Raw genomic sequence first — 122,925 nt, forward strand, 5'->3', positions numbered from 1 at the left:
GAACAGCTCCGTCTGCTCCTGGAGAGGCTCCAGCACAGGGGAGCTCAGAGGAGCCCGGGCAAAACTTCCTCTCCTGCTCATGCTCTGCCCTGGGCAGAGCTCTCCTGCTGATCCTCTGGGTTAATCCCTGTGGAGGTGGATGGAAAACCTGTCCATGATCCTCTCAGGGGGTGCCCTGGCTGCTTCTTCCTCCTGTTCTCTCCTTCCTCCTGTTCTCCCTTTCCTCCTCCCCGTTCTCCCCTTCCTCCTCCCTGTTCTCCCCTTCCTCCTCTTCCTCCCCATTCTCCCCTTCCTCCTCCCCGTTCTCCCCCTCTCCTCTCTCCTCCCTTCTGCCCCTTCCTCCTCTTCCCCCCCGTTCTCCCCCTTCCTCCTCTTCCTCCCCTTCCTCCTCTTCCTCCCCTTCTGGTCCCCACCTGGGCCCCCCAGGATGTCCAAGAGTTGAGAAGGACTAAAGCAAAGCCCTGGGCAGGTGGGGATGAGCCAGAGGTCAGGATTTGCCCAGCCTGGAGATGGCACAGCTCCTCCTGAGCTGGGAGATGCCCCCCAAACCTCACAGCAGCTCCCGGAGCAGAGCTTGGCTTTCTCAAAGGATTTTCCATGAGGGGTGGATTGACCTCGGGTTTTATTTGGATTTTCCTTCCCTTCCTTTGCAAAAACCCTGGTGGGACGAGGCACAGCACGATCCTCTCTCAGCACAGGCAGGGATTACAGCAGGAAAAGCTTCCCTGGACCCAGAGCCTCCACCAGAGCCCTGCAGTGCCCCTGGGAGCAGGGAAATCCCTGGCATCGGGATTTGGCATTCCCAGCCCCGCCTCAGCTGGCTCCAGGGCACAGCCTGGGCACACAGGGCTGTGCCAGTGCCATGCCAAGGCTCTCCATGTGCCCACCAGGCTGTGCCAGTGCCAGGCCAAGGCTCTCCTTGTGCCCACCAGGCTGTGCCAGTGCCAGGCCAAGGCTCTCCGTGTGCCCACCAGGCTGTGCCAGTGCCAGGCCAAGGCTCTCAGTGTGCCCAGCTCACCGTGGTGCTGCTCCTCTGGCTGAACCTCCCTGGGAAATTTGGGATAATGGTCCTGGCTGAAGGCATGATCCAAACCAGTGCTGCACTCTCTGCTTTCCCGGAGCCCCAGCCAGAGCCTGGGAATATTTATCCCATTCCTCTTGGCTCCTGGAGAGCTCCTGCCCCCCTCGGAGCAGCAGGAGCTGGAAACCAGAGAGATTTGTTCACAGAAACCAGAGAGATTTGTTCACAGAAACCAGAGAGATTTGTTCACAGAAACCAGAGAGATTTGTTCACAGAAAATCAGAGAGATTTGTTCACAGAAAACCAGAGAGATTTGTTCAGAGAAACCAACCAGAGAGATTTGTTCAGAGAAATCAGAGAGATTTGTTCAGAGAAACCAGAGAGATTTGTTCAGAGAAACCAGAGAGATTTGTTCACAGAAACCAGAGAGATTTGTTCACAGAAATCAACCAGAGAGATTTGTTCACAGAAATCAACCAGAGAGATTTGTTCAGAGAAACAGAGAGATTTGTTCAGAGAAACCAACCAGAGAGATTTGTTCAGAGAAAATCAGAGAGATTTGTTCAGAGAAACCAGAGAGATTTGTTCACAGAAACCAGAGAGATTTGTTCACAGAAACCAGAGAGATTTGTTCACAGAAACCAGAGAGATTTGTTCACAGAAACCAGAGCAGGCACCAGCCCCGAGCCCACGGGCTCTGGGTGTGCTGTCATCTGCCAGGACCTGCTGCTCCCAGGGTCTGTCACCTCCAGCCCTGGGGTGTCCCCCTGCTCCTGCCCTGCAGGAATGGGACTGGAGCCAGCCCAGCACAGGGAGAGCTCATCTGTGCCCACTCCTGCCCAGGCTCTGCTGCCATCCCAGCTGAAATCACAGTGTGCAAAGTGCTTGACACAACCCCTGTGGGGATTTCACCCCCCAAATCCAGCCCAGGCTGGTGCTGAGCAGCTCAAACTCCAATGTTCCCTGAGGAGACTCTCAGGCCACGTCTCCAGGACAGATTTCACACAGCTTTTCCTCCTCCTCTTGGACTCGGACCCAGCTCAGACCATCTGCTGTGCAGGGCTGCTCCTGCTCCTGCTCCAGCTGAGCTCTGCCAGCCCCTGTGGGGTTCAGCTGTCCCTCTCTGTCCCCACACACCCCCAGGATGGTTCTGGCTGTGTCTCAAAAGATGAGTCTGGACTCTGCGTTTTTCTGTCTTCAGAATTGTTTATTGTTTCTTATCTGTAAAGTCCCTTCTCTGCCCGACTGGGATCTGACCAGCAGGGCAGCCAAAGGCACTCTGACCACATCTTTTATAACAAAAACTCCGGATATCAGATTTACCTTTTATCCCCAATACCTGTCACCCTCGTCACCCAGTGCACCCTCACCCCAGCCCAATCCCCAAGTGCCAACACCACAGCAGGAGATGGATGGCAAGAAGAAGAAAGAAGAGTCTTGTGACCTGCCTTGTTTCCTCCATCTCGTCTCCACAACCCCCCTGTACCCAAACCCCAAAATCTGGGATTTACCCTATAATTGTGTCTCCCTTCACCATTCCCACCCCAGTGATTCCCACAGGTTCCATCTCCTCACACATCGCTGGCACATCCCAGATGGATCAAAATCCATCCACCAAGTGCTTCTGGCAACATTCCAAGGCTCCCCGAGCCCCCCCAGGGGTTCTCTGGGTACCTCTCGACATCAGGAGGGATGGGCTGGGTTCCCACCAGCCCCAGCAAACCTCCAACGTCCCACCAGGGGCAGGAGAGGCTGCACCTCGAGGCTTCACCCTCCAGGGCAGGGACAGGGAGCCAAGGTTCTGCTGGCTCTCTCCACCCAGGGCTGGGCGTTGTCCCCCAGCCAAAATTCCTTCTTCCTGGAATTCCAGACTGCTTTGGGCTGTAGAATTCATCCAGTTCCTCCTCAGTTCAGGGCAGGGATGACTCTCACTGCCCCAGGTGGCTCCAGCCTGGTCTTGGACACTGCTGGGATCCAGGGGCAGCCACAGCTGCTCTGGGAATTCCATCCCAACCCCTCATCACCCTCCCAGGAAGGAATTCCATCCCAAAATCCCCAAAATCCCCAAAATCCCATCCAGCCCTGCCCTCTGGGAATTCCATCCCAAGGAGGAATTCCATCTCAAAATCCCATCCATCCCTGCCCTCTGGGAATTCCATCCCCAAAATCCCCCAAATCCCATCCATCCCTGCCCTCTGGGAATTCCATCCCAAGGAGGAATTCCATCTCAAAATCCCATCCAGCCCTGCCCTCGGGGAATTCCATCCCAGCCTCTCCCCTCCCTCACAGGGAGGAATTCCATCCCCAAATCCCATCCAGCCCTGCCCTCTGGGAATTCCATCCCAGGGAGGAATTCCATCCCAAATCCCACCCATCCCTGCCCTCTGAGAATTCCATCCCCAAATCCCACCCATCCCTGCCCTCTGGCAGTGGGAAGCCATCCCCTCGTGCCCAGGGTCCCTCTCCTGAGCTCTGCCCCCCTGAGCAGCTCTTCTGCCCCTCTCCCTCCTCCTGAAGCCCCTGGCACCCAAGAGAGCCCAGCAGGTCCCAGGAGCCTCCAGCAGCTCCAGGTGAGCTGGAGCCAGAACCTCCTGCAGGATCCCGATTTCCCAGCAGGGCGAGGGTCCCACATCCATTCCCCCAGGAGCAGAGGAGATCTGCCTTGAATTTAAAAGCAATTTCAACCCTCTCAGCCCAGCCCCACAAACCACAATTGGAACTCTGCAGGGAAAGCCAGCGTGGTTTGGATAATGAATCCCTGAAGGTTTCCCAGTCCAGAACATTCCCCAGGCAGGGCAGAGGGATCCACGAGAGGGGAGCACTGGGGCTGTTTCTCATTTGGAGGCAGGGCTGGGAGGGGCTCCACCACTTTTATCCTTTCCCAGGGCAGCAGCTGAGATCCTGAGCAGGTGGAGCCCCCTTGGAATCAGGAACCATTCAGGCTGGAAAAGCCCTGGGAATCATCCAGCCCAACCATCAGCCCAGATTCACTGCCAAGGCCCCCATCCAGTGCCAAATTCACCATGTTTTAAACACTTCCAGGGATAGGGACTCACTCCAAAGCTTTTCCCCGAAGGAATTTTCCTAATATCCAATCTAACCCTCCAGGGAAAACATAAAATCCTCCTAAAAACCCTCTTAATATCCTCCTAATAACCCTCTTATATCCTCCTAACAACCCCCCCAAGTACCACCTAATAACCCCCCCAAAATCCTCCTAATAACCCCCCAAAATCCTCCTAATAACCCCCCTAATATCCTCCTAATAACCCCCAAATGTTCCTAATAACCCTCCTAATATCCTCCTAATAGCCCTCCTAATATCCTCCTAATAACCCCCATAAAATGCTCATTATTACCCCCTTAAAATCCTCCTAAAAACCTCCTAATAACCCCCCAAAATCCTCCTAATAATCCCCCTAAAATGCTCCTAATATCCCCCCTAAAATGCTCATTATAACCCCCCCAAAATCCTCTAAATAACCCCTCCTAAAATGCTCCTAATAACCCCCCAAAATCCTCCTAATATCCTCCTAATAACCCTCCTAATATCCTCCCCAAAATCCTCCTAATAACCCCCGTAAAATGCTCATTATTACCCCCTTAAAAACCTCCTAATAACCCCCTCAAAATCCTCCTAATAAGCCTCCTAAAATCTTCCTAATAACTCCCCCAAAATCCTCCTAATAACCCCCTAAAATGCTCCTAATAATCCCCCCAAAATGCTCATTATACCCCCAAAATCCTCCTAATAACCCCCAAAATCCTCCTAATAACCCCCAAAATCCTCCTAATAACCCCCCTAAAATGCTCATTATACCCCCCCAAAATCCTCCTAATAACCCCCAAAATCCTCCCAACCCCCCCTAACAGGCCAATGTTTTTCCCACTCCTGCCCTCCAGCCAGGGCCAATCTCTCCTGAGCTCTGGGGTGAGCTGGAGGAGCTGGGCTGGATTTCCAGGAAAAGGGAAGCAGAGACAGGCTGGATTTCCAGGAAAAGGGAAGCAGAGATGGGCTGGATTTCCAGGAGAAGGGAAGCACAGACAGGCTGGATTTCCAGGAAAAGGGAAGCAGAGACAGGCTGGATTTCCAGGAAAAGGGAAGCAGAGATGGGCTGGATTTCCAGGAGAAGGGAAGCACAGACAGGCTGGATTTGCAGGAAAAGGGAAGCAGAGCTGGGCTGGATTTGCAGGAGAAGGGAAGCAGAGCCGGGCTGGATTTCCAGGAAAAGGGAAGCAGAGATGGGCTGGATTTCCAGGAGAAGGGAAGCAGAGCTGGGCTGGATTTGCAGGAGAAGGGAAGCAGAGATGGGCTGGATTTGCAGGAAAAGGGAAGCAGAGCCAGGCTGGATTTGCAGGAAAAGGGAAGCAGAGCCAGGCTGGATTTGCAGGAGAAGGGAAGGAGAGCTGGGCTGGATTTCCAGGAGAAGGGAAGCAGAGATGGGCTGGATTTCCAGGAGAAGGGAAGGAGAGACGGGCTGGATTTGCAGGAGAAGGGAAGCAGAGATGGGCTGGATTTCCAGGAAAAGGGAAGCAGAGATGGGCTGGATTTGCAGGAAAAGGGAAGCAGAGATGGGCTGGATTTCCAGGAGAAGGGAAGGAGAGACGGGCTGGATTTGCAGGAAAAGGGAAGCACAGACAGGCTGGATTTCCAGGAAAAGGGAAGCAGAGACAGGCTGGATTTCCAGGAAAGGGAAGCAGAGCTGGGCTGGATTTCCAGGAAAAGGGAAGCAGAGCTGGGCTGGATTTCCAGGAAAAGGGAAGCAGAGATGGGCTGGATTTCCAGGAGAAGGGAAGCACAGACGGGTGGTGCCTGTCACCCTGCAGCTCTCACAGGTGACATCATTTTATTTCCTAACAGAGTGGCCAAAGCCACCCCCGTCCCCACCCTGCAGCAGCTCACAAACACCGATTTAATTAAATTTTTTTTTTTTAAATTTAAAATGTAAGTCAGAGCTCGTATCTGGCACGAGGAGCTCCAAAGAGAATGTGCAGATCCCAGCCCTGAGCAATGGAAGAGGAGTTAATTTCCTTTTAGCCTCTGCACACATGTTCACATTCAAACAAAATGTAAATATTCAGATGGAGTCACACAAATTCACAGAGAGCTTCCCCAAACCTGCTCAGAGCCCTAAGACGCCCAAAAGTCACCAGGACAGCAGGAATTCATAAAATAAAAATATAAAAAAAATTTAAAAATATATATAAATATTTTAAAATATATATAATAATAATAATAATAATAATAATAATAATAATAATAATAATAATAATAATAAATTATAAAAATCTCTGCTTCCCTTCTCCTGCAAATCCAGCCCATCTCTGCTTCCCTTCTCCTGCAAATCCAGCCCATCTCTGCTTCCCTTCTCCTGCAAATCCAGCCCCCCAGCTCCTGCCCCACAAACCCTCAGCCACGCCAGGACAGGGCAGTTCCACAGGGTGGGACAGCTCTGCTCCAGCCCCAGGGAGAGCTGTGAGCACCCTCTGCCCCTCAGCCCATTGAAACACAACATTTCTGGCTGGAAAAAAATCTAAAAAAAATATTAAAAATATTAATTGAGGGTTTGCTCCTAAGCCTGGGTGGCTTCACTTTCTGGTTTTGCCATTCTCCTCCTAACGACTCCCAGAGCTGGGATGGCAGGAGGAGGATTGATATCCAGCCTGCCTCCTTCAGGGAGACTGGGCTGATTCTTTTATTGGAGCCAGGAGGAAAGATTTCTGTTTTTCCAGGAGCAGGGAAAGCATGTTCAGGCTGATAAATATCTGTCAGCAAAAGCCATTAGCTGATGGAGGGGAAAACCAAAGACAACAAAGCCCTGCCATTCCCAGTGGAGCAGCTCCATGGCCTTTCCTTCCATGCAGGAGGATTTTAATGGATCCCTTGGAGTGTTAAATTATCAGAAATTCATTTTAGTGAACCTGATCTCAAGGAGCTTCCCAGCAGCAGCTTCTCCTCTTGGTTCTTCCTAACAGCAGGGCTGGGATCAGCAGCTGGAGGAGCTGCCAGTGGGGCCAAACACCCCAGAAATCCCAGAAATCCTGGAAATAAATCCCAGAAATCCCGGAAATCCCGGAAATCCCAGAAATCCTGGCAATCCTGGAAATCTCAGAAATCCTGGAAATCCCAGAAATCCCAGAAATCCCAGAAATACCGGAAATCCCGGAAATCCCAGAAATCCCGGAAATCCTGGAAATCTTGGAAATCTTGGAAATCCTGGAAATCCCAGAAATCCCAGAAATCCTGGAAATCCCAGAAATCCTGGAAATCCCAGAAATCCCAGAAATCCTGGAAATCCCGGAAATCCCAGAAATCCCAGAAATCCTGGAAATCCTGGAAGTCCCAGAAATCCAAGAAATCCTGGAAATCCTGGAAGTCCCAGAAATCCTGGAAATCCTGGAAGTCCCAGAAATCCTGGAAGCCCCAGAAATCCCAGAAATCCCAGAAATCCTCACTTCCAGCAGCCAGGAACACTCTCTGTGCCTCAGCTTTCTCCTCTGTGTGACACAACCATGACACCCTGTGTCACCCTGTGTGACACCCTGTCCCAGCCTGAGTGACAAGAGATCTCTTCAGCCGCTCCCAGGAATTTCAGGGCCAATCTCAAAACCCCCACCCCAAAGTGCTCCCACCCCTCTTGGGGTCAGAGAAAAGCCCCAAACCATCACCCCAAAAGGCCAAGGGCTGAGAGAGGAGCCCCGTGGGAAAGGCACTTTGTTATTTCCTCTCCAGCCTGGCCGGTTCTGCAGGCAGTTTATGGCAGAGCAGGGACACGGGGTGGGGGTTTTATCACCCCGAAATAATTGGGGTCAGCAGAGCACCAGCTCTCCTCCTTGCCTGGGAAAAAATGGGATTTACTGCAGCGTTGGGAAGGATGGAGCTTTGAGAGGAAAGTCTCACCTGCAGGGTCACACCTGGGGCTCTCTGAAGGAGGGAGGATGCAAAGCTGGGCTCTGGCTCCCCTCCCTCCCTCCCTCCCTCCCTGCCAGATGTGGAGGAGAACCAGCCGTGCCACAAAGCCAGGATGTCATAAAGCCGAGAATTAATTGCCCCCAGATGGCTCATTAAGGCCACGAGGAAATTCTTCCAGGCTTGTGGGAAGCACCAGGAGGTCAGGCTGCCAATCCTGCCCCCGGGGGCACAGCTCGGTGCCACCTGAGCAGGGACAGGGAACCATCCTGGGGGCAGGAGCAGCGGCTCCGTTTGCTCCCTGGCAGGAATCGATTCATTTCCACAGAAAATCACAGACTTCCTTAAAAATCTCAGGATATTCCTGCTGATTTTTGCATGGCTGGAAGCAGGGCAGGGATGGCAGAGGTCCAAAAATCCCCAGCATCATTTCAACAGCTTCAAATCCCTGCTGCCACCAAAGCCAGGCCTCTCAATGTCCCCCAGCCCGTGACATCAGGCTGGTTTCAGTCCCCCCAAATTTTGCTGCTAAACCAACAGCTTCAAATCCCTTCTGCCACCAAATCCAGGCATTTTCTGGGTTTCCCAGACAGAGGAGGAATTGAGAATCTGACTCCATGTTCTGAGCAGGTTAATTGATTATTTTATGGTGCTATATTATACAAAGGAATATTGTATTAAACTACAAGGATAGTTTAATAAAGGATACAGACACTCATGGAAAACTCCTGACTCCTTCCAGAGTCCCAACACAGCCTGAGCCTGACTGGCCATTAAGTTAAAACAATTTACATGAAACCAATCCAACAGTCACCTGCTGGTAAACAATCTCCAAACCACATTCCAAAGGAGCAAAACACAGGAAAAGCAAATTAAATAAAATCGTTTTCCTTTTTCTCCGAGGCTTCTCAGCTTGCCAGGAGAAGAAATCCTGGCAAAAGAGATTTTTCAGAAAATATGATGGTGACAAAGGCCTCTCAAATCCCCCACCCAGTGATGTTGGGCAGGTTTCAGCCCCCCCAAATTCTGCTGTCACCCCAGGGGACAACAGCCCCGGGTCCTGCCCGGCCACAGGAAACCTTGGAGCTGCTCCTGGAGGCTGCTGCTCCATCTGCACCTCATCCCCTGCCAGAACAGCAGCAGGGAGATAAGGAGCCCCCGAGGCCTCATGGAAAACTCTGACATGCAAAGCTATTTTCAGCTGGCCTGGCTGGCTGCTCCTCTGGAGGACAGGAGAAGGGACAGAGGTGTCCCCACAGCGGGCTCTGGGGATGGTCCCACTGTGGAGAAGGAGCAGCACAGGTTGTGTGGAGCTCCAGGCTCCCACTGCCATGACCAGAGGGAAGGAATTCACCCAGAGCCCTGTCCTGGGCTCCATCTGCAGAATGATTTCCTTTGCCCTGGGAAGGGGAGGAGGAGGAGGAGGAGGAGGACTGAGCCACGGGCAGGAAAAGTGCAGCAGTGAGGGAATTTCAGCTCAGGAAAATGAAAATCTGGGTGTTCCTCTCAGCAGGGCCTGAGCTCACCCTGCCCACGCTGCTGCTCTCATGCAGAGCTCTGGGTCTGTCCCCACAGCACCAGGGGACACATTTGCTCTGCCTCAGCCCAAAGATTCCCAAATCCTCATCCCACATCCTCATCCCACTTGTTTTCTGCTCCCTCTTTCAGCCCCTTTGCTCCCCAGATTCTCCAGTCCCCCCCTGGCTCCACGGCGTCACAAAATGTGACTGGAAAATTCAGTTGGGCGAAAACAACCGAGAGAAAATTCCAGCAAAAGCCAGCCCCACCCTGGTCCAGGAGCTGCTGGAGGGGAACAGAGCTGGGATGCAGCCAGCACTTGCTCCTCACCACGCCCCTGGCGAGATGGGAATCGGGGCATTTGTGCTCCTGACCTATTTTGGGAAGAACCAAAGGGAAGCCGTGCCCGAGGCTGATATGGAGAAACGCTGCTGGCATCGACCTGGTGCCAGGGAGATAAACCCAGGAGGTGCCAGGCAGCACCTCCAGAGCTCCCAGGGCAGGTGGGAACGCTCTGAGCACTGGGATGCCCACCCCAGGAATAGCCAGGGACATTCCTGGAGGATCTGAGAGAGGCTGGCTGCAAGGAGAGGGATTTGGGAGGGATGAGGGAGAGGAGGGTTTGTGGCTGAGGCACTGCAGTGTCTGGGAATTCCTGGGATTTGGGAACTGTGCAGGCAGAGAGCTGGGGACAGGGATTCATCCTGGATCCTCTGGAAGCAGGGAAAGGGAGGGAAATGAGGAGGGGAACAAGCAAAGGGCCCGAGGCTTTGTGAACTCCAAACACCGAGATGGAGGAGCTTTGTACTCAAAATAAGCAAAGGCAAATGAAAGGGGGGAATCAGGGGAAGGGAAAGGCAGAAGAGAGCAGAGAGAGGAGGAGCAGAGATCTGTGCCCAGTGCCAGGAGAAGAGAAAATTCTCCCCAGGTTTTTACTGGGAAGGGGAAGACTGAGACAGGGTGTGGAGGGCAGAGGTGGTGCCAGGACAGAGGGGTCCCCAGGAGAGCCCTGGGTGCCCCTCAGAGCTTCCAGGCAGAAGGGGAAGAACTGGATTGAAGGAAAACTGGGAGCAAGGAACCAACTTGAGAAGTTCCAAAGGGAAAACTGGGAGCAAGGAACCAACTTGAGAAGCTCCAGAAGGAAAACTGGGAGCAAGGAGCCAACTTGAGAAGCTCCAGAGGGAAAACTGGGAGCAAGGAGCCAACTTGAGAAGTTCAGAAGGAAAACTGGGAGCAAGGAGCCAACTTGAGAAGCTCAGAAGGAAAACTGGGAGCAAGGAACCAACTTGAGAAGCTCCAAAAGGAAAACTGGGAGCAAGGAGCCAACTTGAGAAGTTCCACCTTCACTCCAGGCTGGAGAGCAGCCATGCCACAGGGAATTACTCCGTGTCCACAGAGTCCTCCCCACGCTGATCCCAGCAGGCTGGCAGGAAGGACAGAAAGCCCTTTCCCAGTCTCAGGAATCCTGGCAAAGCAAGACAGGGAGCAGCCCCACGAGGGGAGGACCCTCCAGGCCTCTCCTGCTCCAGAGGATGAACCCATTTCTGGGTCAGTGCCTGGGCCATGCCCTGGCTGCTGCAGGAAAATTCCCAAATTTTCAGTGTCAGTGGGTGGTTCTGTGACCAGCAGGGACACTTGCTCCTTGGAGGACAAGGACAAGGAGGTCACCTCCAAACCCTGCCCTGAGCACATCCTCCCCTTGTGCCCACGAGGGTCAGAAACAAGGAGGATGAACCAGGAGCTTGGCAGCATTCAGGGAAAAGGTCACTTGTCACTTGTCACTTGTCACTTGTCATGGTGGGGACACGCAGCTCTCTCAGAGGTAAAAAGAGAATTTTAAATTTCTGTTTCCAACATTGATGGATTTCCAAAAGTGACAGTGGGCTGGAGGGTGGCAGTGCCACCCCTGCAATGACACTGGGCACACCAACAGCCCATCAAACCTCTCCTCCTCCAGGAAAGAACGCAAAACCATCAGTTCTGGACAGAAAGTGTGGGAGAAAGTTCGTTACAGGAATGTAAACATCAGAAGGCTCAGAAAGACCTTAAAAAAAAACCAGGGAAAAGGTCACAGTGCTGGGATTGCTGCAGGTGCAGAAAAACCTGCTCCCACAAGAGCTGCTCTCCCTCCCCTGGGAGCCTCGGTGTCACACAGCCCTGACACATTTCATGAGATGGGATTTTCGGCAAGGAAATGTAAACAAGAATTCTCTGCTGCTGTGGAATGTGGCAGGTGCATCTTGGATTGGCCTCGTGTGGTTGTTTTTAATCAATGGCCAATCCCAGCCCACAAGATTTTATTATTCCATTTATTAAATTTTATTTATTGCTGGCCTCTTGATGTCTCCTTTTTCTTTCTTTGGTATAATTTTAGTATAGCATTTTAAAATATAATATTTATCATAAAATAACAAGCCAGCCTTCTGAAAAATAGAGGCAGGATTCTCATCTCCTCCCTGCTCGGGGTTGCCTGCAAATCCCACACGGAGAAGTTTCCAGACTGTGCATCCTGACCCCCAACCCAACCTCCAGGGTTATACAGGCTGGATTTAAGGAGGAAGTTTTTCACAGAAAGAGTGGTCAAATACTGGAATCATCTGCCCAGGGAAGTGGTGGAGTCACCATCCCTGGATGTGTTCAAAAAAAGTCTGGATGTGGCACTTGGTGCCATGACCTAGTTGAGCTGTTAGAACATGGGTTGGACTCGATGATCTTAAAGGTCCCTTCCAACCTAGAAATTGATTCTGTGATTCTGTGATTCTGTGATTCCAGCTGAGCCCTCAGACAGTGCCCAGCACATCCCCCAGCTCCACCCAGGAAAAGGGAGAGCACCAACAACTCTTGGGAAAGTTTCATCCAGCCCAGATATTGATCAGGGCAAGGAGCTGAGTCAGGACCAGGATGTGCAGGAAGCCAAGTGTCAGATGCCTCCACATGTGCTTCACTTTCACCCAGCCCAACAAGTTCCAGGAGGTGCTGACGAATTCCCGGAGTCCCTGAGGTGCCATTCCTTCCCCCCAGGCTGCTCCAGCCCACCTCTCATCCCTGCTAAACCCTCCCGATGGATCTGAACGGATCCAGCCCAGCTCCAGGGTTTCTGTCTCCCTTCAGCAGCCCTGCACTTCTTCTAATCCCCTCTCAGCCCTCCCCAGAGCGCTGAGATAAGAGGCAGCCTGGAAAGGCTGATAAAAAGGGACTGAACCAATCCATTAAAGCTGTTTCTGTGCCAGGAATTACAAATCCCAGCCCTTGGGAATCAGGGCTCTGCCAGCCTGAGTCCCAGCACAGCAAAGCCAAGGGAGGGAAGTCAGGCTCACTAAAATATAAACTGAGAAAAATAAAACAACACCTGGAGGACCAGGACATGTGGGATCATTTGCCAGGTGTGGCACTGAGGGGACAGAGGTGGCACAAAGTGCTCAAATCAAGGCAGGCACAGCCTCAACCAGCAGGACCAGTGGCTATCCCTGCCCATTCCCGGGGTCCTGTCCCTCTGTCCCTTGTCCCCAGTCCCTCTCCAGCTCTCCTGGAGCCCCCTCAGGCTCTGAGCTCTCCCTGGAGCCTTCTCCTCTCCAGGTGAGCACCCCCAGCTCTCCCAGAGCTCCAGAGGAGCTCCAGGCCCTTCTGGACTATCCCAGAGCTCCAGGTCCTTCTGGACTCTCCCAGAGCTCCAGGTCCTTCTCTGGACTCTCCCAGAGCTCCAGGTCCTTCTGGACCTGCTGGAGGCAGCTCTGCAGGTGAGGTCTCACCTGAGCAGGGCAGCATCCCCCCCTCCCCTGATGTGGGACCAGCCCAGCTCACCACTGGCTCCCCCAAATCAACCCCAAACCAACCCAGGAAACCCCAAATCACAGGGAAAAAAAAAAAAAAAATAAAAATCAAATCTGGGACATTTAGTCAAGGTACCAAACCAGAGTGAGGGACAACTGACCAGGATAACTGGGACACGTTTTGGTGGTGACCTCTGGAAAAAACTTCTCTGGTGTAAATGGAGATTAAAGGACATTTCAAAGGACAGTGGCTTTAGCTTAACCCCTCCCCTCCGTGTTTTCCTTGGGATGGGACCTGAGGGGGGCATAAACAATGTAAAAACTAACAAATATTAATAAAATAAATCAATCCAGCCGCCCATCCAACCAACACCCTCCCTGGAACAGAGTCAGGTTCTATTGCAATCGACATCTTCTGAAAAACAAAACCCTTCTCAGGAAAAATAAACTTCAGAGAAAAGCAGGGGGAGAGCTGCCCAGGAGCTCCCATTTTCTGGGAGGCAGAGGCAGGAAACCAGGTCAGGAGCAGAGCCCAGTCAGTGCCTGCTTTCCCCAAAACCTGGGGATTTTCTGCTTTTTGAGCAGATTTTTGGTCTGGATTCCTGATGTTTGTTGCGATTTTCCAGCCCACCCTGGAGGCAGCCCCAGCCCTGGCAGGAGGTTGTGGGTCCTTCTCCCTCCTGGAAGTGATGACAAGGTGCTCAGTCTTCCCAAAGGCTCGTTAGGAAATGGCCCTAATTAAGTTTGATGGATGGGGACTGGGGATTATTGCAAATCTCCCCAGAGCAGAGAGGATATTTCACACAAAAATTCAACTGCAGAGGTTGCAGCTCCACAGACCCAGAACCTGCTCCCAAGGGCTCAAATCCCCAGGAAAAAGCCCCAAAATGAGGAGAGCAGGGTTTGGATCCCACGGATAGTCCCTCCCTGGAGTCAGCTTTTGCCATAAAACGGTTTGCTGGATCCAAATATTTGGGTTTATAAAGGTACATAACAGGCAGTGACAAAACCGAGCTCAAAAGGTGAAGTCCAGTGGATGTTAAGGATTTTCCTCCTCAAAAAATAAGATGAAGATTTGTTTTTCTGGGTTTCCTTCCCTCCTTCTGAGAATCCCCTCCTTCCTGGGAGGGGATATCCCACACAGGAGGATATTTGAACATCCAAGCCCTTCCTGGAGCATTTTGTCTTTGCACCTGGGCTGGAAAATAATGGAAGAAATCGACAGAGAAAACAAATAAACCAGGAAAAAAAAATCCAAAAACAACCCCTCTCTCCATTCCCAGGCTGAGTTCAAGCTGAAATCAAACAATTCCCCCAAGTTTTCTGTGGATGGATCTGCCTTGATCACCCAGCAGGAGAAATCTGGGTTTGGGTGTCACAGAGAGGAGCTGGGGCAATTCTCAGCCAGCTCAGACCCCAGGACACGACATGTTCGAACAACACCTGGGAAAGAAATGTTCCTGACCTGGGAAAAGGGGGGAAAAACAATTGGGGTGAGCCAGATCAGCTCCTCCGAGCGGTTCTGGGCAGCCACAGTGACAAAGAGATGCATCAGGGCAAAGGGGGAAGGATGCAGTGGGGGCAGGAAATAAAAATATGTGCAGAAATAAAGATTTGTACAAGAAATAAATAGGTGCAGGAAATAAAGATTTGTGCAGGAAATACAGATAGGTGCAGGAAATAAGGATTTGTTCAGGAAATACAGGGATGAAGTGCCAGGACACAGGGAATGGCTCCCACTGCCAGAAGGCAAGGATGGATGGGATTTTGGGATGGAATTCCCAGCTGGGAGGGTGGGATGGGATTCCCAGAGCAGCTCTGGATCCCTGGCAGTGCCCAAAGCCAGGCTGGAGCAGCCGGGGATGGTGGGAGGTGTCCCTGCCATGGCACAAAGAGGGGGCACCAAGGCTCCATCCAGCTGTGAGACACCCCAGAAAACACCTGGAGTGAACAGGAACACAGGGCAGGGATCAAATCATTCATCAATAGCAGGAAAAGTGCCCAAAATAGCAGTTTTGGAAGGTTCCAAAGCTACTTGAGGAGCCAGGCCAGATTTGACAAATAGCTCCAGCCAAAGTGGAGAAAATAATTAGAAAAACATTGAAACGTGTCATTTTTAGTTGTTGTTCTTATTTTTTTTTTTTTTTTTATTTAAACTGAAACGTTTTACTTCGGAAATGATGAAACATTTTAGTCCCAGCAGGATCTTGGAGCCTTTGTCCCAGCAAAGCAGGAATGTTTATTCGGTTTGTCACCGACAGACCGAGTTAAATGTCAGGAGGAAATTTCAGTGCTGCTTTCTCGGGTAAAAATAAAAATTCAAAACGCACAGCAGGTTTTATCTGGTGGCACACAGGGCAGTAGAAAAGAACAGATAAAGGGTTGAAGGCAAGCACCTTTCCTGTGCAGATCCCAAACTCCCAACAGGCTGAGCCACGAGGGATTCAGCAACCTGCACAGAAAGGGGACAGGGTGACCTCAGGTGACAGCAGAGGCCACAAGAGAAGGTTCCAGTGGGACCCTCCCATGGAACTGCCCCAAACCAGCCCTGGGAACAGCAGGGCTGAGGGTGATGAAGGCTGAGAGGGACAAAGGCTGCTGAGAGATGCCCCCCAGAGCCACCAGAACAGAGCACTGGGACCTTCCCCCTGCTGCCGTGCCCAGGGCGCTGGGAACAGCCACATCCTGCTCTTCCATCAGCACTGCAGCCTCTGCCAAGGAATCGGCCTCTGCCAGCACTGGGGCCTTGGGCTGCCTCTAATTTTAGGGTGTGATGAAAAGCTTTGGGGTCTCCTCCAAGCTTTCCTAACAAAGGGCTGAGTGCCACAGCCAAGAGCCCTGGGATCCCACAGCACTCCCACGTGAGCCCAGATGTCCTGTGCCATTCCCAGCTGCCGGCCTTTCCCTGTCCCATCCCTTTCCCTGTCCCATCCCTTTCCCTGCTTTTCCTGCTCCCTGCATTTCCCTTCTGCTCCCTGCATTTCCCTGCCCCTCCGTCCCTCTCCCAGCCCCTCCGTCCCTCTCCCTGCCCCTCCGTCCCTCTCCCAGCCCCTCCGTCCCTCTCCCAGCCCCTCCGTCCCTCTCCCAGCCCCTCCGTCCCTCTCCCAGCCCCTCTGCCCCTCTCTCTGCCCCTCCGTCCCTCTCCCAGCCCCTCCGTCCCTCTCCCGCACCTCCATCCCTCCCAGCCCCTCCATCCGCTCCCAGCCCCTCCATCCCTCCGCAATCCCTCTCCCATCCCCTCCCTCCTCTCCCGCCCCTCCGTCCCTCTCCCAGCCCCTCCGTCCCTCTCCCTGCCCCTCCGTCCCTCTCCCTGCCCCTCCGTCCCTCTCCCTGCCCTCACACCACAGCCACACCACCAAGCCAAGGCCTCACAACCAGGGATAATTCTCCCAGCTCCGGGAACGCTCCCGGTGATCCGACACCCCCGGCAGGCCCCGAGCTCATCCCAACCCCACATCCCATCCTGGCCCTGCCCAGCTAAGGACCTGCAGCTCCTCCAAAGGCTCAGCCAGGAGGGACCTGCAGCAGGAAGAGCTTCCCAAACTCCATGACACAAAGCCTGCAGCGGCTGTTCCCGAGCTTTGGAGGAGCACACCCCGATCCCAGAGTGTCCCAGCCCAGGTTTGGTTTTCCTGGAGCAGCCAGAGCTCGGTGTGAGGCACAGAGACCCCGGCGTGTCCAGATGGAGGGGACGGAGCTGGTGATTACAGCACGGAGGGAATTGGGAGCTGGGAGGTGAAACCAGAGAGAGGAAACGTTTAAAGCTTTAATCTTGGAAACAGCTTCCTGATAGGAGATTTACGAGCGATGGGAATTGTCTCCTTTGCAGGAGGCTGGAAGCTGTGCTGCTGGAAGCAGACCGGATCAAAGGGGAGACAACACGTGAGGAATGGATTTGGGCTGAGCAGGAGGCAGGAGCCCGAGGTCCCCCCAGCCTTCCCAGACCCCCAACCCCACCCCTGGGACAGGAGGGCCCAGCAGAGCTTGTCACCACACTCAGCACAGCTCCAGAGCAGTGTGACCAGCCCAAAGCTCTCTCCCCACAGCAGCTGCTCTGGGGCTGTACACAGCCTCGTTTTCTGGCTAATTCTGGCGAGGTAGCCAGACCCCAGGGCTTGACACATCCGACTTTTGTGTGGGAGCCTGTGGAAGGGGCAGGTTCATTAATAAGTGTTTAACTTGGACCTCGAAGGAGCTGAACTTTTCCTGACTTAGCTCTCCCTGTATCCATATCCCACTTTCCTGTAATCAGCCTTTCCCTTTTTCCTGCCTCGGCCTTTCCCAGTGAGTTCCTGGGTATTGGTTTTCTCTGGAGCTGCTGGAGGATGTGGGAGTGACAGCTCTGGCCTTCCAAGCTCTGTGTTCACCCCACATTTATCCAGCTCCTCCTTCCCCTGGCTCCTCTTCCAACCTCAGCATGACCTGAAGGGCTGGAAAGATGAAGGAGATAAGAGCCAGCACCTCTCCAAACCTAGCAGAGAGTCATGGGTTGGAAGAGACCTCAAAGCTCACCCATTCCCAGCCCTGAATGGCCAAGGACATCTTCCACTAGATTAGGTTGCTCCAAGCCCTGTCCAGCCTGGGAAAAGCTTTGTTGGGAAGCTCATCCAAGGCTCAGCCTCGTAAAGCTGCCGAGCCAGAGCCCCGAGCAGGGATTAGATGCTGCAGTCTGACCTCAGCCGGGTGCAGCCAGCCCAAAGAGCTCTGACTTCGGGCTTATTGCCCCACAAAAACAGCAGTGAAATCACTTCATTAATCCCCAGAGCCTCGTTTCCTTCCTTCCTTCCTTCCCCCGGCCAAGCTGAAGCTTAAAATAGCATTTTGCATTCCTCATATTTCACTCCAGAGCTAATTAACACCCAGCCAGCCCAAAGCTCTTCCCACAGCAGCCTGGCCCCACGGTGCAACCTGCCCACCCTTGGCAGCAGCAGGAGCACCCACCGGGCTCCCAACTCCTCCCAAAAGCCATTTCTGATGGAGCATCTGGAAAGAACCGAGCTAAAACAGGAAAACAGCAGAATTCAAGCCCCACGTGCACTTTTACCTCCACCCCACGTGCACACACAACCCTGCAGTGCCCATAAACAATCCCAGCCTCGTGGTAATCCCCCAGCACCACGAGCAGAATCTCCAGCAGCTCCTAAATTAGGATAAACCCCACAAATTAAGCTGCCTCCTTGTTGGTGCCTCCGCAGAGCAGGGCTGACCCCACGTCCACCCTCACGGACAGCTTGAACCCAGCTAAAGAAAATCTTGGATTCAGCACAAGGATGGGGAAGATGGAGCCCAGGCCTTGCTGCATTTGGATTTCACAGCCTTTTCTCAGCCCTCCCGGCAGCTCGGGCCAAGCGTGAGTCAAACGGGGATGACGGAGATGATGGAGCTGGAAAGGAAATGTCATCCAGGAGGGTCCAAAAGCGTCACCCGTGAGACATCGGCCCCCTCAGCGCAGCATCCTTCACACACGCCAGGCTCGGAGGGGCTGCGGACCAGGAGAGGTGTAAAGAGCGGCACAAACACCAGGAGGACGCGGCAGCTACAGGGGAGGGAGGGAGGAAAGGTCAGGCACAGCACGCCTGATGTGTTAGTTTGGTTCTCAGCCCAAACTTCCACCCACGGAGCAAAGGCAAGGGCGGCTTGAGAGCTCCAGGCAGCTCATGAGCAAGAGCTGGTTCATTTCTGTGCGTTCACTACTCAAAAATAACCCTAAAATGACGAAAAAACCACAGCGAGTACCTCACATCCCTGTAGAGCTCCATCCCCTCCCCTGATGGCTGTGAGGGAGAGGCAGGCACCCCCAAAAACAAGGAAAGACAAAGCAGCACTTTGTGGGTCTGGCTGTTCTGCTGTAAGTTGAACTCAGTGGTCTCGGGGGTCCTCCCAGCCATGCCCACCCTCAGGGGCCAGGCCTGGGCCAGCACCTGTGACCCCCTCACACCCAGGTGTCCCCAGAGAGAAGCCGTAAGGAGCTGCCACAAGGGACAACACCTCTCCCCGGTAAAAGGGCTGCACAACGGCCTTCTTTCCCTGCTCGGGCAACCCTGGCGCTCATGAGGGGGCTGTGGCAGCCCCTCAACAGGCCTCGGAGAGTATATGAACACCGCAAACAAAGACACGGACTCGGCCGCGGCTTCCGCCGCTGTGAGGGGAGGGCGCCTCAGCCGGGCCTTTTATACCGCGCGCGCCCGGTCACGTGGCCCCGCCCCGCCCCTGACGTCATCGCCGCGCGCGGCAGCATGGCAGCGGCGGCGCCCGGCGTGGCGCCGGTTCGAGCCCGGTGAGTGCGGGACCGGGACCTCGGCATCTCCTGAGCCCATTCCCCCGGGACGTGCCCCACCCCTCTGTAACCCCCCCAGAACGGGCTCGGTCCCTTCATAACCTTCTCTGGTGCGTGTCCGGTCCTAACATGAATTCCCCGGTACATTCCCGACCCCTCCATGACCCACCCCAGTACCTGCCGGTTCCATCATAAACCCCCCGGTACATTCCCGACCCGTCCATAAACCCACTGTTACCTGCCCGGTTCCGTCATAAACCCCACGGTACATTCCCGACCCCTCCATGACTCCCCCAGTACCTGCCCGTTCTTTCCACATCCCCCTCCCAGTACATTCCCAACTCCTCCCTCATCCCCCCAGCACATTCCCGACCTCTCCACACCCCCCCAGTCCATGCCCAGCCCCTCCTGCCCCGGTGCCCCGCCATAACACCCCCTCCTGACCCCCTTTCCCCGCAGGTTCCTCACCTCCAAGGAGCGGTTCCACGCCTACCTGCGGGCAGGGGGCGAGGAGGAGGAGGAGGAAAAGGAGGAGAAGAAGGAAAAGAAGGAAGAGGAGCAGGTCAGCGAACCCCCAGCCAAGAGAGTGAAGGCAGAGGAGCTCAGCCAGGATGGAGAAAGCCAAGGGAATGCTGGAGAGGAGGAGAAGGAGCGCCCGGAGGAGAAGAAGAGAGCCCGGGGGCAGAACAGGAGCCGGCCCTGCATGAAACCCACCTGCTACGAGCAGAGCAGGCTGTGCCCCTCGGTGACACAGGTGGGACACACAGCCCTGCTCTGCCTGGGCTAGGTGGGGTTTTGGGAAAGAATTCCTTCCTGTCAGGGTGGGCACGCCCTGGTACAGGGTGCCCAGAGCAGCTGTGGCTGTCCCTGGATCCCTGGCAGTGCCCAAGGCCAGGCTGGACAGGTGAGAGTTGCCCCTGCAGGTGGGACTGGATGGGATTTATGGTCCTTTCCAAGCCAAACCAGGCTGGAATTCCATAAGAACCAGCTGGGAGGGGGTGGCATGGGATGAGCCGAGTGTCACAAGTGAAGTGTCACCTTCCTTGAAATGTGTCCATCCCCTCCACCGTGTCCATCCCTCCCCCCTGGGACCAGGTGAGGTGATCCCTGGCCATCCCAGGTGAGGCTCAGAGCAGCCTGGGCCTTTCTGCTCCGTGCCCACCCCGCCCTGCTCCGTGCTGTCCCCAGGGCTGTGCCGGGCAGTGCCACTTCGGGCCGCGCTGCCGCTTCCTCCACGACGTGTCCCAGTACCTGGCGGCCAAACCTGCGGACCTGGGCCGGCGCTGCGTCCTCTTCGACACCTTCGGCCGCTGTCCCTACGGTGTCACCTGCCGCTTCGGCCAGGCCCACCTCGGGGACGGCCACCAGAACCTGGTGAACGCCGCCCTGGCGCGGCAGTGGGAGGGGAAGGTGCTGGTGAGGAACGGCCTCTCCAAGGAGCTGCAGCAGCAGCTGCGCAAGAGGAAATTCAGCTTCCACAAGGCCGAGGAGTTTCTGCGTGGGCTCCGTGCTGGGAAGGGAGGCAGAGCCACGGGGGGCTCCACGGAGGGGTCCAACTGCACTGATCACCAGGAGGGTCCGAGAGATGGCCTCGTGCTGCAGGAGCAGGGAGAAGATGCCAGAGCTGAGGATCTGCCGGGCTCCCGAGGGGCTGAGGGTGCTCCCAAACGTGGGGTCCTGCAGGGATCCAGAGGAGCTGAGGGTGCTGCCAACCCCGAGGTCCTGCAGAGCTCTCGAGGGGCTGAGAGTGCTGCCAAACCTGACACCCTTCTGAACCCTCAAGGAGCTGAAGGTGCTGCCAACCCTGAGGCTCTGCAGGGCTCCCGAGGAGCTGAGGATGCTCCCACCCCTGAGGTCCTGCAGAACTCCCAGAGGGCTGAGGGTGCTGCCAACCTTGACACCCTTCTGAACCCTCAAGGGGCTGAAGGTGCTGCCAACCCCGAGGTCCTGCAGAACTCCCAAGGGGCTGAGGGTGCTCCCTCCATCCCAACCCTGGGCCCGCTGACAGATGAAGACGTCACGAAGCTGCGGCCGTGTGAGAAGAAGAAGGTGAGAGTCCCTTGTGTCCTGACCCCGTGGAGGAGACTGTGCATGGAAAGATGGGGGAAAAACCCTTGGAGAGCATGGAAGGAATTCCTCCCTGTGAGGGTGGGGAGGGGCTGGGATGGAATTCCCAGAAAAGCTGTGGCTGCCTCATCCCTGGAAGTGTCCAGGGCCAGGCTGGACGGGGCTTGGAGCAGCCTGGGATGGTGGAAGGTGTCGCTGCCCAGAGCCAGGGCATGGAATTGGATGATCATCCTGTGATTCCATAAAAACCCTTGCAGCTCTGCTGACCTGCTCCTCCATCCCTGTTTTCCAGCTGGAAATCCAAGGCAAGCTCTACCTGGCTCCACTGACCACGGTAGGTTGGTAACTCCATCCTTGTGCCGAAGCTCTCTGCGGGCAGGGCTGGAACAGAGCAGATCCCCTGACAATCCCTGCTGTCCCTGGCAGTGTGGAAACCTCCCTTTCCGACGGATCTGCAAACGTTTCGGAGCAGATGTCACCTGTGGGGAGATGGCTGTGTGCACCAACCTGCTCCAGGGCCAGTCCTCCGAGTGGGCTCTGCTCAAACGCCACCACACCGAGGACATCTTCGGGGTGCAGGTGAGGGTTCCCACCCCACCACGGGCTCACTGCCCAGGGGAAAAGCTGCCTCTGGAACTCAGGGAAGCTCTTTCCCTCTGGCAGCTGGAGGGAGCCTTCCCAGACACCATGACCAAGTGTGCAGAGCTCCTGAACAGGACGATCGACGTGGATTTTGTTGACATCAACGTCGGGTGTCCCATCGACCTGGTCTACAAGAAGGTGAGAAGTTCTGTGGTGTGTTTTCCTTCCGTGAATCCCTGTCTTCACCCTCTGCTGCCTGATTGCTCTTTCCAGCCTGATCCAGAGCTCCCAGCTCATTTCTGATCTCAGTGAGAAGGGGAATGAGCTGCTCAAGGAGCAGGGAATGGCTGCCTCTGCCTGGCGGGATTTGGGAGGGAAAAGCACTCTGGAGTATTTTTGGTTGAAGGATCCACTTTCTCCAAACTCTGAGATGCCCCAGGGAGTCTCCACTGTGTGAGGAAGGTCCTGAGGTCCGTGTTTTGTCCCTCAGGGAGGAGGCTGTGCTCTGATGACTCGCTCCAACAAGTTCGAGCAGATCGTCCGCGGGATGAACTCGGTGAGTCCGAGCTCCTGGAGCTGAGCTGAGCTGATGGAGCCCAGTCCAGCCTGGCCTCATCTCCCCTCCCCTGCAGGTGCTGGATGTCCCACTGACGGTGAAGATCCGCACTGGGGTGCAGGAGAAGGTCAACGTGGCTCACAAAATCATCCCCAGGATCCGGGAGTGGGGCGCGTCCATGGTCACGGTACGGGGACAGAGGTGTGGCCTTGGTGGCTGGGAGTTCTGCCTGGAGATCAGATGGGGTGACCTGCCCCTGCCCTTTGGTGTCCTCTGCTTCTAAAGGAGGAAGATTCAGGTGCAGAGGGTGTTCTCCTCTCTGCTCCTGAGCCTTGGCTCCATGATCGTGGAATCCCAGAATGGTTTGGGAAGGGACCATCCCTGGGTGCGTTTAACAAAGCCTGGACGTGGCACTGGGGGCCAGGGCTCAGCTGAGCTCTTGGGGCTGGGTTGGACTCAATGATCTTGAAGGTCTCTTCCAACCTGGTCATTCTGTGAATTCTGTAAATCCAGAGGTGGATCCCAAGGGATCCCTTACCCAGCTGTGCTCTGTCAGCACCCCTCGATCCTGAGGTTGATCCCAAGGTTGATCCCAAGGTTGATCCCAAGGTGCCAGGGCTCAATTGAGCTGTTGGGGCTGAGTTGGACTCAATGATCCTGAAGGTCTCTTTCAACCCAGTGATTCTGTAAATTCTGTGAATCCAGAGGTGGATCCCAAGGGATCCCTTACCCAGCTCTGCTCTCACCACCCACCAATCCCAAGGTTGATCCCAAGCTCGATCCTAAGGTGCCAGGGCTCAGCTGAGCTGTTGGGGCTGGGTTGGACTCAATGATCTTGAAGGTCTCTTCCAACCTGGTCATTCTGTGAATTCTGTAAATCCAGAGGTAAATCCCAAGGGATTCCTTACCCAGCTCTGCTCTCAGCACCCACCAATCCCGAGGTCGATCCCGAGGTCAGTCCCGAAGCTGATCCTGAGGCCGATCCTGAAGCCCATCCCAAGCCCATCCAAGGCCCATCCCAAGGCCCATGCCAAGGCTCCCTTCCCCACGCTGGTGCCCCTGCCATGCAGCAGCTGTCCCTGCTCTCTCCACAGCTGCACGGGCGCTCCCGGGAGCAGCGCTACACGCGGAGCGCCGACTGGGCTTACATCGCCGAGTGCGCCCGCCTGGCCAGCCCCATGCCTCTCTTCGGTACGTGGGGCTTCCCTGGGCACTCCTTTCCTTCCAAATCCCTTCCCAATGGGGGCAGAGAGCGTGTTCCTGTGGGGTTCACATCCTCTGAACCTGAGAGAAGCAGAGAAATGAAAGATTGGAACAATTCTGATCTCATTCGTTGCTGCTGTGTTTGTGCCAGAGCAGAATGTGATGTGGGGATTGTTTACCCAGGGTGATGGTGCTCAGGTTCCTTGGCCTGCCAGGAAATATCCCCACATTTCTCCTCACAGAGAGCAGCAAGGCACAGTTCCTCCCAAAAATATTCCTGGATTTCACATTCTCTGAACCTCAGAGAAAGGAAAAACAATTCTTCTCTCATTTTCTGTGCCAGAGTGTCAGGACTGTCAGCACAGGCAGGAGACGCTGGGCAGGCTCAGTTTGGGTGCAATGGGATATTATAGAATAAATGGTGTCATAAAGTCATTAATTACCTGCTGATATCCATGGACTCCTCCTCATCATCCTCCCTGCCACGGGGGTTACAATTCTGTTCCCAAGGATGCTTGGCATGGGGAAAAGGTTGGAGCATCCCTGGTTTGTATTTGCTGGGTCCCTCGTGGCAGGAAGGAAGGAAGGAGGAATCTGACTCCGTGTTCTTAGAAGGCTGATTTGTTATTTTATGATACTATTTTATATTAGAGAATAAATACTATTTATATATATATAATATAATATACTTTTTATTTTTATATATATTATATATATATACTTTATATATAGATAATATATATAAAGTATATTATATATTAAAAAATAAAAAATCTATATATATTATATATAAAAAGTAGTATATAATACAATATGACTTTTTATTTTATATATACTTTTATATATATATAATATAAGATACTTTTTATATATATGTATACATACACTTTATTATATTATAATATAAAGTGTATTATATTATATATATAAAAATTATATATATATAATATAATACCTTTATATATATATATATATATATATATATTATACATACACTTTATTTTTTAATATATATATATACACATACTATATTCTTTATATACTAAAGAACACAGAAAGGATACTTACAGAAGACTAAAAAAAATAATAATAATAAAAAACTCCTGACTCTCTCCAGCACAGCCTGACCCTGATTGGCCAATGAGTCAAAACAATTCCCATGAAACAATTCCCCTGTTGGATAAACAATCTCCAGCCACCTTCCAAAGCAGCAAAGCACAGGGGAAGCAATGAGATAATGATTGTTTTCCTTTTTCTCTGAGGCCCCTCAGCTTCCCAGGAGAGAAATCCTGGGCGAGGGGATTTTTCAGGAAGTGTGGATGGCACACCTGGTGCTGCTGATGTGCTGCCAGAGGGAAGGGGCACCAACCCCTTGGGTTTTAAAGGGGTTTTTTTTTGGATTTTGTGTCACAAAATCCCTAAACCTTCAGGGAAAGAGGAGAAGAGAGGAGAAGGCTCCTTTTTCCCTTGTCAGGAACATCCCTGGGGATCCAGAGCAGGAGCCTCTTGGGACCATCTGGCTCCAGGACCTTGTGTCCAGTTTGAGTTTTATCCCATGCCTGCATTAGCTCACTTTGACTTGTCCTCAGGGCTCTCTCTGACCTCTGCCTTCTCCCTCCTTTCTGGGCAGGAAATGGGGATATTTTGTCCTACGAAGATGCAAATCGAGCCATGCAGATGGGAGTTTCTGGAATCATGATTGCAAGGCAAGTGCCTGTGTTTCTGTCAGCTCTGGTGGTTCAAGAGGGAGGAAAAAAATAAAAATAAAAAGGATTTAAAAAATCCCTAAACAAACCCAAAGCATGGAATTTCCTCTCAGTGAAACCACCCTGAAAATTGGTGAAATCAGTTTGTAGCAGCTGGAGCTTCTTGTTGGGATGGAAAAGAAGATTTGAAGCAGAAACCAGTGCTGGGAAGTGTCTCAAATCAGGAGCATCCATGGTGGGAATAACAAATTTGTTTTGTTTTGTTTTGTCTGCAGAGGGGCACTCATCAAACCCTGGCTTTTCACGGAAATCAAGGAGCAGAGACACTGGGACATCTCCTCCAGGGAGAGGTTGGACATCCTCAAGGACTTCACCAACTACGGCCTGGAGCACTGGGGGTCAGACACCCAGGGAGTGGAGAAAACCAGGAAATTCCTGCTGGAGTGGCTCTCCTTCCTGTGCAGGTGATGCTGCCCGGCCAGGAGGACCTTTAAACAGTAATTAATGAATTAATGAACCTTAGCACTCGTTTCGTTTCGCTCCAGGTACATCCCAGTGGGGTTGTTGGAGCACCTGCCTCAGAAAATCAACGAGCGGCCGCCCTATTACCTGGGCAGGGACTACCTGGAGACCCTCATGGCCAGCCAGAACGTGGATGATTGGATCAAAATAAGGTCAGGAAGCTTCAAATTTCACTCCAGGTGCTCAAAAGGGAGCTGGCAGAGCCCCTGTAGGGCCACAGGGTCGTTTGACAGCTGGGCTCTGAGCACTGACCCCTCCCTGGGTTTGGTTTTTTTGTTGTCTTTGTTCCCTGGCAGTGCCCAAGGCCAGGCTGGACAGGGCTGGGAGCAGCCTGGGACAGTGGGAGGTGTCCCTGCCCATGGCAGGGCTGGCACTGGGTGGGCTTTGAGGTCTCTGGATTAATTCTGTGATTGATTCTTTCTCCCAGTGAGCTGCTCCTGGGCCCCGTCCCGCCCAGCTTCACCTTCCTGCCAAAGCACAAGGCCAATTCCTACAGGTAGGGCTGGCCTGGCCCTGGCCCTCGGCGTCAGGAGGAGTTTGGATGGGCTGAGAGGAGGAGCAGGGCTCCTGGCAGTTGGAATAAAGCTGATGTTTTTAGAAGCTGGAGTGTTTTTTGCCTTCCTGCCTGCCCCACGCCAATCCTGGCAGACAAACCCCTGATAGCGAGGGGATCTTTGCCTGCAGAGCTGTCCCACATCGCTGAGAAAGAGACTCAGTCCCCACCAGGGTGTCCTGGGGAGTGACAAACCCCCAGGACAAAGGAGCAGCAACGTCCCCCCAGCCCTTCTGCTGTCCCCCACAACCAAGGTGACATAGAGCTGGTGTTCAAGCTCCAAAGAGGAGCCTCTCAAAGAATTCTGAAGGCTCTGGGGACAGCCTGGAAGGTCTCAGCAGCATCCCCACACCTGGGGGACACCAGTGGCACCAGCAGAGTGGGGAGAGCGATGGTCCCAGCACTGCTGACACCCATCGTGGCCACCTCCACGGGCCACCACAGCTCCCCTGCCACCCTGCTGCCCCCAAACCGAGGTGCCAGGGGCAGGGCAGGGCTGGGGTAGCGCGAGGATCCCCTGGACCGTCCCCAGCTAGCCCCACCACTAGCCCCTGGGCGAGCTCTGCCCCGGTAGGTGTCATGGCGGCCTCCTTTGCCTCGGTAGCTGTCATGGCGGCCTCCTTTGCCTCGGTAGCTGTCATGGCGGCCTCCTGTGCCTCGGTAGCTGCCATGGCGGCCTCCTTTGCCTCGGTAGCTGTCATGGCGGCCTCCTGTGCCTCGGTAGCTGTCATGGCGGCCTCCTTTGCCTCGGTAGCTGTCATGGCAGCCTCCTGTGCCTCGGTAGCTGCCATGGTGGGGCGGAAGCGGAAGTCGTTGATGTCATGTGACCCTCGCCGGTTCCCGTGCGGGTGGCGGTAACGCCCGGTAGGGGCGGGGGGGGCGCGGGGGGAACCGGGAGGAGCCGGAGGCACCGGGAGCCGGGGGGGTGTCCGGGAAGGGGCGCTGGGGACCCAGCGGGGTGAGTGGAGGGGTCCAGAGATACCGGGGGTGAGCGGGGGGCAGGCAGCGGGGCGGGATGGGGGGAACTGGGAGCACTGGGGGGAACTGGGAGCACTGGGGGATGGCAGAGGGGTCCGGGGTGTGGAGCAGTGGGGGCACTGGGAAGGGGTGGCAGGGGTAACTGGGACACGCAGAGGGGAGAACTGGGGGGCACAGGGGCACTGGGAGGGTACCCAGTCCTGAACTGGGGGTGCAGAGGAACTGGGGACAGTACCAGGCCTGGACTGGGAGGGCACCCAGGCCCAAACTGGGAGAGCTGGGGGGCACAGGGAGGGTATCCAGGCCCAAACTGGGAGGGTGCAGGTGAACTAGGCATGGTACCAGGCTCAAACTGGGAGGGCACCCTGGGCCAAACTGGGAGAGCTGTACCCAGCTCTGAACTGGGGGCCACTGGGGGGTCCCCAGGCCCTTCCCGGGGGGCCCAGCAGTGACTCTGGGGCCGTCCCGGTGCCAGGCCGTGCCAGGCCGTGCCCAGGATGCTGCTGCGCTCCTGGCGCTCGCTGTTCACGGGCCGGCTGCTGCTCCTCACCAACACCGTCAGCTGCGGGGGGCTGCTGGCTGCCGGGGACTGCCTGCACCAGGAGTGGCACCGCCGCAAGCACCCCCAGAGCCAGCTGCAGCTGGGACGCACTGGTGAGAGCTGGGCTGGGGAATCCCACTGGGAGGGGCACTGGTGGCACTGGGAGGGGCACTGGTGGCACTGGGATGGGATGGGCAAATCCCAGTGTCTCGAGGCACGGATGGCAGGGACACCTCTCACCATCCTGCTGCTCCAAACCCCAGCCTGGGGCACTTCTGGGGCACTTCCAGAACTCCAGGGCCAGCCAGGAAATCCATCCCTTCCCTCAGAGGGAGGAATTCCTCCCCAAAATGCCTTCATGGCTATTCCCTGATCTCCATCCCAAATCTCCTGAACCGTTCCTGGCATCCATCCCAGGCTCCAGGGCAGGGGGAAATCCAAAATGCCCTCATGGACACTTCCAAGGATCCAGGGCCAGCCAGGAAATCCATCCCTGCCCTCCCAGGGAGGAATTCCTCCCCAAATACCTTCATGGCATTTCCCTGCTCTCCATCCCAAACCCCTGAACCTTTCCCTGATCTCCATCCCAAATCCCAGAACCTTTCCCTGATCTCCATCCCAAATCCCAGAACCTTTCCCTGATCCCCAGAACCTTTCCCTGATCTCCATCCCAATTCCCAGAACCTTTCCCTGCTCTCCATCCCAGAACCTTTCCCTGCTCTCCATCCCAATTCCCAGAACCTTTCCCTGCTCTCCATCCCAATTCCCTGAACCTTTCCCTGCTCTCCATCCCAAACCCCTGAACCTTTCCCTGATCCCCAGAACCTTTCCCTGATCTCCATCCCAGAACCTTTCCCTGCTCTCCATCCCAAACCCCTGAACCTTTCCTGGCATCCATCCCGGGCTCCGGGGCCATCCAGCACCTCCATCCCCCCCCATCCCAGGCAGGAGCTCCCCCCCAGGTGCCCTCCTGTCCCCTCCTGGCCGTGCCAGCCCGCTGTCACTGTCATTGCAGGCAGGATGTTTGTGGTGGGCTGCAGCCTGGGCCCCCTGATGCATTTCTGGTACCTGTGGCTGGACCGAGCCTTCCCGGCGCGGGGCGTGCGCTGCCTGCGCACCGTGCTCAAGAAGGTGCTGATAGATCAGCTGGTGGCATCGCCCACCATGGGAGCCTGGTACTTCATGGGTACGTGGGGGCCTCGGGGGTCACTGGTGAGACCCCAAAATCCCAGCCCAGCAGCTGCTGGTGGTGCTGAGGGGTTTTGGGTTGGGTGGGTTCGGGTGCTGCGGTGGGTGAGGGTGTGGGTCTGGGTGAGCCTGGTGAGGGGCGTGGGCAGGTTCTGCTCACAGCTCAGAGGGCAAAGGCACCGCTGCAGCTCTGGCAGGGCTGGGATGGAGCCATTCCCGGGGGGAATTCAGGGCCCAGCTCCCTCTGGGAGAAGGAATTTCCATGATCTCCATCCCACATCCCTGAACCTTTCCTGGGATCCATCCCAAAGCCCTGAACCTTTCCTGGGATCCATCCCAAAGCCCCAGAACCTTTCCTGGGATCCATCCCAAACCCCCAGAACCTTTCCAAACCCCCAGAACTTTTCCCTGCTATTCATCCCAAATCCCTGAATCTTTCCAAACCCCCTGAACCTTTCCTGATCTCCATCCCAAACTCCCTGAACCTTTCCCTGATCCCAAACCCCCTGAACCTTTCCTGATCTCCATCCCACATCCCAGAACCTTTCCCTGCTCTCCATCCCACTCCCTGGCACAGCCCCACCCGTTCCTGTCCCTTCCCTTTCACTTTCCATTTCCCGGCCCTCCCTCCTGTGGGTGCTGCCGGCGCTGCCCTCCCCACCCACACTGGGAGGGGTCTGGGGCCTTTCCCACCCCAATTCCCACCCCAATTCCCACCCCAATTCCCACCGGCCCCTCCTGTCCCCGCAGCCATCGGCACCCTGGAGGGCCAATCTCTGCGGGAGAGCTGGGACGAGCTGAAGGAGAAATTTTGGGAATTGTACAAGGTGAGTCCCTGCCCGGGCTGTCCCCTCTGTCCTGCTGGGAGCCGTGGGCAGCCCCCAGCTGCTCCCTGTCCCCTCCCTGTCCCCTCCCTGTCCCCTCCCAGGCCGACTGGAGCGTGTGGCCGGCGGCGCAGATCCTCAACTTCCTCTTCGTGCCACCCCCGTACCGCGTGGCCTATGTCAACGTGGTGACCCTGGGCTGGGACACCTACCTGTCCTACCTCAAACACCGGGTGAGCCCCTGCCAGCCCCAGGAACTCACAGAATCCCCAGGATGCCCAGGATGCCCTCCCTGCAGTGCCCAGCTCAGGGACAGGGTGCCCCCCTGCAGTGCCCAGCTCAGGGACAGGATGCCCTCCCTGCTCCACTGCAGTGCCCAGCTCAGGGTCAGGGTGCCCCCTGCAGTGCCCAGCAGAGGGTCAGGATGCCTCCCCCTGCAGTGCCCAGCACAGGGTCAGTGTGCCCCCTGCAGTGCCCAGCACAGGGTCAGGATGCCTCCCTGCAGTGCCCAGCACAGGGACAGGATGCCCTCCCTGCAGTGCCCAGCACAGTGTCAGGATGCCCTCCCTGTTCCTGGGCAGTGCCCAGCACAGGGTCAGGGTGCCCCCTGCAGTGCCCATCAGACGGTCAGGGTGCCCCCCTGCAGTGCCCAGCACAGGGTCAGGATGCCCTCCATGTTCCTGGGCAGTGCCCAGCTCAGGGTCAGGATGCCCTCCATGCAGTGCCCAGCACAGGGGTAGGATGCCCTCCCTGCTCCTGGGCAGTGCCCAGCACTGGGACAGGGTGCCCCCCTGCAGTGCCCAGCTCAGGGTCAGGGTGCCCCCTGCAGTGCCCAGCAGAGGGTCAGGGTGCCCCCCTGCAGTGCCCAGCAGAGGGTCAGTGTGCCCCTGCAGTGCCCAGCAGAGGGTCAGGGTGCCCCTGCAGTGCCCAGCTCACCGTGGGTGTTTTGCAGCCCCCCAGCCCCGGGCAGAGCCAGGAGCCGCCGCGGCAGAGCCAGAGCAGCGCCGGGGCCTAGAGAGGCACGAGGCCATCCCAGAGCACCCTGCAGATGGACTCAGATGGATTCCCATGGATTTCTGGGCTTGGTGCAGCGCCCCAGCTGAGGGAGGGCACGGCCAGAGCCAGCCCCACCACGTGCCTGCTGCTGATTAACTCATCTGCTAATTACAGCCCCGGCTCGGGGTTGTAACAATCTCTTGTGGCAGGAGAAGCTGTGAAGTGATTTCTTCTGGGATTTGCCCGCAGAGCCCGGGGTGAGGAGGAGCTGCTGCAGCCCCTGGGAAGGGGCCTGGCTGGATTTGTTCCCTTGCTGCTCCTCCAGCCACCTGGATCCCCACCAAGTAGAAATTGGGAAGGAATTCTTCCCGGTGAGGGCTGGAATGGAATTCCCAGAGCAGCTGTGGCTGCCCCTGGATCCCGGCTGGAGCAGCCTGGGATGGTGGAAGAGGTGGGAAGGGATGGGATTGAAGGTCATTCCAACCCAAACCCGCTCTGGCTGCTCCTCACTCCTTCCCCTCCTGCTTTTCCTCTCCCAGCTCAGGGATAAAATCACAAGGATAAATTCACTCCACTCCCCCCCGAGCTGCCTCAGCTCCCGATTCCCCCCCGGCTCGGGCGGGGGCTGCAGCCACCTGGATCCTCTATAAATAGGGATGTGATTGCAGCCACCAGCTCTGCAGAGCTCGGGAGGCAGGAGAAGGGGTTGGAGCCAAATTTGGGCAGGGTTTGGGCCACCCCATCCCTCTGCTCCCAGCCCTGGGCTAGCTGGACACTCCCTGCATAACCCCCGAGAGCTGAATTATTTCCAGTGTCAATGAGAATTGCCTGAATGGGGTTTTTTTGGGGTTTTTAATTTGATTTTTTAAAGCTGTGCCTTAATGCTCTGCCCCGGTCCCTGCTGTCACATACCCAGGGGGGACTCAGCTCCTCCCTCAGCAGCAGCAGGAGCCATTTGGGGGATGATAATTTAACAAAAAAAAAAATCTGATTAATTTTGCTCCTCTCTCCGGTAACTCAGGGACCCCCGAGGAACTTCTGATCAGCATTGGTTTATTTCTTCACAACATTTCTTTTAATACAGTGATTTTTAGGAAATTGTACTCTTTTTTTGACACTTTTGACATTTGTACAGTACAGTGTAACTCTTCCATAAGTAAACTTCACAAAAAAGGGTGGGGAGGGGGGAAAGGGGAGGGAAGGAGATGGAATCATGATGGGGAGAAATAGAGGGAAATCTGTAAAATAAAGACACAGCGCTCCAGGAAAAAAATAAATAAAGGGCAGCTCTGTCATGGCTACGGGAATATATCCACTTATTCACAGTCTCCACAGAAGCACAGAACTACAGGAACACGAGATCCCAAATCCCTGGAGCAAACCAGCCCTGCTCCCCCAAACTGGGGCAGATTCGCTCCAGCTGGCTGGGCCTCGCTGATGCATGGAATTCATTTTTCATTTTAAATCTTATTCTTTAAATAATAACAGTTCTGTCGTCGTTTGGTTGTGGGGGTGACGGGGGTGTGGGGTTGGTTTTTTTTTTGGTTTTTTTTTTTTTTTTTTTTTTTTTGGTGGGGTTTTATTTTTTTAAAAGTGATATTCACAAGCAGGGTTACCACACTGAGAGAAACAAAAAAAACAACAACAACAAAAGAAAATCAGAATATTATATATATATATATATATATATATAAATGCACCACCACGGCCACAGCACAGCAGGTCACGCACACAGCGTCACTTCCTACGCCTATTTACAAGGAATTTCTGTATGTACAAGGAGGAAGACGGCGGGAGCATAAATTAGCATCTATTTATACAAATAAACAAGAGTCAGGAAATATCCATCCAGCTGGAGGGGCAGGAAAGCCGGGCACAAAGAGCCCCCCCCTGCACCAGGAGCTCTCGGGGTAAAGGGGGGAGCACACGGGGTGGGAGGGATTGGGGAGGGGGATTTGGGGGTCCTGTCACAGCACCCACATGCTGGGAAAGGGGTCCCAGGGTTGGGGGATCCCCAGGACAGGGGGTCCAGAGCAAGGGGGGGGGGTCCCAGGGTTGGGGGATCCCCAGGATGGGGGGTCCCAGGACAGGGGGATCCCCAGGACAGGGGGTCCCAGGACAGGAGAATCCCCAGAGCAAGGGGGGGTCCCAGGGTTGGGGGATCCCCAGAGCAGGGGGTCCCAGGACAGGAAAAAGGGCAGGGGGTACAAGGACAGGGGGGTCCCAGGACAGGGGGGGTCTCCAGAGCAAGGGGTGCCAGGACAGGGGGGATCACCAAGGGAAATGGGGCTGGGGGTGATGGTTTCTTGACAGTGATTAAAAGCAGAACAGGGGGGGAAGTTTTCTACCAGCCCAGGCTTAAAAATAAATTAAGGGGTGGGGGGGCATAGCCTAATGAATTGGGGTGGGGGGCTCCTAGAGGGGCCGCAGCCCTTTCGGAGGTATCAGCAGCAAAAGCCCCCGCGGGACCCCCAAGAGGAGGAACTCGGGGGGGGAGGGGGGGGGTGTTTGGGGTGCACTGACCGGTTTTTGGGGGGATTTTAGAGGGGGGGCTGGCCCCTAGCAGGCACAGTCCTGGTGGGGGGGGGCCTGCTGGTCCGTGAGCTGGGGGCCCTGCTTGGCGCCGGTGACGGCGGGGTCGGCCGTGTCCAGAGACTCGGACATCTTCTCGCAGATGATGTCCACCAGCCTCTCGAAGGTCTGCTTCACGTTGATGTTGTCCTTGGCGCTGGCCTCGAAAAACTCAAACCCTGAGGTGGGTGGGAGGGACGGACAACGTGGAGGGAGGGACAGACGGACAAGGGACACGCAGCACGTCAAAGCTCCGGCCCCGCGTCAGACCCCGCGCGGCTCCTCCTCCTCTCCTCCTCCTCCTCCTCCTTTCCTCCTCCTCGTTCAATATTTAAAGGGTTTGCAACCTGCCCCCACCGAGCACAAAATCCCGTTTTTCCCACCCAAAGAACCCCCCCAGATCCACCCCCCAGCATCTCACAGAGAGTTTAGGGTGTGCAGTGACTCTGTGGTTTTTCACCAGGTGCCAAGTCACCGCCGGTGTCGGAGCGGAGCGATTACACGCAGGGAATTAAGCCCTTAATTAAATTAATTGTGGGCTGGCAGCCGTGCTGGGGGGTTCCCCCATCCCCAACTCACCCAGGTGCTCGGCGAGCTGGCGGCCCTTCTCCGAGGACACCACACGCTCATCCTCCATGTCACACTTGTTCCCCACCAGCAGGACCTGGGCGTTGTCCCAGGAGTAGGTCTTGATCTGGGTGGACCTTGGGCAAGGGAGAGGGGGATCAGAGGTGTGGGGAGGGGGCGGCTGGGGCGGTTTGGGGTGCCCAGAGCCCCCCGTGGTGCTCACCAGTCCTGCACGGCGTTGAAGGACTCCTCGTTGGTGATGTCGTACATGAGGATGAAGCCCATGGCCCCGCGGTAGTAGGCGGTGGTGATGGTGCGGTACCGCTCCTGCCCGGCCGTGTCCTGGGCGGGGACAGGGGACAGCAGAATGTCACCCTTAGGGATGGGGTGACACCCCCCCAGGGCTCCCCACCATGGGGGCAGATCCGGCCCCAGCCTGGAATTGCCCTGGTGGGGCAGCTCCACAGTGACCATCACCCAACTGAGCATCACCCCACAGTGACTGTCACCCCACAGTGACCGTCACCCCATAGTGACCGTCACCCAACTGAGCATCACCCCACAGTGACTGTCACCCCACAGTGACCACCACGCCACAGTGACCATGACCCCACGGTGACCATCACCCAACTGAGCATCACCCCACAGTGACCGTCACCCCATAGTGACCGTAACCCCACAGTGACCACCACCCCACAGTGACCACCACCCCACAGTGACCATCACCCCACAGTGACCATCACCCCACGGTGACCATCACCCAACTGAGCATCACCCCACAGTGACCATCACCCCACACTGACCATCACCCCCCATACCAACAATCCATCACCCCCACCCCTCATTGACCACCACCCTCACCATCCATCTCCCCACACCCCCCCTCACCCCCTCCCCAACACCCCAGCCCAGCCCAGGGCTCTGGGGGCAGCCCAGGGGTCTCTGTGCTCACCCAGATTTGCAGCTTGATGCGTTTGTCGTTCCTGTAGATGGTCTTGACCTTGAAGTCGATGCCGACGGTGCTGACGAAGGCGGGCGTGAAGGAGTCGTCGGCGTACCGGAACAGAAAGGAGGTTTTCCCCACGCTGCTGTTGCCGATGATCAGGATCTTGAACATGTAATCGAAGTTCTGGTCCGAGGATTCCTTCTGCCCATAGCGGGAGTCAGTAGCCGACGCCATCTGCAGGGTGGGGGAGAGGCCGTGACGGTGCCCGGCCCCGCTCGGAGCCGTTCCCAGCACGGATTTGGGATATTTTGGGTCAGGACAGGCCATGGTGTGGCCATCGAGGGGTGACTCAGCCCCGAAGGGCTCGGAGAGGGAGAGGCCACCTCCTGTCACCCGCAGAGAGGGACCCAGGGTAAATGTGGGGCACGTGGCCCACGGCGTTTGTCACGGGCACAGAGATTCGCCCTGGCTGCCAGGAATTGCCACAGCTCCCAGGAATTGCCATGGCTGTTAGGAATTGACACGGCTGTTAGGAATTGCCACGGCTCCCAGGCTTTGCCACAGCTCCCAGGAATTGCCATGGCTGTTAGGAATTGACACGGCTGTTAGGAATTGCCACGGCTCCCAGGCTTTGCCACGGCTGCCAGGAATTGCCACAGCTCCGAGGCTTTGCCACGGCTGCCAGGAACTGCCACGGCTCGTAGGAATTGCCACGGCTCCCAGGATTTGCTGTGGCTTCCAGGCTTTGCCACGGCTGCCAGGAATTTCCACGGCTGCCAGGAATTGCCATGGCTGTTGGGAATTGCCGTAGGTTCCAGGCTTTGCCACGGCTATTAGGAATTGCTATGGCTCATAGGAATTGCCACAGCTCCCAGGATTTGCTGTGGCTTCCAGACTTTGCCACGGCTGACAGGAATTGCCATGGCTATTAGGAATTGCCACGGCTCCCAGGATTTGCCACGGCTCCCAGGAATTGCCACGGCTCCCAGGATTTGCCATGGCCGCCAGGCTTTGCCACGGCTCCCGGGATCTGCCGTGGCGTTGGGGGCGCGGCCAGGGCGCCGCAGCCTCTCCCGCAGCTTCCCGGTGACAAAATGGCACCGGCGGCGGTGCCCCCGCACGGCGTGGCCAGCGCGGGGACAGGGACCCGGGGGGTGTCACAGGGACCCGGGGGGTGTCACAGGGACCCGGGGGGTGACACAGATGCCAGGCAAGGGGGCACAGAGGTGGGTGCGCGCCCAGGGAGGAGCAGGGGGATGCGGGATGGAGCGCAGGGATGCGGGGAGCTCGTAGAGGGGGGTGCAGGAATGGGGTGCTGGGTGCTGCTGGGCATTTCGGGGGGCTGGCGGAGGGGGGGGTTGATGGGGGGCTCATAGCGGGGTGCAGGGCGATGCGGGGATGGGGTGCAGGGTGCTGATGGGGGGGTCGGGGTGCTGGTGTTTGGGGGGGTGCAGTGATGCAAGGAAGGGGTTTGGGATGCGCAGGGTGCTGATTGCGGGGTGGGGGGTGCAGAGTGACGCGAGGAGGGGGTCAGGGTGCTGATGGGGGGGTCAGGGTGCTGATGAGGGGGGTCAGGGTGCTGATGGGGGGGGTTCAAGGTGCTGATCGGGGGTGCGCACGGAGCTGATGGGGAGGGGGTCACCCCCTGCTCCCCCCCCACAGGCCCGACCCCGCTGCACCCACTCGATCCCCGCCGCACCGAGACCCCCCCCAGGCCCTGCGCAGCCCCCCCCCCCCGCGCCGCATCCATCATCATCATCATCATCATCATCCCCCCACCGCCTCCCGCCTCCTCCGCTGCAGCCGCCCCTCCCCTCCGGTGCCGGGGGGGGTCACAGAGGGGGTCTTGGGGGGGGTCCCTGCGGGGGTGTCGCCGTGGGGGGGTCCCGGTGGGGGTCCCGGTGGGGGTGGGGCTGGGGGGGGGGTCTCACCTTTGCCGCGCTCGCGCCGCCGCCTCCTCCCCGCAGCGACTGCAGCAGATGCGGAGCCCGGGTGACGTCGGCTGAGAGGAGGGGCTCTCTATGCAAATGAGCCTGGACGTCACGGGCGCGCCCCTGAGGGAGGCGCTGATTGGCTCGGCGGAGCGCTTTGATAGACAGCGGGCGGATGGGGGGAGTAGACTCTCCCCTCCCTGTGCGGTGGTGGGCGCCGCCTCCTCCTCCGGCAACGCGCAGTGGTGCGGTCCGGCCGCGCTCCGCAGGGCAAGGGATGAACCACCCCTGCGCCGGCGGGGGTGTAGGACGAACCATTCCCGTTCAAAGGGGGGGAAGAAATTTGACAGCCTCCCTGTCGCGACACGGCGCGCTATCGCGACGCCTTCCCTAGGCCTGCAATGGCGGGCGGGCTGATCCTTGCCGTGACAGGGCGGCTGGCGCTGAGGCGGGGCCGGTGCGCAGGTGGGCGGCCATGTCCTCCCTCGCCCTGCGGCTCCAGCGGGGATTAGGGCCGGCAGCATATGGCGGCCTGAGGGCAGCGGCACCGCCCTGGCCTGCCCGGGGCCCCGGAGCCTCCCGGGCCCTGCCCTGCCCTGCCCTGCCCCGCCCGGGGGCTCCGTGCTCTCCGTCCCGGTGCAGCTCAGGGATGGAGCCGTGGGGATGGACATGGGGCAGGGATGGAGCCAAACATGGGGATGGTGAGCAGGGATGGAGCCATGGAGGTGGACACAGGGTTAGGGATGGAGCCGGCTGTAGGATGGAATCAGCTGTAGAATGGAGCCAGAATTAGGGATGGATCCAGGCTCAAGGATGGACACAGGGTTAGGGATGGAGCCGGCTGTAGGATGGAATCAGCTGTAGGATGGAGCCAGAATTAGGGATGGATCCAGGCTCAGGGCTGGATCCAGGCTGCTGTGCCCATTTTCCATCACCTTCCCCAGCCAACAGCCCCGCTGCTCTCCTCATGCTGCAGCCCCTCAGCCAGAAATGAGGGGGAAAAGGGCTTTTTCCAGAGAGTCTGGGCTAAATCTGGATTTGAGGAATTTGAGAGCCTCAGCTCATCCCTATCTGCAGAGACACGGGGACATCCAGCACCCACCAGGGATGGCACCGAGCCACCACCACCAGGACCTGGCACTCCCGGCCAAACCCTGGAGAACCTCAGGGCTGGGGAAAAACCATCAGCTCTGCTGCTGCCAGGGCAGGCAGGGGGCGAGGGCCCCACGTGCCAGGGCAGTGCCACGGGTGGGGACGTGTTTGTGGAGATAAATCACCGTGGGGAGCAATGCGGAAGAGCCGGGAGCGGGCTCCGCGCCGCGCCAAGCCGGCGATTAAATATTTACCTTAGCAGGTCGTGTTTGCCAGTGATGGATCGGCGTTTCCAGGGAGGAGCTGGCTTTTGTTCCAGCACAGAGCCGGGCCCTGCCCCGTGCCCGGAGGGAGACGGGGCCACCAACCGCGCCGCTCCCTGGGGACATCGCCTGCGTCTCCCGTGACACAAAGAGGCGCTTGCGAGGCTCAGGTTTAGGGTGGAACAAACCGGGTTTAATCTTTGAAGGTGAAGGAAGAATCCCAAAGGACCCTGCCCCAGGCAGGATAACGGAGATGGGGGGGGGGGGGGTGGTGGCAGCACCCGCCGGGGTCTGAAGTGTGAAATACAAACGGCGTTTGGAGTGATCACGGGGCAGAAATGGAACTTTCCTCCTCTGAAAATGCATCTTTCCGCCCCCAAAAATGTGTGTGAGCCTCGGGGAGGCTGGTAGTAAAAAGTGAGCTACAAAAGGCTTTAAAAAGTGAACCTGTCCCCAAATAAATAAACCACTGAGCCGTGCCCGTGCCCGTGCCTGGGGGTGCCACCAGCACCCTCTGCCCACCTCGTCCCACCACGGGGCTGCCGTCCTGCCAGGGGACACCTGGAAAGGTGCTGGAATGCTCCTTCCTGCAGCCCTGTGGGGTGTGATGTCCCCAGGGCTGGGCTGGGCCTGGAGCAGCGTGTCCCCACGCCCTGTCTGAAGGGGACAGCGACCTTTCCCGGGGAGAAGGCCAGCAGTGTCCTCGTACCTGTCAGGACCTGCCCAGCTCCCAAACGGGAACACATCCTGCGTGCCTCCGAGTCCCTGCAGTGCCAGTGCTCCCCGGTGCCAGCTCCCCAGTGTCCCCAGCACTGCTCAGGGCAGTGCCCAGTCCCACGTCCCCCGGGCCGGTGCTGCTACGTGCCCAGGGACAGGAATGTGACATTGCCCTCTGTGTCCAGGCACAGCCCCTGGCTGCCCTCGGGCCCTGGCACGGAGCACCCGCTGCCACCGTCCTTCGGCAGCGTCCCCTCCAGCGCCTGCCGGTTGTCCACGTCCCTGGGGCGGGGCACGGGCGAGTCCCGGTCCCCGGGGCCTGGGGAGAGGCGCTTGGTGTCGGCAGACTCCGAGTCATCCGTGCCCGGTGTCTTGGAGCCACTGTTGTCCTCGTCCAAAGGGCTCTCAGCCCCCTCCAGCTCCGTGTCCGACTCACCCTCCTCCTCCTCCTCCTCCTCCAGCGTCAGCTCGAACTGGAACTTGTCGGTGGCGGCGGGGGACACGGAGGGTGCCTGGGGAGGAGGGGAGGGGCTGCGCGGGATCATGCTCTGGTACCACTCCCGGTTGTCCTCCAGCGTGTCCAGCAGCTCCTGCGCGTCGGGGTGCACGAGGTCGGCCCAGGTCTCCCACAGCGGGTGGGCGATGAAGTCGATGAATCCCACCTGGGGGGGAGGCAGAGCTGAGCCCCCTGCCCGACCCTGGCACCCTGCCCTGTCCCCCAGGCTGCCACCCTACCTGGGATTTCTCCACGGAGGCGGTGTGCTTGTCGCACATGGGGCTGATCTCCATGCCCTTCTCCCGCTCCCGGTCGCCCTGGTGGAAGAACTCCACCATGATGCGGTCGGTCCACTGCCGGTAGAGCTCCAGCGGCTTGGTGGGGTTGCTGAGGTCGGCACAGTGCACCATGTTCTGCAGGACCTATGGGCATGGACACCGTGTGCTCTGTCCCCCAGGGCCACCCACACTGTGCCACGAACTCGCTTGGCCCCCCTTGCCGGGTTCAGGATGGTGGTGGCACCAAATGGGACATCCCGGCAGGCCAGAGCTGGGATGGACAGGTGGTGGCACCAAAGGGGACATCCCGGCAGGCAGAGTGGGAAGGACAGGTGGTGGCACCAAAGGGGACATCCCGGCAGGCCAGAGTTGGGAAGGACAGGTGGTGGCACCAAATGGGACATCCCGGCAGGCCAGAGCTGGGATGGACAGGTGGTGGCACCAGATGGGACATCCCGGCAGGCCAGAGTTGGGAAGGACAGGTGGTGGCACCAGAGGGGACATCCCGGCAGGCCAGAGCTGGGATGGACAGGTGGTGGCACCAAAGGGGACATCCCGGCAGGCCAGAGTTGGGATGGACAGGTGGTGGCACCAAATGGGCCATCCCAGCAGGCCAGAGCTGGGATGGACAGGTAGTGGCACCAAAGGGGACATCCCAGCAGGCCAGAGCTGGGATGGACAGGTGGTGGCACCAAAGGGGACATCCCGGCAGGCCAGAGCTGGGATGGACACCTGCAGCATTGGGAAGGATTGCCCAGGTGTGTCCCCACCTGGATGCGGTCAGAGTAGTTGTCCAGCAGCAGCACGCCCAGGCTGGTCACCTTCTTGGTCTCCACCATGGTCTTCAGATCCGCCAGCAGGTTCATGTGCTTGGACATGTCTGTGGCCAACACCTGGGCAGGGAGAGGTGGGAAGGGGTCTCAGCCTGATCCCCCAGCCCAGCCCCCCGCCCTGGGCTGGTGCAGCCCCCCCATACCATGTCGATGACCATTTTACGGAGCGTCTGCCTCTGCTTCCTGCTCAGGTTCTGGAAGATGTCGCAGTTCTCCTCCTGGAGCAGCTTGAAGCCCACGGCCAGGTGGTGATTCTCCAGCACCGAGGCGTCGTTGTACATCAGGGCCAGCTCCGAGTCTGTGAGACAGCACTGGTCACCCCAGGGTGACTCCTGGGGTCCCCCAAGATCCCCCAGATCCATCCCTGCGCCCCAGCTCACTGGTGTTGATGAGGAACTGGTTGGAGACCCCGGGGTGGTCAACGTCATGGATGGCGCTGGCAAAGATGGCAGCCATGATCTCCAGGTCCGTGAAGACAGCCTAGGAATGGTGGGAAAAGGCATTGGGGACAGGTGACAGCCTGGCCAGGCACACCTGGGTGGCCTCAGGTGACCAGGAATCACCTCCAGCGCAGGCGTGGAGAGCAGGACGTGCGTGGACTGCGCCACGTCGGCGGCGTGCAGGCTGTTGTGGTAGGCCACGTCGGCGTGGTAGTGGTCCTCCAGCGTCAGCATGTAGGTGATGAAGGTGTTGACGGGGATGCGGAAGGTCTTCATCAGGTCACGCTCCTGCAGGGAGGAGGAGGTGGCTCGTCCCCGTGTGGGCACAGGGACAGGGACACCGCGGCCAGCGGGATGCTCACCTGGAAGATGCTGTACATGATGACGGTCAGCGGGCGGTTCCCCGAGTACTCGGCCACTTTGAACACATCCAGCCCCCACTTGTTGGTGTCCTCCAGCTCCTGGGCAGCAGAGGGACAGAGATCCATGGGGGGCTGGTGCCAGGGACCCCACGGTCGGGGTGGGGTCACCCCTGCCAGGGCCCACCTTGGCCAGCAGCGCCTCGTGCTCCGTGCGCACCCCGAAGCGGGGGATGCCGGCGGCCGCCAGGCTGGAGCCGTGCTTGAGCTTCCTGACGCCGCTGATCTGGGACATGGGGCGCTTCCTCCGCTCCTTCTCCTTGTCCTTTGCCAGTGCTGAGGGGATCTCCACCTCGTGCTGCTTGTCTGGGGTGACACGGGCAGGCCGTGAGCAGGGCAGGAGCCCAAATGTCACTGCCAGCCTCTGCCCGGGTCACACCAAGGACAGGCACCGGTCACAGTGTGACAATGTGGGGGGCTGCAGCGCTTTGCTTCACCCCCATCCACAGGCCACACATCTGACAGGGGACCCCTGGACACTCCTCCAGTGCAACAGCCCCAAGTGCACCAGTATACACCAGTATGAGCCAGCACTCCCAATGCTGTGACATTTGTGGGACAAATCCCACTGGGACACCTGGGAAAACCCTCCTGGTCCCCCCATTCCATTCCTCTGAAAGAAGCAAGCTGGACCCTCCACTGGCATCATCCCCATGCGCACCCCAGCTCTCGGGGGACACAAAGCCCACCCTGCTGCCAGCGGGGAGGTGACACTGGGGTGGAGGGTCCTCACCCAGGAAGGTGCTGGAGATGTACTCGGACACCTGGTTCCCGGAGCGGCTGGTCTCAGACAGGTGCGACAGCTCCCGGTTCAGCATCCGCTTGAACTGCGGGTGGGTGGCAGGGTCAGCGGTGTGGGGGGCTGGCAGGACAGCCCGGGGGGCTCTGGGGTCCCCATGCCCACCAGGGTGACAGTGAAAAGGTCCCTTACCTTGTTGGAGGCCATCTCGCTGACCGAGTGTCTGGTCTGCAGTGTCTCCAGCTGGTCCAAGCACCAATCCAGCTCCTCCAGGGTCTCCCTCGACAGCTTCTGGTGGGCATCTTCTGCTGGGGGCACCCGCCAGCTTGGCAAGGGACCTGCCAGCCGCGCGGCCACCCGGCACGGGGGAGCTGGTGCCACACCAAACCCGGGGGCTCGCCAGCCTGGGGGGTCACAGCACCCCCCGAGCGGGGTGGCGAGGGGCACGGGGGGTCGGGCATGCCTGGGCAGCGGGGCTCAGCCCCGGCACGCTGTCCCCATGGCGTGGCAGCCCCGGCACGCGGCGTGCCACGCTGTCCCGTGGGGTGACAGCCAGCCCCGGGGGCAGCCGCGCTCCCGCGGGGCCCCGCTCACCGCCGGGCTTTTATTAATGGAAGGTTTGACGTCAACGGGAGCTTTTCCACCGCCGCGAAGGGCGGCCAGGCGGGAGGAGCTGCCGAAAACCAGACATGGATCCCAAAGGGCAAAGCCGCAGCTCTGCCTTGGCTTGGGGGAGGTGGCTGCACCCCCAGGGCACGGCAGGACACAGCCTGGGGACACGGGGACAGCCAGCTCGCCCCAAAATCTCCCCACCACCGTTACCCCGGGCACTCACCGGAGAGGCTGGCCTTGCTCCCCGAGGGCAGGCTGCTGCTCGATCCTCGCCTGTGGAACACGGGGGGCTGAGTAGCCGTGACCCCCACAGCGGAGCCCCCTCCCTCCGTGGGCTGGGGTCCCCACTGGGGTGACATCCTCGCCCTCCCACCCCCCGCCCGCTCACTTGATGCCAGCGCGGTCCTGCAGGTGGCTCAGGTTGCTGCGGACGGTGCGGAGGCTGGCCAGGACCTGGGGGGCGACAGGGGGCTGGGGTGGGGCTGCGGACCCCCCCGGGCCACCCGCCCCGCTGCTGGCTGCAGGCCGTGTCCCCTCAGGTGTCCCTCGTGGCACCTACCTGGGCAAAGGGTGTGACGATCATGTCTTCTCCATGCCTGCGGGAGCACAGGGAGCGTGAGGCTCGGGGAGGGGAGGGCAGCGGTGTCCCGGGGGGTGTGGGGGACACTCACAGGTCGCTGGCGATGGAGGAGTTGCGGGACATGGCTTTTGGGGACAGGTCGTAGTCACTGTCGGAGCGGTACAGGAAGGACTCGCGGCGCTGGCCGTGCGAGAAGGAGCCCTGCAGGACCAGCCCCGCGCCCGGGCTGGCCTGAGGGTCCAGGGCGCCCCGTCCGGGGGGACCATTCTCCAGGTCAAAGCTGTGAGGGGAGAGGGGACAAAGCTGGCACGAGGACCTCAGCCCAGGGGGTGCTGCCGGGTTTGTCGGGCTCTCTGTGCCACCATCTCGCTGTGGCCAGCACACTCTGGCTTGGTGACCCTGTGGTGACAGCGGTGCCCAGTCCGGCCCTGCTGGCTCCTCCACCTGCTGAGAACGGGCACAGCGCGGTGCACAGGGACCCTCACTGCTGGCACAGCGGGGTCTGGGACTTGGGACACTGACTAGCAGAGCCAGGCAGTCCCATGTCACCCAGGTGGGACAGGACACGCTGCCCTGAAACTTCCAGCTCCAGGGACCCCCAGGAAGGGCTGGCTCCTGCCTGTCCCTCCCCCTACCTGTCACCAGCACCACGGTCCCAAGTTCTCCAAAGCCTCCATCAGCCCCGTCTCGAGGTGCCGTGTCCCATGGAGGGGACAATATCCCAGCCACGGCACAGAGCCAGGGGACATCGAAGGACAGAAACCGACGCAGAAGCCAAGCCCTGGCCCCTGGGGACACGCTGGCGGCAGTTCAGGGGCACCCCAGCCGGAGTCACCTGGCAGCCGTGTGCATCCAGGGGGGACAGGGGACAGGGATGGTGACCCTGCAGTGTCCCCAAGCCGGCCGCGGCCGCCTCACCCACCCTGCTGCACTGCTGGCCCCGGGGTCATGGGAAAGTCCGCACGCAACAGGGACACGGCGAGGGCCATCCAGCGCCTGTCCCCTCCCGCAGCCGCCACCGCCGCGGGGACGGGGACAAGCCACCCCAGAGCCGCGGGAAAGCGCAGATGGCACCGGAGCCATGGTGTCCCCAGAGGGAGCCCAGCACCTACCCGATGCAGGAGTGCCTCCGGGACGGGCACCGGCTGCCCGGCAGCATCGTCCCGCTCCGGCAGCCCCGGTGGCTGTGGCGCGGCCGTCCCCGGCAGTGGCAGTGCCAGCCGGCACCGCGTCATGCCATCCCGCAGCCCCTTGTTTTCCTGCCTCGGCTTCCCATCCCCGATGGTACCGGCGACACAAAGCCGCATTGTCCCTCCGACTGCCCCGCGGGGCGATGCCCGCGTCTGTTCCCGGCCCCGTGCCACCACCCCTGACCCCGCTGCCACCGCAGGGGACAGCCCCGGGGGACACGAGCCCCTGCCACGGGGTTGGTGCCTAATTAACCCCCCTCGTTTCGGCGTTAATGACCTCCGAGCGGTGTCCGTGCCGGGGGGGCCGGGGCCGCTATAAATAGCTGCTGTCGCTGCTGTCGCTGCCGAGGAGGGATGTGCTGAGCCCCACGGCAGGTGGGGCCGGCGCCCCAAAACCCACCCCACAGAGCCCCTAGGCGGGGAGGGCAGGGAGGACCCGCGGTGGGTGCGTCGGTGCCTTGATTTGGAGGGCAAAGTCCCCCTCTGTCGCCACCGGGCCACCCCGCCGGGGTCCCCGCCTGGCCATCGCTGCCACGAGCGTGTCCGTGCTTAGCCCCGCTGGTCCGCCGGCTCCCCCTGACCACGAGGGGACACCCGCTGTCCCCTCCGAGTCCCCCGAGTCCCCGTGAGCCCCGAGGACGTGCCACAACTCCGGGGGGAGCCGTGCCCCCGTGGCGGCAGCACAGGCCGGTGCCACCCCCCCGCGGGGACCCGCCAGCGTCCCCCCCTTACCAGAGGGGATGCGCCACGGTGAAGCGCCGCTGCAGGCGGATGCTCTGGTTCATCAGGAGCTTCCTGAAGAGGACGGGAGAATTGCGGGGGGAACCGCGGGGGGACGTGGCCGGAGAAGCCCCCGGCGAGCGGTGCGCGGTGGGCAGCATGGCCCGGCTCAGGGACCCCCGGGCCGGCGGCGAGGCCCCGCTGCCCCCGGTGCGGAGCAGGAAGCGTGCGGCCGTCCCGGCCCCGGCAGCCCCGGGAAACTTTCCATCCCCCTCCCGCCCTGCGCCTGGGAAATTAAACAACTGTCTGGCTCCGGCAGCCGGCGCAGGGAGCGGGTCCCCCCCCGGTGTGCCTGGCGGCCCGGGCACGTGGCCCCTCGCTGGCCCGGTGCCACCGGCCACCCTGCTGTCCCCGAGGCGGCAGCTGCTCCCGAAAGGGCAGGGGTGCTCTGCCTGGAGACACGGAAAAACGCCCCGCCAAGCCCCCAGGGAGCCAGATGAACGGAGCGGAGGTGCCACGGTGCCACGGAGGGACACGGCTGAGCACGGAGCATCCCCGACACGCGGTGGGGCTGTGACACGGTGCCACCGAGGGACACAGTTGAGTCTGGAGCATCCCCGACACGCGGTGTGGCTGTTCCACGGTGCCACCAAGGGACAGAAGGACGTGGCTGAGCCTGAAGCATCCTGAACTCCCAGTGTGGCAGTGCCATGGTGCCACCCAGGGACGCAGCTGAGCTTGGAGCATCCCAGACACGTGGTGTGGACATGCCACGGTGCCACCGAGGGACCTGGGAGAGCCAAAGCCGCCCCACACCGTGCCCCAGCCCCTCCCTGGTGCTGTCCCCTCCTGGAGCCACTGCCGAGCAGAACAGGGAGCAGCAGGGTGAGGTCCAGCTGGTGACAGTGACACTGTGGGGGACCCACTGTGAGGTGGCCACAGGAGCTGGCACCTGCCCAGCCTGATGCAGCAGGACGTGGCTACCTGCTGTTCCTGATGGCCACAAAAATACCCAGCAGCTGGCAGGGAGCCAGGAGGGACAGCAACAGAGCCCCCCTGCCAGGACAGGGCCGGTGGGGACCCCAAAACCCTCCGCAGGGGGGTCCTGGAGGGGTCACCTTGGCTTTCAAGGGACTGCAAGCATGACATCAGGGCAGAGGGATGTGGGACAGGGACATCAGGGGGTGTGGGACAGAGGGAAGAGCCCCCTGTGCTGGCTGGCAGCCAGCAGCCCTGGGCAGCGAGGGCTGGGCTGGCCCCAGGACAGCCAGTCCCTGTCCCCAGGCCAGCCAGTCTTTATCGGCGTGTCACCGTCCCCACGTGTCTGCGCAGGGCTGGAGGACAAGTGACACCAGAGCCATGTCCCTCGGCTGTGCCAGCTCGTTGCTGTCCCCACAAGCCGGGCTGGGAGAGGCACGGGACAGGGGGAATGGCCCAAAAATAGCCCAGCAGCAGCACAGCTGGGCCCGAGCCACTGCGGGAGGGACCGAGGTCACCTCGGGCAGGGCCAGGCCAGCCCTGTGGTGGCTCTGGCTGGGCCACGGGATGGGGACAAGGAGGGGGTGAGGACAGGGATGGGTGGTGGGAAGAAGGGGGATGGGGTTACAGGGACAGTGGGGGACAGGAGCGTTGGGGGGTGACAGGGACAGATTGTGATCACCGCGGACTGGCACAGCGAGGGTCGGTGACAGAGGAGTTTGTCCCCAACCCACCGGGTGCTCTGCCCCAGTGCCGCTGTCCGGCCGCCGGTGCTGAACCCGGGAGCATCCCCGCCAGCCGTGCCCGGCCCGGTAACCCGTTCCCGGTGCCACCGGGGCATCACCTCCCCGCTCCCCGTCCCGCCCTTACCGGGGGGGCTCGGACTCATCGCCGCTGCTGGGGCCGCTCTCCTCGATGGTGAACACCACCCGGGCAGCCTCGGGCTCGGGGGCGCGGGCCGCCTCCGCCAACCGGCAGCCCAGAGGCGGCAGCAACGGGGTCCCGGAGAAACGCCGGCGCACGGCGCCCACCGCCGCTCCCGGGCCCGGGCCCGACGGGGCTGCCTCGGCGGGATCGCGGCAGCGCTGCCGGGAAACGGAGCAGCGGTGAGAGGCGCGGGGAGCGGCCCCGGGGGGGTTCCTGCTGATCCCGGCCCGAGGGTCCCGCCCGGGCAGCGCCCCCCGCCCGCCCCCGCCGGTACCGAGCGCCGGTAGCGCGCCGGCGCCCCCTGCCGGACACGGTGCGGCGCTGCCGCCGGGGGTACCGGGTGTTACCTGGGCCAGGGGGGCACCGGGAAAGGCACAGCCGGTGCACCGGCAGCGGCTCTGCCCGCAGCGCACGGAGCCACCGGGACTCCCCCCGTCCTCATCCTCCTCCCTTTCCCGCCGCCACCGGAGAGGACCCCCCTGACTTCCCCTGGGACCGCGCCGGAAAAACCCCCTGAGCCGGCGCGCAATTACGCAGAGGTGAATAATAATTAACTGCCCATTAAGGGGATAATTAACTCCCGCTCAGCGCCGCCAGCCCGGTTATTGCTGCCCGGGGGCCCGGCGCTGGGACGCTCATACCGGGGACACCCCTCGCCCACCGGGACACCCCTCGCCCCCCCGGTGGCCCCCGGTGCCCGTCTCACCTCCGCGCCGAGGAAGGGCAGCGCTGTCCGGCTCCGTCTCATCGCCGTCCCTGCGGGGGGAGCTCCGGGAGCCGCGGCCGGGAGGGGTTCGCCGGCGGGGACCCCCCCCTCCCGCGGCTGGGGACCCCCCGGGGCCACCCCGGGACCGGGACGCGCCGACTCCTCCCCGCCGAGATTTATGGCCACCGGGTCTCGGCCGCGCTCAGCCCCTACCTCGGGTTTCGGGGGCCCCCCCGCCCCACTCCCGGTGCTCCCGTGGGTTGGATGGGGACAGCGACAAGGATTTGAGCCCACGGGGGGTGGCCCCCAGGCCGGAGCACCCACCAAGTCACGAACCCACCGGTGCCACGGTAATGATCCACCCCGGACACCTGCCACCCACCGTCCCCGAGAACCGGGGCACACCGGGGCGCACCCTCAGAGCCCCCAGCACCGAGCCCCCCGGGATTTGCCAGCACTGGCAGCGGCCTCATCCCAACCCCCAGACCCGCCGATGGCCGGCACGGGGGTCCCCGGCGGCGGCAGCCCCCCGGCCCCGCCCGCAGCCCCGTACCAGTGCCCGGTCCTCGCGGCGAGCGCGGCCTCGGCCGAGTGCAGCGGAGCAGAAGGAAGGCGACGTGCGTGCCTGGCCGCTCGCTCCCTCCCATCGCACCTCGCCGGGGGGGCTGCGCTGCCCCCGCACCCCCGGCACCACCGCCGCGCCCCCCGCACCCACCCCGCCGGCCCGGGAACACCCCGGGGCCGCCAGCCCGGCCCGGGAACACCCCGAAAGCGCTCGGGGCATCCCCCGGGAGTGAGGGTTTTCCCCGGGCAGGCTGCAGAGCACATGGCAGACGGGAAAGCAGAGGCAGGGCAGCCGCTTCTTTATTCAGCAGGGCGGGGAGCCCGGGGGGCTGCAGCCGGGGGGTCAGCGGGGGGAGCGGGGGGTCACAGGGGACCCCTCCGTCACTTTGCTCTGGGGAAGAAGAGAAAGAGAGCGGGGTGAGCGCCCGCAGCCTGGACCTGCTGCCCTCCCCAAATGCCCCCTCGGCACCCCCAGCCCCCCCACGCACCATGGGCACCTCATCCAGGTGCTGGAAGGGGGGGGTCCCGCGCCGGCACAGCCGCACCAGCAGCACGGCCCCCGCCGCCACCAGCAGGCAGACGGCGAGGGAGGTGACAACGACCACGCCAGGGCTCAGCTCAGTGGGGTGCTGCTCTGTGGGGTGAGATGGGCACCCCGTTATTCCCCTTGGCACCCCGTTATACCCCCCTGGCACCCCATTATTCCTCCTGGCACGCCGTTATTCCCCCCCTGGCACCCCGTTATTTCTGCCCTGGCACCCCGTTATTCCCCCCTGGCACCCCATTATTCCCCCCCTGGCACCCCGTTATTTCTGCCCTGGCACCCCGTTATTCCCCCCTGGCACCCCGTTATTCCCCCCACTGAGACTCGTGCCCACCCTCCAAGCACCACGGGGAAAGAGGTGGCTCAAGACTGGCTCCAGTCACCCGGCTGCCACCACCCCACCCATCACAGAGCTGGCACCCAGCTCCTGTGTCACCTCCTGACCCCCCTGGCAGAGACTGGGGGACAAAAGGGGAGCCCTCAGCCACCCCCCCAAGGAGGGGGGAGCAGCCAGGTGGGCTCTGGGCTCACTGTGGGACCCGCACCCCTGAGCCCTCCTGTGAGTGCAGCCCCAGCTGGGGGATCCAGGGGGGCCCATGGCCATTCCCAGGTCCCCCAGCTGCCCAGTGCCCCCCAGGCTGGCTCTCACCGGAGCTCCCAGTGGCTGCTGTCCTTCTGGAGGTGGTGGTGACAGCGCTGGGACCCCAGCTCATGGTGGCTGTGGGGGGAGAAGCAGGCCCAGAGGGGGCTGGCTTGGATGGATGCTCTGTGGGTCTGGACACACTCGTGTGGGATGGAGTTGGTGCCGTGGTGGCACTGGATGAGGGTGTCAAAGGTGCAGTTGATCCCAGTGTCCTGGTTGAAGATGCTGCTGTGGTGGTGTTGGATGAAGATAATGGAGGTGTTGATCCCGAGGTCTTGGATGGAGTTGTTGGTGTTGTGGTGCTGGGTGGAGATGATGGAGTTGGTATGGTGGTACTGGGTGCAGATGATGGAGGTGTTGGTGTGGTGATGCTAGATGCAGATGATGGAGTTGGTATGGTGGTACTGGGTGCAGATGATGGAGCTGGTGCGGTGATGCTGGGGGCAGATGATGGAGTTGGTATGGTGGTACTGGGTGCAGATGATGGAGGTGTTTTTGACCCCGAGGTGCTGGAAGGGGCTGGTGCTGTGGTGCTGCTGGATGCAGATGTTGAAGATGCTGCTGACCCCGAGGTGCTGGGTGGGGTTGGTGCCGTGGTTTGGTTGGATGGAGCTGCACTGACTGTTCCTGGGTCAGGGCCAGATGGACTCACACTCGGAGTGCCCTGGCTGGCGGCTGAAGGGGATGGAGACGGTGACAGGGCTGTCCCTGAGCTGTTCTGAGACGCTGTGGGGACAGGATCAGTGCCACGTCCTGGCTCCACACCTTGGAGGAGAGAGCTGCTGAGCAAGCACATGGCAGGACCCTGGCAGGGTCCTGGCAGGGCAGCAGCACCTGCCCCTCCTCCCAGCCTCACAGGGATCATTTCCCAGGTGGTTTTTATCACACAGAAAACTGGGATTTGGCCAATATCAAATCCCAGAAATCCAGAATCAGAAAGAGCTGCCCCAGCTGTCGTGGCACGGGCACAGCACTGCTGGGGACAAGCAGAGCAGCGTGGCAGCAGAGGGCAGTGCCAGGGCACAGCGACACGTGCCAACCCAGCCCTTGTGGCACCCACCGGACACCCTCAGGGCCAGGCGTGCTGGGGACTCTCCCGTGGCCACGTGGGACAGAGCAGGTTTGCCGGGCAGCGCTGGCAGTGCCCCTTATCTGCCCGAATCCTGTTTGCACAAGAGGAGGAGCAAGTCCGGACTGGCCCCCGGGGGACACTGCACAAAAATGCCCCGTGGGTGTGGCAGAGCCAGCACCCAGGGGCACAGCGTGGCTGGGGGTGCCCACAGCGAACAGGCTCACTGGGATGGGTTGTCACCCATCTGCCACCCTCTGCCAGGATGGCATGGAGCCCAGGGCCAAGCACCCAGCGTGCCAGGATGGGTGAGCCGAGGCACCTCGGGGTGCAGGAGGGGGCGAGAGGCCCAGGCTGGAAACGGGGGGGCTCAGAGTGGCCCGGGATACCGGGGAGCCCTTTGCCCTGGGAGTGCTGATGCTGTGCCAGGGTACCCGTGCCAGGAACAGCCGGTTTGGCAGCCCAGGCGCCGCATGGTCCGGGAGGGGCAGGGTGCTGCGGTCCAGCCCGGCACTCCCGAGGAGGAGGTGCAGCCCCCCGGTGACCCCAAGCCCAGAAGGGACACGGAACCCCCCCAGTGCCCCTCTGGGCCGCCGGTGCAGACGGCGAGACAACACGTGGTCACATCCCCGAACTTCCCCGGTGCCCCGGAGCACCTGGCTGGGCGAGGGGCGCCACAGACGCACCCACCGCTGGTACCGGGAAGCAGCCAGGCCCCCGGTGCTGCATCTCCCACGTGCCCCTGGGACCCCACAGACGCCCCCCACTCCCGGTGCCCGGTACCTGCGGCAGCGAGCAGGGCAGCGGCGCAGCAGAGCAGGCGGAGCGCACCCCGGGCCATCCCGCCCGGTGCCGGTGCCGGTCCCGCCGCCTTTAACCGCCCCGGGGGAGGCGAGGGCGCCCCCTGTCGGTACCGGGCGGCACCGCAGCGCCGGGACCCTGCGGGCACCGGGAGAACCCCCCCAAAGCTCCCCCCACCCCCGCCGCTCCCCCGCCCACCTCCCACACCGGGACCGTGAAACGCCCCCGGTACCGGGAGCCAGCCCTGCCGCGATCTCCGCGGACATGTGGGGACACCGGGAAGTGGGCACAAAGAGATCGGAGCATGTGGGGACTCCGGGATGTGGGGACTTGGGGACAAAGGGATCCGGGAAAGCGGAGACATCGGGATACAGGAACACTGAACCGTGGGAATGAGGGGACAAAGGGACCTGGGGCCATGAGGATGCGGGGATTTGGGGACACGGGGATCTGGTGACACAGGGCCACTGAGGCCACGGGGCCGGACAGGTGGCTGCCCCGTCCATCTTCGCGCCGGAGCGGCACATCCGGGGCGCTGCTCAACCGCGCCGGGACGGCGCCGCTTCCGCGCGGCGGGGACCGCGCTTCCTCCGGCAAACCGCAGCCGGCTGGCACCGCGTCCCGGGGAGCCACCCACGGCACGGCCCGGCGCCGGTGCCGAACGTGGGGTCCCCGGGGAGCCACCCACGGCACGGCCCGGCACCGAGCGCGGGATCCCCGGGGAGCCACCACCCACGGCCCGGCGCTGAACGATGCCCGGGAAGCCACCACCCACGGCCCGGCACCGAACGTGAGGTCCCCGGGGAGCCCCCCCAGGGCAGGGTACCAGGGACCCCACGCTCTCGCACAGCCGGCTCCCGGGAGCGGGGCGATCCCGCTGCTAGAACGGGCTGGAGCTGCCGCCAGCAGCGTCCCCGGGACACGGGGTGGGTGCCTCGGTGCTGCTCCCCCCGGGATGGGGCCCCGCAGGTGGGGAACGCCAAGGAGGAGCCCCAGCGGTGCCGGGAAGCCCAAGGGAGGGCCCGGCCTCGCTGGGTGCATCGGGGTCACCCCCGGGGGCCAGGACATGGGTGCGATGATGAACCCCCCAACACGGAGAGGGGCTGGCAGGGCAGAGCCACAGCCAGGACCAACACCGGGGTCCCCTCGCCCACCTCCTCTCACATGGGGTCCCCTTAGCCTCAGGGGAGCCCAAATACCCCCACACCCCCCGCAACATCCCAACCTTTCACTACCCCCTCCCCACTACACCCTCCACCCTCCCCAGCTCCCCCCTACACCCCCTCCCCAATAACCACAACCCCATGCACCCCCTCGCCCTCCAGCCTCTCCAGCGATTCCCAGAGCCTCTCTGCCAGCCCCAGAGGGGTCTCACTCCCCAGTCCCCATCGCCCCCCCAAAATTCCCCGAGCCCCCCCGTGGCCGTTCCCCCCACCCCAAGATGGCACCGGCCGCGCCACTTCCTGCCCGCGCCGCCCCTTCCCTTCCCGTCCCATCCCGTCCCTCCCGGGCGCAGCAAACAGCCAGAGGCCAATTCTCCGTGTCGCGGGGTTTTACTGGGACCTCACTGGAATGTGTGGGGCGCGAAGGGGCCCGGGGGGGGCGGCCCGGGCCCCTCTCAGTCCGTGCGCGGCGGGGAACCCCCCCGGCCTCGCCCTCCGCGGGGAGCGGGGCGTGCTCGGTGCCCACCGTCCGGAGCCGGTCCTGCTCCTCACCCCTCAGTCCGTGTCCGGGGAGATGGTAGGGGGGCGATCGTCCCTCTTCTTCCTCTCCTCGGGACCCCTCGGTCCCTGCCCGGGGCAAGGCGGGCGCTTCCCCCGCTCCCCTCGGTCCGTGCCCGGGACCCCTCGGTCCGTGCCCGGGGCAGAGCAGGCGCTTCCCCCGCTCCCCTCAGTTCGTGCCCGGGACCCCTCGGTCCATTCCCGGGGCGAGATGAGCGCTTCCCCCGTTCCCCTCCGTCCATGCCCGGGGCAAGGCGGGCGCTCCCCCGGGTCCTTGCCCGGGACCCCTCGGTCCGTGCCCGGGCTGGGGCCCGCCCGGGGTCAGTACGCCGGCACCTGGTGCTGGTGCTGAGGCAGGAGCTGGCAGCCGCTGTTGACGTGGCTGAGCACCTTCTGCTTGAGCTGGGCGACCTGCTCGCGGAGCAGGCTGGCGGTGGAGGCGAGCTCCGTGTTCTGGCTCTTGAGGCTCTTCACCTTCTCCTCCAGCCGGGAGATCCGCTCCAGCTTCCTCTTGCGGCACTTGGAGGCGGCGATGCGGTTCCTCAGCCGCTTCCGTTCCGCCTTGATGCGCTCCTGCGTGTCCATGTCGATGGGGGACAGCGGGGGGCTCTCCCCGAAGCTCGGCACCTCCGGCACGATCTGCGGCTCGTCCTTTAGCGGCGGCGGGGGCGGCGGCGGAGGCAGCCGCGGCGGCGGCGCCGCGAACGGGCTGGGTTCGGTGGCATAGCTGACGGCCGGGTAGGTGCTGAGGTTGGCGTAGACCGGCGGCTCCGGGGCCATCCCGGCGGCGGGCAGCTCGCCCGCGCCGCCGCTTCCTCCCCCGCCGCCGCCGCCCGCGCCGCCGCCGCTCCCCGCCGCGCCGCCGCCCAGCTGGTTCTGCTTGTGCAAGTCCTCCAGCGCCTTGACGAAACCCTCGGCGAACTCCTGCTCCTCGGAGGCGGCCGCTTTGGGGTAGAGGAACTGGCCGCTGGTCGGGGTGGTGGTGACCAGCCCGTTGGACTGGATGATGAGCCGCTCCAGCTCCGGGGACGCCAGCTTGAGCAGCCCCAGCTCGGCCGAGCCCAGCAGCCCCGCCGCCTCGCCGCTGGCCGCGCCAGGGGCTTTCAGCGCCGCCGCCACCTGTTCCGGTAAGGCCATCCCGAGCGCGTCCTTCTTCATCATGCTGCCGCCGGGGAAAGGCAGGAGGAGCCCGTTGCTGCCGGAGGACGGAGCGAAGCCGCTGCCGAGGCCGCTCAACACATCATCATGGTAGAAGGGTGTTTCCATCCTCCTCCCCCGCCCGGCTGCGGGGGAAACGGCGCCGGGGCGGGGGGAGGACCGGGGCGAGCGCGGGGCGGGGAGGGCGGGGGGGAGGCGCCCGGTGCGCACCGGCCGCGGCCCCGCTCCTGCGCGCGCGCACACGGCTCTGCCGCCGCCGCGCGCCCCGCGCCGCGTTAAATAGGCGGCGCCGCCGCGGTGACCTCACCGCGTCGAGTCCCCATTGGCTGCAGATGACGTCCTCGCCCGCCCTCGTTTGCATACGGGGCGTGGTCTCCGCCCCGCGGAGGCGGTGCCACGCCCCGTACCGGCCCCGCCTCGGCCCCGTCGCCGCGGCGACCGGCGGGTAAACGGGACAACAGCGCGCGGGGCCCTGGGATGACGTCAGCGCGGGGGAGGGGCGGTCACGTGGCCCCGGGGCGCGCGCCCCGCCGGGGCTGATGGGCACAAAGGGAGGGGCGGGAACCGGGCAGGGGAACGGCACTGGGCACCGGGAACCGGGCAGGGGAACGGCACCGGGAACCGGGCAGGGGAACAGCACTAGACACCTGGGACCGGGCGCTGGGCACCGGGAACTGGCTACTGGGAATCGGGACTGGGCACGGGAACGGCACTGGGCACCGGGAACCGGGCAGGGGTACGGCACTGGGCACCAGGAACCGGCCACAGGAACTGCACAGGGCACCGGGCACGGGAACCGGGCACTGGAACGGCACAGCACACCGGGAACGGGCGCTGGGAACTGGGCACGAGAACCGGGCACCGGGAACGGGGCAGGGGAACGGCTCAGGGCACCGGGAACTGGCTACTGGGAATCGGGAACTGGGCACGGGCACCAGGCACCGGGAATAGGAATGGGAACCGGGCATGGGAGTTGGCTACTGAGAATCGGGATTGGGAACTGGGACCGGGCACAGGAACCGGCCACCTGGCACTGGACTCCCGGTACCGGCACCAGACCTGTCCCTGGCATGGGCACTGGGCACTGGCACCGGGCCAGACCCCGGCTGTAAAAAGGGTACAATAAGTAAATAAATAAAAAAATAAACACACACACCGGGCCAGGCCGCCACGGGACCTCACGGGAACCCCCGGGGACAGCGGTCAGCCCTGCACCCTGCCGGGCACAGACCCGCCACTCCCGCATGTCCCCACACCTCCCGTGTCACCGCCGTGCCCCGGTGTCACCGGGGTTCACCCAGGGATCAGCCGCTCCCTCCGGCCAACCGCGGTTCACCCGGGGGGGGGGGGGGGGTTACACCATCACTGCACGGTTACTCCAGCACCGTGGGTCAGCCAGGGCCACAACGTGCCCGGTGCGGGCGGCACCGGGGAAGGAGTTAACGGCGGTGGCGGTGGCGGTGGCAGACGTCACGGCCGGCCAAGCCCGCGGGCGGCTGAGGGGGCGGATCGGCGTCAGCGCTTGACGTCACCGGCGCGGGGGGAGGCAGCGCCGGTGGCCGCCGATAACCCCCCCCCAACCGGGCAGGATGCGGCCCCCGCGCCGCCGAGACCCCGGGCACACGCGGGACACCGGGGCGGGTGACGCTGAGCCGGCCCTAATTGCGGCCAGATGCTCCCCGGGCTGCGCTAACGAGAGCGATAAATCAGCGGCGTCAGCGCTGCGGGCGTGGGGGGACCCGGGGGACCCCGCGGCCCCCCGGTTCTCCCGGTGCCAGGAGCTCCCGCCCCGGTGTGTCCGTGCTGTGTCCTGCCCGCAGCCGGCGGGGACGGTGTGGCACGGCACGGGGTGCGAGGACAGCACGGCACAGCACGGCCCTGGCTTTAGGGGACACGGGTGACACCCAGGATAGCACACGCAGTGCTGCCACTGGGGAAACTGAGGCACGAGAGAATAACTGCCATCTACCCTCCCCCCCTACAGCTGCTGTTAATTAAACCCCGAATAAAGGCGGGTGATTAAATCTCAGCTAGAGCAGAGCGGACACGGCTCTGTGTCCCCCGCTGTCCCCGCTGTCCTGACCCAGTGGCGGTGCCAGCCCCGGTGTCCCGGGGAGCAGCTCGCAGGTGAAGCCGCCGTTCCCCTTTCCGCTCCCAACCCCTCATTAGGGGCGCGGCCGCGGCCGGACCGGCAGGTTCGGTTCAGACTTTCCATCCCGGCCAAACCCGGCGGGCGAGGGACAGGGAGGTGAAAATCCTCCCCTTCCCCCTGTCCCATCCCCGCTCGGGGTCCCCAGGTCGGGGACACACCTCGGGCACGGCCACCGGGGTACCCCACGGAAATCGGGGCAAGCAGAACCGGCTTTGCCTGGCGGTGCTTTCACGGTTCCACCGAGGAACCGGCCGGCCCCGGGGCCTCCCGGGAAGAGCGGCTGGCCGGTGGCCAGGGGCGTGAGCCACGCTCCGGCCGGGCCTCACCGGCACAACCCCGCCAGGGCAGCAGCACCCCGGGGCTCGCCCTGCCGTGTCCCCCCTCCTGCTCCCACTGCCACCCTGCTGCTCATCCCGCGTGTCCCTTGTCCCCAAAGCGAGAGCCCGATGCCCGCAGCCAGCCAGCGGCTTCATTTCCTTAATGAGCGTTTAATGAGGGGCGTGAATCAGTGACCCCTTCCGCCTGCCGCGGGGAGGTCCCGAGCTGGTGGCAGTGCCACCGTCCCCTCGGAGCCCTCGGTGTCCTGCCACCTGCCAGCCGGGCTGGATTTACCCCGGAGCAGGATTTGGGATGAGCCTGGAGCAAGGCCACGGCCAGCAGAGCATCCTCACACTCCTGCTGTCCCCCGGCTCCAACAGTGCCACCAGGAGCATTCCCTGTGTGCCACCAGCTCCAGGACATCAGAGGTGTGCCCGATCCTGCACGCTGAGTGTCCGTGGGCTGGACACGAGGTGCCCACGGGCTACCAGGGATGCCAAGGTCCCCCTGGGAAAGGGAACAAGCGGGGTTTGCACCCCGGGATTGGCACTGGGCACTGGGCACGCAGGGCAAGCTGCCTCTTAGTCATTGCCACAGGCAGGGAGAGAGGAACCGAGCCGGGAAAACAAGAAGTGACAGCTGCCACCGCCTGTCCCCAAACCTGCCCTGTCCCCGAGGAACCCCCGGGGGCCTCCGACAATCAAAAACAATTTAAAAAAAGAAAAGAAAAAAACAAAAAAAAACCAGCAAGAAAAGGGAAAAAAAAAAAAAAACAGAAAGAGAGAAAGAAAACAGATTTAAAAAGGAAAAAGGAGGAGGAGGAGGGTTTGACGTGTATTTTTAGTTGCTTAGCACAGCCCTGAAATATTTCGGCAGCCACTCCCTCCGCGTCGCTGTGTGTAACTATTCCTGTGCTGCCTCCTCGGCCAGGCTCAGCAGCTCTGAGTCACCGTGGGGCAGCCAGAGACACCAAGCCGGGGCTGCCACCAGCTCCACGGCCACCAAAATATCCCGGGAAGGGTTTCCAGGGTGGCCCTTGCTGGGTCTTTCCGTGGGGACACGTTGGCCCTGCCAGGCTCTGCACCCACCCACGCCGCCAGCCAGCTCAGACTTTTCTTCCTCCTCTCTCTTGCTGGTTGCTTTTATCTCGCTCCTCCCTGTTTAGTTTCATTTTTTTGTTGGTTTTTTTTTAGCCCAAAACCTCTGTGGCAGCCCCAGAGGTTGATTTTTTGGGGTGGAAAAGCCCAAAGTGCCAGCTGAGCGTCACATCAATGCCCTCCCACGGGGCCATCTGCCACCACGCTGCCCTTGGTGGGGGGGACAAAAATATTCCTGCAGGGGTGGGGAAAGGAAAAGAGGGAAGCAGGGAATGCTGCTGAAGTGGGGTAATTAAACAAACAGCACTTAACGAGCTCCATCACCTGACCCCAGAGCTTGGCCGGGAGATAAGGAGCACTTGGAGAGGACTCTACCCCGAGCTGGAGCCAAAGGTCCCAGTGCTGCTGCAGTCAGGATTTCTCCTGCCAGAAAAGCCCTCAAATCCCAGCAGGGCTGGAGCTGTTTCCCTTCCCAGCAGGGAAGGCACAGCACACGGAGCCTCTGTGGCCAGAGGGATCCGAAGGGAGGGAGCAGGTTGGGAAGGGAAAGTCTGACACAGCCTGGGCTTTGTTCAAATGCCACAGGAGTTTTCCAGGAGGGAGGACACATCACCCCATCCCCTGGAATTGGCTCCCTGGGATGAGCACCGAGGGCTGGTCAGGGACTCAAAGGGGAGCAGCTCCACGGGGAAGGCGTGGCTGGGGTTGGAAATGGAATATTTTGGGATTTATCCCCCATTCCAGGGCTCGGGGAAGGGCCCAGCAGCATCACAGACACACAGAGGGAGGCGGCTGGAAGAGGCTGGAGATTTATTCTCACTCACCACCGTGCCCAGTTCTACAAACATTAAAAAAATAAGTCTATAAAAGCAAAGTTCTTCACTCCTTTTCAGTACAGTGGCGATGGCAGAGCCTCCAACACGAGAACCAGTAGGACAAACCCCAAACCTTGCTCAAAACAAGTCCCAATTTCAGTTTTCCCCCCAAAATTCAGCATTTTCACCCATCCAGGGGGGGTCGAGCTGTTTCTTCCCCCTCTGTGTGCTCAGCCAGGATTTTCTGAGGGTGTGTTTTGCTCTTGGGGTGGAAGACTGGAGTAACCTGCCCTGGGAATTCCCAGGAGTTTTCTGAAGCTGCAGCAGGGACACGTTCACACGCTGGCCTGTGTCCCCAAGGGAGGATAATTGGTGGCTGGGGGAGGAAGTGACAGGTACAGCCAGCGAGGTCAGGCACCAGCTGCTGGAAGAAATGAGGGTGGGGAAACATTGTCAGGGTTCAGGACTGGGTGTCACAGCAGAAGGGAGGGAGTTTTCAAAAATCAATCCATGGAAATCGACTCGAGTTGATGTCCAAAAAGAAAATTTAAATCCCCCATGAGGAATAAGGGGTGCACCAGCCTCAGGCAAAAAAAAAAAAACAAACCAAAAAAACCAAAGAAACCACAGAAAAAAACCCAAAACTGTTTATTTGAAGGAAACTTCAAATCTGAAGTCAAATTAGCAATGAGCTAATTGGGAAATGCTCATTTGTCACAAATGAACAAACCTTGAAGGCCAATGTTCATCCCTCCTTTGAGCCACTGGAGGAACAGAACTCACAGGCCAGAAGAAGAAAAGCAACAGCTCAAAAGTTTGTTGGTTTAAAAAAAAACCCCAAACCTTTAGGACTATTCATCCACAGACACAGCAGCCTCAAGTTCAGTGTTTTTAAACCAAAACGCAGCTGTTACAAACAAAACAAGCTTCCCAAGTTTCAAGTATTTAAAAAAAAAAATCAAAAATAAAAATCCAAACCATCCAGAAAGCGTTTGCCTTCGTGCTGGTACCTCTGGATGGGGAAATATTTTAAATTAAAGCTGAAAAATTCACTCTGGGGAGAAGGCAGAACCTCAGTCCTTAACCATGGATTTTCAAAAAGCATTTCCAATGATTTACTGACTACAGGGAGGAGAAAACTCCAGGTGAGGGGACCCAAAGGAACATGATTTGGGCTCTGGCTCGGAGGGAGGAGTGGGAAAGGGAACGTTTTTGGACACGTGGCAGCCCTGAGGTGACAAAACCCAAAGTGTCCCTGGCCATCACTGCTTGGCTGATTGCCTGCCTGGCTTCTTCTCCTGCTGGCCTCTTCCACTGCCCGGGATCCCTCGGCCACGGCCACCAAACACACCTGTGGGACACAAAGGGACAGGTAACAGCACCCCCAGGAGCCAGCAGTGCCTCACAGCTTCACTTCTTCCTCTTTTACCCCAAAATCTGGCTCGTCTGGGAGCCTCAGAAGCAGAAATGGGACTTTTTGACTTCTCCTTTTGCAGTGCCAGATTTTTATTTGGGAGGTGCAAAAACTCATCCCCCCTCAGCAGCCGTGTCCATCTCGTGATCAATGCTGATCTCGTGGGAAACTGAAGCTCCTTCCCCCCCAAAAAAAAACCAAATAATGGAACCAGGGAGGCAAAAAAATGTAAAATCCAGGTTGTGAAGTGGATAAATTATTAAATGATTCCCAAGCCTGCAGTGCTGGGGATGCTCCTCCTGGAGGAAAGGCTGGGGAATGGTGAGTTTGGCAAGCAAGAAGTCAAAGGAGGAGGATTAGGAGTGTCAGGAACAATAATCCTTTCAGCTGTGAGCACAATTACAGCTTCCCTCCTGCCCCTTGGCCTCCCAACAAAATTGTCCTGCCTTAATTTTTTATTATTTTTTTTTTTCCTCTCTCTCCCTCCTCCCTTCACGTCTGGGGAATGAGAGCCAAACCTTTCAGCTAATTAGCAAATGCTGAAGCTTCCCTTGAAAATATTCCAGCAGCAAACTGAGGCTGCCCATGGGAACAGCTCCACCTCGGAGCTCTCCCCACCAGGTGGGCACTGCCAGAGGGGCGAAAACAGCACAGGTTTGGGTTTATCCTCCTCAAAAAAATCCTAAAAAACTGCTGTGAAACAAAGGGAAAGGTTTGGAAAGGTCACAGGGATTTGAGCTGAGGGATTTTTGAACTCCTCCTAAAATTGAGTTGAGGGATTTTTAAGCTCCTCCTAAAACTGAGATGGGATTTTTAGGCTCCTCCTAAAACTGAGATGGGATTTTTAGGCTCCTCCTAAAACTGAGCTGAGGGATTTTTAAACTCCTCCTAAAACCGAGCTGGGATTTTTAAGCTCCTCCTAAAACTCAACTGGGATTTTTAAGCTCCTCCTAAAACTGAGCTGAGGGATTTTTAAACTCCTCCTAAAACCGAGCTGGGATTTTTAAGCTCCAGCTGGAGGTGGAGCCGGGCTGAGAGCAGCCCTGGGGTTGTGGGGTGAGCACAAACCCCAAAGATGTGGCACCAGGGGAGAGCTGCCAGGCTTCCAGGAGGATAATTTGGGGAACAGGAGCAGCCTGTCCCCCAGCTGAGGCGCCCTGGGATCACCCAGCCCCGGGAAATGTCCAGGCTTGTTTTGGTGACCTATTTCCTCTGAAGTGGCAGCCTGCCCTTTATCAGCCCCATGAATTATTCACGTTCCAGGAGCAGCTCAAACCCTCACTCAGCTCTGTCTTTAAACACAAATACATTCACAAATCAGGAAATCCAAACCCCCATTTTAAAGGAGGGAGAGAAGATGATTTTTTTTCCCTCACTGCCACCAGCAGAGCCTGGTTTATTTTCTTTATTTCCACTATTTTCACCCAGAACAGCTTTTTGTTTTCCCCCTGGGCCTTGCTAAGCTGCATTTCTGCAGGGCCACGCTCCTCAAGGAGCTGAAACAATCAAGTTGAGACTCTCCAAAGCTCCTGCCCAACCCCAGGAAGGAGGGAGGCCCATCCCTGGCAGGAATCCTCCCTTCTCCTTGGCAGGGGCTGCCTGCTCGACTGGATCCTGCTCAGGAGCTGCTCCAGCTTCTCCCAGACACAGCCCTGGGTTTAAATCAGAGCAGAAGGAGCTGCTCCTTTAAATCAGAGCACCAGGAGCTGCTCCTTTAAATCAAAACTCCAGGAGCTGCTCCTTTAAATCAAAATTCCAGGAGCTGCTCCTTTAAAACAGAGCACCAGGAGCTGCTCCTTTAAAACAAAATTCCAGGAGCTGCTCCAGCTTCTCCCAGACACAGCCCTGGGTTTAAATCAGAGCAGAAGGAGCTGCTCCTTTAAAACAAAACTCCAGGAGCTGCTCCTTGCACAAGAAGGGAAATTTTAAAGGCAAGGATCCCACTCTCCCCTCTCCAAGACGAGGAAAACAAAAATAAAAAATAAAATTAAAAATCAGGTTTTTTTTTTTTACCTCGTCCAGCTCCTCCCACGCCACGGCCCTTCTGCTGCTTCTGCTGCTGCATTCCCCCACGGCCCCTGCCCTTGGACACCACCTCCTCCTTGACCATGTCGATGATCTCGTCGGGGATCCGCAGGTATTTGATGGTGCTGCCGCGGATGTAGCACTCGGGCATCCGCCAGAACTTGTCCCCGTCCTGGGGGGAGCAACACGAGAGGCCACGGGCAAAAACTGCTGGTTTCTGCTGCTTTTGGGTCACTTTTGGGGGATTTGAAATTGTCACCACGGGCAAAACCTGCTGGTTTTGGGTCATTTTTAGGGGTTTTTAACTTGTCCCTGTCCTGGGGGGAGCAACACGAGAGGCCACGGGCAAAAACTGCTGGGTTTGGGTCAATTTTAGGGGTTTTGAACATGTCACCATCTATTTCATGAGCAACACGAGAGGCCACAAGCAAAACCTGCTGGTTTTGGGTCATTTTTAGGGATTTTGAACTTGTCCCCGTCCTGGGGGGAGCAACACGTCAGGCCACGGGCAAAAACTGCTGGTTTTGGGTCAATTTTGGGGGTTTTGAAATTGTCCCTATCCATTTGAGGAGCAACACGTGAAGCCACAAGCAAAACCTGCTGGTTTTGGGCCATTTTTAGGGGATTTGAAATTGTCACCATGAGCAAAACCTGCTGCTTTTGGGTCATTTTTAGGGGTTTTGAAATTGTCCCCGTCCTGGGGGGAGCAACATGTCAGGCCATGGGCGAAAACTGCTGGGTTTGGGTCATTTTTAGGGATTTTGAACTTGTCCCTGTCCTGGGGGGAGCAACACGTGAAGCCACAAACAAAACCTGCTGGGTTTGGGTCAATTTTGGGGATTTGAAATTGTCCCCGTCCTGGTAGGGAGCAACACATGAAGCCACAAGCAAAACCTGCTGCTTTTGGGTCATTTTTAGGGATTTTTAACTTATTCCCAGCCTGTTGGGGAGCAACACGAGCAGAGCCTGCTGCTTTTGGGTCATTTTTGGGGATTTTGAACGTGTCATCATCCATTTGAGGAGCAACACATGAGGCCACGAGCAGAACCTGCTGCTTTTGGGTCACTTTTGGGGGTTTGAAATTGTCACCACGAGCAGAACCTGCTCCTTTTGAGTCACTTCTGGGGGTTTGAAATTGTCACCACGAGCAGAACCTGCTCCTTTTGGGTCACTTTTGGGGGTTTTGAGCGTTTCTGGAGAGGGAGAGAGATGCAGCAGTTTTTGCTGGGAGTGTTTCTGTCCCCAGCTGTGAGAATTGAGGCTTTAACTCCCCACAAACAACTGCAATTTCAATTTGTTCCTCAAGCAGTGGCAGGACACGTGAGGAGAGGAGGCTGAGGAACCCAGGCCCTTCTTCCCTTCTGGCAGCAGGAGGGAATTGAAAGTGGGAGCAGGAGTTAAAAAGGGGGGGGGAACAAGGGGAACACCCAATTCTGGTCAGGAAAGGCAGCTGTGGCCAGGATTCCTGGGAGTCAGCCACTCCTGCACTGCCCTGGGGTGTGCAAGGAGCAGCGAGGCAGCTCTGGAGCCAGCTGGCTGTGGGATGAGAGCCTCCTGAGCAGCTGAGGGGGAAAAGGAACTCACACATTATACATTTATATTTTCTTAAAAATAAAAAATCAAAATCTTCAGGTGCTCAGTTTGGGAGCAGCCACTTCCCTGTGCTGCTTCCAGGCAGTTTTAGGTTTTTCCTGGGATACCATGGCCTTCCCTAGGACTCAACCCAATAAGGAACTCACACACTGTACATTAAAAAATAAAAATAGAAATAAAAAAATTAAAAAAAAAATCTTCAGGGTGTCAGTTTTGGGAGCAGCCACCTCCCTGCTTTGCTTCCAGGCAGTTTCAGGATTTCCTGGGATATCATGGGCTTCCCTAGGACTCAACCCAATGGGTTATTATATAAATAATTTTTTTTTTCTTTTTAAATAAAAATAAAAATCTTCAGGTGCTCAGTTTGGGAGCAGCTACTTCCCTGTGCTGCTTCCAGGCAGTTTTAGGTTTTTTCTGGGATATCATGGCTTTCCCTAAAACTCAACCCAATGGGTTATCATATATTTGTTATGTAAATAATTATTATTTATTTTTAAAAATAAAAATAAAAAGAAAAATCTTCAGGTGCTCAGTTTGGGAGCAGCCACTTCCCTGCTTTGCTTCCAGGCAGTTTCAGGATTTTCTGGGATGCCATGGCCTTCCCTAGGACCCTAGGACTCAACCCAATGGGTTATTATATAAATAAATATATTTTTTTTTAAAATAAAAATAAAAATCTTCAGGGTGTCAGTTTGGGAGCAGCCACCTCCCTGCCTTGCTTCCAGGCAGTTTCAGGATTTCCTGGGGTGCCATGGCCTTCCCAAGGACTCAGCCCAGCAGGGCCCCAGCCAGTTGTGGGAATTGGAGCCCAGAGCTGAACACCCCCTCGGGGCTGTGGGAAGGAGCAGCCAGAGCTGAACAACAACTCCCTGGCCATGATGTCAGTGGGAGGAGGGACTGGGACCCCGCTGCAGCTGCGGTGGCTCCAGCCCAGCCCCTTCCAGTATCCCAGGAGAGGAGGAGAAACCAGCACGGTGTTCCTGCTCTCTGGGGATGCAGCAGAGCTCATCATCATCATCATCATCATTATTTGGGGCAGCTCTGCCTGCACGGACAAGCCCAGGACGAGGCAGAGGAGCAAGAGAATTCCCTTCCAAGAGACAAACCCCACCCTGCCTCGGATGTGCCTGGCTGCTCCTTGGCGCGGGGTGCAGGAAGGGATGGAGCTCCCGGCTCCTTCCTCCTTCCGGGCTGCCCCGAGTAAACAAGAGGCTCCCGGCTCGTTGTCCCGTGCCATCTAGTGGCCAGCGCCACCAGTGCCACCAGTGCCACCAGATTCCAGCTCCACCCGGGGTTTGGGGGCGTTTGGAGGCAGGTGAGGCTGTTCTCCCTGCCTGCCGGGGTCATGGGATGGTGGAATCATGGAATGGTTTGGGTTGAGGGCTGAAAGGTTGTCCCAATTCCACACTTTCCACTGTCTCAGGTGGCTCCAAGCCCTGCCCAACCCGGCCTTGGACACTCCAGGCATGGGGCAGCCCTAGCTGCTCTGGGAATTTCATCCCAAACCTTCCCCACTTTCACAGGGAGGGATTCCTTCCCAAAATCCCACCCGAGCCTGCCCTCCCCCCGTCTCCTGGCATTCCATCCCTGGCCCAAAGTTTCCCTCTGTGTTTTTATCAGCCCCTTCAGGCACTGGAAGGCCACAATGAGGTGACCCCAAAGCTTCTCCTCTCCAGGATGAACATTCCCAATCCCCCCAGCCTTTTCCCACGGGAGAGCTGCTCCATCCCTCTGATCATCCTGGACTCTCTCCAACACCCCCACATCCTTCTGTGTGACCCCCCCCCAATCACACCTGAGCTGCTGCTCTTCCCAGGCAGAGCACGGAGCCTTTGGAAGCAAATTCCCACAGGAGAAGGAGCAGGGAATCATCACCTGTGTCCTGGGCACAGGTAAGGCTTTGCTGTCACCTCCTCTGAGTCCCCGTCCTGCGGGGGTTTCTTATCCCACCACCACCCAAGATCCAGCCACAAGCTCCAAAATTCCCACCCCAAACCTCCCTGCAAACCTCACTGATGTGCCCCAGCCTCGCTGCTCCAGACTCCTGCCGTGGGGCCAACGGGAGCTGGGGGGATTTGCAGGGGGGTTTTGGGATGAACCAGGATCCCTGGCTGCCTCTCTGCCATTCCAGGGCTGGGGAAGCTGGGAAAGCACAACAGCAGCTGAGCTTCCACCCCTCTGAGCTTCCCACAGGGACGGGAGCCGACCCTTCTGGTGGAGGTCAAAGGCCAAAACACAGATCCCAACCTCCTGGAGCAACTCTGGGCAAGGGGGACCAGAGGGTCCCTCTCACCTCAGTGGGTGAATTCAGCTGGATGTGGAGAGGGGAGGGAAGAGAAGAGACTGGAGGGAAGAGATTGGAGGGAAGAGACTGGGGGGAAGAGATTGGGGGGAAGAGATTGGGGGGGAATAGAAGAGAGTGGAAGGAATACAAGAGATTGGGGGGAAGAGAAGAGATTGGGAGGAATAGAAGAGATTGGGGGAATAAAAGAGATTGGGGGAATAAAAGAGATCGGGGGGAAGAGATTGGAGGGAATAGAAGAGACTGGAAGGAATAGAAGAGATTGGGGGAATAAAAGAGATTGGAGGGAATAAAAGAGATTGGAGGGAATAAAAGAGATTGGAGGGAATAAAAGAGATCGTGGTGTTTGAGGCTGCCTGGGACAGGTAAAAGCTGTTTTTTGGGAAACCTGGATCAGCATCACAGCACGTGGCCCCCCAGTCCTCACCCAGGGGGATGAGGGACCCCAGCCCCTCGTTCTGTGGTGTGCAGAAAGGGGACACCTACACCAGGCTGCTCCTTCGTTAATTATCAATAATTAAGTGGACATTATTAATAATTACATTAAATCTGCATTTCAGGCAGAGGTCACGCCTCCATAGGAACCAGAGCCAGCCTGGCTGCAGGGACAGAGCTGGGGAACCTTTGGGGACAGATCTGGGGTGACAGCCCTGTCTGCTCCCGGGTGCTCCCCGCGGACCCTGCCGTGGGTGAGCCCTGCCCGGTACCGGCGCCGGTGCTCCAGCCTTACCCGTGATGTGCAGATAACCTCCCGCAGGTTGATGTTCATCCAGTTGTCGCAGCTCACCAGGTGCCCGTTGTAGGTCTCTCCGTTCTTCAGCTCCACCAGCTGCGAGAGAACAGCGGTCACGGGGCGCCGGCCCAGCGCCGGTACCGGGACGTGCCCGGTGCCACCCGCGCGGTACCGGAGAGGGGAGCGGGGCTGGGCCGCGCGGCCGGTACTCACCATGGGGTGGTTCTGTGCCGTCTTCAGTAAGGACAGGGGCAGCTGCGAGGGGAAGAGAAGAGAAAGGCCTCAGGCACCGACCGACAACGGGACACCGGCCGGGGCACCGATCCGAGCACCGAGCGGGGCACCGGGCGCGCCATTCCTGGCGGCGGGGAAGAGACGAGCCAGGCCCTCCCCTCCGCTCCAGCCTCCTCCCGAGCCCGGCTCCCCGTTCCTCCCGCTTCCCCGTTCCCGGTGCCCCGCTCACCATCGTGTCGGACCGGGAGCCGCTGCCGCGCCGGGCGCTGCCGCTCAAACCGCCCCCGGCTCCGCGCGGGACCAATCAGAGCACGGCGCGGTCACGCAGCAGCCAATCAGAGCACGGCGCGGTCACGCAGCAGCCAATCAGAGCGCGGATCACGGCCCGGCCGCGCCGCGCCGCCCGGTCCGCGCCTTTGCGGCGGCACCGCCCGGGTCGGGCCGCGCCGGGACGGACCGAGACGCGCTCCGCACCTCCCGGGACCGCGGCCGCGCTTCGTGCTCCCCCCCAGCCAGGCAGGGAACCCCCGCGAGGCTCAGGGTGAGCGTTTTGTTTAACCAACCCCCCCCCGAGTCTCGCCGATGAGGCGGGCGAGCGGGAGCCCCTCGGGCTGCGCCGCGCACGGAGGGTGCCGGTGATCGGTAACGGGTGAAGGGCTCCAGGCCGTCCCGCGGCGGGACTTCCGCCGAGGCGGCGGAAGCGGCGGGTCCGGGCGGCGCGGGGCGGGGCGGGCGGCGCGGGGCGGGGCCGCGCTCAGTGCGGGGCGGCGGCGGCGGCGGGACGGGACGGACGGACAGACAGACAGACGGACAGAAAGACGGACAGACGGACGGGACGGAGCCGCGATGGAGAAGCCGCGGCGGGCGGTGGTGGTGACGGGTACGGGGCGGTGAGAGGGGAATTGGAGGGGGGGGGGGGCATTGCTGGGGGACCCCGGTCCCGGCGGGGGCAGTTTGGGGGAGCCCTGCCCCGAATTGAGGAGGGGGTGCCAGGGAAGAGCAGAGCTGGGGGGGGGTAAAAGGGTCTGGGGGTGTAGCTGGGGGACGCCTGCTCTGTGCTGAGGAGCGGCTTTGGGGATCCTTTTGCTGACTAAAGTGGCCGGGGGTGGGTGTGAGACCCCTCCCCGAAGTGATGGGGGCTCGGAGGCGCCGCTTCTGTGTGATGAGGAATTTGGGGCAGAGGGGGAATTTTGGGGACCCCTTCATCGCAGGGCTTGGAGGGGGCAGTTGGGGACCTCTTCCCTAAGTGGGGGACCCCTTCCCTAAGGTGAGAGAGGGGGTCTGCTATCCCATCAGGGGGGGACTGAGGGCATGGGGAATGGGGGCTGTCCCCTTGGGGGGCTGTTTGGGGGGCTGTCCCCTATGTGGGGCGATAAATGGGGTGTAGGGCAGAGTCTGGGGGGCTTTGGGTCAGGGTTGTCAAAGCTGGGAAGGGGGTACAGCAGCGAGGGGCTTTTCTGGCATTTATCCATCCAGCTGGCACTCGGATCCCCTTTTCCCACGCGTGACCCCATCCCAAAGGTTTGCTATTCTCCAAAAGAAGGGAATCAAAGCCACCCTAAGGAGCAGCAAAACAATTTTGGGGGTGCAGGGAGGGGGGAATCACCCCCTGAGCCCCCCAGGTGTGGGAGCTGCCCCGGGGGGAAGAATGAGCGAGGGGCCCCGGCGTTGTCAGTGCCTTGGCGGGGTACAAAGGCAGCTCGGGGTGATTTGTGGGTGAGGCCGTCCTGTGACAAATGGGGAACTGGCCCAAACTATTCAGGTCTCCCCCCAGCAGCTGAAGCCGAGGCTGTTTGAATAGCAGAGCAGTCGTAACCACGGGCAGAAAGTGCTTTTTTCCAAGGAGCAGGTGGCAAATCCTGCCTTTCCCGAGCCCAAATCCAGCGTGGAGCGGCGGTGACTAAACAGAAAACTTGCGTCAGGAGACGTTCTGCTGCTCGGGGATCCTCCACGCTCTTTTTTTTTTCCCCTTTTTTTGGTAAATTTCAGGGAAGTCTGCAAAGTTGCCTGTGAGCTGTGCCCCTGTTTGATAATGGGGCGGAATTCCGCTCGGGACTGGGGACGGTGTCCTGTTCCCAGTGGGTTCCCAGCCTGTGCTGGCCCGGGATAAGCGTTGTTTGTGCACCATTTCTTTTTTAGAACTCGTTAAGGAGATAATCCCGTGGCTGTGCCTGCAGCTGGTTTTACTGCTAATGAGCCTTGCAGGGTGGATGTGCTCCATGGGGTCGGGTGCTGCCCACAAAGTTCCCTCTGTTCCCGGGAAGGGATAACCCCAGATGAGAACCCCAGCTGTGTTTGTGCCAGCTGGAGTTGGAATTCGGAGCCAGGCAATCCTGCCCTGTGCCTGGGCACCTGTAGGATTTCAGCCATTCCCTGGCTGGGTTGTTGAAATGTGGATTTTAGTTCTTTTATAGGATTGTCACGCTTTATTTAGGAATTCAGCTTAGCAGGTCCGGGTGTTGGCTTCGTGTGGGACCTGCAGAAACAGCTGGGGAGGCATTCATTGCCTCCTTCCCCTGTCATAGTTTGTCTCACACCCCTGCAGTTCTGCTCACAGCAAAACACCCCCAGCCTTTTGGATTTTTGTAGGAATGAATATTTATTTTGGCCAGCCGGGTTGGGATCCACGGGCGTGGACGAGCCCACGCTTGGGAAATTCCTCCCGAGGTGCAGCATCACCTCAGCCTGCCTGGGGAGGGCAAATCTCACGTTTCCATTAAGGTGTCAGCTGATATTTGTGGTCCCTCTCGGGTCCTTTCAAGGGGCTGGGCAGAATTTATTGTCCCCTAATTGCACGAGGCTGGGAGGGCAAGGCTGACATTTGAAATTAAAGCATATCGACGTTACGCCCAGATAAATTACCCAACCTTTGTGTGCTTGCTCAGGGGAAAAAAAGGAATAATAAAAAAAAAAAGATAAAAAGATGTTATGGATTACCAGTTAACTCCAAAGTTATTCATTAGGAGTTTGGAGGTGCTGAAGGAAGTGGTTTGGATGACACCCTGGTGGCCTTTGCTGTGCTGTGGGCGGGTTGTCAACAGCTCTGTTTGTTTCCTTGGGAGGTGTAATTAACGCTAACGAAGATCTTGGAGAAGACCCTGAGCAGAGAAGGAACATTTGAGGCAGGCTTGTGGAAGCATCTGCTGTGGGCTGGAGCAATCAGGAATAGAAAATCCAATCATGATTCTAATTCTGTGGCATCGGGCAAGTTAGCTGGTAATAACCAATTTTTCTAACCTGGGCAGGAAGTAAAATTCTTCTCCCCAAGGAAAAAAAAAACCAAAAATAACAAGTTTCTTTTCAAGCAAATTATTGTTTTCCTTCACTGTCCAAGGCTGGAGTTGAAATATTTTAGTGCAGGTGTCTTGTTTGACACTCAGGTGTAAAGAAATAAGGATTGAGAGGTAGAAGTGGAGGGTTTGTTTTTTAATTTTTTCCAGGAAAAAATTTGCAAAAATTTGCAAAAATTTTGCAACTTCAAGCTTGGAGTCCAATCTGTGAATTTTTCTTCTCCTGCAGGGTTTGGGCCCTTTGGGGAGCACGCTGTGAACGCCAGCTGGATTGCAGTCCAGGTAACCCCTGAATTTTCCTCTTGGGAAGTGTCAAAATAGAGGACAAATCCCTACAAATTTGGGCTTCCAGCTCCTTTTATCCCTTAAAACTTCTTCTGGAGCTGCCTGCAGATCTCCAGATGGTCAGCTGGATAATGTTTGATTCCCTGCTCAGAGAACAATCCCTTGGCTGGTGGAGTTTAATGAGATTGAGTTAATGGAGCTGAGGCAAGGAAGGAATTCCCAGCTTTGGGTGCTTTTTAAATGGGGCAGGGAGCTTGGAATCTTCCTGTGCCCTGGAGGATTCCAGCAAACCAGCCAGCCCAGAGGAATCTGGGTGTTTTTCCTCTCACTTTCTGCCCTGAGGCTGGGCCAGCTGGTTCACCTTTAAACCCAACCTCATCCTTGAGAGATTCCCAGCTGGAGCTTTGGTGGAGTTGGGTGAGGGTCAGGATTCCCAGCCAGGCAATTCCCAGCCTCTTTTCCTCCCTCCCTGGATTCCCCCCCCCCCTTTTTCTCTGCTTGGGGAAATGCTTTTCCTTGCCTGCTCAGGGAAATCAGCTTTGTGCCACTTGCAGCTCTGCACATCCCTAAAATCCTGGAATATCCTGGAACCACCCAGCAACTCCTGGCCATCCCCAAAATCCCCACCCCGTGCCCAGGAGTTCATCTGGGTGAGGCTGGCATCCCACAAATGAGGCAAGGAGAGGGAATTAAGCTCTTTTCCATGGAATTAAGTTTTTTTTTTCTATAAAAACACTTTTTTCAGGGCTGGTGCTGCCACATTTTCCCACTCCTTCCTTCTTGGTCACTCCTGGATGGGTTTTGTGGCAAAGCCCCTGGGAATTCCATGGCACCTTTCAGGACAGTTGCCCAGGGAATTAAATCTATTTTTCTCCCCACCACGTCTCTCTCCCCTTCAGAGCCCTGAGATTAATATCTTCTCTCAAATGCTTTTAAATTAAATCACAAACTCCAATCAATTACAGCCAACTAATGTCCAGCTGCCTGATGTGCTGGCTGCTGGGAGAGGACAAAACCTTTCCCTCCCTCCAAGAGCTTTTTGGGGATGAATTTATTTGAGTTTGGGTCGGTTTGGAGGAATATTCAGGTTGTGGATGGTGGGGGAAAAAAAATCCTCCTAAAAATCAGGAGTGGGGCTGAGTGATTTGGTTTGTTCTTGCTGTTGTAAATAGCTGTTTTTATTTCAGACAGACAAAAGGGTGGTTTGGGAGCAGGAGGAGTGGTGGGTGTTGAGATGTTGCTTGGGAAAAAAAAAAATAAATAAACAAACCTAAAGGGAAACAGCTCCGGGCACTGGTGGCTGCTCAGCTGTGTGGCTGGTGGATGAAGTCATCCCCTTCAGTTAAAATCCATTTTTAGGGGCTTGGGGGATGGCAAAAGTCAGAGTTGGGGGTGTTTTGGGGGGGATAACCTGAGAATTGGGGAAGTTTGGGGTGGATAAACTTGGAATTGGGGATGTTTTGAGTGGCTAAATTCAGAATTGGGGAAGTTTGAGGTGGGTGAACTCAGAATTTGGGATGTTTTGAGTGGCTGAGCTCAGAACTGGGGATGTTTTGAGTGGATTTGGGATGTTTTGAGTGGCTAAACTCAGAACTGGGGATGTTTTCAGTGTATGAACTCAGAACTGGGGATGTTTGGGGTCACTAAATTCAGTTTTGGGGATGTTTGGGGTGGCTAAACTCAGAATTGGGGATGTTTTGAGTGGATTTGGGATGTTTTGAGTGGCTGAGATCAAAATTGGAGATGTTTTGAGTGGATTTGGGATGTTTGGTGTGGCTAAACTCAGAACTGGGGATGTTTGGGGTGGATTTGGGATGTTTTGAGTGACTAAACTCAGAAATGGGGATGTTTGGGGTGGATTTGGGATGTTTGGGGTGGCTAAACTCAGAATTGGGGATGTTTTGAGTGGCTGAGCTCAGAATTGGGGATGTTTTGAGTACAAACTGGAGGCTCCGGGTCGGGATTATTGTGAGTGAAAACATCAGCTGGGAGGCAGCGGGGAGGATTTGCCTTTCCTTCCCCTGTCTCAGCCCCCAGAGGCCCAGACAAAAAGGAACAGCATGTCTTTGAGCCTGGCTGAGGTGGGCATTGTGCAACTTTCAGACGGGGACTTCATGGAGCGGAGGGGACACAAAGGCGTGTCTGAGTTCCCGAATCCCAGACGGTGTGATCTGCATTTTAATAGAAGAAAAATCAATTAAACAATCTTTTCTAAATCCTTCCTAGCTCCAGGGCTCAGCTAGTTCTGCTTTATTACATCTTTTATGGTGCTGCATCCCCAGGATAAAATTCTCTCCTTCTTTTTTTTTTTATCCTTTCACTCCCCCTGGTTTTGTTTGGGTTCTGCCACAGAAGGTGGACAGGGGGTGAGTTTGCCCTGGAAGTGCAGTGGATTTCTGTCTGGTTTTGCAAGCTGACTGATTTTTACACATGGCTACCTTAAACAGTAGCAGCAGCAATCTCATAATGCTGCCAAAGTGAAAAGTTTGGAAATTTCACCCCCCCCCAAAAAAAACCCAATGAAATATTTGGGTTTTTACTCTTGGGGGGAGAGCTCTCCTGGAAGAAAAACTCCTTTCTGCTTTAAGGCTCACAGCAAAACCACTCTGTGTCAATTTGGCTTTGCTGTTTTGAATTTTCATCATTTTTATCTTTCAGTTCAGGATTTTTAAATTTTTTTCCCCCCCCACGGGTGCAGCTTCTGCTGGGGGAGGACCTGCAAGGAGAAATCCCTGAAATCAGCTTTTCCCATCTCATTTTCTGCCCTCCTTGCTGTGACTTAGGTGTGGACACAGGTGTGACCTGTGGGCTGTGAAGCTGCTGGGCTCCTTCATCCCCCCCAGAGTGCTTCAGGCTCTGGAGGAGGAGGAGGAGGAGGAGAGAGGTCAGAGTGCATTTTGACATTAGGAAGGACAATTGCTGTCAGGGTGTCTAGACAGACCTGATAAGGATATTAGAGGCTGACAAAGAGCAGCATTGTGGAGGGGTCAGGGAATGGGTCACACATGTTCTGTGTGCTCTGGTTGTCAGGTGGACAGGGCTGGGGGGGGAGCACTTGTTGGGGGGGGGGGGGAAGGTTACAAACATCTTCATTATGGGGAGCTGGGCTTGGTTAAAAGGAAAGTTGTGGCTTGGTAAAGTTAAGGTTGAAGTGGCTGGAGGGTTGTGTTTTCATCCAGCAAAACTTGTCACCACCAAATCCATCCCCAGGAGCTGTTCCCAGTCCCTACCACCAAATCCATCCCCAGGAGTTTTTCCTTCCCATCACCAAATCCATCCCCAAGAGCTGTTCCAAATCCTCACCACCAAATCCATCCCCAGGATCTGTTCCCTTCCCTACCACCAAATCCATCCCCAGGAGCTGTTCCCAGTCCCCATCACCAAATCCATCCCCAGGAGTTTTTCCCTCCCCACCACCAAATCCATCCCCAGGAGCTGTTCCCAATCCCAACCACCAAATCCATCCCCAGAAGCTTTTCCTTCCCCATCACCAAATCCATCCCCAGAAGCTTTTCCTTCCCCATCACCAAATCCATCCCCAGGAGCTGTTCCCTTCCCCAACCTTCAGGAGCATCACTTCTCACTGCTGTTAACTCTCCTGAAAAGTGTTTATTCTCCTCCTGGAGAGGCTGGCTGGTGTTGGATCACTCTCACCTGTAAACTCCTTTGCTTTGTTAGCTCCAGGTAAGGTTTTGGTGGCAGATTTGTGCAGATTTGTGCATCCTTTCCATCCAGCTGTGCTAATGAATGTCTGAGTGTGCCAGACACTGATCAATACAGCGAGGCTTTAATATCAGCCTTGCCCTGGGAGCCAGAGCCTGTGATTTATCATCCTGGCTCATATCTGCCTCTCTCTCAAAGTGTCACTTTGGCCTTTCTGGGTGTTTTAGTTGTCTGAAATCTTGTTACATCCCTGTGGTTTGGCTGTACAAGTGTGAAAGGTGGTTTTTTTCCTCAGTAGAAAAGCAGTCATGCTGATAAAAGCACGGAAAAACGATGGCACGACACTGCTCACATTTAAACGGGGGAGGCCTCAAACCTCAGCTTGTCTTCTCCTTTCAAGTGCCTTTAATTTTTAATTTTTAACCTGGGGGAATACAGGGTTGGAGAGTGAAACCAGCTGATCTGCAAGGAGGAAAACAAAACCTGAGAATTGCTTCAGAGAGCAGCTCGTGGTTCTGGTCCCCGAATCCAAGCCTGGACCAGAGATAAATTCAGGAATATTTTGAAATGTCCTTTGGTAGTTTGATGGCTTTTACCTCTTCCCACCTCAGCTCCATAGGAACAGCTCTTTTGGACATGTGGTGGCGAGTGGAAAGCTTGGTCTGGGTTGGGTGCTGTAGGAATTCCTCAGACATAATGGGCAAGGTCTCTTCTCCCACTGCAAAAATGCTCCCTGCTCTTACCTGGCTCCAAAGCTCAGGCTCAGCTGATGGGGTTTTTTAAGAACCCTTTTTTTTCCAGAGGTTTCAGACCTTGTGGGTGTTTCTTTGAGCTCTGGGAGGTTTGGGGATGGTGGCTCTGAGAGGTTCCAGAGGAGCAAAGCTCCAACTGGAGCCTTACTGGGGAGAGCAAGGGAGAACCTGTGTGTGTGGGAGTTTCCTGACAGAAACACTGAGGAGGAAAAAAAACCTTTCCCCTGATTTTAAAGCCTTTGCAAGGTCTTTAACTGCCACTTTGTGTTTTAAAAGGTTTGGAGGAAGTTGGCTGTGTTTATTGCCAGGATATTTGGGATGTTTTCATGGCAGAGAGGGAGAAATCATTGACTGGGTGAGCTGAATCACCAGCGCTGCCACCCAGCCCTGAGAGCTCTTTATCTGGAAATAAATGTGAAATTCCTCTGCAGGCCAGGGTGATGGATAAAACCCTCCCAGTCCCACCTTCTCCACACTGTCACTCCTTGGAAGAAGCAGGGATGGTGACTGTCTCCTCTATAAATAACAGAGCCAAGGTCTCCCTGCGAGCGTGGGTGTCACTGATAACTGTTGTCAGTTAAATGTTGATTTCTTTGTCACACACACACACACACAGCAGAGCCCCACAAACGGTTCTGTGGGTGAAACTCTTCATCCACACAGGTGGGGAGATGCCTTTGTTGTTGCCACTGTGGGTTTGGGTTTGTTTTTTTACGTTGCTGTAAACTGCAGGTGCAGTTTATGAGGTGACACAAACTGGTGTTAGTCCCTCACTCTGCCCCTAAACCTTCCAGGAGTGAAATTCCCTGCTCATCCAGTGCCTGACCATCTTGGTTTTGCTTTGCTGGTGTTTTTAGGAGCTGGAGAAGCTGGGGCTGAGGGATGATGTGGATCTGCATGTCTATGAGGTCCCTGTGGAGTACCAGACCGTGCAGAGACTCATTCCTGCCTTGTGGAAGAAACACAGTCCCCAAGTGAGTGAGTAAAGGGAGGAGAGGGGGAAAAAAAACCACCCAGCAAAGGGTTGGAGCCTGCAGTGGGCACTGAGTGAAATCTCCTTTTTCATGGCAGTGCCTGGCTGGACTTTTCCCTCTTTTGTGGTGGGAAGGTGGGAATTGGTGGGATTTTACATCCTGGAGTGCTCCCAGGAGCAGTGGCTGGGAAGGGGCCGCTGCAGATGCTGTCTAGACAGCTCGTGGTCTGTCTGTGCCACCTGGGCTCCCCCAGCAGCTGTGCAGGTGCCAAGGCTCCTTTTCACCCTGATGAAATCACAATTCAGGTGGGGATGGGGGTGAAAGGAGAGGAGTTCTGCTGTGCTGAACCCGTGGTAAAAACCCCTCGTTCCTCTGGCACCTGTAACACCTCCCTGCTTCACTGGGGGTGGAACCATGAAACCCCAGGGTGGTTTGGGGTGGGGAGGGCCTTGAAATCATACCATGGAATCATTGAGGCTGGAAAATGGAATTATTGAGGCTGGAAAATAATCCAAGATTGGGTCCAGCCTTGGTGTGAGAAGCTGACCCCAGAGGGTTCCGTGGTTTCATCAGCGCAGTGACGAGGACACAAAATAAAACAACCTGGACACACAACTCTTCAAGGGAGAAAAAGAGGGAAGTTCAATCTCTGACTCCAACATTTAGAGATTAATGAAAGTGACAGTGGGTTGGAGGGTGGCAGTGCCACCTCTGCAATGACACTGGGCAAACCAGCAGCCCATCAAATTTCTCCTCGTCCATAAAAGAATGCAAACCAATCAGTTGTTGACATAAAGTGTGTGAAAAATTTGTCACCCAAAGAATAATAAAGTGCTGGGGTGCTCTTCCCAGGGAGGTGGTGGGATCAACATCTTTGGGTGTGTTCAAAGAAAGACTGGACATGGTCTGGTTGAGGTGTGAGGGCACAGGTTGGACTTGATGACCTTAGAGGTCTCTCCCAACCTCATCATTCTGTGATTCTGAACCTCAGAGAAAGAAAACACAATTCTTACCATTTTCTGTGCCTGTCTGTGCCAGAGCAGAATGCAGTGTGGGGACAGTGATGGTGCTTTGGTTCCTTGGCCTGTCAGGGCCGGGGGTGCGGCCCCACATTTCTCCTCACAGAGAGCAGCAAGGCACAATCCTTCCCAAGAATATTTCTGTGTTTCACATTCTCTGAAGCTCAGAGAAAGGAAAAACAATTCTAACCATGTGCTGTGCCAGCTGTGCCAGAGCAGAATGCAGTGTGGGCATTGTTCCCCCACAGTGATGGGGCTCAGGTTCCTTGGCCTGTCAGGGCCGGGATTGCAGCCCCACATTTCTCCTCATAGAGAGCAGCAAGGCACAGTTCCTCCCAAGAATATTTCTGGGATACACATCCTCTGAACCTGAGAGAACCAGAGAAAAGAATGATTTCATTTTCAGTGCCTGTTTGTGCCAGAGCAGAATGCAGTGTGGGCATTGTTCCCCCACAGTGATGGTGCTCAGGTTCCTTGGCCTGTCAGGGCCGGGGGTGCGGCCCCACATTTCTCTTCAGAGCGAAGCAGGGCACAATTCCTCCCCAGAATATTTCTGGGTTTCACATTCTCTGAACCTGAGAGAAAGGAAAAACAAATCTTCTCTCCTTTGCTGTGCCTGTTTGTGCCAGAGCAGAATGCAGTGTGGGCATTGTTCCCCCAGCACAGTGACGGGGCTCAGGCTCCTTGGCCTGTCAGGGCCGGGGGTGCAGCCCCACATTTCTCTTCAGAGCAAAGCAAGGCACAATTCCTCCCAAAAATATTTCTGAGTTTCACATTCTCTGAACCTCAGAGAAAGGAAAAATAATTCTTATATTATTTTCTGTGTCTGTTTGTGCCAGAGCAGAATGCAATGTGAGGATTGTTTCCCCACAGTGATGGTGCTCAGGCTCCTTGGCCTGCCAGGAAATATCCCCACATTTCTCCTCACAGAGAGCAGCAAGGCACAGTTCCTCCCAAAAATATTTCTGGGTTTCACATTCTCTGAACCTCAGAGAAAAGAAAAACAAATCTTCTCTCCTTTGCTGTGCCAGTCTGTGCCAGAGCAGAATGCAGTGTGGGGATTGTTCCCCCACAGTGATGGTGCTCAGGCTCCTTGGCCTGTCAGGGCCGTGGTTGCGTCCCCACATTTCTCTTCAGAGCAAAGCAAGGCACAATTCCTCCCCAGAATATTCTTCTCTCATTTGCCGTGCCAAAGCAGAATGCAAAACTATTTTGTGGTTCTGTGATTCTGTGACCTGATCCAACCCAACGCCGTCCCTTCTCCCCTGGCAGCTGGTGGTCCACGTGGGCGTGTCGGGCATGGCCACCACGGTCACCCTGGAGAAGTGTGGCCACAACGTGGGCTACAAGGGGCTGGACAACTGCCGCTTCTGCCCGGGCTCGCAGTGCTGCGTGGAGGGCGGCCCCGAGTGCATCGACTCCATCATCGACATGGACGCCGTCAGCAGCCGCGTCTCTGCCCTGGGCCTGGATGTCACCGTCACCATCTCCAGGGACGCGGGCAGGTGCGCCTCGGATCGCGGGGCTGCCGCCCTGGACTCTCCTTGGCACTGAAGTTTTGGGTTTTCTTGGTGTTGCTTGGCGGGCTGCTGCTCAGGGTGATGATTGTTTCTTCTTTATAAAGTGGCCAGCTGACTCCTTTATTTTTATTTATATATATAAAAAGCTTTTATATATATATATATATATATATATATATATAGATATATATATATATAAAATTAGCTTATATATATATATATATAAAATCAGCTTTTATATATATATATATAAAATCAGCTTTTATATATATATATATATATATATAAGCTTTTATTTATTTATAAATAGATATATCAGCTTTTATTTATTTTTAGATATATCAGCTTTTATATATCAATCAGCTTTTTATATATATCAGCTTATATATATATATAAGCTTTTTAATATATATATCAGGTTTTTTATATATATCAGTTTTTGTATATATCAGCATTTTTATATATATATCAATCAGCTTTTTATATATATAAGCTTTTATTTATTTATAAATAGATATATCAGCTTTTATTTATTTTTAGATATATCAGCTTTTATATATATATCAGCATTTTTATATATACATATATCAATCAGCTTTATATATATATCAGCTTATATATATATAAAAGCTTTTTAATATATATATCAGGTTTTTTATATATATCAGTTTTGTATATATCAGCATTTTTATATATATATCAATCAGCCTTTTATATATATATATCAGCTTTTTTATATATATACATATATATATATATCAGGCTTATATATATATATATATCCGCTTTTTATACATATATATCACCTTATATATATATATATAATATATATATATAACCTTCTATATATATCAACTTTTTATATATAGTATATATACACACACCAGCTTTTATATATATCAGCTTTATATATGTGTATATCAGCTTTTTAATATATATATATATTATATATATATCAGCTTATATATATATATAAAAGCTTTTTAATATATATATCAGGTTTTTTATATATATCAGTTTTTGTATATATCAGCATTTTTATATATATATCAATCAGCCTTTTATATATATATATCAGCTTTTTTATATATATACATATATATATATATCAGGCTTATATATATATATATATCCGCTTTTTATACATATATATCACCTTATATATATATATATATATATATATATAATAACCTTCTATATATATCAACTTTTTATATATATATATATACACACACCAGCTTTTATATATATCAGCTTTTATATATGTGTATATCAGCTTTTTAATATATATATATATCAGCTTATAAATATATAAGTTGATATATATATATATTTAAAACAATCCCAGACTCACAATTCCTGTCTCACATCCCTCTAAATCCCAGGATGGGGACCTACATCTCGTTTTGTCTGGTTTTATCCCTTTTTTTAAAAAAAAAAAGAAGAGAAACCTTCACCTTTTCCATCCTAAATTAAATCAAACCCTCCCAGACTCACAATTCCCACCTCACCCCCAGGACAACACCACAATGAGCACCCACACTTCACATTATCCATTTTTTTCCCCTTTTTTTTTGCTGACCACTGTGGGGTCCGGCTGTTTGTCTCTGTCCCCACACACCCCCAGGATGGTTCTGGCTGTGTCTCAAAAGATGAGTCTGGACTCCAGGGTTTTTTGGTCTTCAGAATTGTTTATTGTTTCTTATCTGTAAAGTCCCTTCTCTGCCCGACTGGGATCTGACCAGCAGGGCAGCCAAAGGCACTCTGACCACATCTTTTATAACAAAAACTCCGGATATCAGATTTACCTTTTATCCCCAATACCTGTCACCCTCGTCACCAGGTACACCCTCACCCCAGCCCAATCCCCAAGTGCCAACACCACAGCAGGAGATGGATGGCAAGAAGAAGAAAGAAGAGTCTTGTGACCTGCCTTGTTTCCTCCATCTTGTCTCCACAACCCCCCTGTACCCAAACCCCAAAATCTGGGATTTACCCTATAATTGTGTCTTCCCTTCACCATTCACACCCCAGTGATTCCCACAGGTTCCATCTCCTCACACACCGCTGGCACATCCCCAGATGGATCAAAATCCATCCACCAAGTGCTTCTGGCAACATTCCAAGGCTCCCCAATCCCCCAAGGATTCTCTGGGTACCTCTGGACATCAGGAGTGATGTGCTGGGTTCCCACAGCCCACCCCCCTGGTTTTTTTTGGCATTCCAGGTACCTGTGTGACTTCACCTACTACACCTCCTTGTACCAGAGCCGTGGCAGGTCAGCCTTTGTGCACGTTCCTCCCCTGGGCAAGCCTTACTCTGCAGAGCAGCTGGGCCGGGCTCTGCAGGCCATCATCGAGGAGATGCTGCATTTCCTGGAGCATTCCGAGGGCAAAATCAACTGCCAGCACGAACACTGAGCAGATCTCTCTCTCTCTCTCTTTTTCTCCTAGTATTGCACTTCTTTAAAAAAATTTTTTTTTTCCCTTGCTCTGATGAAGTTTTGGGGGGGGGGGTGGGGGGGAAGAGAAAATTAACAAAAAATAAAAAATTAAGTGGCGGTTCCAGACCCAGAATTGGAGACTTCAGAAAAAGAGGAAAATTCTACAAATTCTTCAAGTTCTACAACAAATTCTACAAGTTCTTCAAATTCTACAAGTTCTTCAAGTTCTACAAATTCTTCAAATTCTTCAAATTCTACAAGTTCTACAAATTCTACAAGTTCTACAAATTCTTCAAATTCTACAAGTTCTACAGATTCTTCAAATTCTACAAATTCTTCAAATTCTTCAAGTTCCTCAAATTCTACAAGTTCTACAAATTCTTCAAATTCTTCAAGTTCTTCAAGTTCTTCAAATTCTACAAATTCTTCAAATTCTACAAGTTCTACAAATTATACAAATTATATAAATTCTTCAAATTCTACAAGTTCTTCAAATTCTACAAGTTCTACAAATTCTACAAATTCTTCAAATTCTACAAATTTTTCAATTCTCAAGTTCTACAAATTATACAATTAATAATTCTTCAAATTCTACAAGTTCTTCAAATTCTACAAGTTCTACAAATTCTACAAATTCTTCAAATTCTACAAATTTTTCAAGTTCTACAAGTTCTGCCTAGAAATTCACTTTTTTGTTGCCGCCGTTGTTGAATCTGTGAGTCCCAGGCGGAGCAGCCAAGGATTGGGAATCTCCTTTCTAGAACATTCCTGGGAGCTGCCAGGGGGGTTCCTCACCCTGAGCCAGCTCCCCCAACCCTCCCCCCTGGCCAATCCTTTTTGCTCCCAGTTGGTTTTGGCTTTTTCTGCCCCAAATTCCAGGTGGTGCTGGTGAGGAGCCGGGTGCTTGGGAAGCAGAGTTTGGTGGGAATGAGGAATTTCCCTGCTGGAGTGGAAGATGATTTTGGGCACTGATTCCTCCCTCATTCACCCACAGCAGGAAGGATTTGTCTGGATTTCTTCTGGAACCCAAATCCAGCTGGATTTTGTTTTGATTTTCGGAGCCTGATCCTTAATTTTGCAAATCTCTTTTTGCTGCCTCTCTCTCTCCTGACCATTTCCCTTCCTCAAGGACCTCCTGCAGCCAAGAGCTGGGTCCAAACCTGTCCCAAACCACCCTGGAATGGACAAAGACTTTGCTGAGGGCCACTGTCCCCACGGGACATCTTTAGCCTGGTGCTCCATGCTGGTTTTGAGGTGAAAGTTGAGTAATTTATCATTTCCCCTGCTTCAAATCCCCCCTCCCCAACCTCGTGTTCCAGGTGAGGAGTGTTCAGCTGAGATCCCAATTCCACCTGGGTTGGAGTGGAGGCATTAAAAATGCAGGTGGGAACCTGCAAAAATCAGAATTAAAAAATCAGAATTAAAAATGCAGATGGGAACCTGCAAAAATCAAAGTTAAAAATGCAGATGGGAACCTGCAAAAATCAGAATTAAAAATGCAGATGGGAAATCTGCAAAAATCAAAATTAAAAATGCAGGTGGGAAACTGCAAAAATCGAAGTTAAAAAATCAGAATTAAAAATGCAGATGGAAATCTGCAAAAATCAAAAATGCAGGTGGGAAATCTGCAAAAATCAAAGTTAAAAATGCAGATGGGAACCTGCAAAAATCAAAGTTAAAAATGCAGGTGGGAAATCTGCAAAAATCAGAGTTAAAAATGCAGGTGGGAACCTGCAAAAATCAAAGTTAAAAATGCAGGTGGGATCTGCAAAAATCAAAATTAAAACATCAAAATTAAAAATGCAGGTGGGAAATTTGCAAAAATCAGAATTAAAAATGCAGATGGGAAATCTGCAAAAATCAGAATTAAAAATGCAGGTGGGGAATCTGCAGGAATGGAAATGCCAGCCCTTCAGCCCAAGCCCAGAGCCTGGGAAGCAGAGGCAGTGGTGGGAAATGCAGGAATTCTGCTCTGGGGGAGCATTCCAGGCTCTCCCCTGGAGTTCCCCTCCCGTGCCTGCAGTGTGGGGAAAAAAATGTGAAAAAACCCTGAAATTTTGGGGTGCTGTGAGCACAAAACCATCCCTGGGGATGAAGGTTTGGGGGGGAAATGGGGCTGAGGAGTTTTGGTGTGGAGCAGAGGATTTGGGGGCTGGGGCTGGGTTCAGCAGCTCCTGGGAATTCCTCAGGAATTTTTGGGATCTCTGGGTGCTCCTCCTGGGGGAGATTCACTGCCAAATTTTGAGGTTGTAACAAAAAAAACCCAGAATTTGGAGATTTAGAGCAGGACCAGGAAAAGCTGGGAGCTGAGGCTGCTTGGGTGAAGAAACCTGAGATGCTTTCCCAGACAAAAATGTATTTTTGAGCAGAATTTGGAAAGTTTTAAACCCCCCATGGTTTGGAATTTCCCTGGCTCTGCTCCAGTAACTCTCAGTGAGAGCTGCCCTGGGACAAGTTTGGGGACAAAGCCACCCCTGGGTGGGACAGGACCTGTGCAGGTGAGGGGGAACCTCCTGCTCTGCACCCCCCAGGAGCAGGAGGGGTCTGGATAGAGCCAAGGAAATTCCTGCCCTGCTCTCCACCCAGCCCTCCCTGCTCACAGGAATTTGCCTTCAAGTGAAATATTGTCATTCCCATCAACTCTGGTTTGTCAGATTTCCTGATTAGTAATTTATTTTATTTAATATTTTGTTGAAATCTCTGCGCTTTGACACATTTTTTTTGTTTTTTTCTTTTTTTTTTGTGATTAGTTGAGCTTCTTATCCCCATAGGATTTATTCCTTTGGGGTTTTTGGGTTTTTTTTTTTGTGTCCTGGGTGTTTTGTAGCTGCTAAACTTGGGGGAGAGGAGATTTCCTCCCAGGGGGGTTTGGGGATGGAGGAATCCCCAGGAAGGAAAAAAAAAACCTGAATTAATTCACCTGTGATGTCACTGTGGGAGGAATGGGAGTGGAAAATCACCAGACTGGGGGGGGGGGGGGCACACTGAAATTCCAAGGGTGGAATCTCAGGAGAGACCCAGGGAGGGGTCAGGGAGGGGTCAGCATCTCCAGGTGAGATGTTCCCTGTCCGTCTGTCCGTCTGTCCATCCCTGGCCCTGCACCCCTGGATGGGGCTGGGGGTGCCCCAGGTGTGGCTGGGGGTGCCCAGGATGGGGCTGGGGGTGCTCTGGGAGTGCCTGGATGGGTCTGGGGGTGCCCAGGATGGGGCTGGAGGTGCCCTGGGGGTGCCCAGGATGTGACTGGGGGTGCCCAGGGTGGGGCTGGAGGTGCCCAGGATGGGGCTGGAGGTGCCCTGGATATGGCTGGGGTGCCCTGGGGTTGCCCAGGGTGTGGCTGGGGGTGCCCAGGATGGGCCTGGGGATGCCCAGGGTGTGGCTGGGGGTGCCCAGGATGGGGCTGGAGGTGCCCAAGATGGGGCTGGGGTGCCCTGGGTGGGGTTGGGGGTGCCCAAGATGGGGCTGGGGGTGCCCAGGATGAATCTGGGGGTGCCCGGGGGGTGCCTGGATGTGGCTGGGGGTGCCCAGGATGTGGTTGGGGGTGCCCAGGATGAATCTGGGGGTGCCCAGGATGTGACTGGGGGTGCCCAGGATGGGTCTGGAGGTGCCCTGAGTGGGGCTGGGGGTGCCCTGAGTGGGGCTGGGGATGCCCAGGGTGTGGCTGGGGTCAGGAAGAGGGTTTAGGGTGAGGTTGTGACACGAGCCAGGAGCTGCTGAGCTCCCAGAGTTATTCCAGTTATTCCCTGCAGGCTTGGAGACATCATAAAAAAAACCCCAAAACCCCCCCCCAAAAAAAACCCTAAAAAAGTTGCTGTGCTTTGGGATCAGTTTGGGAGCTGTGGGGATGCCCAGGGCAGGAAAACATTCCTTGAGGGATGTGGGAATTCTCACCTCCACGGAAAATCCCCCGTTTGTGACTGAGCTCACCTGGGGCCAGGTGTAGCTGTAGCCTCCAACCCCCATGGAACCTCCAGCAGCTGGAAATTGGGATTATCCCAGCAGATTCCAGCCCTGCTCACACAGCCCAGGCTCCCAGGGCTGTTGGTTTGGGTGAGGAAAAATCTTTAAAAAAAAAACAAAACAAAAAAAAAAAAAAAAGGTTAAAAATCCGCAGAATTTCTTGTGGTGCTCAAAGGAGCTGGAGCTGATTTGGAGCTGGGTGATTTTTATTTTCCAACCCAAACCAGCCCTGACTCCTTGCCCTTTTTAAGGATTTTTTTTTGGGAATTGCAGGAGGAGGAGATTCTTCAAACCAAAAATGTGAAAATCCTGGCAAGGAGGGGATTTGGTGAATCCTCCTCCCACGTGAGCAGTGATGATGGTCTGGCCACAGGGGGGGTGGGTAAATTCCTTTTAATTCTGGATTCCTCCTGGATTTCTCACTCCAGCCAAGGCTCAGGCACGGAGCTGCTGCAGGATGTCAGAAATCTGACTGAAAATCAGGATTTTCAGGCAGAAAATGAATTTTCTGTGAGGTTTTTTTTTTTTTTGTCATTCTGAATTCCAGGTGGAACTGTCAGCAGTGAATTTGTACAGATCCTTCCCCAAAGGAACTCTCTCCTCTCACTTTAATACTTGATCCAATAATATTTTAACAATTTAATTTTATTTTAATGGTAGGAATTTCAGAGGTGCAAAGGCTCTTTTTAAATTTATTGACTTGGAGAAAAAAACAAAAAAAAAAAACAAACAAAAAAAACACCCCAACCCTTGTTGATACCATAAATACTCCTCTTGATCTAGATGAATTCCTTATTTTTGCACCAGAACCCCCAATTTTTTTGCAGTATAAAGTGCACTTTTTCATGAAAAAAAAAAAAAAAAATCTTGTATTCCTGTCTGATGTGCTGAAAGGGAAATTCTGCCAAAACTCCAGAGCTGAGGGCGTTGTTAATTCCTCGAGGTGTTCACTGAAACCTGGGAGCTGCTTCTGCTCAGCCTCTGGAGACAGAACAGGGGAGGAAATTCCTCCCCGCAGGCAGGGATGGAGGGTGGGAACTGAAACTCTCGCTGCCCTTCCAGAAAATTCCGTGCCACTTCCAAAATTCAGGGTCTGGACTGCACCAGCCTCTTCAACCACCTGAGTTTGCTTGGGTGGTCAGGGAGTGCCTTGTCCCGTGCTGGGCTCACACCTGGGGCTGGAAACCCCTGGAGTGGGGGTGGGAAAATTGGGCTGGAAACCCCTGGAGTGGGCTGGAAACCCCTGGATTGGTGGGGATCCCCTGGACTGGGGGTGGGAAAATCAGGCTGGGATCCTCTGGATTGGTGGGATGCCCCTGGATTGGGCTGGAAACCCCTGGATTGGTGGGGATGCCCCTGGATTGGTGGGGATGCCCTGGATTGATGGGAATCCCCTGGATTGGGGGTGAGAAAATTGGGCTGTGATCCCCTGGATTCATGGGAATGCCCTGGACTGGTGGGAATCCTGGATTGGGCTGGAATCCCCCAGATTGGTGGGGATGCCCTGGATTGGTGGGAATCCTCTGGATTGGGGGTGAGAAAATTGGGCTGGAATCCCCTGGATTCATGGGAATGCCCTGGATTGGTGGGGATCCCCCTGGATTGGGCTGGAATCCCCCAGATTGGTGGGAATCCCCCGGATTGGTGGGGATCCCCTGGATTGGTGGGAATGCCCCAGATTGGTGGGGATGCCCTGGATTGGGGGTGGGAAAATCGGGCTGGAATCCCCTGGATTGGTGGAATCCGTGCTGAGTGCCCCAGGTGTGCTCACACACACACACACACCTGCCACAGGCAGCAAAGGGAATTCACTGCTCCATCCTCGTTTTTGGTTGGGTTAACCCAAATCCTCAGAGTTTTGCTGTTCCATCCCCATTTTTGTTTGAGTTTACCCAAATCCTGTTTATTTTGCTCTTCCATCCTCGTTTTTAGTTGGGTTAACCCAAGTCCTCAGGGTTTTATGCTCCATCCCCATTTTTGGTTGGGTTAACCCAATTCCTGATGGTTTTGGGTTCCATCCCCATTTTTGGTTGAGTTAACCCAAATCCTGAGGGTTTTGCTCTTTCATCTTCACTTTTTGGTTGGGTTAACCCAATTCCTGAGGGTTTTGTGTTCCATCCCCATTTTTGGTTGGGTTAACCCAATTCCTGAGGGTTTTGTGTTCCATCCCCATTTTTGGTTGAGTTAACCCAAAACCTGAGGGTTTTTGCTGTCTCCTCTTGGGTGAGCTGTTTGTCCTGACCCTTTCCCAGCCCTGGGCTCCTCCGTGTGTCCCTCCTGAAGCCCCCCAATGTCCGTGTGGGCATCTCAGGTGTCACCTGGTGCTTGCCAGGACTCCTGGAGCACCAGGCCCAGCCCTTTGGGGTTTCTGTCGTGTTCTTGCAGTGCCTTGTAAATCCCAACAACCCCCGTGGCCCCGAGGGGCTGCGGGGTCCCAGCTTGTACTGCCAGACTGGACTTTGTAACTGAGGATTTGAACCCCTGTTTCAAAGGAAATAAAGAGTTGAACTCTGGCTCTGTGTCCTCTCACCCTTGTTGGCTTCAAAGGGGGTGGTTGGTACAAACCTGTTCCCCCCAGGTCCCTGTCCACCCCTAAATCCTGTCCCCAATTGCCACACCCACTCCTTTACCCCCAAATCCTGTCCCCAAGTGCCACATCCACACTTTTACCCCCAAATCCTGTCCCCAGGTGCCACACCCACTCCTTTACCCCCAAATCCTGTCCCCAAGTGCCACACCCACTCCTTTACCCCTAAATGATGTCCCCAGGTGCCACACCCACTCCTTCACCCCCAAATCCTGTCCCCAAGTGCCACACCCACTCCTTCGCCCCCAAATCCTGTCCCCAAGTGCCACACCCACTCCTTCGCCCCCAAATCCTGTCCCCAAGAGCCACACCCACACTTTCACCCCCAAATCATGTCCCCAAGAGCCACACCCACTCCTTTACCCCCAAATCCTGTCCCCAGGTGCCACACCCACTCCTTTACCCCCAAATCCTGTCCCCAGGTGCCACACCCACACTTTTACCCCCAAATCCTGTCCCCAAGTGCCACACCCACTCCTTTACCCCCAAATCCTGTCCCCAAGTGCCACACCCACACTTTTACCCCCAAATCCTGTCCCCTGGTATCTGCAGTGAGACAGAGCAGAGCAGGCTCCAGCTTAGGAGTGAAAGGAAAAAAACACTTTATAACAGAAACCCACAGAACACAGGATGAAAACCTTCCAAATTTCTTCCTCCTCTCCCCACCAGATTTCCAACACACTGCAGTAAAAATCCAAAAAATCTTTGAATTTTCAATTTAGTCGCCTCTCTTTAGATCACTCGCTTCCAGAATAATTAATTCTCCATCCACACCTATTGGTTTGAATTGAAAAAAACCCTCATTTCCTCTCAAACCACGACACCGAGTTAATCTTTGACCCAGGGTGCAGCCCAGGGATGTCTCTGTCCAAGTGGAGCAGAAGTCTCATTTTTGGGAGATGCCGTAAACTCGCAGCAAAGGCAGAAAAATGCAATTCCTGCCGTGACGGGGCAAAAGCTGCTTTTTGCTCTCTGAGCCATCGTGGTTGGCTCTGATTTAGAAAAATCCAAAGGTCACCTCGGTGTCCACTCTGCTGATCCAGCTCTGGGAAAACACGGGCTGTGCCTTCCAGACCATCCCAGAGGGACAGCCCTGAATCCCACCCCTCCAGATCCAAAACCCCCAAACCTGGGGTTTCTCACCCCAAACAATTCCTGGAGCTTCCAGCTTCCCCATGAGCTGCTTGGAGCTGCCAGCAGCTCCCTTCTCATCCTTTGGTTAAAAAAAACCCACAGGAAAGCACGAGCTGCATTTTTCCAGGGAATATCCTCCCTGCAGCATCCACCTTGCTCAGCCTGAGGGGTTTTGGGGTCCTGTAGGGTGTGGGAAGGACCTGGTCACCCCTCTGTCACTCACTCAATTCCCAGGGGTCTCTGGGGACTTTTGGGGGATCCTTTGCCCAACAGCTGTGAGGAACTGATAACCCTAAAACCTGGAAGGCAGAACTTCCCCTCTTGCCACTTGTGGTAAGGAGCTCTGCAAAAAAAAACCCCAAATTTTCTGCCAGCTCGGGGAGCTGAGGGGAATTCCCTGCATTTTGGGGGATTGAAGGCCTCTGGAGCCTCCTGCTCTGAGTCCTTCCCACCGACCACCAGCACCTGGAAAAACGGGATTTGTTTGGAATCACAGAATGGTTTTGTTGGAGGGGACCTTAAAGCCCAGCCCTGCCACGGCCAGGGACACCTTCCACTGTCCCAGGGTGCTCCAAACCCCATCCAGGCTGGCCTTGGACACTTCCATCCCTTTCCAGGCTCAGCAGAGCACAACTGAAACTCCTCCTGCTCTTCCCAGAGCTTCATCCTCCTCACCCTCAGCCCATCCCTGGGAACAGCCATGCCCAGCTCTAGACCCACACCAGGAGAGCTGTGCTGAGATGAGGGGATGCATTAACTGGAGGGGAACCTTCATCCCACTGGGAAAAAGCCCCCAGGAACCTCCCAGCACTGAGTGTGTCCAGGAAGAGCTGAGGAAACGTGGGAAGCGGAGGCTGCGCAATCCCCTCTCGCAGGCTGGTGAGGACACGCTGGGACATTTCATCATCTCTCACTCAGGATCAAGCCACTGCTCCCAAAATCCCTCTTTTATGGCCCTTGCTGGGCTGTAAATCTCTGGCTTCCACTGCTGGCGCCTTTGGGGGAAAACATCCGGCTCCAGCAACCTTTGATGCTCTGGGAGTGCGTCACTCCTGGATGCGGGGCTGGCAGAAAATCCATTGCAAAAGCAGAACTTGAGGATTTCGGGGATTCTGATGGGTCTTGCTCAATGTCACCGGAGAGGTCAGAGCCTCTTCCTGCACCCAGATGTGCCAAGGGCTCCGTTTTGGCTCTGGATCAGCACGTTTGGCACCCCAGGGATGGTGGAGGGTGGGCTGGTGCCTGGTGTGGACATGGAGATGTCCAGAGGGGAGGGAATGGTTCTGCCCTTGGGTCCTCCTGGGGTGATGCTGCCTCTCCTTTCTTCCCTGGATTTGGGGGTGGCTGGAGGGTTGCAATCACCCTGGCTGATAAAATCCCTGGGGGAAGAATCACAGCAGCCTTGGGGCTCTGGGAATTCCCTGTGGGAAGGAGCTCCAGGAGGGAACTTCATCCCTGCCCATCCTGGAGGGATGGGTGATGTCCCACATGGAATGAAGCCCTGGAGATAAACCTGAGGTTTCCCTGTGGGATTTCCTTCCAAGGAGGGAAGGGAAAAGCAGCAAAATAGGGAGGGGACCTGGGGGGATTCCTGCTCCTCCTCACCCGTCCTGCTGCAAGGATGAGTCCAGAGCAGGGCAGCAGAGCCAGGGCCATTGCAATCCCCTCCACATGACCCCAGTCATCCTGCCAAAATTGTTTTAGGGTGAAACTTCTTTCTTGTGTTTTTGGGTGAAAATTCTTTCTCGTGTTTTAGGGTGAAAATTCTTTCCCGTGTTTTGGGGTGAAAATTCTTTCTGTATTTCAGGGTGAAATTTCTTTCTCGTGTTTTAGGGTGAAAATTCTTTCTCATATTTTAGGGTGAAATTTCTTTCTCGTGTTTTAGGGTGAAATTTCTTTCTCGTGTTTTAGGGTGAAACTTCTTTCTCGTGTTTTAGGGGGAGAATTCTTTCTCGTGTTTTAGGGTGAAAATTCTTTCCCGTGTTTTGGGCTTTGCCTCAGGCAACCCCTGGAGAAAGGGGGTGAGAGAAGCCGGGGCAGGGCTGGAGCCGAGTCCCGCGGAGGAGCGGGGACAAGCAGCCGTAAATCAGGGGATTACCGCGGGTTCCTCCCCGGCGGGAGCACAGCTGGAACCCCGGCGCTTGGATGGAATTCGGGACATTCGGGAACGGCCTCGCCTGCCCCGGAGGGACCTGCCCGTTTCCCCACCCCACCGGGAGCTCCTCATCCCTCTGCTCACGTTTTCTTCTGGTCCAAGCATCCCTGAGGAGAAGCTGGGAGAGGGGCTGTGAAGTGCTGGCCCCTGGGGGTCGTTCCCACTCTGGATTTCCCCCTCCCAGCCCCGCTCTGGCCCGGTGCTGCCCGGGCACACGTGGCCCTGCTGGCTCCGTGCCACCGGCGTGCCCGGCTCCATCCCGGCTGCCTCCGTTTGGGATGACGTAACCCCGGCCACGGTTGCCTCAGAAGGATCCAGGATCATCGAGCCCATCCCCCGGCCTCACCTGTCCGGTGGGACAAGGTCCGGTGCGGGTCCTCCACCTGCTCCGGCCGCCGCCTGCCCGCCCCATCCCCGCTCCGCTGGGATTTTGGGAAGGGGCGGGATGGGAAATCCGTGTTTGGGGTGACTGCCTGCAGCGCTCCCGCCTCGCACATCATCCCCTCTCCATCACCCCGAGGGAGATTCCCCGAGCCGCGCGATCCGTGGGGAAAACCGCAGGTAGAAGGGAAATATTTGTGTCCCAAAAGGAGAATTCAATTTTTTTTTTATCTCCGCAGCTTCAAACCAGCTTAGACATCACCCGGCTCCAGCGCTGTCAGAGCTCCTGTTGGAAATCCCAGCGGAGAGGAGAGATTCCTGCTGGGAGCTCTCTCCGGCGTCACCCTCGGGGAGGGGGAACGGAGGGCGGGCAAAGTTCGGATCCTATAAAGTCAGGTCTGGTCCTCTTCATTCATTCCCCTGGTAGCACCGCCGGCAGCAGCACGTCCAGCCTTCGCAGAAGATTTGGGAGCAAATCCTGTCCCGAAGCCGCCGGATTTCTGCGGGATGCTCAGGGGAGCGATGCCGAGCGCGCCGCGGGCCGCCCTCACCTGCCTGCGGCTCCTGCTGCTCCTCTCGGCCGCCGATTCCCGGCCCCACGCGTGGGACCAGGACAGGTTCCAGCTGGAAGCCGTCAAAAAGGAGATCCTGGAGCGGCTGGGAATGCCGGCTCCCCCCGCCATCCGGAGCCAGCTGGACCAGGAGAGCATCCAGAGAGCGCAGCGGCTCTACCGGCGGAAAGTGGCGGAGCTGGCGGGGAACCGGAGCCGGGAGGAGGAAGAGGAGGAGGAAGAGGAAGCCGTGTCCAGGCTGTATCGCCTGACCCCCACCTGTAAGTGGCCGTGGCTCCGTGTGGCCCTCATGGCCCGGGACACGCGTGTGTCCCAGCGTGTCCCGCCCTCGGGAATGTCACCCCGCTGCCCGGGGACATGACCGGGCATGCAGCACGGTGGCCGCGCTCATCCTTATCCCGCTCCTTCCTTTGCCCTGGAATGGGGAGGAGCCGCTGCTGGAGCCGTTTTGCCTAAAACTACAAAAAAATCAGCGGGGATGGGGAGGAAATTTTAATGGGGCAGCTGGGGGGGGTCTCGGAGTGGGGCTCCGGGGATTTGGGGGGGAGCGGGAGGAGGAAGTGAGGCGCCATCCCCCCCATCCCCAGCTTCAGCTCCAGTTTGGGGGTTTATCTGCGTCTGGAAAGGGGGATTTAAATAATTAAATAAATGAATTAATGTTAAAATTTAAATGAAGTAATTTAAAGAATTCCCCTCCTGCTGCTTGGGCTGGCTGGGGACAGTGGGGGGGTGGCTGGGGGTGCTCCAGTGGGTCCTGGGACGCCTCCTCTGGCACCAGGAAAACTGAGACCCTCCAGCCAGGAATGGATGGGAAGCTGGAATTTCCAGCACCCCTCAGGGTGTGGGTGATTCCCTGGAAGCAAAGGCTGGGCTGCCTGGCCGGAGCTGATCCCAAAGCATGAGCTGGTGAGGAATTACCGTCTCTTACATCAGCTGTCACCTCTGTCCCCGCAGTGCTGCCCTATCTGGACGTCTCCGAGGGACATCAGGACTCTCAAGGCCGCCGGGACGCCCAGGGACACCGGGAGCCCCTCGGTCCTTACCGCTACCACCTCCTGCTGTCCCGCACCGCCGATTTCCACCGGCAGCTCCGCGTGGTGCAGGCGGAGCTGAAACTCCTCAAGCAGCCGCTGTCCCCTCCCGGCTCCTCGGTGCCACCGCGCGTCACCATCTCCACCCTGCGGGGGGCTGAGGGCACCCCCCAGCTCCTGCACAGCCAAGAGCTGCCGCCGGATTCCCTCAGCCTGGACCTGACAGGAGCCATCCAGCCCTGGCTGGCCGGGCCCGAGGCCACGCTGCGCCTGGAGCTGGAATTCAGCATCGACATCTCGGCAGCCCTGGCCACCTCCGGGGGGGAAACGCTGGTGCTGGAGGTGCAAACCCTGGAGAAGCCACCTCGGGCGGCCAGGAGAGCTCGGGGGCTGGAGGAGGAGTGCGGGAAGAGCGATGGGAAGTGCTGCCTGAAGTCGCTGAAGGTTTCCTTCCAGGACATCGGCTGGTCGGACTGGGTGATCGCCCCCAACAGCTACTACATGAGGTTCTGCGAGGGTTCCTGCCCCCACAACTACAAACCGGCCAGCATGCATGCCCAGATCCAATCCAGGGTGCACTCCCTGTCCAAGGCTGCCCCTCCACCCTGCTGTGTCCCCGCTGGCTACGACCCCATGGTGCTGATGCACCTGGACAGCCAGGGCAGGCTGGTGTCCAGCCTCTTCGAGGACATGCTGGTCACCAGGTGTCACTGTGCCTGACAGCTCCAGCTTTGCCCATCGAGGTGGGGCAAAGCCATCCCGACTCCTTGCAGCTGCAGCATCCCAAAATCCAGATCCTGTGGCACCAAGTGACTCCAGACCTGGATCCACCACCGAGCTCAGCCAAGGCATCTCCAGCATCACCATCCCAAAATCCAGGTCCTGTGGCACCAAGTGACTCCACACCAGCCCTGGATCCACCACCGAGCTCAGCCAAGGCATCTCCAGCATCACCATCCCAAAATCCAGGTCCTGTGGCACCAAGTGACTCCAGACCTGGATCCACCACTGAGCTCAGCCAAGGGATCTCCAGCATCACCATCCCAAAATCCAGGTCCTGTGGCACCAAGTGACTCCACACCAGACCTCGCTCTGCTTCAGCCCTGGGGTCTCCAGCTCAGCCCCCCAGCTCAGCCCCAGCACCTCCAGCTGTGACCTCTCTCCCAAAATAACTTATTCCCCTGTCTCCTCTCTAATTTAAATCCATTTTTGATTGAGCAGGTGGATCCTTCCCACCCAGGAGACCCCGGATGGGCTGGGCTGGCTCCGTGCCCAGGTGTCCATATCCCACTCCAAACCCTCTTCTCTGCTCAGAGACTTATTTATGCAACCCAGTTATTTATTTCTAACTTATTGTATTTTATAGCTAAATATCCTTTTTTTTTTGGGGGGGGGGGGAATAGGAAAAGATTTTTGTGGTTTTCTATTTTATATATTTCTATAAAACCAGAAGGATGTAACGATAATGAATAAAGAGATTGTAACTGGGATTCTGGCTGCTCCTCCTGCACACCTGGGGGGGCTCTGACAGGACCCTCAGCCCCCCTGGGATCTGCCTCCACATAGATTTGCTGGTAAATCCTCAGGGATTTCCAGTGCCAGCGTGTGAGTAATGCCTGGGCACAGCTCCCAGAGACCTTTGAGTTGTTTGTGTCCTTGGGAAGGGCACCGGGCACTGCTCTGACCCCTGGGGGTGACGTCCAGCTGGGAGGTGACCATTGCCCCATTTCCAGGTGCCTCCAGCCCTGGGACCCCTCCGGGCACCAAAGGGATGGGGGGAACCCCCCTGGGAGCTTGGTGGCACACACCGTGTCCCCAAGGTGTCCCCATGGCTCGGTGGGGTGGCTCTGCTGGTCACAGCTCCTCTCTGTCCCCTCTTCCAGTGTGATCTGGGGCTGTCCTGGGCTCAGCAGCTCCTGCTTGGGGCAGGTGGAATGTGGGATCTCTGCTCTGGGGTGGGGAATTTGGGGACCAGGGACTGAGGGATGCCAGCTGAGATGGCCTCTCTGGGGACAGGAACAGGAGAGACCTGGCTTCTGGTCCCTTGGGGCCCCCACTTTGGGGACACGAGCTCTGGGCACCTACTCCTGAGGGTCTGCTCCCTTGGGACCCCCACTCTGGGGGGACAGACTCTGGGAACCCCCAGGAACACCCCATGTCCTGCCCAGGGCTTCCCACAGACCACCAGCTATGCAGGTAATTAGAGATAATTAAACCATTTAATGGGGCACAGTGAAGCCTCCCAGGGACTGGGGGGACACCCAGACAAGCCATGGGGTCCCTATGTCCCAACAGCTCGGGGTCTCACCAGGAGGATTAAAAAAAATGAGTTTTTTCTTTGTTCCCCAAAGCAGCAGATATAGCAGGAAAAGATTGAGCAGGTGGCACCGGATGTCCCCAACCGCCAGCCCGTCCCCAGGCGAGCTCTCCATCGGCTCAAAAGGGGAAGAGGAAGCCGAGGCCGTGGTCAGCCGGGCTGAGCCCGGCCCCAGCTCCTCCAGCCGGCCCCGGGCGTGTCCCGGGCCCGGCGCTCCGGGGGCGCTGCCGGCGGATGCGGCAGAGGCGTCCCCGCGGTCGGTGGCCGCAGCCCCGGGAGGAAATGTCAGCTCAGCCCTCACCTCCGCCTGAGAACTGGGGCGAAGGAGGGAGCTGGGGCTGCCAAAAAACCAAAACAAAACAAAAGAACCCTGCAAAAGGAGCTCCCACAGGATGTGCGTGGGAACCACGCGCGGCCCCGCAGGGGGAACGTCCCTGTCCCCGCTGGGCTGGGGGACAGCCCGGGAAAGGGCAGCACCGGGGGACACAGCGTCCCCCCAGCCCTCCCAGTGTCCCCCCAGCCCCTCACTGGTCAGGAGTGATGTAGATGTCCTCGGTGGGGCCCAGAGTGTTGGCGTAGATGGGCTGGAACCCGGGATCGGCGGCGCTCTCCAGGAAATAATCCTCGTGCAGGGGGACCTGGGGGCTGGGGGACAGGGGGGGCTCAGGGAGGGGGGAATGCCGGGGGGGGGAGAGGATGGATGGGATGGACAGGATGGACAGGATGGACAGGGTAGGATGCACAGCATGGGATGGGGTGGGATGGGATGGGATGGGATGGGATGGGATGGGATGGGATGGGATGGGATGGGATGGGATGGGATGGGATGGGATGGGATGCGATGCGATGGGATGCGATGGGATGGGATGCGATGGGATGGGATGGCAGGTTCAGCACAGGACGAGGTGGGATGGCTCAGGACAACACCCAGAGCAGGGAGGGGATGGAACATTCCCGGAATTCCCGTTCCCTGTGCCGGAGCCTCACCTGTAGCGCGGCTCCTTCCAGGCCGGTGCCCATCCCTGCGCTGCAGCCGGAGCCGTGCCGGGATTCACGAAGACGTTCTCGTAGTCGGGGCCGTCGGTGACATCGGCGCTGCCGCTCCCGGTGTCCCGGCTGATGTAGCGGGGCTGCCGGAGGGTTCCAGCGGGATCCTGCTTCCCCCTTCCCCCGCCGCCCACCGCGGTTCCCGCTCTCCTCCGCCGGTACCACACGGCGGCCACCAGCGCTGCCACCAGCACGGCCACCGCCCCGGCCGCTCCGGCCACCAGCCCGGCCACCAGCCCCGCGCCTGGCCCGCACTCCCGGCCGTGGAATTCCGTGACGTTGAAGGGATGCCGGTGGGATGTGAGGCACAGGCAGCGGATCCCCCCGCGGGCACAGGGGGCCAGCACGGTGCCCAGCACGTCGCAGCGGCAGGACACGCTCAGGGAGCGCAGCGTGGGCTGGAAGGCGGCGGGGGGCACGGCGGGCAGGGGGTTCCCCTCCAGCCTCAGGCTCCGCAGCGCCGTGGCGTTGGTGAAGAAGCCGTCGGGCAGCTCCCGCAGCCGGTTCTCCGCCAGGTCCAGCTCCTCCAGCCGGGACCCGAGGCGGGCCGAGGGGCTCAGGGCCTCGATGCCGTTGTGCCTCAGCAGCACCCGGCGGTGCCCCTGGAACGGGCTCCAGTCCAGCTCGGCGCAGCCGCTGCTGCGGTTGGTCAGGTCCAGCTCTTGGGAAATGTCCAGCAGCAAAGGGAAACAGGGGGACACGAGGAGTGTGGGGGCCACGGGGAGCAGCAGCAGCAGCAGCAGCAGCAGCGAGGCCGCAGGGACCCCCATGGTCCTTCCACTGCAGCGGGAGCCTGGTGGGAAACGGGAATCAGGACCCCCATTCCCCCCGGATACCCCCTCCCAGTGCAAACCAGTGCAGCCCAGTCTGGTCCCCACCCCGCTGCTGCTGTCGCAGGGCTGGGCAGCTCCTGGGGGTCCCGGTGGGGCATTTCCTGCCCCCCTTCCCCCTCCCAAGCACAGCAGCCCCACTCGCCTGCGCTCCGGCCGCTGTTGCCTGGTGTGGGGAAGAGGAACAGGCGGGTCCGGCTGTCCCGTGTCACCCTGTCAGGGCGTAGCCAGCCCCGGGGGGGGGCAGGGGGGCAGCACCCCCACGTCAGCACCCCCTGACCCCTGCCAGACCCCCGGTCCTTAATTGGGGTGCTGAGCATCCCCCCAGCACTGGCTGAGTGTCCCGGTGACCCCGGTGACCCGAGGGGTGGGGGACACGCGTGTGGGCACACAGACCTTCCCCCCGGCAGCACAGGGACCCCCCAAGTGTGGGGGGACCCCGGGGTGGGTGGGAGCCGGGGGTCTCTGTGGCTGTGTCCCCTGGCAGGGTGGGTGTCCCCATCCCGGTGTCGCCTCCCCGTGTCTGCAGCTCGGTGTTCCGTGTGCATCATGTTCGTGTCCACTCGCCATGTCCGAGCCCCCGCCGGTGTCCATGTCCCCCCACGTCCGCCCCCTGTGTCCATCCCTGTCCCTCTGTGTCCCCCCGTGTCCCCCCGTGTCACACCGTGTCACACCGTGTCACACCGTGTTCGTGTCCGCCCCCTGGTGTCCGAGTCTCTTCTTGACTACCTGCTCCCACTCCTGTCCGTGTGTCCCCCTCGTGTCCGTGTCCCTGTATGCCCAACCCCTTGCATGTGTCCACCCCGTCGTGTCCACGTCCACCTGTCACATCCGTGTCCCTCTGTGTCGCGTGTCTGTGGCCACCCCCTTGTGTCCCTCCATGACCATCCTGTCTCCATCCCCTCCTGTCGCTGCCCCTTTAAGTCCACCCCATCGCCTCCGCGTCCACCCTGTCACATCCGTGTCCCTCTGTGTCCCCCGTGTCCCCCTGTGTCCCCCCTCCCATGCCCACCCCTTCATGTCCGTGCCCACCCTTTCCTGTCCGTGTCCCTCCGTGCCCACCGCCTGGCGTCCGTGCCCACCCTGCCACATGCCCACCCCCTGCATCCCTCGTGTCCGCGCCCACCCCCTCGTGTCCCTCCGCGACCACCGTGGCCGTGTCCCCTCGTGTCACTGCCCCTTTAACTCACCCCCTGGTGTCCATGACCCCCCGAGTGCCCCCTCCCTGGATGCCCATCCCCCTCGTGTCCTCGCCCCTCCATGCCCACCCCCTCGCCTGCCTCCCCCGTGTCCGTGCCCACTCCTCGCCCCAGCGTCCCCGCGTCCACCCCCTCGGCCCCGCGCCCACCCTGCCACATCCGCGCCCCCCTGCTCCCGCTGTGCCCACGCCGTGGAACCCGTGACCCTCCTCGCCCACTCCCCGCGCCCCCCGTGTCCGTCTCCCCCTCCCCTGCGCCGCCCCGCTCCCTCCCTCCTCGGCGCGGTCCCCACCGCCTCCCCCCGCCGCCATCGCCCCTTTAAGCGCGGCGCGCGGCGCGGGGGGGGTGGTGGCGGCGCTGCCGGAACAGCCGCGCGGGGGGGGCGCGGCGGTTTCAAGCTCCCCCTCGGGCGCGCGGCCGCAGCCGGCGGGGCCGGGCCGGGCCGGGCCGGGATGGCGGCGGGGGCGGCGGGGGCGGCGGGGGCCGCGCGGGGCCGGGCCCGGGGCCGCTGACAGCCGCCGCCGCGCCATGTACGCCAAGGGCAAGGGCTCCGGCGTGCCCTCGGACGGCCAGGCCCGCGAGAAGTGAGTGCGGCGCCGGGCGGCGGCGGGGGACGGCCGGGGCGCGGAAGTTTTTGCCGGGGCGGGCGCCGGGGGAGCGGAGACGGAGCGGGAAGGGAGAGGGGGGAGAGATCGGGAAAAGCGGGGGGAGATCGGGGGGCGGGCGGACCCCCCGGCCCCGCCCCGCCGGGGAGCACCGGCGGCCGCGGGGCAGCGGGAGCTGGCGGGGGTCAGCCGGGCACCGGGAGCCGGGATGAGCCCCCCGGTCCGCGGCATCCCCCGGGGCACCGGGAGTCAGGATGAGCCCCCCGATCCGTAGCATCCCCCGCGGCACCGGGAGTCGGGGTGATACCCCCGGTCCGTGCTATCCCCCGGGGTACCGGGAGCTGCGGGGGTACCGGGAGCACGGATGATTCCCCCGATCCGTAGCATCCCCCGGGGCACCGGCAACCGGGATGATCCCCCCCCACTCGGTCCGTGGCTTCCCGGGACACCGGGACCCGGGATGATCCCCCTCGATCCGTGACATCCCCCGAGGCATCGGGAGCTGCGATCCGTGGCATCCCCCGGGGCACCGGGAGTCGCGATCACGCCGGGGCTAACGGGAGCCGGGATGTGCCCCCCGGGTATTGCCACATCTTGGGGCACCGGGAGCTGCGGGAGCACCGGGAGCCGGGATGATCTCCCCGGTGTGCGGCATCCCCGGGGGCACCGGCAGCCGGGATGCCCCTTCCCCGACCGTGCCATCCCCCGGGGCACCGGGACCCGGGCTGATCCCCCTGCTCCGTGCCATCCGCCAGCGTACCGCGAGCGCACCGAGGCTGCCGTGAGCTGGGCTGTGCCCCCCGGTCTCTGCCATCCTCCGGGGCACCGGGAGTCGGCGTGATCCCCCCGGCCATTGCCATCCCCCGGGCCACAGTGACCCGCGATGGCACCGGGGCTACCGTGAGCCGGGATGTGCCCGAGGGCACCGGGAGCCTTCCCCGGCCGTGCCATCCCCTGGGGCAGCGGGGACCGGAATGGCACCGGGGCTCCTGATGTTCCGCTGCCACCCCCGGTCCCCGGCTCCGTGACCCGCCGTTCCCGGCTCTCCCTGTCCTGCTGTGTCCCCGTGCCCGGGGGCACCTGCGGGGTCCGGGGGCTGCACCCACCGCGTTCCCCCCGGGGCTGGGACCCCCACGGGTCCCGTTCCTGCTTCCGAGGGTGGGGACGGAGCCCCGGGGTTCCGTGAGTGCCAGCGGGGACACGCGTGGTGGCACTCGGCTCTGAGCCACATCCTGTGGGGGTTGTGTCACCTGTCCTGGAGCCACCCCAGCGGTGCTGCCGTGCGGTGTCACCGGTGGGAGTCACTCGGTGCCACCTCTGGGGTCCCTCGCAGGGAGGTGACATCGAACCTCCTTCATTAATCTGCACTGAGTGGGGGGCTCCCTCCTGGCTGTTCCCCGTGTCCCTCGGGGTTTGTTGGGTGGGGGTGTCACCGTGGGGGTGGCAGGTCCCTGACGCTGTCCCCGTCCCTGTCCTGTCCCCCCAGGCTGGCACTCTACGTCTACGAGTACCTGCTGCACGTGGGGGCCCAGAAATCTGCCCAGACCTTCTTGTCGGAGGTAAGGGGGGAGGGCAGCACCCCCGGACCCCCCCATCCCACCCACGGGGGGTCTTGGAGCTCCCCCCATCGCTGGTGGGGGTGCTGACCCCCCCCGCTGACCCCCCCTGTCCCTCTGGCAGATCCGATGGGAGAAGAACATCACGCTGGGGGAGCCCCCCGGCTTCCTGCACTCCTGGTGGTGGTGAGTGGGGGTCTGGGGGGGGCTGGAAAGGGGGGGAACCCCCCCATTCCCATGGCAGAGGGGCTGGGAGGGGGTCTGGGAGCTGCCCCCCCCCCATTCTGCCACCACATCACCTGGTACCCCATAAACCTGTCCCTCTGCTTTTCCCATCAGCGATTTGGGGGCCCCCCCTTTCCCTCCCATCCCGGCCCCCCTGCCCGGCTCCTCCAGATGGATCCAATTTGGCACCAAGAGTGGAGCTGGAGGGGGGCTCCCAGCCCCGGGGAGGGACCCCCGCCCTCTGGGGGGGCCAGCAGAGCCCCCCGAGGAGGGTGTGGGGATGTGGGGGGTACCCACGGGTGGACATCACTTGTGGGGAGGTCGGGGCTCGGGGGTGGGCAGTGAATGATCAATTGGTGATTTGGGGAGGGGGACACACACAGCGAGGTTGTGGGGGGGTTAAGCTGGCACCAGGCCAGCACCCCCCAAACTTGGGGGGGCACCCAGAAACAGAGAGGGCCCCCTGTGCTGTCCCACAGCCGGGGCGGGGGGCGCGGGCAGGGACCCCCCCCCCCCCATGGCTGCCCGGGATGCTGCAGCCTGATGTAAAGTCCCAGGAATTTGGGCTCCGGCCGTAGCGACCGTTTCCAGGGAAAACAGGCGGAGGAGAAAGCAGCGCCGGGGCCGGGAGGCCCCCGCCGAGGGGGGGACACGGCCGCGGCCCCCCCGCCCCACCGGGGACACGAGTGTGGCCGTGCCCACGTGGGGCTCGCTGGAGGGGGGGAGGGTCAGGGGTATAAATTGGGGGGGGGTCCTCACCCTCTGCCCCCCCCATCCCAACCCATCCCAACCCCCTCTGGTTTTCCCAGCGTTTTTTGGGATCTGTACTGCGCCGCTCCGGACCGCCGGGAGACCTGCGAGCATTCCAGCGAGGCCAAAGCCTTCCATGACTACGTGAGTGCCTCAGCACGGGGTGGGGGGGGGGGTCCGTGTCCTGCTGACCCCTCCCCGCCACCGGGACCCCCCCCCTGCCGCCGGGACCTCCCCCCCCCGTGGGGTTCCCGCGCTGCCAGCCCCGGATCTCTGGGTGACCTATTTCACGGGGCGGCGGCGAGGGGGGGTTAATCCCTGGGGGCCTGGCTCAGCGCCCCCCCCACCGGGGACCCCGGCGTGCCCTGGCATGCCCATCCCCCACTGTCACCTCCCCCCCAGGGACAGGGACCCCCCCCATTCCCCCCAGTCCCACGCCACAGGCACAGTGCCAGGCTCTCGCCATCCAGCTGGGGGTGTCCCCCCCCTCCCCACCCGGGGTCCTGGGGGTCACTGCAGGGCTGGGGCTCAGTGGGACCCCTCCCCACACTGAGGGGACCCCCCCCAGAACAGCTCTGCTCCTTGCCAGTGCCAGCTCTGGTGGTTTAATCGCTGGCACAGAGTCAGCAGCCCCCGGTGTTCCCGGTGTTCCCGGTGTCCCTGTGCCTGCTCCTGCCAGGACTGCAGCCATGGGGGGAGCACGGGGCTGGGGGGGCTGCGAGGGCACCGTGCCCTGGCGTGGGGAGTGGTCCCCAAAATGCTGCAGGGTGCACAGTGCTGTGGGATGCTGTGGGTTGCTGTGGGATGCAGGGTGATGCAGGATCCATGTCCCACAGGATGCTGTAGGATGCAGGAGGATGCTGTGGGATGATGTGGGATGCTGTAGGATGCAGGAGGATGCTGTGGGATGTTGTAGGATGCAGGATGGTGCAGGGTCCACAGCCCCACAGGATGCAGGGTTCTGTGGGATCGACAGTGCTGTGGGATTCTGTGGAGCCCACGGTGCTCTGGGATTTGGGATGCCATGGGATGCAGAAAGCCATGGGATTATGTAGGAGGCTGTGGGATGATGTGGGATGATGCAGGAGGCTGTGGGATGATGCAGGAGGCTGTGGGATGATGTAGGATGTTGTAGGATGCTGTGGGATCCACAGTCCCACAGGATGCAGGATGCTGTGCCTGTAGGATGCCCCTGTGGGATGCAGAAAACCACGGGATGCAGAGTGCTGGGGAAGGGTCCCCGCCCCCTGGGGGACACCCACCCTGGTGCTGGGGAGGGGTCCCTGTCCCCTGGGGGGACACCCACCCTGGTGCTGGGGAGGGGTCCCTGTCCCCTGGGGGGGACACCCACCCGGTTGCTGGGGAGGGGTCCCTGTCCCCTGGGGGGGACACCCACCCGGGTGCTGGGGAGGGGTCCCTGTCCCCTTGGGGACACCCACGCTGCCACTCTGGGGGCTGCAGGACCCTCGGTGCCCCGTGCACTCAGGACCCCGCAGGGCCCCCGCGGAGCCGCTGCCCCCCAGGAATCCCCTGACCCCCGTGGGGTCTCGGGGGGTTTCGGGGGTCCCTGAGAGGCTGCGCCGGCGCCGCGGGGGCTGCAGCAGGACCCCCCCCCCCCCCACCACCGCCCCCGGCCCCGGCGCTGCGCAGAGCTGATTTCCATGCTGGAATTAATGAGGCTGCCGGTGCGGTGACGGTGACGCCGGGGACATGGCGCGGGTCAGGCCACGTTGCCATGGCACTGCTGCCTGGCAGAGCTGGGGACAGCCGGGGGGGAACCCCACGGGCCCCCACCCGCACCCGCTGGGGTGCCCCACGCAGCCCTGGCCCCATCCCAGTGCCCAGCTGGGCTGAACTGGGGGGGTCCCAGCATGGAGATGGGGTCCCCTGGTGTTCCCACCAGCCCCCCCCAGGCATATCGGGACCCCCCAGGAGCATCCTGGTGACCCCCTAAAATTGGAGGGGAGGTCCAGCTTGTGCACAGCAATTGGGGGTGGGTATTGGCAGCAGCTGCCCCACAGCGGGGTCTGGGGTCCCCCTGGGGCTGAGCAGCCCCCAAACTGCCCCCCACGTGTGTCCCCCCCCTCCAATTTTCTTCCTCCTGACCTTGAGCCCGCGGGAGGAGCCACGGCTCCCCAACCTGTTGCCATGGCAACTCTGCTTTACATCACCGAGTGATGGGGGGGGACGGGGGGGCCCCCATTTGGTCCCTGCTCTGAGGGGACAGCACTGTCACCCCCAAGGGTGACAGCCGGGGGACAGCAGTGGCCCCAGTCTGTCCCTGTCGCTGCGTCTGGGGCAGTAGCGGGGGTCCCCAAGAGGGGACACAGCCTGGACACAGCCCTGGGACCCTCCCCAGGACCCCCATGGGGCAGAGACCCCATCTGGCTGTCCCTGAGCTCCCATTGTCACCAACCCTGGGTGCCACCCGTGTGCCAGCCATGACCCGTGTGCCGCGGTGTGTCACCATCACCATCCCTGTCCCCAAAGCAGCAGCAGCCCCCCACCCATCACCCTCCCGTGGGCGCCGCCCCTCCGAGCACCGCGGGACCCCCATCCCCGCCGGGCTGGCAATGCCTTGGGGGGCTCAGGGCCCCCCGGCTGGAGAAGGGGGGCAGCGCGGGGTCCCCCCCTTCTCCTTCCTCCTCCTCTCCTCCAAATTGAAACCAGTTGTGGCGCAGGGGCCGAGCCGGAAAAGCGCCGCATTCCTTCCCTTTACAGCTCCCCCCGGACGGGGCCGGCCGGCAGCGGGGCCCGCGCCCCCCGCCCGAGCCCCCCGGCCCCGCGGGTGCCCCGAGCTCGGTGCTTGGCGGGGGGGGAAGGACGGGGGGCGCTGGGGACGCCCCCAGCCCCGCTCTGAGCTCTGTCTGTCTGTCTGTCTGTCCCCGCAGAGCGCGGCGGCAGCGCCCAGCCCGGTGATGGGGAACCTGCCCCCCGGGGATGGCATGGCCGGGGGTCCCGTGCCCCCCGCCTTCTTCCAGGTACCGAGCCCCGTGTCTGTGTGTCCTGAGCGGGTTTTGGGGAGGGGGGCGTTACACCCCCACCGTGGCGCAGCCTCCCGTCGTGTCCCCACAGCCCCCCCTGAGGTCACAGCCCCCTCCCAGGGGTCACAGACCCCCCTGAGGTCACAGCCCCCTCCCAGAGGCCACAGCCCCCTCCCAAAGCTCACAGGCCCCCCCCCAGCCCCCTCCCAGGGCTCACAGCCCCCTCCCAATGATCACAGCCCCCCCCAAAGGTCACAGCCCCCTCCCAAGGCTCACAGCCCTCCCCCAGCCCCCTCCCAGGGCTCACAGCCCCCCCCTGAGGTCACAGCCCCCTCCCAGAGGCCACAGCCCCCCAGCCCCCCCCAGGACCCCCTCAGAGTGACACCGACCCCCCCCCAGCCCTGTCTGACCCCCCAAACCCCCCCCCTCTCTCTTGCAGCCTTTCATGTCCCCCCGCTACCCCGGCGGCCCCCGGCCCCCGCTCCGGATGCCCAACCAGGTGAGGCAGGGGAGCCCCCTCCCCCAAATAAAGGGGTGCAGCCCCCCCCCCCCCAGCACCCTGACCTGCTGTTGCCCCCCCCTCTCTGCAGCCCCCCGTGGGTGTTCCTGGCTCCCAGCCGCTGCTGCCCAACGCCATGGACCCGGCTGCACGGGCACAGGGTGAGTCTGGGGTCCCTGAGCCCCTCCCCAGAGCCCAGCGTGGGGGGTCGGGGGGGGGGCTCTGGGGGTCTCACGCCTCCCCCTCCCCCATTTGTGCAGGGCATCCTGGCATGGGGGGCCCGATGCAGCGCATGAACCCCCCCCGAGGCATGGCCGGGATGGGGCCGCAGGTACGGGGTGTGGGATGGGGGTACTGGGAGAGGGGGGGGTACTGGGATTGGGGGTACTGGGATTGGGGGGTACTGGGATTGGGAGGTACTGGGATTGGGGGTACTGGGATTGTGGGATTGGGGGTACTGGGATAGGGGGTACTGCGATTGGGGGTACTTGGATTGGGGGATAAGGGGGTACAGGGATAGAGGAATAATGGGATTGGAGGTACTGGGATACTGGGATAGGGGGGTACAGGGATAGTGGGGTACTGGGATAGTGGGGGATACAGGGATGGGATGATGGGATAGTGGGATAATGGGGTACTGAGATGTTGGGGTACTGGGATAATGGAGTACTGGGATGATGGGATAATGGGAAAATGGATTAATGGGATACTGGGGTACTGGGATAGAGTAATGGGGTATTGAGGTACAGTAATGGGGTACTGGGATGATAGAATGATGGGATATGGGGATACTGGGGTACTGGGATAATGGGGTACTGGGGTACTGGGATAATGGGGTACTGGGGTACTGGGCTAGGGCAGGGTCAGGGATGCAGGGGTGGAAGTGGTTACAGGGACAGGGTGACAAGGATATGGGGATGGGTGCATTGGGACAGGAATGGGGTACAGGGATAAAGTGTGGGAATGGGAATTCAGGATGGGGACAGGGAAACAGGAATAGGGACGTGGGTGGGGACAGGGACAGGGATAACAGGGACAGGGAAAGAGGGCTGGGAATGGGGATATGGGGACTGGGATGGGAATTCAGGGATGGGGATAACAGGGACAGGGATGGGGATATGGGGACAGGGATGGGAATTCAGGGATGGGGACACAGGGACAGGGAGGGGATGTAGGGACGGGCATGGGAATTCAGGGATGGGACACAGGGATGGGGATATGGGGACAGGGATGGGAATTCAGGGATGGGGACACAGGGACAGGGATGGGGATATGGGGACAGGGATGGGAATTCAGGGATGGGGACACAGGGACAGGGATGGGGTATGGGGACAGGGATGGGAATTCAGGGATGGGGACACAGGGACAGGGATGGGGATGTAGGGACGGGCATGGATGGCTTTTGGGGACAGGGATGGGGGTCACAACGAGGGTGGGGACAGTGCTGGGGGTGTCCCAGCCCCGCTGACCCCACCCTGTCCCGGCAGAGCTACGGCAGTGGGATGCGCCCCCCCCCCAGCTCGCTGGCCGGCCCTGGAATGCCCGCCATGAACATGTAAGACCCCCGTGCCCCCCCCACCCATAGCCCCCCACCCCCCCAGCGTGGGGGGAGCCTTGGGACCGGCAGGACCCCCCCTGACTGTCCCCATTGCCTTCCCAGGGGTCCCGGTGGCCGCGGGCCCTGGCCCAACCCCAACGCCAACTCCGTAAGTTTGGGGATTTTTGGGGGGGGGGGGGGAATACCTTGGGGAGGGGGGGGTCCTATGGGGGTGCTGCCCCCTTTGTGTCCCCCCCCACGCTGTGCTGAGTCCCTCTTTGTCCCTCCCCCCCCCAGATTGCCTACTCCTCCTCATCCCCTGGGAATTACGTGGTGAGTATTGGGGTGCCCTGTTGGGGACGGGGGGGCTGCAGTGACCCTGTGACCCCCACCCCACCCCAACCCACCCCCCCCCTTTTTTCCTTTTTCCTTCCAGGGCCCTCCTGGGGGTGGTGGCCCCCCCGGCACCCCCATCCTGCCCAGCCCCGGAGGTGAGTGAGGGGGTTTGGGGGTGTGAGTGGGGTTTGGGGGTGTGAGTGAGATTTGGGGGTATAAGTATGATTTTTGGGTGTATGAGTGGGGTTTGGGGGTGTGAGTGGGATTTGGGGGGGTATGAGTGGGATTTTTGGGTATATGAGTGGGGTTTGGGGGGTATAAGTGGGATTTGGGGGTGTATGAGTGGGATTTGGGGGTGTGATTGGGATTTGGGGGGGTGTGAGTGGGATTTGGGGGTATAAATGGCATTTTTGGGTGTGTGAGTAGGATTGGAGGTGTGATGGGGTTTGGGGGTATAAGTGGGATTTTTGGATGTGTGGGTGGAATTTGGGGGGTGTGAGTGGGGTTTGGGGGAGTGTGAGTGGGGTTTTTGGAGGTATAAATGGGGGTATAAATGGGATTTTTTGGATGTGTGAGTAGGACTGGGGGTGTGATTGGGATCTGGGGTCTGTGACTGTGACTTGGGCCTCTGAGTGGGATCTGGGGGTGCCCACCCTCACCCCCCACGCGTGCTGTCCCCCCCAGACTCCACCAACTCCAGCGAGAACATGTACACCATGATGAACCCCATCGGAGCCGCGGGGAGCCGGCCCAACGTGAGCCACGGGAGGGGACACGGGCCCTGGGGACAGGGAGGGGACACGGGCCTTGGGGACAGGGAGGGGACACGGGCCTTGGGGACAGGGAGGGGACACGGGCCTTGGCCACGGGCTGGGGGACACGGCCCGGGGACGGGGCTAGAGGCACACGGGCCTTGGGGACAGGGCTGGGAGGGGACACGGGCCCTGGGGACGGGGAGGGGCACGGGCCTTGGCCTGGGGGGGACACAGGCCCTGGGATGGGGGAGGGGACACGGCCTGGCACGGGCTGGGGACACAGGCCCTGGGGATGGGATGGGGACAGAGGCCCTGGGGACGGGGCTGAGGGGACACGGGCCCTGGGGACGGGGCTGAGGGGACACGGGCCCTGGGGACAGGGAGGGGACACGGGCCTTGGGGACAGGGAGGGGACACGGGCCTTGGCCACGGGGCTGAGGGGACACAGGCCCTGGGGATGGGGAGGGGACACAGGCCCTGGGGACGGGGCTGAGGGGGCACGGGCCCTGGGGACGGGGAGGGGACACAGGCCTTGGGGATGGGGCTGAGGGGACACACGGGCCCTGGGGACGGGGAGGGGGCACGGGCCCTGGGGACGGGGCTGGAGGGACACGGGCCTTGGCCACGGGGCTGAGGGGACACAGGCCCTGGGGACGGGGCTGAGGGGACACAGGCCTTGGGGACAAAGCTGGGGGTCCCCCCAACATTCCTCAGCCCCCCCTTTTGCCTTGCAGTTCCCCATGGGGCCCGGAGCCGAGGGGCCCCTGGGCGGGATGAGCGCCATGGAGCCGCACCACATGAACGGGTCCTTAGGTGGGTGACAGCCCTGGGGACAGCGGGGACCCCTCTGTGCCCCCCAGCGCCCCCAAAACCCCAAACCCTGGGGGACGGGAGCTCCGTCTGGGGCTGGGTGGGCTCCTGCAGCAGGAGGGGCAGCTGGGTGGGAGGGGGATGGACTGAGGGGGCACACACAGGGATTTGGGGACACACAGGGGTTTGGGGACACACAGAGGGATTTGGGTCCCCAAATCCCACAGGGATTTGGGGACACACACACACAGATTTGGGGACACACACACAGATTTGGGGACACACACACAGATTTGGGGACACACACAGATTTGGGGACACACAGATTTGGGGACACACAGGGATTTGGGGACACACAGAGATTTGGGGACACACACACAGATTTGGGGACACACAGGGATTTGGGGACACACAGACAGATTTGGGGACACGGATGGACTGGGGGACACACCCATTTTGGGAAGGACAGGATCATGGAGGGTTGGGAGGTCACAGTTTGGGGCACACACAGATTTGGGGGCACAGGTGGATTTGGGGTGGGGGTCACTAATGCCCCACTGTCACCCTGGCAGGCTCCGGGGACATGGACGGGCTGCCAAAGGTGAGCTGGGGACCCCCAGGGTGCTGGGACCCCCTTTATTGGGGTCCCCATGTCCTGGGCCCTCCGTTTATTGGGGGTCTCCAGTGTGTGGGACCCCCAGGAAATGCCCTGGGACCCCTCCCATGCCCTGGGACCCCTCCCATGCCCTGGGAGCCCCCCAGGTGTGTTGGGATCCCCCTTTTTTTGGGGCTCCCCCACATTGTGGGATCATCCCATTCATTGGGACCCCATTTATTGCCCCCCACCGTGTGCTGGGACCCCATTTACTGGGGGTAAATGTGCTGGGGGGGCTGTGGTCCCTCATTTATGGGGACCCCATTTATTGGGTTCCCCCATTTACTGGGACCCCTCCCCATTCACTGGGACCCCATTAATTTGGGTTCCCCCATTTACTGGGACCCCTCCCCATTTACTGGGACCCCATTTATTTGGGTTCCCCCAAGTCCTGGGACCACCCCACTTTTTGGGACCCCATTTATTCCCCCCCATTTATTTGGGACCCCCATTTATTGCCCCCTCCATTTACTGGGACTCCATTTATTTGTGCTCCTCCATGTCCTAAGGACCCCCCCCCCATTTTTTGGGACCCCATTTATTTCCCCCCCCCCCATTTATTGTGACCCCATTTATTTGGAACCCCCATTTATTGCCCCCCCCAATGTGCTGGGGCCCCACTTTTTGGGACCCCCATTTACTGTGACCCCTTTATTTGGGCTCCCCATTGCTGAGACCCCCCCCCATTTACTGTGACCCCTTTATTTGGGCTCCTCATTGCTGAGACCCCCCCCCATTTACCGTGACCCCTTTATTTGGGCTCCCCATGTGCTGAGACCCCCCCCCCATTTACGTGACCCCTTTATTTGGGCTCCCCATATACTGAGACCCCCCCATTTACCGTGACCCCCTTTTATTGGGCTCCCCATTGCTGAGACCCCCCACATTTACTGTGACCCCTTTATTTGGGTTCCCCATGTGCTGAGACCCCCCCCATTTACTGTGACCCCCTTTATTTGGGTTCCCCATGTGCTGAGACCCCTGTACTGAGACGACCCCCCCCCCCATTTACCGTGACCCCCTTTATTTGGGACCCCCCATTTATTCCCCCCCCCATTTACTGTGACCCCTTATTTGGGTTCTCCATGTGCTGAGACCCCCCCCCCATTTACCATGACCCCTTTATCCCCCTCCCCACCCCCCACTGACCCCCCCCACCCCCCATCTCCCACCATCCCCCCCATCTCCCACCCCCCCTCTAACTCTTCTCCCCCTTCCCTCCCTCCAGAGCTCCCCCAGTAATTTGGGGGCCCTGAGCAACCCCCCCGGGACCCCTCGGGACGACGCCGAGCTGAGCAGCAATTTCCTAAATCCCTTCCAAAGCGACAGCGTAAGGGACCCGGCGGGGACCCCCGCGGACCCCCGGGGGGGCAGGCGGCGAGGGCGGGGGGCCCGGGGGGGGCGCGGCGGCGGCGGCGGCCGGGGACGGGGGGGATCAGCGAGCAAATCCCACTGGCGACCCCCCCAAATTGTGTCACCACCAGCGGCGTCACCAACAGCACCAGCGGCGACAGCGACAGCGGGGGGGTCTCCTTGGCCGAGCGAGGTGTGAGAGGGGGGGGCAGCGGCGTGTGTGCCCCCCCATGCCGGGACCCCCCCCCCGCTAATATCGCTGCGGTGTCTCCGCTCTCTCTATAGTACTCGCCCAGCATGACAATGAGCGTGTGAGCCCCGCGCCGAGGCCGCCGACAGCCAGACGCCCTCACCCACCACCGAAAAAAAAAAAAAAAAAACAAAAAAAAAAAACCAAAATAACAAAAAAAAAAAAAAATTCATTAATTTTAATGATCAGCCCACACCCCCCCCCGGCCCCGCCCCGTCACGCCCAAACCCCCCACCCACCCACCCTTCCTCCTCCTCACCCCCACTTCAGCACCCCCTCCTCCTCCTCCTCCACCACCCCCTCCCCTTTTTTATTTTTTATTTTTATTTTTTTGGGTGTTTTTCTTTTTTTTCCAAACAAACACTAAAAAAAAAAAAAGCGCGGGAGGAAAAAAAAAAAAAAAAGAAATAATAATGATGATTAGAAATAAGTCACGTGACTTATTTGCTGCCCCCTCCTCCTCTTCTCCCAGGACTGAGACCCCCCCCAGCACTGGGAGCCTCCTTTTCCAGTCCTTCCCACCCCCCTGAACTGGGAGTGCTCCCAGCTCTGGGGTTGACCTCCCCCCCCAAAAAAACTGCTGGGACCCCATTTATGCCACTCCCCCCAGTATGGGACCCCCCCTCTGGGCTGGGACCCCATTTGTGGCCCCCCCCAGCATTGGGGACCCCCCCAAAACTGCTGGGACCCCTTTTATGGCCCCCCCCCAGTATGGGAACCCCCTCTGGGCTGGGACCCCATTTATGGCCCCCCCCCAGTATGGGAACCCCCTCTGGGCTGGGACCCCATTTGTGGCCCCCCCCAGCACTTGGGACCCCCCCAAAACTGCTGGGACCCCTTTTATGGCCCCCCGTCAGTATTGGGGACCCCCCCTCTGGGCTGGGACCCCATTTATGGCCCCCCCCCAGCACTGAGGACCCCCCAGGGTGGGGGTGGGGGGTCGGTGCTGAGGGGGGGTCCAGCACTGGGGGGGTGCTGAGGGGGCATTTTTGGGGTGTTTTGCCCACACCCAGCCTGGGGAGGGGGATTTTTTTTTGGGGGGGGGGGTCCTTGGCATTGTGCCCCCCCCTCCCCTCCACGGCAGGTAGTGCCAACGCCCCCCCCCCAATTTGGGGCAGCTGGGGGGGGGCTCCCCTGAGCTGTGCCCCCCCCCAAACTGGGAGGGTGTGACCCCCTCCCAGTCCTCCCAGTGCCCCCCCTGAATCCTGGGGGGGGGCAGAACCAGCACAGCCCCCCCCAGTGTGGGTGCAGACCCCCCCCCCAAACCCAGGCTGTGCTGGGGGAGGGGGATGGAGTGGGGGGGGGGGCCAGGCCGTGCCCCCCCATGGTGCAGCCCCCCCCCCAGTGCAGAGCAGCCCCCCCAGCCCCCCCAGCCCCGTCTGTGTGCTCAGCCAGCACTGTGACCCCCGGCCCCCCCCGAGCACCAGACCGGGCCCCCCCCCCCCCGACCCCCCCCCAGGGACCACTTTAATATGAAGGAATTTTTTTTTTTTTTTTTAATTTTTTTGGTGTGGTTTGGAATTAATTTTTTTTTTTTTTTTTTGGCGTTTGGTTTTTTTTTTTTTTTTTTGGGTTTTTTTCTGATTTTTTCCTCTTTTGTAACAGAAAGGACCTCAAAGCCCCCCATTACCCCCCCCCAAGACCCCCCCCAAAATGCCGCTGCACACCCAGACCCCCCCTCCCCTGTACAGCCCCTCACCCCTCGTGTCCCCCCCCCAAAGTGGGGGACAGCCCCCATAGGGGTGACCCCCCCCCACCATAGGCGTAGTCTGTTCTGTGTAGGGACCCCCCCTCATTTCTAAACCTCCAGATTCCCCCCCCATTGCTTATCAAAACAAAATGGGGGAACACCCCCCCCCAAAAAAAAAAAAAAAAAAAAAAAAAAAGGAAAAAAAAAGAAAAAATATGAAAACAGCAAAAAAAAGAAAAAAAAAAAAGCCCTAAAATGACAAAAAAAAAATCCAAGACCCCCCCCCTCAACACCCCCCCTGCATCAATAAATGTAATTTGATTTTTTTTCAGAAGGCGGCGAAATTTGGGTCTGAGTGGGGGTGGGGGGGAGACCCCAAAATTGGGTGAGGGGACCCCAAGAACCGAGTGAGAGACCCCAAAACCAGGTGAGGTTCCAAGGAGGACCCTAAGACCAGATGAGATCCCAAAAACCAAGTGAGGGACCCCAAAACCCAGATGAAGGGGAACGAGGCAAGGGGGACCCCAAAAACCAAATGAGGGACCCCAAAACCAGCTGAGGGGACCCAAAAACCAGGTGAAGGGGAAGGAGGTAAGGGGGACCCCAAGAACCAAATAAAGGGACCCCAAAACCAGCTGAGGTTCCAAGGAGGACCCTAAGACCAGATGAGATCCCAAAAACCAAGTGAGGAGCCCCAAAACCACCTGAGGTTCCAAGGAACCACCAGAGGGACACCCCAAGACCAAATGAGACCCCAAAACCCAATTGAGAGACCCCAAAACCCAAGTGAGAGACCCCAAAAACCAAATGAGGGACCCCAAAAACCAAATGAGAGACCCCAAAACCCAATTGAGAGACCCCAAAAACCAAATGAGGGACCCCAAAAACCAAATGAGGGACCCCAAAAACCAGCGCGGGGGGGGGTCTCGCTGTGCTCCGGGTTTATTGGTGGGTACAAAGCTTCACAGTTTGGAGTCGCCATCAACAACCGGGGTGGGGGGGAGCCACCCCCCCAAACCCACCCCCGCCCCCCACCCCCCTAAAAAGCTCCACTCGGGGTCAGTCGGCGCCGTCGATGTGCAGGGGGGCCCGGGGGGGCCCCGGCCGGGGGGCACAGGGGTGCCCGTTGAGCTGGGCGGGCGCTGCCACCGGGCTCTTCTTGGGGACCAGGGGACAGGTGGCACCCCCGGGACAGGAACGTTTGGGGCTCGGCCGCTGCATCTTGTGCTCCAGCAGCATGTGGTTCTGGGGGGGCAGCCCCAGGCAGGCCCTGGGGGCACAGGGAGGGCTCAGGGGGGCACCCCCAGGGCTGGGGTGGGACAGGGGACATGGGCAGGTGGGCATGGGGTGGGTGTTCAGGGCACTGGGTGATGAGCATTGGGAACTGGGGGACACCGGAGGGTGGCACCTTCAGGTGTTGGGAGCAGCTGGAATGGGAGCAGGGACCCCACTGGGGGCTCAGATCCGTGAGCTTGGGCACCCACTGGAGTTGGGCACCCCCAGACACTGGGAACCCCCCCAAAGTTTGGGCATCACTGGCACTGGGAACCCCCCAAGGATTGGGCACCCCCAGGCACTGGGAACCCCCCAAAGTTTGGGCATCACTGGCACTGGGAACCCCCCAAAGTTTGGGCATCACTGGCACTGGGAACCCCCCAAGGTTTGGGCATCACTGGCACTGGGAACGCTCCCAAGGTTTGGGCATCACTGGCACTGGGAATGCCAAGGTTTGGTTACTGGGAGCCGCTGGTGCTGGGCACTGGGCTCTATTGGTTTTGGGCACCCCCTTGGGCATCAGGAACCCGCTGGGTGCCAGGGTCTGTGTGTTGGGACACCCTGGGCCTTGCCCCCTTTGGGCACCCCGTGACTGGGAAACGGGGACCCACCCGTGCTGGGACCTTGGTCCTGGGCACCTCCTGGACCTCTGGGCACTGGGACTGTGCCCAGCACATACTGGAACCCACTGGTGCCACTGGGACCCACCCCCAGCCCTGGGCACCCCAGGCTTTGTGCTCCAGCACCCCCTGGATTTGGACACCCCACGGTGGGCACCGGGACCCCTTGGCACCCTGGGTACCCCACACTGGGACCCCCTGCAAGCCTTCGGGTGGCCCTGCGGGCACGGGGGTGGTGGCACCTGGTGGCCAAGGGGACAGGGCGCCCCGGGTACCTCAGGATGTTCTCGATGCAGCTGCGCTGGCGGAAGAGCGCGTTGACCACGGGGGAGCCCTCGGGCACCAGCGGGGCCTTGCAGAGGAAGGCGAGGATGGACAGGACGCTGTGGAAGCCCTGGAACTCGGGATCGGCCTCGGTGCAGAAGGAGATGCGCTGGCACAGCTCCGTCAGGATGGCCAGGTCCAGGATGATGGGGCTGGCCAGCAGCGAGTCCTGCGGGCAGCAAAGGCTCAGCAGGCACCGTGGCACTGAGGGGACACCCCGGGGACACTCTGGGGACACCCTGGGGACACCCCGGGGACACCCTGCACGCACCTCGCAGGTGTTGTGGATGACGATGGTGTTGGTGCCACCCATCATGATCTCGGACGTGTACTCATCCAGTGCCCGCTTGCTGTCCCCCACGTAGGGCACGTACTTGATCACCACCTGCCAAAGCCACATCCCCGTCACCCCCGCCGTCACCTTCCCGCGTGTGTGACCCCCCCCAGGACCCCCCACTCACGCAGTGGTCAGGCTTGTCCTGGGGGCCGTAGAGGACGGGGTTGGCCTGGACCGTGTCGTCCACCACGTTGCTCTTGGAGATCTCCTTGGAGCGGAACTGCTGCGGCGCCGACAGGTTCTTGCCGTCGTTGTTGCCCAGGTGGTTGTAGCTCACGATGGACTTGGTCTGGGTGGGGGGCACGGCCAGGTCACCCCCTGTCCCCTGCAGGTGGGGACGCACCCCCCAAATTGAGCCCCCCACGTACCTTGAGCCCGGCGCCCACCAGGAAATCCACGAGCACCGACTTGAGCTTGGTCTGCCCCGACTTGAAGTCGTCGCCGCCGATGAAGACGCGGCGCTGGGCGGCCAATTCCACCGCCCCGGGCACGAAGGTGTTCTGGGGGGAGCCGTTGATGTAGGCACAGCCCTCCAGGATGCTGGCCACGGCGAACAGCGTGGACGGCGACACCTCCAGGCCTCGCTGTGGGGACACGGGACTGCTCAGCGCCACCGCTGCCGCGCTGTCACCCTCCCGAGGGTGTCACCCTCCCGCTCCCCTCGCTCCCCCCCTGACCTCGATGGCCCTCAGCAGGTTGTCGGCGGTGTCGTTGAGCCCCGGCACGATGTCACAGAATCTCTCCGTGTTGGCCGTCCACAGGACGATGACTTTGTCCACCCCGCTGCTCTCCTTGAAGTCTCGGATGTCCCTGCGGATCTGCTCCACCTGGGACGCGGCCGAAGCCGGGAGGGGCGTGGGGGACGCGTCAGCTCGGTGTCACCTCCCCCGTGTCCCTTGTCCCCTCCCCTGCCCCGCCCTGCCAGGACCTGCTGGGCCATGGAGCCGCGCAGGACGTTGTCCGCCCGCTCCTCCTGGTTGGCGGCGATGAATTCGGGGATGTAGATGGAAGGACGGGGCTTCATCTTCTCCATGTGCGGCCAGAGCTGCTCCTGCAGCGGCCACTCCAGCACCTCGGCCCGCCTCATGGCCTCCGCCAGGTTCAGCGAGGAGATGTCCCAGCCTGGGGGACACGGGGTGACCCAGGCGCTCGGGGTGCCCCGCGCCGCCGGGGGGTCCCCCCCGTGTCCCACCTACCGTCGAAGACGATGTCGTTGGGGTGCACCATGGGCAGCAGGTCCCGGAAGGGCACGTAGACATCACCGGAGGGGCCGGTGCCCAGGCACACGGTGGAGGCTTGGAGCAGGGAGCCGTAGTAGTTGGCTGTCTGGGATGGGACAGGCAGGGATGAGGCGCTGGTGGGGGGCAGAGGGGTCCCTGCACCCCCAGAGTGAGGGGCTGGGGCCGCAGAGCCCCTCCACAGGGGGCAGGGAGCAGATTGGGGTGCAGGACACCAGCGCAGCTGAGCTCGGTGTCCCCATCCCTGTGGGATTTTCCCAGGACCCTCACTGGGGTCCTTGTGGGGACACCCGAAGGACACGGCCCTGGCAGGGGTCACACTGAGGACACCCACCTGGCCGGGGTCCCACGGAGGACACCCGTGCCACTGAGGTCACTCTGGGGACACCCTCTTAATTGGGGTCACACCGGGGACACACCTTTTGCAGGGACACTGCTGGGGACACCCCCCTGCTGGAGTGACACCGGGGACACCCCTCTCACTGAGGTCACACTGGGGACACCCACCTTGCTGGGATCAGGCTGGGGACACCCCCTTGCTGGAGTGACACCGGGGACACCCCTCTCACTGAGGTCACACTGGGGACACCCACCTTGCTAGGATCTCTCTGGGGACACGCACCTTGGAGGGGTCACACTGGGGAAACCCCTCACTCTGGTCACACGGGGGACACCCACCTTGCTGGGGACACCCACCTTGCGCCCCGTCTTGGTCATCCAGGACAGCCCCAGCCTGTTGGCCAGCACTGCCGCTGTCACCGTGGTGCCGTTGTTGCCCCCCCAGCCCACCAGCATCACCCCCAGGCGCGGCACCTGCCGGCCGGTGCGGAAGGTGAAGCGGGTGGAGCACGGCCGCACCTGGGGACAGAGAGAGGGCACAGCTGGGGACAGCTGGGGACGAGCAGAGCCCTCCCCGAGCCCCCCGGAGCCGCTGCCCACCTTGGTGACGCCGTTCTCCTTGCAGACGTGCACGGTGCTGTAGGTGTACTTGGCCTCGATGAAGTCCTTGCTGTAGGTGACGTTGGGGCTCTCCACGAGGAATGGCTCTGCCATTGTTCCTGGAGCTGCAATGGCAGGAAATGGGTGTCAGCGCCGCCGGCCTGGCACGCCGGGCCACCCCCCCGGCCCTCCCCGGGCCCTCCGCCCTGCTGGGACGTGGCTGTGCCGCCCGTGGGGACCTTGGCTCCCTGCCCTGCAGGGTGGTGGTGGCGCTGGGACGGGCACGGCAGCCCCTTCCCACCCGTGTCCAGAGACAGGGGGAGTTTTGGGGGGGACACAGCGTCACCCCAGGAGCTCACCGAGGGCCCAGAGTGGGGCACGGTCCCGCTCAGGGCAGGCGGGGACTGTCCCTGGTGTCCCCTCGCTGGGGGTGGCACAGCAGGGACTAGGGATGCTCCCCGGGGACAGGGGTGGCCCTGCACGCCTGGGGGTGCAGGGGACATGGGGACTGTCGATCCCTGGGGGTGATCCCAGGGGTCGCTTCCAGGTGACGTGAGGACAGCCCTGCACAGGGGACACGGGGACCAGGGGTGTCCCCGCTCCTGAGGGTGACAGAGCGTGCAGGGGACATGGGGACAGAGGCTGTCCCAGCTCCCAGGCATGCAGAGAATTTGGTGACAGGGGCGGTCCCTACGCCCTGGGGTGACAGATGGGGCAGGCGACGTGGGGACCAGCGCTGTTCCCACTCCCAGAGTCGTCCCAGGGGACATCGCGACCAAGACTGCCCAGCTCCCAGGGGTGGCAGAGGGGACACGGGGACAGAGGCTGTCCCAGCACCCCGGGGTGGCACAGGGGACGTGGGAACAAGGGCTGTGCCTCTCCAGGAGAAAGGGCACTTGGGGACAGCTGGTGTCCCAGCACCCCGGGGTGGCGGGGGACACCGCGCCTAGGGCACGGGGGGACACGGATCCGCAAACCCGAACCCCTCCGGGGGTCAGCCCCGCCGCGGGCACTCACCGGACCGGGCCGCGCCGGGCGCGCAGGAGCCGGAGCCGGTGTCTGAGTCTGTATCGGTGCCGGTGCCCGGTAGCCGGTGCCAATGGTTGTGCCCGCTGCCCGTTGTCCGGTGGCGGTACCCTGTGGCCGGTGTTCGGTGCCCAGTGCCGACAGCCGGTGTCCGGTGTTCAGTGTCCGGTGTTCAGAGTCCGGTGCTCAGTGCCCGATGTTCGGTGCCCGGTGTCGGTGCCCGGTGTCCCGTGCCCGGTGTCCGGTGCTGCCCCGCGGGGACGATGCGATCGCGCTGCGACCGCCCCGGCTCCCGCCGCTTAATCGGCTCCGCGGCCCCGCCCCGGCCCCGCCCCCGCCCGGCCCCGCCCCCCCCGCACGTGCCCACCGGCACCGGCAGCCCCGGACCCCCGGACCCCCCCGACCCCCGGTCCCGGGGCACGTGCGGGGCTCCCCGGACCACGCCGGCCGCTCGTACCGGGGGGGCGGCGGGAGGTGACGGGCGGGAGGGGGAAGCGGCCGCTGACCCGGGAAGGGGAAGTGTCGCCTGGGCCCGTCCCGGGCCAGGACCGGGGGTCCCGCCGCCGCCTTCCGGCCATTGACAGCCCCGGGCCGGCGGCTTCCTGCGCCCGGGACCCGCGGGCGCCTTCCCACGGCGCCGCTCCGACGGAGCTGCCAGCCCGGCACCGGCACCTCGCTGCCCCCGACAGGGGCATCCCGGCACCCCTCAGCCCCTGTTATCCCGCTGCTGCCCCCGGTGTGGGCACCCAAAAATCACGGCACCCCGGAGCCCCCGGCGCGGGCACCCCAAAAAGTCAGGGCTGGCTGGAGCCCCCGGACCGGACCGGTGGAGCCCTGGCAGCCCGGAGCCCGCAGGGCGGACTCTCCGCGGAGCCCCCTCCGCCCGCAGCGCCCACCCCGGCTCTCCGCGGGCGCTGCCGGGGGGCACCGACCCCCGTGTGAGGCCGCACCCCCCGCGTGGGCCCGGGGAGCGCCCGGGGCCGGCGCAGAGAAAGGGGTCGTGGCCGCCCCCCCCCCGGGCGGCCCCCGGGGTCCCGCTGCCTTTCAATGGCCCGCCCCGCTTCAAAGGGGCCCCCGGAGCCGCAGCAACGCCCCGGCCCCCTCCCCACCCTCGCTCCCCGCAGACACGGCGAGGACAGCTCTGCCCTCCTCCGCCACCCACCCCGCTCCTCGGGGCTCGCTGCCATCGCCACCCACCCTCCGGCACGCAGCGGGACGGGACCCACCGGGACCGACCCCGGAGGGCACCTGCGGCCGGGCGGCCGCGGGGAGAGGCGGCGGTGGAGGGCACGGCGGTGCCGGGGGGCCGCGTCCGGCCCCTTGGCCATGGAGGAACAATGATCCCTTGGTGCCGGGCTGGAGGACAAAACGAGCCCCGCGCTGGAATGCCAGTGCCTCAGCAAATTATTGAAACAAAAATAACATTTCTTTGTACAATAATCCTGGGGCGGGGAGGGTCCGGGCAGCGCTGCCAGGGGCCCAGAACTGGTATTTTTCCACAGCTTTCCTCTTTTTTTTTTTTTTTTTTTTCCCCTTATTTTTTTACTTTTTTTTTTTTTTTTCGCCCCCCTCCCATAACTCCCACCATTGTTCCTTCCCCCACTCCCTTCCCACTCCTCCCACGCTCGGCACCGCATGAGCGGGGCTCCCTTGTTCCCGCTCGCCCAACGCGTCCATGGGCCGGGAGCCCGGGCCGGCCGCCCAGTGCCTTCGCTCCCCAGCTGCCGGGGGCTGGCCGGGGGCCAGCGGAGCCGCAGCGGAGCCATAGCGACCGGCCCCGCTCCCCCAGCAATGGAGCCCACCCCCCGCTCCCAGCGGACCCCCCGCCCCAGCCCCGGGATGGATATCCAGGCCACGCAGCCCCCCCCGGGGGCTCCCAAACTTCATTCTAAGCAGGTTCAGGGGCTGCTCCTGCAGCGGGCGGAGATGCTGGAAGAGCTGGACGGGCTCGGTTGGGGGGTCCTGCCTCTTGTCCCCCCCCCAGCAGGTCGAGGCCGACCCCGCCAAGCCCGGATTTGTGCCTCGCAGCAGCCTCAGCGTTCCCTTGCCACGTTTTCCTTCCTCCACAGTTGGGTTTTTTCCCCTCGTGTAACACAATCCCAAGCCCTGGCCCTTCATTATATCCCTGCTGGCAGCTCCTCATCCTCCTCCCTCTCCCTGTGCCATCGCCCTCCCGGCGCTGCGTGCCCAAGGTCGGGCCCACGCCTGCAAGGGGGGGAGCAGGGGGTGATTTTGGGGGTCGTGCCCGGCGCTGGAGGTGCAGAGGCTGCTCTGGGAGAGGGACCAGCGCCATCGGACCGTGGCGAGGACAAATTATTCTAATGAGCTTCCTCCTGTAAAAGAGCCACGAGCACTGAAAGGTGCCCAGGGAAAAAACCCACGGGGAAAAAATCCACAGGGGAAAAAAACCACGAGGAAAAAAAAAACACACGGGGAAAAAAACCCACAGTGCTGTCATCGGTTTCCAGCACCCCTAAAACCTGGCCAGGGCCTTCCCACACCTGCGTGACCCCAGATTAGGGGCAGTTTGTGCAAGATGCGATGCAAAGTGACTTTTCCCAAGCGTGACCTGAGTTATCAGTGAATTATCAGAGCGCAGGGCTCCTCCCGAGCCTGCAGCCGGCTGGGTTTCGCCACCCGGGAGGACGCGGAGCGCGGGGATGCTCCCGGTGCGGCGCTCCCGGCTCCCGGCGGTGCCGATAAGGAGGCGGCGGCGGCAGGAGCCCGGCTGGCTCTGGCACAGCAAACGCAGCCAGTAAATTTCCACTGGGGCAGCTCCGAGTTAATGAGCTCAATGCGTGACCCCGGGCAGCGCCGGAGCTGCCAGCGGTTGGGAGGAATTCCCCAGGAAAGCTGGGAGGGGATGGGGACCCTTCCTGTGCGAGCGGCCCCGCGGGGCAGGAGCCGGCCCTGGAGCCGGGGGAAGCTCACAGGGGGTGAAGGGGGCCTGGGGTGCAGAACTCGGCTCACAAGCCACATCTGAAACTAAAACTGGAGGATTTGGGGATTTGCAAGAGCCCGGGCTCAGCTCTTGCTCCGCGGCCGAGTCCCACGGTGTCTCCTCGAGCGGGTGCTGCCGTGTCAGCTGCAAGGACAAGGACACCTTTTAACAAATAAACCACGACTCTGTAAAATGTAATTTGACCCCTGGGGTGATTGTCACCTTCTCCACGGCGCGCTGCTTTGGAGGGACAATCCCGAACGCAGCACTAAACCCAAGGGGACACGTTATGGACTCAGGGATGCAGGGCCAGCACCTGTGGCCTCCAGCCCCGAGTTTGTGCTGCTCACGCTCTGCTCCAGAAGGGAGGCAGCACCCACACAGCAGCCATCCCAAAGCCACCGCACTCACTCCTGAGCAGTTTCATCCTTGGTTTTATTGTGCTTGCTCCATCCAGCCCCAGGGATGCTGCTGAAGGCAGGGCCGGAGCACCCCACGGTGACAGCGAGGCGAGGGACACTCCTGACACAGCCCAGGTGCCGTTTGCACGTCGAGGTTTTTTGGGATGATTCAGCCAGGTGCGAGGAGGTGGGAGCTCCGGCAGGGTCCGTGCCAGGCTGCTCCCACCTTCTGCTCCAGCAGCACCCCCGGGATGAGCATCCCGAGCATCCCTGAGCCTCCAGGGCCGCGGCCCCTCCAGGCTGACCCCAGCAGCATCCAGAGCCTCCTCCGAAGCAGCTTTTCCTCCAAAAGCCCCGAGGGTGCTGCAGTGGGAAGCCCCCAGCTCGTGCCAGGGCTGGAGGCTGCTCCCAGCGCAGCGCTCCAAGGAGCTGGCTCGCTCCAAGCTCCTCTTCCCTCTCCTCTTTCTTACCTACTCCCTGCTCTGACACTCGAGCTCACTCGAGTGACCCGGTTCCTTCCCGTTTCCTGCTTCCAAGCTCCACGCCAGCCATTTATCACCTTTCCCTTTTGAGTTTCCTTGCAGGGAGAAGCACTGAAAAGAAATCCACAACCTTATTGTCTGCTTGTTTTCCAATACAGTGAATTTATTATATGTTGCAAAATCAGCATTCAGCTTTTTTAGTGTACAAAAAAAGGACACTAGCTCTTAAGAAAAAAGATTAGGAAAGCTGAAGACTATGCTGCCTTGAAATTGTAACATTTTGGCAAAGTGAAAAGCTCTTTTGTAAACTCCAACTCCATGGCTCAATATAGTTTTTATCCACAGTACAATATTACAAAGTAAAACACAGTATCAATAAGTTAAGATCATACTTAAATCACCTAGAACTGGTTGCTATTAACCCAAAAAGCACAAAAATTTGCCTAAGCTTCGTTGTCGCTAAAAAAAAAAAAAAAAAAGAAAAAGAAAAAAAAAAGGCAGATTCGACTACAATTCTTTAACACAGTCCAAAAGAAAAGTGAAGCAGGAAGTTGGTGGATGCTAATTGGGTCTCACAGTTTGGATAATTAATTAAATATTTTCAGTTTTTTTTTTTTTTTAATATTCAAATTTTTTTTTAGAAGTTCCAGAATATACATGTAAATGTACACAATACATCTTTGTATACAACTCTGTTTGCAAAAATATCTTATAGCAGATGTATAAAGATTGAGATCCGTCTCTATCCCCCCCATCCCGAGCAACAACAACAACACAAAAA

The 122,925-nt window shown here is 58.9% G+C and overlaps 13 protein-coding genes across 25 annotated transcripts; 5 read left to right on the forward strand and 8 right to left on the reverse strand.

Annotated features, from left to right (window-relative positions):
* The first annotated feature begins 19,428 nt into the window (after nucleotides 1-19,428).
* DUS3L (dihydrouridine synthase 3 like) lies at nucleotides 19,429-26,732 on the forward strand. Of its 3 annotated transcripts, XM_050986157.1 has the most exons (14): nucleotides 19,429-19,496; nucleotides 19,956-20,250; nucleotides 20,685-21,350; nucleotides 21,441-21,545; nucleotides 21,856-21,897; nucleotides 21,990-22,142; nucleotides 22,227-22,343; nucleotides 22,636-22,701; nucleotides 22,778-22,888; nucleotides 23,796-23,892; nucleotides 25,535-25,610; nucleotides 25,886-26,074; nucleotides 26,156-26,284; nucleotides 26,560-26,732. In XM_050986157.1, the coding sequence occupies exons 1-14, from the start codon at nucleotides 19,456-19,458 to the stop codon at nucleotides 26,630-26,632; spliced, it is 2,160 nt and encodes a 719-aa protein (XP_050842114.1). In that variant the 5' UTR covers nucleotides 19,429-19,455; the 3' UTR covers nucleotides 26,633-26,732. The 3 variants fall into 3 exon arrangements, with proteins under 3 accessions (XP_050842114.1, XP_050842112.1, XP_050842113.1); XM_050986155.1 differs by having other exon boundaries at nucleotides 20,685-21,545; XM_050986156.1 differs by lacking the exon at nucleotides 22,636-22,701 and having other exon boundaries at nucleotides 20,685-21,545.
* Nucleotides 26,733-27,483: 751 nt separating this feature from the next.
* Nucleotides 27,484-32,310, forward strand: MPV17L2 (MPV17 mitochondrial inner membrane protein like 2). Of its 4 annotated transcripts, none has more exons than XM_050986088.1 (6): nucleotides 27,484-27,549; nucleotides 28,139-28,317; nucleotides 29,220-29,390; nucleotides 30,143-30,219; nucleotides 30,321-30,449; nucleotides 31,169-32,310. In XM_050986088.1, exons 2-6 carry the CDS (start codon nucleotides 28,161-28,163, stop codon nucleotides 31,229-31,231), a joined length of 597 nt encoding a protein of 198 aa, XP_050842045.1. In that variant the 5' UTR covers nucleotides 27,484-27,549; nucleotides 28,139-28,160; the 3' UTR covers nucleotides 31,232-32,310. The 4 variants fall into 4 exon arrangements, with proteins under 4 accessions (XP_050842045.1, XP_050842047.1, XP_050842046.1 ...); XM_050986090.1 differs by having other exon boundaries at nucleotides 27,491-27,549; nucleotides 28,149-28,317; XM_050986089.1 differs by having other exon boundaries at nucleotides 27,541-27,643; nucleotides 28,149-28,317.
* Nucleotides 32,311-32,870: 560 nt separating this feature from the next.
* On the reverse strand, nucleotides 32,871-37,368 carry RAB3A (RAB3A, member RAS oncogene family). Its single transcript, XM_050986091.1, has 5 exons — nucleotides 37,228-37,368; nucleotides 35,303-35,530; nucleotides 34,574-34,692; nucleotides 34,363-34,487; nucleotides 32,871-33,962 (listed from the first exon to the last, which is right to left on the reverse strand). Exons 2-5 carry the CDS (start codon nucleotides 35,528-35,530, stop codon nucleotides 33,772-33,774), a joined length of 663 nt encoding a protein of 220 aa, XP_050842048.1. The 5' UTR covers nucleotides 37,228-37,368; the 3' UTR covers nucleotides 32,871-33,771.
* Nucleotides 37,369-38,769: 1,401 nt separating this feature from the next.
* LOC103824707 (cAMP-specific 3',5'-cyclic phosphodiesterase 4C) lies at nucleotides 38,770-45,767 on the reverse strand. The gene is made up of 15 exons (XM_050986033.1): nucleotides 45,619-45,767; nucleotides 43,788-43,976; nucleotides 43,676-43,712; nucleotides 43,505-43,569; nucleotides 43,340-43,389; nucleotides 42,697-42,809; nucleotides 42,499-42,592; nucleotides 41,893-42,071; nucleotides 41,709-41,807; nucleotides 41,470-41,634; nucleotides 41,287-41,386; nucleotides 41,050-41,204; nucleotides 40,844-40,966; nucleotides 40,035-40,217; nucleotides 38,770-39,961 (listed from the first exon to the last, which is right to left on the reverse strand). The coding sequence occupies exons 1-15, from the start codon at nucleotides 45,765-45,767 to the stop codon at nucleotides 39,440-39,442; spliced, it is 2,223 nt and encodes a 740-aa protein (XP_050841990.1). The 3' UTR covers nucleotides 38,770-39,439.
* A 3,348-nt stretch (nucleotides 45,768-49,115) lies between these two features.
* Nucleotides 49,116-51,910, reverse strand: LOC127060923 (putative protein TPRXL). 3 transcript variants are annotated; one of them, XM_050986058.1, is made up of 4 exons: nucleotides 51,821-51,910; nucleotides 49,975-50,694; nucleotides 49,270-49,415; nucleotides 49,116-49,172 (listed from the first exon to the last, which is right to left on the reverse strand). In XM_050986058.1, exons 1-4 carry the CDS (start codon nucleotides 51,876-51,878, stop codon nucleotides 49,125-49,127), a joined length of 972 nt encoding a protein of 323 aa, XP_050842015.1. In that variant the 5' UTR covers nucleotides 51,879-51,910; the 3' UTR covers nucleotides 49,116-49,124. The 3 variants fall into 3 exon arrangements, with proteins under 3 accessions (XP_050842015.1, XP_050842014.1, XP_050842016.1); XM_050986057.1 differs by having other exon boundaries at nucleotides 49,975-50,733; nucleotides 51,821-51,897; XM_050986059.1 differs by having other exon boundaries at nucleotides 49,975-50,643; nucleotides 51,821-51,893.
* A 1,462-nt stretch (nucleotides 51,911-53,372) lies between these two features.
* Nucleotides 53,373-54,904, reverse strand: JUND (JunD proto-oncogene, AP-1 transcription factor subunit). The gene has a single exon (XM_050986166.1). The coding sequence runs from the start codon at nucleotides 54,823-54,825 to the stop codon at nucleotides 53,881-53,883; it is 945 nt and encodes a 314-aa protein (XP_050842123.1). The 5' UTR covers nucleotides 54,826-54,904; the 3' UTR covers nucleotides 53,373-53,880.
* Nucleotides 54,905-59,077: 4,173 nt separating this feature from the next.
* LSM4 (LSM4 homolog, U6 small nuclear RNA and mRNA degradation associated) lies at nucleotides 59,078-67,735 on the reverse strand. The gene is made up of 5 exons (XM_009100002.4): nucleotides 67,630-67,735; nucleotides 67,380-67,421; nucleotides 67,164-67,262; nucleotides 62,527-62,710; nucleotides 59,078-60,450 (listed from the first exon to the last, which is right to left on the reverse strand). The coding sequence occupies exons 1-5, from the start codon at nucleotides 67,630-67,632 to the stop codon at nucleotides 60,362-60,364; spliced, it is 417 nt and encodes a 138-aa protein (XP_009098250.1). The 5' UTR covers nucleotides 67,633-67,735; the 3' UTR covers nucleotides 59,078-60,361.
* On the forward strand, nucleotides 67,675-81,429 carry PGPEP1 (pyroglutamyl-peptidase I). 3 transcript variants are annotated; one of them, XM_030231591.2, is made up of 5 exons: nucleotides 67,675-67,941; nucleotides 70,920-70,972; nucleotides 76,248-76,364; nucleotides 78,656-78,888; nucleotides 81,131-81,429. In XM_030231591.2, exons 4-5 carry the CDS (start codon nucleotides 78,683-78,685, stop codon nucleotides 81,321-81,323), a joined length of 399 nt encoding a protein of 132 aa, XP_030087451.1. In that variant the 5' UTR covers nucleotides 67,675-67,941; nucleotides 70,920-70,972; nucleotides 76,248-76,364; nucleotides 78,656-78,682; the 3' UTR covers nucleotides 81,324-81,429. The 3 variants fall into 3 exon arrangements, with proteins under 3 accessions (XP_030087451.1, XP_030087450.1, XP_050841932.1); XM_030231590.2 differs by lacking the exon at nucleotides 67,675-67,941 and adding an exon at nucleotides 68,146-68,280; XM_050985975.1 differs by lacking the exon at nucleotides 67,675-67,941 and adding an exon at nucleotides 70,488-70,616.
* Nucleotides 81,430-83,557: 2,128 nt separating this feature from the next.
* LOC127060912 (uncharacterized) lies at nucleotides 83,558-85,306 on the reverse strand. The gene is made up of 2 exons (XM_050985976.1): nucleotides 84,702-85,306; nucleotides 83,558-84,565 (listed from the first exon to the last, which is right to left on the reverse strand). Exons 1-2 carry the CDS (start codon nucleotides 85,304-85,306, stop codon nucleotides 84,121-84,123), a joined length of 1,050 nt encoding a protein of 349 aa, XP_050841933.1. The 3' UTR covers nucleotides 83,558-84,120.
* A 3,196-nt stretch (nucleotides 85,307-88,502) lies between these two features.
* On the forward strand, nucleotides 88,503-95,330 carry GDF15 (growth differentiation factor 15). Of its 4 annotated transcripts, none has more exons than XR_007780301.1 (3): nucleotides 88,503-92,392; nucleotides 93,087-94,132; nucleotides 94,218-95,330. XR_007780301.1 is itself a non-coding variant. In XM_050986139.1 (3 exons), the coding sequence occupies exons 2-3, from the start codon at nucleotides 92,068-92,070 to the stop codon at nucleotides 93,881-93,883; spliced, it is 1,122 nt and encodes a 373-aa protein (XP_050842096.1). In that variant the 5' UTR covers nucleotides 88,503-91,542; nucleotides 91,800-92,067; the 3' UTR covers nucleotides 93,884-95,330. The 4 variants fall into 4 exon arrangements, 2 of the variants coding, with proteins under 2 accessions (XP_050842096.1, XP_050842095.1); XR_007780302.1 differs by having other exon boundaries at nucleotides 93,087-94,042; XM_050986139.1 differs by having other exon boundaries at nucleotides 88,503-91,542; nucleotides 91,800-92,392; nucleotides 93,087-95,330.
* A 33-nt stretch (nucleotides 95,331-95,363) lies between these two features.
* On the reverse strand, nucleotides 95,364-98,810 carry LOC127060934 (leucine-rich repeat-containing protein 25-like). The gene is made up of 3 exons (XM_050986137.1): nucleotides 97,503-98,810; nucleotides 96,468-97,320; nucleotides 95,364-96,125 (listed from the first exon to the last, which is right to left on the reverse strand). The coding sequence occupies exons 1-3, from the start codon at nucleotides 97,978-97,980 to the stop codon at nucleotides 96,005-96,007; spliced, it is 1,452 nt and encodes a 483-aa protein (XP_050842094.1). The 5' UTR covers nucleotides 97,981-98,810; the 3' UTR covers nucleotides 95,364-96,004.
* Nucleotides 98,811-99,032: 222 nt separating this feature from the next.
* SSBP4 (single stranded DNA binding protein 4) lies at nucleotides 99,033-111,082 on the forward strand. Its single transcript, XM_050986120.1, has 17 exons — nucleotides 99,033-99,140; nucleotides 100,648-100,720; nucleotides 100,842-100,903; nucleotides 101,752-101,836; nucleotides 104,584-104,673; nucleotides 105,116-105,175; nucleotides 105,267-105,336; nucleotides 105,436-105,506; nucleotides 106,663-106,730; nucleotides 106,836-106,881; nucleotides 107,010-107,045; nucleotides 107,149-107,203; nucleotides 107,733-107,803; nucleotides 108,538-108,616; nucleotides 109,186-109,214; nucleotides 110,497-110,598; nucleotides 110,907-111,082. Exons 1-17 carry the CDS (start codon nucleotides 99,085-99,087, stop codon nucleotides 110,934-110,936), a joined length of 1,083 nt encoding a protein of 360 aa, XP_050842077.1. The 5' UTR covers nucleotides 99,033-99,084; the 3' UTR covers nucleotides 110,937-111,082.
* A 2,371-nt stretch (nucleotides 111,083-113,453) lies between these two features.
* ISYNA1 (inositol-3-phosphate synthase 1) lies at nucleotides 113,454-118,644 on the reverse strand. The gene is made up of 11 exons (XM_050986153.1): nucleotides 118,312-118,644; nucleotides 117,295-117,419; nucleotides 117,052-117,213; nucleotides 116,314-116,443; nucleotides 116,046-116,239; nucleotides 115,795-115,944; nucleotides 115,486-115,701; nucleotides 115,242-115,406; nucleotides 115,052-115,165; nucleotides 114,732-114,949; nucleotides 113,454-113,831 (listed from the first exon to the last, which is right to left on the reverse strand). Exons 2-11 carry the CDS (start codon nucleotides 117,406-117,408, stop codon nucleotides 113,621-113,623), a joined length of 1,674 nt encoding a protein of 557 aa, XP_050842110.1. The 5' UTR covers nucleotides 117,409-117,419; nucleotides 118,312-118,644; the 3' UTR covers nucleotides 113,454-113,620.
* Between the last annotated feature and the right edge of the window lie 4,281 nt (nucleotides 118,645-122,925).

This window comes from Serinus canaria, chromosome 28, assembly GCF_022539315.1.
Source record: "Serinus canaria isolate serCan28SL12 chromosome 28, serCan2020, whole genome shotgun sequence".
NCBI classification, from domain to species: domain Eukaryota; kingdom Metazoa; phylum Chordata; class Aves; order Passeriformes; family Fringillidae; genus Serinus; species Serinus canaria.

What these genes read in the sequence shown, in the direction of transcription:
- LSM4 (XM_009100002.4), bottom strand. An exon ending in AGGTTATCTGCACATCACGG is followed by an intron (nt 62,711 to 67,163) that starts GTAAGGCTGGAG and finishes TGCTCCCCCCAG; the next exon opens with GACGGGGACAAGTTCTGGCG. An exon ending in CGTGGGAGGAGCTGGACGAG is followed by an intron (nt 60,451 to 62,526) that starts GTAAAAAAAAAA and finishes TGTGTCCCACAG; the next exon opens with GTGTGTTTGGTGGCCGTGGC.
- SSBP4 (XM_050986120.1), top strand. Translation starts at nt 99,085, where the DNA reads ATGTACGCCAAGGGCAAGGGCTCCGGCGTGCCCTCGGACGGCCAGGCC. An exon ending in CCAACCCCAACGCCAACTCC is followed by an intron (nt 106,882 to 107,009) that starts GTAAGTTTGGGG and finishes TCCCCCCCCCAG; the next exon opens with ATTGCCTACTCCTCCTCATC. An exon ending in CATCCTGCCCAGCCCCGGAG is followed by an intron (nt 107,204 to 107,732) that starts GTGAGTGAGGGG and finishes TGTCCCCCCCAG; the next exon opens with ACTCCACCAACTCCAGCGAG.
- MPV17L2 (XM_050986088.1), top strand. Translation starts at nt 28,161, where the DNA reads ATGCTGCTGCGCTCCTGGCGCTCGCTGTTCACGGGCCGGCTGCTGCTC. An exon ending in GGGAGCCTGGTACTTCATGG is followed by an intron (nt 29,391 to 30,142) that starts GTACGTGGGGGC and finishes CTGTCCCCGCAG; the next exon opens with CCATCGGCACCCTGGAGGGC. An exon ending in AATTTTGGGAATTGTACAAG is followed by an intron (nt 30,220 to 30,320) that starts GTGAGTCCCTGC and finishes GTCCCCTCCCAG; the next exon opens with GCCGACTGGAGCGTGTGGCC.
- RAB3A (XM_050986091.1), bottom strand. Translation starts at nt 35,530, where the DNA reads ATGGCGTCGGCTACTGACTCCCGCTATGGGCAGAAGGAATCCTCGGAC. An exon ending in TTCAACGCCGTGCAGGACTG is followed by an intron (nt 34,488 to 34,573) that starts GTGAGCACCACG and finishes CCCTTGCCCAAG; the next exon opens with GTCCACCCAGATCAAGACCT. An exon ending in CCAGCTCGCCGAGCACCTGG is followed by an intron (nt 33,963 to 34,362) that starts GTGAGTTGGGGA and finishes CACCCACCTCAG; the next exon opens with GGTTTGAGTTTTTCGAGGCC.
- DUS3L (XM_050986155.1), top strand. Translation starts at nt 19,456, where the DNA reads ATGGCAGCGGCGGCGCCCGGCGTGGCGCCGGTTCGAGCCCG. An exon ending in AGGACATCTTCGGGGTGCAG is followed by an intron (nt 22,143 to 22,226) that starts GTGAGGGTTCCC and finishes TCCCTCTGGCAG; the next exon opens with CTGGAGGGAGCCTTCCCAGA. An exon ending in GATGATTGGATCAAAATAAG is followed by an intron (nt 26,285 to 26,559) that starts GTCAGGAAGCTT and finishes TCTTTCTCCCAG; the next exon opens with TGAGCTGCTCCTGGGCCCCG.
- LOC103824707 (XM_050986033.1), bottom strand. Translation starts at nt 45,767, where the DNA reads ATGCTGCCCACCGCGCACCGCTCGCCGGGGGCTTCTCCGGCCACGTCC. An exon ending in GAGCAAGGCCAGCCTCTCCG is followed by an intron (nt 42,810 to 43,339) that starts GTGAGTGCCCGG and finishes TGCCCCCAGCAG; the next exon opens with AAGATGCCCACCAGAAGCTG. An exon ending in CATCTCCAGCACCTTCCTGG is followed by an intron (nt 42,072 to 42,498) that starts GTGAGGACCCTC and finishes GTGTCACCCCAG; the next exon opens with ACAAGCAGCACGAGGTGGAG.
- ISYNA1 (XM_050986153.1), bottom strand. Translation starts at nt 117,408, where the DNA reads ATGGCAGAGCCATTCCTCGTGGAGAGCCCCAACGTCACCTACAGCAAG. An exon ending in TGACCAAGACGGGGCGCAAG is followed by an intron (nt 116,444 to 117,051) that starts GTGGGTGTCCCC and finishes GTCCCATCCCAG; the next exon opens with ACAGCCAACTACTACGGCTC. An exon ending in TGGTGGGCGCCGGGCTCAAG is followed by an intron (nt 115,407 to 115,485) that starts GTACGTGGGGGG and finishes CCCCCCACCCAG; the next exon opens with ACCAAGTCCATCGTGAGCTA.
- LOC127060923 (XM_050986057.1), bottom strand. Translation starts at nt 51,878, where the DNA reads ATGGCCCGGGGTGCGCTCCGCCTGCTCTGCTGCGCCGCTGCCCTGCTC. An exon ending in TGCCCTGCTCGCTGCCGCAG is followed by an intron (nt 50,734 to 51,820) that starts GTACCGGGCACC and finishes CTCTCCTCCAAG; the next exon opens with GTGTGGAGCCAGGACGTGGC. An exon ending in ACCTGGATGAGGTGCCCATG is followed by an intron (nt 49,173 to 49,269) that starts GTGCGTGGGGGG and finishes CTTCTTCCCCAG; the next exon opens with AGCAAAGTGACGGAGGGGTC.
- PGPEP1 (XM_030231590.2), top strand. Translation starts at nt 68,247, where the DNA reads ATGGAGAAGCCGCGGCGGGCGGTGGTGGTGACGG. An exon ending in GGAAGAAACACAGTCCCCAA is followed by an intron (nt 76,365 to 78,655) that starts GTGAGTGAGTAA and finishes CTCCCCTGGCAG; the next exon opens with CTGGTGGTCCACGTGGGCGT. An exon ending in ATCTCCAGGGACGCGGGCAG is followed by an intron (nt 78,889 to 81,130) that starts GTGCGCCTCGGA and finishes TTGGCATTCCAG; the next exon opens with GTACCTGTGTGACTTCACCT.
- LOC127060912 (XM_050985976.1), bottom strand. Translation starts at nt 85,306, where the DNA reads ATGGGGGTTGGAGGCTACAGCTACACCTGGCCCCAGGTGAGCTCAGTC. An exon ending in CACACCCTGGGCATCCCCAG is followed by an intron (nt 84,566 to 84,701) that starts GCCCATCCTGGG and finishes GGGCACCCCCAG; the next exon opens with GGCACCTCCAGCCCCATCCT.
- LOC127060934 (XM_050986137.1), bottom strand. Translation starts at nt 97,980, where the DNA reads ATGGACACAGGGGGCGGACGTGGGGGGACATGGACACCGGCGGGGGCT. An exon ending in CAACAGCGGCCGGAGCGCAG is followed by an intron (nt 97,321 to 97,502) that starts GCGAGTGGGGCT and finishes GTTTCCCACCAG; the next exon opens with GCTCCCGCTGCAGTGGAAGG. An exon ending in TGGAAGGAGCCGCGCTACAG is followed by an intron (nt 96,126 to 96,467) that starts GTGAGGCTCCGG and finishes CCTGTCCCCCAG; the next exon opens with CCCCCAGGTCCCCCTGCACG.
- GDF15 (XM_050986138.1), top strand. Translation starts at nt 92,068, where the DNA reads ATGCTCAGGGGAGCGATGCCGAGCGCGCCGCGGGCCGCCCTCACCTGC. An exon ending in GTATCGCCTGACCCCCACCT is followed by an intron (nt 92,393 to 93,086) that starts GTAAGTGGCCGT and finishes CTGTCCCCGCAG; the next exon opens with TGCTGCCCTATCTGGACGTC.
- JUND (XM_050986166.1), bottom strand. Translation starts at nt 54,825, where the DNA reads ATGGAAACACCCTTCTACCATGATGATGTGTTGAGCGGCCTCGGCAGC.